This window comes from Lampetra planeri, chromosome 14 (genome assembly GCF_965212315.1).
Source record: "Lampetra planeri chromosome 14, kcLamPlan1.2.h2, whole genome shotgun sequence".
NCBI classification, from domain to species: domain Eukaryota; kingdom Metazoa; phylum Chordata; class Hyperoartia; order Petromyzontiformes; family Petromyzontidae; genus Lampetra; species Lampetra planeri.
The window spans coordinates 8,127,809-8,271,987 of NC_136120.1; the positions used below are offsets into that span (position 1 = coordinate 8,127,809).

At 45.3% G+C, this 144,179-nt stretch overlaps 5 protein-coding genes across 8 annotated transcripts in view; 1 reads left to right on the top strand and 4 right to left on the bottom strand.

The window, feature by feature from the left end:
• Positions 1–19,466: 19,466 nt before the first annotated feature.
• Positions 19,467–24,800, bottom strand: LOC144722338 (delayed-rectifier potassium channel regulatory subunit KCNS2-like). Its single transcript, XM_078600519.1, has one exon. It carries the CDS (start codon positions 24,498–24,500, stop codon positions 22,902–22,904), a length of 1,599 nt encoding a protein of 532 aa, XP_078456645.1. The 5' UTR covers positions 24,501–24,800; the 3' UTR covers positions 19,467–22,901.
• A 10,160-nt stretch (positions 24,801–34,960) lies between these two features.
• On the top strand, positions 34,961–65,785 carry LOC144722339 (uncharacterized). 3 transcript variants are annotated; one of them, XM_078600520.1, is made up of 23 exons: positions 34,961–35,122; positions 38,713–38,771; positions 40,082–40,174; positions 40,871–40,998; positions 42,513–42,659; positions 43,373–43,444; positions 45,443–45,610; positions 45,815–45,911; positions 47,141–47,364; positions 48,796–48,940; positions 51,230–51,498; positions 52,113–52,230; positions 52,999–53,204; positions 54,182–54,299; positions 54,660–54,829; positions 55,579–55,676; positions 56,863–56,990; positions 57,769–57,813; positions 58,877–59,066; positions 59,924–60,068; positions 60,907–60,997; positions 63,291–63,395; positions 65,556–65,785. In XM_078600520.1, exons 1-23 carry the CDS (start codon positions 35,097–35,099, stop codon positions 65,705–65,707), a joined length of 2,994 nt encoding a protein of 997 aa, XP_078456646.1. In that variant the 5' UTR covers positions 34,961–35,096; the 3' UTR covers positions 65,708–65,785. The 3 variants fall into 3 exon arrangements, with proteins under 3 accessions (XP_078456646.1, XP_078456647.1, XP_078456648.1); XM_078600521.1 differs by lacking the exon at positions 57,769–57,813; XM_078600522.1 differs by lacking the exons at positions 60,907–60,997; positions 63,291–63,395; positions 65,556–65,785 and having other exon boundaries at positions 59,890–60,001.
• Positions 65,786–69,596: 3,811 nt separating this feature from the next.
• On the bottom strand, positions 69,597–89,131 carry POP1 (POP1 ribonuclease P/MRP subunit). The gene is made up of 16 exons (XM_078600523.1): positions 88,974–89,131; positions 87,341–87,536; positions 86,112–86,258; positions 85,417–85,592; positions 84,553–84,801; positions 84,215–84,302; positions 83,667–83,863; positions 82,654–83,048; positions 80,919–81,012; positions 78,853–78,955; positions 77,346–77,483; positions 75,151–75,266; positions 73,118–73,309; positions 72,291–72,445; positions 71,390–71,875; positions 69,597–71,282 (listed from the first exon to the last, which is right to left on the bottom strand). The coding sequence occupies exons 2-16, from the start codon at positions 87,492–87,494 to the stop codon at positions 70,526–70,528; spliced, it is 3,447 nt and encodes a 1,148-aa protein (XP_078456649.1). The 5' UTR covers positions 87,495–87,536; positions 88,974–89,131; the 3' UTR covers positions 69,597–70,525.
• A 5,625-nt stretch (positions 89,132–94,756) lies between these two features.
• LOC144722341 (matrilin-4-like) lies at positions 94,757–115,627 on the bottom strand. Its single transcript, XM_078600524.1, has 12 exons — positions 115,208–115,627; positions 112,648–112,794; positions 108,055–108,263; positions 107,513–107,689; positions 106,300–106,483; positions 103,396–103,527; positions 102,417–102,539; positions 101,507–101,629; positions 100,902–101,027; positions 100,221–100,634; positions 96,971–97,123; positions 94,757–95,995 (listed from the first exon to the last, which is right to left on the bottom strand). The coding sequence occupies exons 2-12, from the start codon at positions 112,787–112,789 to the stop codon at positions 95,850–95,852; spliced, it is 1,929 nt and encodes a 642-aa protein (XP_078456650.1). The 5' UTR covers positions 112,790–112,794; positions 115,208–115,627; the 3' UTR covers positions 94,757–95,849.
• A 28,134-nt stretch (positions 115,628–143,761) lies between these two features.
• LOC144722342 (lysosomal-associated transmembrane protein 4A-like) overlaps positions 143,762–144,179 on the bottom strand; it is an 18,058-nt gene continuing 17,640 nt past the window's right edge. For both annotated transcript variants that reach the window (XM_078600528.1, XM_078600525.1), the window contains exon 7: positions 143,762–144,179. This exon is cut by the window's right edge and continues 957 nt beyond it. The gene's annotated coding sequence lies outside the window, so the exon portion shown is untranslated.

Below are 144,179 nucleotides of genomic sequence, written 5' to 3' on the forward strand. Positions count from 1 at the left end.
GGTGATGGGAATCAACCTTGATTTGGATTTAAACTTGCAAACCTGCAATTGCGACTGAGGCACTCTTCTGCAATGTTTCCAAGCCAGATTATAGGGAGAGAGAGAAAAAAACAAGGTCGAGTTCTTTGTCAATCTGCCCTTGGCATGTTGTTTATGGGGGTTGTTTGACCATACTTCACCACGCTGGTCAGTGCAGGTTGGTGTAGAGGAGTCCAGGAGCTGTTCACATATAACTCACCAATAATGATAGCTGTGACTAGGAATACACTTCAGATGACCTGGTTCATAGTGCAGTATGCTCACCGCTGTGATAATAATATTAACAATAACATCGCTACACCCCAGATTATTGCAGTAAATTGATGAATGTCGTGAATTATAACTTGTAACTGCGATCAACATTGGATGTCCTGGAGAGATCACACTTCATTCATATGGAATTTCTACCAATGCTTCTTACAAAAAAGAGATCCTCTTAGCTCAAAGATTTTGTGACAGCCTCATGCATTACATGATGTGCCAAAATGAATAAAAGTGTAACTTTTAGCGCACAAGTTTCAAATAAGCATGTAAATTACGTGGTAAAATCGCTGAAGCATAATTAAAAGTTGAGTAACCGTGCCTGTAATCTCCCGGCTTGTCACATGGATGCTAAAGGACAATTTACACCAAGCAAACTCATTTTGAGTTACAGCACCACGCACGTCGGCAAGCAGGCGCGGAAAGGTAAATCGACATTCTTGGACATCCTCCCTGGGTTGTTAATGCGTGATGGATATGCACCTTGCTGCTATAAACAAAAGCTGCAGCCAGACTGCAGCTTTCAGTCAATCCTAAGTGGCATTGCCAGTATTTACAGAGTATATGCACCTCTGATTGGTGCGGTTGGTTACGTGCGGTGTGGAGGAAGTTCAACGTGCATACACATACGTATAGAACATCTAGGAATGTATATGTAACTTCCTGCAGCTACAAGCATTATTTCGACTCATGGAGTTGTGTGGAGCACGCCCTTGGAGGTACAGGGCCACCGGTGACAATTCTACATGCCTGTGGTGGAGACTGTTGCATCGCAGCGTTGGGCTTGCTTGGAAGGGGCTGAGCCCCTCCTCCCCTGCTGAAGGCTCAGCGCCTCCCCCCGTCCTACCCTCCTAAATCGTTGCAGTCAGGTAGAAATACATGTGGATACCAACACTAGTGGTAGTTTGTTTAAGTTTGGTGTTTTAAATTTGTTTAAGATTGATTGTGTTGTGCTTCCTCCAACGATACCCCCGCCCCCCCCCCCCTCTCTGTGTTTTTGTATGCCCCCCCTTTACTAAAACTAAACTATGTTTTTTGATTTTAGCAGGCAACGCCTACTGAGCAAGATAGTTCATTTTCAGAAGCGACCTGGCCACAAATGATAGCTCAACGAAGTGGCTCATCATGTGGACATTTATAGCAGTCAAATACTAAATGCGTAGGGAAAAAACAAACGACCCAGAGAAAGATCCACGCAACCACGGACAGAGAGACATGCAAACTCCAAATATACAGCAGGCGTCAGTCGGAATCGAACCCGAGACCTCCTGTATTCCATGCGAGATAGTTAACATCTTCCCACCGTGGCATCCCTTTAAACAAGCTCATGCCAGAGTTGGGAGGCCATAAGTCAACCACTACCGCCACTACCAACTTCTATCGATCGTAGACTGATGACAGATTTAGTCGACATATCCAGTACTGTACATCATTTGTGAGTTTGTAGTTACACAATCTCACACATTGTGGTGTTATATTAGCACAGCATGCTCAAATCTAACCATCCTAGGTTTGATTCCTGGCCATGAACTCAACCGGTGTATTGAATATGGACCTCATTGACTCTCCGATAGGTGACACTGCCTAATAATGTTCATAAGCCAGCAGTATGTTTAACATTTGCACGGTCTGACCACACCACACCCTTGTGTGCTGTGCTGACAGTGCTCATCCAAACAGTCTATTTAGGTATATTATGACCACAAACATAAACAAACATAAGTATGTTTGCATTCTTTTGGAAAACTTAATTTAATTAAAAGCAACATACTCGTGTGTCTAAACACACATATCCTCATAAATACATAAATTACAATGCATTTTATATCTACGGAGCACATACTGCTTGCATGTGCATTTTAGAAGTTTGTATATTTATTTAGAGACGTTAAATCCATGATTACACAGCACCGCATTATGACCATAGTTCATGAGCATTTTTTTTATTTTCTCCTTGGTAAATTAAGGGAAGTTTAAACGTAAATTTACCAATGGAGTTGGCGACGTGGGCAGTATTTCAGGACCAGGTAAAATTTGACACCTTCCAAATGCCAACACGTGGACAAAATACAAAGGTTTATGAGGCAAATCTCTGTTATGCATGCGCCCTTTAGTGCAACAAATAAATAAAAGCATCTCTTCCCTGCATGCATGGTGCGAATTTTTTTAAGCCTCTTTATGCTATAGCATGCAATTTCACTTTGTTGTAAATTTAATGTATTCGAATTTTTTCGGCACATGGTACATTTACAACAATAAAAATGTTGCTTGAAATGTATACAAGGTACATGTAATTGATTATAGTCTATAAACATAGTTTTACAGGGTTTGGTCTTATTTTTCCTTTCATAAACACGTGGGGGGGTGGGGTGAAGGGGGTCGTGGGAAGTGGCTCATACGTTGGTTGAGAGGAATCCCATGTGGTTGATAAGGGGGGCATTCCGGGGGTATTGGGTATAGAATGAATTTTCTACAGTGTTGACCTGGAAGGGATGTTGCTTTGCCCTCTTCCTTCAAGGGTGCTATTGTAGCGGGATGTTAACTCCCTCACTTGGTATGTAGGAGGTTGTGGGTTCGATCCCGACCCCGACGCCTGTATATGTGTAGTTTGCATGTTCTCCCCATGGTCGCATTAAATTTTCTCTGTGTCCTCTAGTTTTTCCCCTCCACGTTTAGAAACGTGCGTTTTAGAGTGTTTGGCTGCTGTACATTTCCACGTGATATACCACTTCGTTGAGCTATCATTTGCAGACAGGTTGCTTCTGAGAAAAAAGCTATGTAGCTCAGTGGGCCCTATCTGGTAAAATAGTTTAGTTTATTGTGGAATTCCCTTCCTCGGCCCATTAGGGATTCTGAGTCTGTTGATGTTTTTAAATATCTTCTTAAAACTCGCGTGTTTGTACTCAGGCTCTCTCCGGAACAAAAGCTTCATGCAAAGCGCTTTGAGGCCTTTTTCAAATTATTCGTATGATTGACGTGGTACAAACCACTTGTGATAGTGCTGAGGGAGGCAGCCTTTAGTCTCTGTGATCCTCGCCTTTGTAACAGCCTGCCTGGGGATCTGATGAGGGCATCAGAATCGGTCAATGTTTTTTTTAATAAATCTTAAATCATACCTTTTTAGAATTACTTTTAATTAGGATGCCATTATTGTGTGTTTATTATGCTTTTATTCTACTTTTAGTTTATTATAATGGTATGTATTTTTTATGTGTCGTTCTTATTGTTGTTTACATTGTGTCAGTCGCTTTGTGTTGTCCTGTAAAGCGCTTTGTAGTGCATTATTTGCAAGAATTGTGTTATATAAGTAAAGTTTAATTTGATTTCAGCATGACTCTCCCGTGTAGTGAGAATACTATTGCAGTGGCTGCAGAAGTTGTTTTTCTGTGGGGTAATTTTCCATGGCCATTCCACGACATTAATACTATTATTTTTTATTCCCTGCTGAATGTGACTAATACCAACATTGGCATACATACTCATTATAGACAAAATCCATGTCATATATTTATATATTAACACGACACAATGAAGCTAATCATCCTAAACACTTCTCCTTACACGATTAAACATGCCGGCAGAGGGCAAATTGAGAAAGTTTGCATTTTCAAAGTCAACTTCGATTTTATTTTGTTTACATCATCAGTCCATCCTGTGTGATGGGAACCCCATGAGAATGCATGCAGTGTGACATTGAATTCCACCTCGGGGATGTGATGGTAAATGGCTCGGAAAAACAACTTGGCTTTCTTTGTTCATCCATGTGAATGTGAATGCTGCTAAACCCAGGGGGTATGTCACCATGTTGCCCCGCTCATATAAGCAATGGGTTGGCTCTCGTCTCTAATGTTGGTCTATTTTAGACTGAAACAATAGGATTCTGGCTGTCGCCTGATGAAGCTGGTTGTAATTACCAGCGAAATGTCGTACTCTAATTGTTAATGTTGTGAGTTTACTCTACAACACACAAGTGTGCTGAACGAGTAACTAATTGGCATGTTTTGTTTAAGTGGCAAACCTTACTAGTTGGCTGTGTCAGGTGGTGGCGGGTTTGAACGACACATTTATATATTTATGCGATCTAACCCAAAAAACCTCTGTTATGGATGATATTGGTCATGAAAGCCTACGAGTTAAACTGAAGGGGCGTTGATTGCTATATGAATTCCAATTGAGTATTTTACAATGACGCTGGCACACTATTGTAAGTCTGAACGATTTGGGGAAAATATCTAATTGCGATTTTTCTGGCAGATATTGCGATTACATTTTTTTGTCAAGCTTCAGTTCAATATCCACTGTGTAATAGATTTAAAACATGTGATGGAGCATTACCACATGATACCATCAAAATATTAACTGCTCTATATATTCTAATGCAAAGATTTGAATTTAAAAGATATGAATTGCTTCCAACATGTATTTATTAAAACTTTTAAATAAAATTGAACAATCAAACATAGAACAATGGCTAGTTAAATAAATAAATCTTGACTTGAAGCTTTTGTGACTGCAGGAATTCATACTCTTCCAACCTCAGCAGTCACCTGAAGACGATTGCTTGTGTTGCGATCGAAACGTCGTGATTATTTTATTATTTTTCTATCTACGTAACTTTACCGAAAGACCCAATGAGTATAAATAAATAAAGTTATAATAATAAAAAATAAAACAATTCCAATAAAGTAATCGCAGCCTTTGCGATTTGCTCATCGTATTGTTTCAAATTGCGATTCCGATTTTAAATCGATTAATCGTTCAGCCCTACGCAATGGCCTACTCATGCGAATGACGTCACTTGGTTTTTAAAATCCACTCCGCGTATATTTATGGTTCATACAACCGCAGTATTAATCAGGGCGACTGCTAATTCGATCCGTGAACCTTTTCCACAAGCTTTCGAACGCGCTACACGAGGTACGATAGGAAGACATGAACCCTGACTGGAATTTGAATTAGTAACACTCCACTTCTAATTCGAACACATGCCTGCAATGCACCACCTACACTGATAATTCTAAAGAGCAAAACTTAAAAGGGGAACTAAAGGAAAGAATGTAAAAAAGGATGTTTTTTTCATCTAGGTAGTTAAAATATTTGTTTTCATTGCGATTCAAGGAAAGTGAAAAACCTGTTTAATTAATTCAAGAATAGCTCATAGACAGTGAAACTACATGTTTGTGTATCAATCAGTCTGTCGCACAGACTTTTACAGTCCGTTCGGGAACTTTATCAGCAAGATAGTAATTCGAGTAAGAGCAACTATAATTTTAACTATTTCTGTGCACGCATACCACGTACTATGCTGCAATAAGGAACGCAGAGGGTGTAGGCCGTGAGCTGCTCTGTTTGCACAGTGCAATCTCGCCTTGTGACATCAAGTTTCAAGTTTCACTCATTAGGTGTAGCCCTGTGAGCCATGCGGCTCTTGACTCGGGTGCAACCGCAACAAACAAAATATGAACATCGTCTCATTACAGCCATGGGCGCCTGTTTCACCGCCCTCAATGGGTATCAAACGGCGTGGCTACAATGCGACGCAAATCGCAACGAATGAAGGGAAATCTCTCACTCGGACGCCTTCACAGCACGTCCAGAGACCTCCCCCGAGGCACAAATGAGACAGTTGCTGCAGCGGTTTCGAATATGAACAACTCAAAATGTTATCCTCATTATGCAATTCACGTTGAGATAATCTTTATGTATATAAAAACACAACAAAACTATTTGTAGAAAGTATGTTAATGAAAACAAAAATGACCATCTCCAGAAGCTTGGTGGAGCGGCGCCCCAACGCCCCTAGTGGACGATCCGCGCCTGCATGCACATGGTGGTCCAGATGTCTTGTGACCGCAATTTAATTAACTAAATCTGGATATATTTTTTTTAAGTAACGTGTATATAAAACTGAAATGAATATACAAAGGGAAACAATGCTAGGGGTCAAATAATTGGGGGTCACAAGACATCTGCACCACCATGCGCATGCCCTCTCTCCCTACCCTCTGGCTGCCTAACGATCTCCACCAGGCATCTAAGGGAGGGAGAGTGTGATGGTAAATTGGTAAATTAGACCTCGTTTGATTTCCATAAAATGTAATGTAGCTGAGTTAGGCAAGTCTACTGCCTTGTATTAAACACGTTCCTTCGGAGTGGGCAGGTAGGAACTTGGTTGAACAGCGCATTTGTGCATGACAGACAGACAAATAATCCCTGGTGGGCAGTGTGGAACCTGTTGTTCGTACCTGTATGTAACAGGACCCTGCGGGGTGGGCTGGTAGGAATAATACTTAGTACCGGTACAGGGATATCGACCGGGCTGGGTGGGGAGGGGCTGGGTGGGGAGGGGCTGGTCACCCCGTGGTGTCCTTATAAAACTCAACGTTTAACCTACTCACGCCGGCTTGTGCCCGCCCTCACAGTCGGGCATATTTGCGGAATACACCACGTCGCCGTTGACCCTGGCCATTGACCGAGCAACCCAACGTTCCTACCAGCTCCCTCCGCAGGAATGTGTTCTATGTGCCACTCAGTCCGTATTTAGCCGCCTATTCTGTTGTTCCACTCGGTCGACTGAACGGGTTTAAGGCAGTGACTGGAGAAAATGTGTTGCCCGTAGTGTGCAAAAAACTCATCTTGCTGTGATTTGCTTACTAATGTAAAAGCGGGGGTGCTGCATCATTGTTTTTAATTATAATATCACTCAATTATTGGTGGGGGGAGAGGGCGGGGGGGCTGGGTGGCGTGTCTTACTTCTCGGTGGTTTTGTTTGTGTGCAGATAATAAATCGCAACAAAATTGAAGCAGAGAAGTGCACCACCTCCTACACCAGTTGACAGCCCCCCCCCCAACACCCCCCAACCCCACCATCAACACCACCCCTCCCACCAGCCCTCACCACCCCCCCCCACCACCCCCCACCACCACCCAACCCCACCACCACCACACCACCACCCCCCACCACCACCTTCTGCACTAGGCCTCGCGAAGCCTCCCGCACTAGGCCTCGCGAAGCCTGCCGCACTAGGCCTCGCGAAGCCTGCTGCACTAGGCCTCGCGAAGCCTTCTCTGCAGTAGACTTAGCGAAGCCTTCTGCACTAGGCCTCGCGAAGCCTCTGCAGTAGGCCTCGCGAAGCCTTCCCTGCAGTAGGCCTCGCGAAGCCTTCTCTGCAGTAGGCCTCGCGATGCCTTCTCTGCAGTAGGCCTCGCGATGCCTTCTCTGCAGTAGGCCTCGCGAAGCCTGCCGCACTAGGCCTCGCGAAGCCTTCTCTGCAGTAGACTTAGCGAAGCCTTCTGCACTCGGCCTCGCGAAGCCTTCTCTGCAGTAGGCCTCGCGAAGCCTTCTCTGCAGTAGGCCTCGCGATGCCTTCTCTGCAGTAGGCCTCGCGAAGCCTGCCGCACTAGGCCTCGCGAAGCCTGCTGTACTAGGCTTCGCGAAGCCTTCTCTGCAGTAGACCTAGCGAAGCCTTCTGCACTAGGCCTCGCAAAGCCTTCTCTGCAGTAGACCTCGCGAAGCCTTCCCTGCAGTAGGCCTCGTGAAGCCTTCTCTGCAGTAGGCCTCGCGATGCCTTTTCCGCAGTAGGCCTCGCAAAGCCTGCCGCACTAGGCCTCGCGAAGCCTGCAGCACTAGGCCTCGCGCCGTGCTTTTCGTGCACAAATAAGGCGATTAAATGTATCTCGTCTCTGTGTTAATAAATGTATCTTGTCTCTGTGTTAAAAAAAACGTGCTGCGTTTCAGTAAAGTACATTTGAAGCGAAGTTTAAAGTTTCGCCGTGAGGCGCCGGAAGCGACGCCATCTTGTTTAGTTGACAGATCGCAGGGGGAGCGGGCGGCCATCTTGTCGGACAGGGTCATGCCAAGTGTTTGCAGTAGGGGGCGATGTTGATACACGGACGGACGGACGGACACATTAATCTATTGGTGGTCTGGTCCACTTCGTTCCTACCAGTATAAAAGATAACTTGACTTTAGGTAGCCAGGCAGACAGCCCCCTTAACTATCCCCCCCCCCCTCCCTTAGGCCCCTCCCCCCTTAGGCCCCTCCCCTGACCCCCTTTCCCATAGGCCCCTCCCCTGACCACCCCCCCATATCCTCAGGCCCCTCCCCTGACCCCCCTTCCCTTAGGCCCCTCCCCTGACCCCCCTTCTGTTAGGCCCCTCCCCTGAGCACCCCCCCCCCATATCCTTAGGCCCCTCCCCTGACCCCCCCTCCCTCAGGCCCCTCCGCTGATCCCCCCCTCAGGTCCCTCCCCTGAACCCCCCCCCCCCTCAGGTCCCTCTCCTGACTCCCCCCTTCCTTAGGCCCCTCCCCTGACCCTCCTCCCTTAGGCACCTCCCCTCTCCGTACCCGGCAGTAGGTCTCCACCAATCAAAGAGCTGTTTCTAAGGTCTCCACCAATCAAAGAGCTGTGTGTATTATATATTTATTTATGCACGACAGACAGACAGTCAGACAGACAGACAGCTAAATAATCCCTGGTGGGCAGTGTGGAACATTGTTCCTCCCTGTACTAGAAACTATACCTACTATAATCACCCAGGAATGTCTGTCCTTAACGCTAGTGATGTCACTCCACATCGACCAGCCCCCCTCGTTAATAATTATTATAAGGTGACGTCCTCCAAATGGCGGGCCGAGGCGCCTCCTCCCCCCTCCTCGGCGTCAACTTACAACCCTCACTACAAAGGCGTCACGTGATCTCCGTAACGCTATTGAGACATCAAAGTAAAAAGGACGTCATGATACGTTGTGGCCGAAACGTCGTGAGAATTGTATTTTATTATGTTTTATTTTTATTATTTTATTATTTCCCTTCTACGTGACTTTACCGAAAGAACCAAGAAGATGAATCCCTGCAGTCACGAAAGCTTTAAATCGAAATTTATTGAGAACTTTTACCTCTCCACACTGAAATGTGAGATTCTTGGACAATTCATGTACTTTTTTTCCAACTCGTCCAATGATCAAAACGCTATCCAGAATTCAATTTTATGTTACTCATGAGAAGCGAAATAAATCACCCAGGAATGGCACTGCATAGAGATGCTATTTCCCAACAATGCGTGGGGTCCTTGATTTCACTTGTCTGTACCAGTTGTCAATGTATTACAGCCAGCGAAACATTCCATATGTATATGTGTGTGTATATATACTATGAAAAAAAGGCTATTTGTTTTATGAAGTGAGTTAAAAAAAACTTTGTAGACTATCACCTCTAACCTCTTATCCGAAGATTAACTGTCACCAGATTTGCTTTTGAATGCATCACTATAATTCATTGTGCTAAGTGATATATTTTAGAAGCTTTTAGCAAAAGATAAACTACACGTAAAATTGATTATTTTAAATATATATGCATTAATAATAGATGAAGATGTATATTGTTATAAATGTGTGTGTTACAGCACAATATAAAGAGTGGTGTGTAAGAACCAATAAATCATTGACTGGATTTTTAATCTGGTGATATAATTTCAATCGCCAGCAGCAAATAAAAATATTAACTCTTTCTATCATCCCTTCACTGATGAGCGAGTAAATGCAAAGGCTGAAATTAAATGTTCGGCAGTCTGCTTTTCAATTTCATTACTTTAAAAATATGAAACATGTAGAAAAAAATTGGAAATAAAGCGTGATCGCTCGAAAATTATTGCATGCAAAATGCAATGTTTGTTATGTATGCGCCATGGACACGCGATATGTATCAACGTGTCGCTGTAACACATTCCTGCGGAGGGAGCTGGTAGGAACGTTGGGTTGCTCGGTCAATAGCCAGGGTCAACGGCGGCGTGGTGTATTCCGCAAATATGCCCGACTGTGAGGGCTGGCACAAGCCGGCGTGAGTAGGTTAAACGTTGAGTTTTATAAGGGCACCACGGGGTGACCAGCCCCTCCCCACCCAGCCCCTCCTCATCTTCCCCACCCAGCCCCTCCCCACCCAGCTCCACCCTCCCCCTCCCCACCCTCCCATCCCCACCCAGCCCCTCCCTCCCCAACCAGCCCCTCCCCACCCTCCCCTCTCCACCCAGCTCCACCCCTCCCATTTTTGGATGCACGACGGACGGACGGACACAATCATCCCCTGTGGGCTGGTGGAACCAGGATGTTCCTACCAGTAAGACATCTCATGCCACTTAAATTTTCAGAGTAGGCCCTTGTGATCTGCGATGAGCACATTATTAGAATTGTTCACAACGGATACATTTACATACATGCCCATCCTAAATGTTTTGTTTTCCAATGCCATAAAAGATAATCCATGCCAACATCTCACACGCGTATTTTAAAGGCATTATTCATATTATTAAGGCATATTTATATCTCCCTTATCAAGAAGCATGACCAGCAGTTTGATCACAATATCTGGACCTATATATGTATGTATTATATTGAACTTCTTTCGCACCGTATGTAGCCAACCGAGCTAATACATGCTTCGAAATTTATTCAATAAAAACAATACAATACAACATGAATAAATTGCCGACCTATTAGCATCTCATTAAATGTTGTTTACAAAATCATAGAGAACTGAATTATGGTCAATATAGAGGCCATCCAACTACGAGAGCAATGTGGTTTAAAAAAATCAATTTCCTACGTAAATAATATAATCAAGATTCTATACAAGACATTTCCAGTAGCATAATGCCTAGCTTTCCTAAACTACTGCGAGGCATTTGACTCAGTGGAGACCGATGAAGCAATCGAAGCTCTCACAAACCAAGGCTTAAATATAATGAATACATGGAAAGTAAGCAACCTACTTTTGAATAGGAAAGAGCTACAATGAGGTTGAATGAAGGGACACAATAGAGTCTGTTTTCCGATAACGCCGTACGTTTTTATGAAGTGAATTGGATATAATGCGAGGAATGCATTAAGGAACACTTTTTTTATAACGCGGATGCGAATTGGATGTAACACGATCGAGTGAACAGAACTACGTCGCGCGAGTCGGAACAAGCGGTTGTACGTCTGCCTCAGCGTAACATCACACAAAACGGGATGCTGCTGGATTCTTCTAGATGCTACCCACGCACCTCAGTCTTTGTTCAGCCTCCATACGCATCTCACATGTTATTCTGGACTGTACTTTACCCTATATTATACAGTACATTGTGTATTATAATGGGATGTTTCCATAACGTGCTGTTCTTCAGGAACACAACTACTGCATCGGAAGAAGAGGAGTGGGACAATGAGCTACGCTCACAACAAAGCTCTTCACAGTGGTACGAGACTATATTGGCAGAACTTTGGAGTGTATACATGAAGACGTAAATAATTCAAATTAGGGACATGTTGACTGTTAAGGAAAATAAGTGGGCTTGGGGCTGATGGATAAGACTGTCGATAAAGTGACAGCCAAACAAGGACACATGCCCACTGCAGATAGAAATAGCCAATGTCCAGGAGTGAGGTGGATCGGAGTATATAATACCACGGGTAATGATGACGATGTGGATAGGAATTCATCCAGAAGTGGATAGAACACTATTCCCGATGGCAAAGAGTATGTTACATTTGTTAGCTAAGAGGCCTTCTAGAAAAGCAGTCCACAGTTTCGGAGACACACAAACAATTCACATTGACTCATACTGATCAGCAAACCATGCCAGTCTTGAATGCTCAAAAAGACCACGGATAAATTTGTGAGGTCTTTAGAAGTTATACCGAAATGCGATGCTTGACTTGCAGGTAGTAATAATAATAATATTTATAAGGCACATTTAATCGACGATCTTGAAACAGTAAAACGTTGAAAGTTCGAATTCTGATCAGAGATTGACAACGTGAGTATAGATTGTGGGAAGTCAACAACAGTGGTCATCCTTTGGAGAAACTGGCCCCTGCCATGGGAACGTGGAATTTTATTGCCAAGGCTCAGGGTCACCGAGAGAGATGAGCACTGTCTCGTTGCTCTTACTCAACACACAGACACTCCGAGGCTTGAGTTTGAGTTTTTTTTAATAAATATACATTTTTTTTTTATGAATATAAAGATCAGTTTTGCTGAATGATAATTATCATATATTTATTTATAACGATTGGTGACAGCATTAGCAAACAGCCTACGGCTGTAGAGTCATCACAAAATTGCTCACGAGGGATTGGATAAAATACAATGCCCATTTATGCACAACAAAGGTTATTTCCGTACTAATCAATCGATTACTTTTCCAGAAGAGAAAAATCTATTTGAACAGTGATACAATATTAATGTCCAAAATTAATAGCCCACAATCTCGGTGGAGATATACAAAACATAAAAATATGAATTCAAACTGAGTGAAAAAAGTGCAAAAAAACAGTACAACAACAAATAGCACGCAAAGGAAGACAATTCAAATGGCAACAAATAATGTATGAGACACAAAAACACTTTTGTGTGAAACTTGCACAGCGAATCCTTTTAATAATTTAGTCTTGATGGTAACAAATTGTTGTCAATCAACTGAATCATATTGAGAGCAGAGTTTTTTTTTTCATGAGTTAAGATTGTTCGGCGATATTTTTACCGGCGACCACATAATAACATCCGGGTATAGTTGGCTGGTCCTGAGACGTCACATGTTATGACATCACATGGCATCATGATGTCAGTATGTCTGTACATGTGACCACGCATTTTTTTAATCTCTTTTCGCCATGTCTCTCTTTTCTCTCGTGTTTGTCGCACTTTAATCTCACTATTCTCTAACTCTTCGTGATGAACAGAATTGGCATTTACTTGACAAAACACCTTGACATAAATACTCTAATTCTCCATCCACGATTCTACGCTTGAAATTTAGTCCGTGCCATAGAGACGCAGCTCCTATACTCACGTAGGTAAAAAATAAAATAAAAATAAGAGTATGGACCCTTGCAGTCACCAAAACTTCAAGTCTAGAATCGGCTTCTATAGTTGGATATCAAGCCACGATGAACAATCCATATCCAAAACCAGTTGTTCCTGCCGCTGCTCATACATTTTAATCCCATAGCTTCCAAATTAAATTTTACTCGATGCTAAACAACCATTGTAACGAACCTGCATGGGAAGGTATATTTTTCAATTCAAATCTGAATAATTTATCTCAAAAACACAGATGTTTCATTATTCCATGTTCCAGAAGGCGCACACTTATCGCTAATATATTTTCAAGATTGCATCGGTGGTCGCATAAAACAGGGCGCAAATACTCGACGAATATCACCATAACTAAAAATTACGCAATTATATTGAAGGCCAACATTTCACACAGCTGTACTATGGGATGTACAATATGTTCAATAATTTATGTTCTCAATGCCAATATTGTGCTCGTTTATTGGTCCAACCTGCAAATCTGTTAGAAGGCGGTTCGCTATTGATGGTACTAACTTACCCCCCATTACCCATACACAAAAAGGTTGAAAAATCTCTGCGTCCCCCCCCCCACACTTTACAACGTGAATTATCGAAGTTACCACACACCTACAAATATCCTAAGGATTATATGGGAGCACTGGTCAGATAGGCGTAAGCGAAGACGACGTGAAGGCTGAGAGAGGTGGTGGCAGGCGCTCCATGCCAGCAACTCTCTGTGAAAGGGAGAGCAACTCGATTCAGGTTGTCCTGTACTGGCAAAGTGGTAGTACTGCATGACCACGTCATGGAAGAGCGACCCTAATATTCAATTAAAATAAATAGTAATATGGAGGTGGCTGGTGGTTCAGAGGTCAGAGCACATTGATAACGTCACTTGAGATGCGGGCAGCCAATTGTAATTAAACTGGTTTCTCAACTCACTGCATTAAAAAAAAAACATTTTAAAGTTACGTTTCCTCATAATTTTGATAAATTCCAGCTCTGATAATAATATTTTAAAAAACTATTTAACTATCCCTTGATGAACATTTCCCTCTGTTAAAGGGCAGGTGAAAAATGGCTGCTCCGAATGTGGATAAGAGGTCACTTTAAGGGGCCTTAGAGGCAGTTCTAAAGTATCTCCTTCCATGGACCATTCTATAACCAAAGTTTGAATAGATTATTTCCCTCATGACATTACACCGATAGCAGAATTGGGATAAAATTGAGGAAACCAAAACTAAATTACAAGAAAATGAGAACATATATATTCAGGCAAGAATATTTATTCTCACCAAGGTTGTTCATATCAATATTACATTTTAATTGGAGAAACAGAAACACGTAAATGGAGAAAGCATGAACCAAATCACATTTTCTCACCACATAGTCATCTTATAGCAATCACTTACATCACCCACCTGAAATTTTTGGAGAATTTAACCGAGGAAGCTTCTAAATTTGGGCTCAAGACAAATATTAAGCAAAGTAAACTCGCATCCAGCAAGTTTGTTAAGCAAAGGAGAATTAAATTTCGATTTAAAGCTTTCGTGACTGCAGGGATTCATCTTCTTGGTTCTTTCGGTAAAGTCACGTAAAAGGGAAATAATAAAATAATAAAAATATAACATCATAAAATAAAATTCTCACGACACAGCCGGCTGCTTGTGTTGTGGCCGAAACGTCGTGAGAATTTTATTTTGTTATGTTTAATTTTTATAATTTTATTATTTCCCTATTTTTATTATTTTATTATTTCCCTTCTACGTGACTTTACCGAAAAAAACAAAAAGACAAAGGAGAATTGTTGTCGGAGTGATGCGACTGTAAAACAAAATATAATCTGGACACTTGGGACATTTATTGATGGGGCACTGACATCAAAATAATCAAATGGAGAGGACAATAGGATGAGAATTGCTGTGTAAAAAATACCAATGTAGCCTAGCAAATACAATTTTCAATGAGTGTTGTGCGTATTACCTGCTGAGAAATGCAGTTCACAAACTTGGACAGCGACATAGAAAATCGAACGAATTATTAAAGTAGACCAAAAACAAGCGGAGGGATGCATGCTCGAACTACACCGAGAGACGCAAAATAGAAAGCGTGGCTCAGAGAACAAAGTCTAAACGAGAAGCAAAATATTTGCTCTGAATGAAAGTGCGCCTGTGCAGGACACATTGTTACATGGGATGATGACTTCAGATTGGTTATTGAATCCCAGCCAAAGGAGAGATCAATTGCAAAACCATAAGTAGACCTTCCCTGACTGGAAGAGGCACATGCAAGAAACAGCCACAGTGGAAAAACCTCATGTTGCTCAAAGGGAAACTTTTGAGAAAACGTGGAATCTAAGGGGCATATGGATTCATCGAACAATCAGTTAAAATGCATTTTCACGTGTACCAAACATGCATATGTAAGGGACGTTATTAATTATATATTTTGGTCATTACCCACCAGCTAATGGCTGTTCTGGGACGATCTTGATTGATCGGGTGGAACAGCCACGAAAGATCGATGGGTTGTTGGAGCAACGAACATTGGATAGGCGAGGGGATTTAGAGGGGGGTTTTGGCAGGAGTTTAGTTCAAGTTGCAACGGCTGAGAGAAGGTTCTAAAAGGAGGGGGCGTTAGAGAATATAAATCGCTTGAGAGGAGAGCTCGCAGTCTGTTGAAGAGCTCCCTATGGGTAGGTAGCCTGCTGATGGTGTAAGCTGTGAAGAAGTGTGAACAAAGCCGACCTCCAGAAAACCCCTTCTCACGTGTGCTGGACTCTACTACACAGAGAAGAATCGATGTGGCTTGTATTGCCTTCACCTGACCCGTGTTGCCACCAGTGGTGAATGCATTCGTCGCGAAATGTATAGCGCTCGCACAACGCCCATTCGCTATAACGCGGTGCGTCTATTCGGAGCCACCATTCACACATCGCGGACCACGCTCCGTTATAACGCGGAATGCGCACCATTATAATGTGGAACGGCACACCGTTATAATGCAAAATGGCGCACCGCTATGATGTGCACCGTTATAACACAGCGTGGTCGATGACCTATTTTCTTGGGCTGAATGATACAGTAACGCGTCGACGTGCCCTCAGTTATTTCTCCCGCCATCTTACTGTGTGTGGTGTGTACATCGTATCTCGCCAAAGTGTATCGTTCCTTATTGTTGAGGAAACTATTAACTTCTCGCGTTTTACGCTTCACGCGCCACTTTTTAGGTAGGCATCTACGACCGTGTTAAAACGAGGACGACCTTCTACCGACTTTTTTGTCATTTTATTGCACCCTCCAATGTTGACAACCAACTGAATCGCCAAGAACAACAACAACAACCCACATGGCGCAGGGAAACAGAACGAATCTAAGTCGGCGAACTACCCTCCATTGGCCGTATGGGGAGCATGCGGAGTGGAATGCAGCTGAACCGGCTGCACTCAACGGCCTTCCACTCCACGTGAACACGACTGTGAACACGACTGCAGGAGCCTCTCGCTGCCTCCACACAAGGCAGTCCAAACTCACCCCGAGCCCCATCCATCCAAGCACGAGTACATTACACTGTGTAACAAATTTTTATTTATTTTTTGTTCCTGGGTAGTAAGTGTTTTTTCCTAATTGCTGATGCCTCAAAGGTGCAGAAGATGGCTATTATTCCCCACAAACGTTGCGTTTGTGACCAGGACATTGATATTTAGAACTTTACCTATTTTCAATGAGAAAACGGGCGAATTTGTCTTTTCGTTCACGTAAAGTCAGAAAAAAAACATATGAATCTAAATTAACATGTATATATACTAAATTAATACAAAAATTACTACAAAAGATTTAGACACCAAGGCGCACTACCACAGGCGGGACTGGCCACAGCGGACCGAGTTCTATTTGGGGAGCAACAACGTCAAGTGGGAGCCACTGGTGGACCCCCGGAAGGTGCTGATGCCACCACTGCACATCAAATTGGGCCTCATGAAACAATTTGTCAGAGCTGTAGATAAGGAGTCGGCAGCCTTCAAGTACCTTCAAGACTTCTTCCCTAAGCTGTCTGAGGCAAAGGTCAAAGCCGGTGTCTTCATCGGACCACAGATAAAAAAGATCTTGAAGTGCAATGAATTCCCAAGAAGCTCACTAGTAAGGCGAAAGCGGCTTAAAACAGCTTTGTCGCAGTGGTTCGTGGCTTCCTGGGCAATCGCAAGGTCGAAAACTATGTGGCGATGGTTGAGACTCTGGTGAAGAACTACGGCACAATGGGCTGTAGGATGTCTTTCAAAGTCCATATTGTTGATGCTCATCTTGATACATTCAAGAAGAACATGGGAGCGTACTCGGAGGAGCAAGGCAAGCGCTTCCACCAGAATATACCGGGCTTTGAATGCCGTTCCCAAGGACAGTATAACGAGAACATGATGGGAGACTACATTTGGGGGCTGATTCGTGAAAGTGATTTACAGTATAATCGTAAATCTTGAAAAACTACTCATTAATCTTTTGTCGTAATTGTTGTATTACTTTAGTATAAACATGTGTTAATTTTGATTCATATGTTTTTTTTCTGACTTTATGTGAAGTAAAACACACACATTCGCCAGTTTTCTCATTGAAAATAGGTAAATTTCAAAATATCACTGTCCTGGTCACAAAAACAAAGTTTGTGGGGAATAGTAGCCATTTTCTATACTTTTTAGGCATAAGCAATTACGAAATAACACTTACTACCCAGGAACAAAATTTGTGTTACATAGTGTTATCAATAATTATTCTCCCCTCCCGACTCCCGCACTGGCAGTGGCCAATATAAGCACAAGAGGCTCTGCAATGCACTAATTACTTCTGTAACGTAATTACCGACTTAATGTAATCCATGTCCAATGCGAAAGCACGGCTTGCATTCGTACAATTTGTGCGTCTTTCGAGTTAATTGGATGTTCTTATTGACTTTGTAGTCCATAAAAAAACCTAAAAACTGCTCTCGCCAATGGGAATGTGCTCATCTCTGCTGCTGCTGAGTCAATGGTGGAAATTCCACTTTGCCAGGACCAGTCTCTCCATAGGACAGCCACTGTTGAGTTTCCCATAGAGTGGTCCTTATTTTAACAATCCTGGGTTGGCTATGATATACGTTGACCCCCACCAGGAATTTGAATTCGCACCCTTCCTAGTAAGAGTCCAACACTTTTCCTCCGTGCCACCCTGCCGATTAGTTTAACACTTCGAGCATTGCAAAATTTACGTTTGGTATTGTTTTTTAAGCCACTGACCAAATCACATGGAATGCCCGAAAAAATATCTGGCCAGGTCTCAGAAGCTAAGCAGGGTTTGATAATACAGGGTGCTTAGAAAAAATGTTAACACTTATATGGGACTATCGTTTATTATTGAAAAACGGATAATACATTGTAACATTATGACGCATGTATGTTAATAGCTTCAAAAAGTCAAAGAGTCTCCACTTGTTCGCCATCATTGTCACCACATACCTGTAATCTTCTCCAGGTGGTCTCCAGAGCCCAGGGGGCCATTTCTTGTGGTATTGTTGCAAATTCTCAGAAGTGTTAAAAAAATTTGAAGCATCCTGTATTTTGATGGTGATCGTACTTGGATGGGAGACCACCATACACGATTGGGTCATTATAGACCTCAGGACTATGTGGTGGCAGCATAGGACAGTTCAGAAAAAAACAATTTGTACTGAAAACTATTTTAATATTTTTATTTTACCAGGTAAGGCCCACTGAGCTATGTAGCTCTTTTTCAGAAATGACCTGGCCACAAATTATAGATCAGCCAAGTGGCTTATCGTGTGGAAATATATTGTAGCCAAATGCTATGAACACATGTTTCTAAATGTGGAACAGAAAACCAGAGGAGCCGGAGAAAAATCCACGCGACTCCAGGGAGAACATGCAAATTCCAAATATACAGGCATCAGGGTCGGGGTAGAAACCCACAAAATACTGCATACCAGGTGAGGTATTTGACATCTCGCCACAATGTACCCGTACTTTGCTTCTCCACTCACACATATATGTTCCCCACCTTTACAAACCCAGACTGACTGGCTTGATGAAGTATCATATAATATAATCCCACGACCCGTTTGATTGCGGATTTACAAATGGCAGTGTAGAGCATGTAAACATGATTTTTAGTGCATACATTCGCTGTTATCATCATAAATCGTGGTTATTATCAAAAATGGTGGTGCTATGAAGAATCTGATTCCGACGTAGGAATGTTGAATTTCCACCACTGGCTTTGGCTCATGCCTCACAGAGATGAGAACTGCCCATTCATTGAGTATGAAGATATGTTGACTCTGTGATTAGTATTTGGTAGAAGTTTGTTTTTATTCAGCATACACTTATATAGAAGGCAAGTACTGACCCGTTTCCAAATTCCAGTCCGTTTCAAGGCAGCGAAATGCAAAAATTTGGCCTATAACTTATACATCAAAAATGTTTTTGCCTTCCATGTCTCCATGAGTGGCAATCGTCCAAAACATTATTTTGTACATATTTCATTTCGAAGGTCGACCCATCATCGCGATGCAATAAGCGTGGAGGATATTAGTACCACTCTATTGCACGTCAAACGTGGTCGTGATGTGAAAAGAGTGGGCCCTTACCGTGGGAATGTGGAACTTCAACCGCTGGCTCGGAGCCGTAAAAAGTACAAGGGCGCATTTAGAATTCACTACATTGCAAGGCATTGTTTAGTCACTGACCATGGCGGTCGGGTATTTTCCGTGCGTAGTTTTGGCAGCGTTTTCCTGTCGAGTTTGCGCAACTCGAGATTAAATTGGATGTAGGGTGAGCAACGTCTGGCCAGGTCAGAATCTCGTGTGTCCTTAACAGAGGGCTCGTAGTAGCAGCAGCAGTAAATCACCAGCGTTGTTCCAGCGTATTGGCAGTGTTTTTACAACGTAATCGACTAGCTGCAAAGCACCTCGTCCTGTGAGAGGCAGTTATTTTATTTCTTACTTCTAATTTAACTCCATTTGATGACAAAATATATACGTTAAAGGGTCGACACTCCATTGCTTTTTAGTTTAAATCACTGTGTTTAATTTATCCAGACGAGAGGCCTTGTGACCAGGGTTTAGAGTATTTGGCTGCTATAAATTTCCACACAAGCCACTTCCTTGAGCTATCATTTGTGGCCAGGTCGCTTCTGAAAAAGAGCTATGCAGCTCAGTGGGCCTTACCTGGTAAAACATAGTTTAGTAGTTTGACTTGAAATAAATACATGATGCTGATGATGAGACCCAGAAGGTCAAAACATGTCTTCGTGAAACAAAATATATCTTATTTTTTTTCCCTATAATGTATATGTCTTGCTGTTTTGTGGACTTTGGCGATGCCGCGCCATTTGGATTCTTCAAAAAATAAAAATTGCATCCGCTGGCATTAATGAGTCGGTGGTGTTGTGGGTGGTGGCTCTCGTGAGACTGTGTAGCAGCTACTTAACCTCAGGTGTTGACGGACTCGGTGACACCACTGGGAGCTCAGTTGTGGATATTTTACTAATGTGGGATTCTGGGTTATGACACTAGCAAACAAAAGGCCACTTTACCGGCATATGTACTCACCTGAGTGTAATGTACAACATAGCACCAGGCATAGGTTCCCTGGTGGTCTACTCGTAATGCAGAAATAAAATGTCTTGTACCAGAGTTGATAATAAAAATAAAATCTAAAAGCTATGAATGTGTAAAGAGCACTTTAACAATCCATATAAAACACCATTACACGACACTAAATCTGTTTTGCAACGACACTCAAACAATAATTAATTTATAAGCAAAGGCACAAATATTAAATCATCAAAGCATGTGTTGAAATTGGCCATCGTGTTCTTTCACTCGCATGTACCACATGCGCGGCAAGAAGCGCAATGCGCGCAATCACCCATGGCGTATGCATCATCGCAGTGTGCGGTCATTCCGCCTGCAATTCAACACCGAATCACGAACCGTACTACATTACGCCACGGCCATAACGCAACAGCCAGAAAGCATTGTCTTGCCGAGTGGAAACATTAGACCCAATTCATGGCACTTGCACTTAAAACAATGTCTCCTTATTGATATTTTAAAATCAACCTTGACATGAAATTAATAAGAGACCCAGGAGAGCGAAATACCGTCCTGGAACATGACTCCACTGCACAGAAGATCGGGACATCTCCGCCCATTGGATCTGCGAGCTCTTGCAATTGTAACGGCGTTCGTCAACACAAAACAAGGACGCAGAATCCCCCTTTCTGGCATTTCGGAGCTTTGCACCACGCTGCAGAAGTCAGTATTGGCGCATCGTTGCGATCACGTTGCCAAGGGCAAGAGCCGGTAATCCAAGTGTTATTACTCTCTTTGAGTGTTACTAATCATGGGCCCGGTTGATTGTGTTTTACAATTACTTTTTTTTACATTTACAAATGTATTAAACATGTCCAGGGGGATAATTGCATCGGCAGCTTTGGTCTACACAAGGACAGCATCGACCAAATCATTTAAATCGTGCATGCAAAGTCGAAAACCATAATACTCTATAAGAATGGTAAAGCTAAGGCTTGAATCAATTTAATATGTTAATCTGAAGAAGGTATAATCAAATTTGCCAGATTGTGTTACGATCAAAATGCCAAATACTATATGCAATTGTCCCAGCGCTTCTAACCCCTCCTGTAATCAACGAACAAACGTATTCTTTTTTTAAACAGTAACTTTGACATCAATGTCTAAATTGCACCAAGTATTGGAAGAGAAAATAGTGAATGCGAGGTTTGCATTTTATTTTCAGAAAGCGTCTCTTATTAACATAGGCGCGCCCTTAAACCGGATATAAACAGCAAGTAAAGGGAAGTGTTTAAGACATGCTGATTAACTTAGTGGTACAGTACTGGAGTGCGGCATTATCAGAAGTGTATTGCCAAAGGCCGTCTCTATACATGACAAGGTTAGGCTGGAGGAATGGTCCTTGTCTGCTCTCCTAAAACTTGACGGTTCAATCTTGCTCTCAAATCCACACTTCTCTCCCTCTCCCACTTTTTATTTATTGCACAATGACCTCCCCCGCTTCCACCCCCTCAGTCATAACCTTCGTATCAAATATTCAAGAGGCTAATGCGGTCACTGCCGGACCCTCCTGTTACTTGAATGCATATCCATCCAGATGCACGCGTCGCGAATCGATGCTCATGCCCGTGCGTGCGGCGAGTCCGCGTCTAGCTGTGCGAGCTTCGCTTGCGTTGCCAAATGCAGTCGGCCGGACCACGCGCAGCCGATCATGCAGAAAGCACATTCCAGCCTCGCAAATACAAAGATACCCCATGTAGGCGACATAGGCCGTGGGAATAAGTGCTGCGAGCGAGCACCTATGAATGCCAGCACCATGCCCGGCCGCCTTTGTCTCACCATGCTGATGTTTACACACTGCCCCAGGTACTCATTTAAGGTTGAGTCGGCCTAGAACTGGTTCAGATATTGACCACTAATGTTGGTCGTGGCCAGGAATCGAACATAGGCCGCCGGGTTTGTTGCCCGGCGCGCTAGCCGCTAGGCCACCACCGCGCCCTCTTCATCGTCCAGATTCAGAATCGGGAACCAGAATCTTGATTTAGACTGGAGAAATCCGATGCGTCATGAAGCTCTTTTTCACAACCGGGGTGGGGCAGCGATCTTGGCCACGTGATGGAGGGTGGGGGGGGGCACGGGTTCAGCAGCAAGCAGCAGCAGCCTCCAATCTGAGAGCGAGCAGCATCACGGGGCCGTCGGCCGCTTGACGGCCCCGTGCTGCTGCCTCGACGGCAACGACGCCGACGTGGCGGCGGTGGCGGCTGCGCAGTCGTCCTTGGCGACGCTGCCGTTGCAGCCGCCCACGGGAGTGTTCGCGGGGAGCAGTCGCACGAGCGAGTGGACCTTCGCGGCGTAGAAGTCGCGCAGGTTGCGCGAGTGCAGCTCCTCGGCGTCCACGTCGCCGTCGTCCTCCGAGCCGTCGCAGGTGCTGACGCCCATCTCCATGGCTTTCTGGATGCGGTAGTACTTGGTGAACTTGTTGAAGATGATGGTGATGGGCAGCGCCACCACGATGATGCCGCACATGATGCACGCGGTGGCCATGAGCTTGCCTGGCACGGTGACGGGCACCGTGTCGCCGTAGCCCACCGTAGTCATGCTGATGGTGGCCCACCACCAGCACGTGGGGATGTCGCTCAGCTCCGAGCCTTCGTCGTCCTTCTCCACGGCGTACGTGAGCACCGAGAAGATGGAGATGCCCACGGAGAGGAAGAGTAGCAGGAGGCCCACCTCCTCGTAGCTGTGCTTGAGCGTGGTGCCCAGCGAACGCAAGCCGGTCGAGTGGCGCGCCAGCTTGAGGATCCTGAAGATGCGCGCCAGCCTCAGCACCTGCACCACCTGGCCGAGGTTGTGCAGCTCGCCGCCGCTCTCGAGCACCGAGTCCACCACCAGGGTGATGTAGAAGGGCAGGATGGACACGAAGTCGATAATGTTGAGTGGGTTCTGGGAGAAGCCCCTCATGTTGGGCGTGACGAGGAAGCGCACCAGGAACTCGGAGGTGAACCACGCGATGCAGAAACACTCAACGGCCATGAGAGTCGGGTCTTCGAGCTCCTTGCCGTTGGCGTCGAAGAGCTGGAACTCGGGTGTGCTGTTTATGCACATGGTGATGATGGAGATGACGACCGTGGCCAGTGAGGTGGCCGCGAAGACCTTCGAGGACAGTGAGAACCCGGGGTTCTCCAGCAGAAGCCACAGGCGCTTGCGATGCTGCCCGCACCGCTGGTGCTCGAATCGCTTGGCGTCTGCCTGTAGGAGGCACATGTCCTCGAAGCTGGAGGCCTCCGAGCTCTCCTCGCTCTTCTCTTCCGAGTCCCTGTCCGCGTAGTCCTCCATGCGCTCGTGGTACCTGTAGCTGCAGCAGGAGTCGATGAAGAACTCGTGGATGCCCCAGTAGGCGATCTCCTGGCTGAAGGAGTGCGCGCACACCTCGGCCATCACGTGCAGCTTGCCCGTGCGGTAGAAGTTGAGGACGTAGCGGAACAAGCCCGGGCTGCGGTCGAAGTAGAACTCGTCGCGGGCCGCGTCGTAGTCGTCGCACATCTCCAGGACGGCCTCCCGCGAGTGGCGGCGGCAGTTCGCGAGGAGGGCGAGCCGCGTCTGTGGGAAGCGGAGCAGCACCGCGTGCCGCAGCGTCCGCTTCAACCCCCCGACGTTGACGTGGATGACGAGACCCTCCTGGGAGTCGTCCTCCGTGCCGTGGAGCAGCTCTTCCTCCTGGTCGCCCAGCTCGCCCAGCTCCCCAAGTTCAGGGGGGCTCGCGGAACTTTGTCCCGGTGGCATCGCAGCGGCCCCAACGTTGCGCGTCTGTGGAAGGGGGCGCGGGAAAAGTCGTGCCGGTCAAGCACAGCCCCGAGCTGCCGAATCAAAGAAATATCGGTGTGCAAGAGTCGTTAGTCGAGGATAATGCGTCCGTGGCGTTCTATCTGCGCCGATTTGCATTGCCGTAGAGCAGCTGTCGAAGAGAATGGCACAAGGTACAGCATTAGCTGCGTGGACGCCGCCTGGCATTTCCGTGCACGCAATCGCCACCGTGAGTCCGAGTGTGCCTTGACGGTGCTGTCTCTCCTTCTCTCTCTCTCGGCAAAGTTAGGTTTCACACAACTGAGACGTCAATGTTTTATGAGAGTAACAGAGCGGCACAGAAATTGTAACCCTTACCCTACAGGACAAAACATCGTACGCATGCTCGGTCCCGATTGGATTTCATGTTCATGTTTAGTTAATGCAAACCAACAGGTAAAAGGATACCTCGGAATACGTGACGTGGCGCGGAGATAGTGTGAGCGTGGCACGAATCTCTTCAAATATTGGCGAACATGCAAACCGGCAATGCAATATTATAACTGATTTGAACAAATAATAACATACTCAGCGACAGCCAGCACACGGCACGCAAATATAATCTGGCTGGGAAGTCCAGACCAGGAGAAAATGATCGGAGAGTCATAGCAACATACCGTTCGGCGTATCCTGGGCCTCCACCTTCGTGGGTGCACTGAACACGCACAGCAGGTATATCCATGTGAATATGCAGGATGAATGAGAACCCTCACATAGGGTAAAATAGCCGAAGCAAGTGTGAGCTTTTGTGGCGTTGAAAACACTTTCAACAAGCGCTTCTTAAAACTTTACGACACTTTATAATCGACGAAGTCAGTGAACACCTCTTCACGGCTGGCTTACAAAAGTCGTTTTTCTCCCCAACGCCAATGCTGAACACAACGCCGCTGGTATTATTCGCTTTCCTACTGCAGAGTCTGCCAAGCGGATGATCATACAAGGTCCATTCCTAGTTGACAATGGTCTCAAAAGCTCAAACGAGCAATGGTGCGGTGCGCATCCCCGTTGGAAGGACGGCCCCAGACGAACGGTGGGAATTCCACATTACTATGACGGGACGGACAGGGAGTCCAAGCCCCCCCCACCCCCTTTCACTTTATTATGTCCAAGTCAACTAATGTCGGCGGTACGTTCCTCTTTCATGTCAGAATCAGAATATTTATGTATTTACACTGGATGAATTTGATGAGCCGTGAAGCAATTTTTCACAGATGTCCAGTCGGGACGGGTGAGCGAGTTTAATCAACAGACAATACAAGAAAGGGCACGTATGTTGAACTTAGTTCGCACCGTAACGTAGCCAACCGTGCCCATCGAATGTGCCGGGGAAGCACAACAAACTACCCACGCAAATAAGCCGTTCTAAAGAAATTAGCTTTCAATCTGGATTTAAAAGTGCATAGCTCCAGTGGCTTCCTGACATTGGAACGAAGAGCATTGCAGACGGTCGCAGAAGCGCATCTGAAAGCGTGCGATGCGGTGACCGCCTTTGTTCGATGGTTAGCCAAAAGCTGCCTGCGAATATGACCAAAGTTCTCGTGATGATTTATGATCTTTGACGAGATCAGCAATGTCGTGTTGTTCATTTGTGACAAGCACTCTGTGTGTAATGAGCGAGACCTCATAATGCATTCGGAGTAAGGTAGAGAAGAGTTAAGAAAGTTAATCAAAACATATATATACAGATATACAGTACAATGGAAGTTCAAATTGGACTCGTACATACATTTTCGCAGCGAAACAACAATACAAGACAATTACCAAGACAAAATAAAGTCGTTCGCATTACATTGCACTCGATAATTTAGTAATCGATACTATGGGCAAGGTTCGTCGTTCCAAATCGCCTCTTCTGGCTTAGTGGGCAGAGCACCACAGCAACGATGCACGGCAGAGCAAAGTCGATGCCATCGCTACTCAATCTGCGAAGTGTTTAACATGTGTGTTCAACACGAAGGGGTGGGTGGCCAACACCACGCCCGGCCGCCTTTGTCTCCCCAGTGGTGATGTTCACACACTGCACAGTACAGTCGTCCGAGGCTGAGTCGACCTAGGGGAGGCCCAGAACCGGTTCAGATAATCATCGCTGGTGTTGGCCGTTAACTCGGGTGGCCGGGTTCGTAGCGCGGCGCGCTAACCGCTACACTACCGCTCCCCGCGTGTCACCCACACACACCCTTTCAAACAAGGTCACACTACGACAAAGTCATTCAACGAGCTCCACGCGATTGTAGCGACTCGCAAAGGGACGGCGAGAGAAGGGTTGCACGACAGCGCGGCGACATACTCACCTCGCCGGCAACACTCCTTGCAAACTCGCCCAAGTGTCCCGAATGGAATGCCCGCCTGGAGCTGACCGAGCCGACTAAACGACGCGTGCTTGCCCGCGGCTCGCTATTTTCGCACGCTTTTGCCGTGGGATGATTCGTGCACATGCGGTCGATTGGGTGAGGATGGCTGTCATGCACGTGGAAGGATGCTGCAGCTTTGTCGTATATCCCTCGTTGCTTGCCGGAGTCATCGAAGCCAGGGCACGGTGCGGAACTTACTTCATTCTTGCAATATTCACCATCATCATCATCGTCGTAACTACCCTCAGGCTCATCTCATCTGTATAGCAGCCTCCTCCTGCCCCGTGACGTCTCGAGCCCCGCTTCTTGGACTCTCCTCCTGCTCACGATGCGCTGCCCGTGACATCGGCTGGGGGCGTGCGTGCGTGTGTGTGCGCGTGTGTGTAACTACGTGTGTGTGTGTAACTACGTGCGTGTGTGCGCGTGTGTGTAACTACGTGCGTGTGTGTGTGCGCGTGTGTGTAACTACGTGCGTGTGTGTGTGCGCGTATGTGACTGTGTACGTGCGTTTCTTGTGTGTCTATGTAGGTATGGTGTGTATCCTATGCATATGTATTTGTAGATCTATGCCTGTGCAAGTGTAAATACGCACGTGGGTGTATCTGTTTCGCGTGCCGTGCCGGTCTTCATAGGTACTTGCTAACAGCACTTCCCCCCCCCCCCCAATAATATGTTAAGGTTATACGGGGGATCTTTGTCTTTGTATCTGTTCATGTCCAAGTCTTTTGTGTCTGCATGCTTGTGTGTCTATACCTGTGTGTGCATAGGTATCTGTGTCATTGTCTGTCGATGCCCGTGTGTGTGTGTCTGTGCCTATGCGTGTCTATGCATGTGTCCGTATATGCATGCATTTGTCTTTGCCTCAGTGTGTCCGTGCGAACGCGTGTCCACACGTTGAGCGTCTGCGTCTGTGCGGCGAGCAAGGTCTGCACCACAGACTGGCTCTGCCCGCCAGTGCAGTGTGTAACGTGCGCCCTGCCGACGCCAGATATTTATGAATGAAGTCCACTTCACTCAGAGGGAACGCATCTCTCGCTCTGAGAAAAGCGCGTGGCCGCGTTTAACAATGAAGCACCGAGGCGGGTTTACGACGCCGGCCGGCGTCTGGCGAAGCGCTTGCGATGGAAGCGGCGGCAGTAAAGTCCCCGTGACCGCTCTGCAATATACTTTTTTGTGTGGCGTTGTAATTCAGCTGCGTGCTTATTGCCGCTTCTACGACGAGCATAACCGACATTGGAATATTCGCCGCCGTGCGTAAACAACAATTAGACCGGATGCAGACTGTTTTACCACTCAACATTATAAACTGACGAATATAGCAAATCGACTGCTCCCGCTTTCTCTCTCTCTGTACAAGTCATCCAGAATGCACCATTGTAATTTGTTCCCAAGGAGCAGGCTATACCGGCAGTTGTATAAACAAAAGTGCAAATACACGCATAATTTGCGCAATAAAATAATCAAGGCTTCTAAATAATAAACAAGCACGCAGTGCATATGTACAGCAGACCATTGCATTTGTTCCCAACCGTGGGGAGGTGGAATCGTTATTCTCTCTCTCTCCCGCCGTGGGAACGTGGAATTTCCACCGCTGACTCAGCGCCACCAAGGAGGATGGGCGCTGCTCGTTACGAGCCGAGAGGTCGCGCTCCAAGTGAGCGCGTGGCGTCTCCCAGGACCCTTCGCTTGGCAGTCGGATTGTCCGCATGCGATCAACCCCCGTTCGTGGGAGAACGGCATTTGAAGGGGGCCACCTTGTGGCGATCAGTGTCGAGTCTGGGTAGTGCATGCTGATGGGTTCTATTCGTTATTGAATATGGCAATACGTCCAGGAGCTGCGTGCCGACCAATTGTCGAGATCTGCTAGCCGCGGCGTGAGTGGGCTTCAGGACGACTACAGTGGCTTGGGTTGCATGGCCAACAATCGCACTGCTGTGGCTCGTCTTTAAAGTTCCATTCATGGTGCGGTTGATTTTTACACCCGGCGTGTTCTCTGAATGTTAGATCCAGGAGGTGCGATATTTGGGTCTCTAACGTGTTTTTTGTTTTTATTGGATGTATGGACAACCATACACGTCATGCAGGTTATCATAGCTATGACGGCTGCGTAGCTGCGTTGTGTGCAGTAGACGGCAGTGCAGCAAAACCCATTGTTGCACTGCACCTCTATGCACCCGCGTCTATGCCTCCCCTCTTCACCAGACTCTGTTAAGCAGCAGCATTTGTTTAATCACGCAAACTCTGTTCCGGTGTTGACCTTTCAGGCTCATCAGCATTCAGTGGCAATGATGGCCGTGGTAAAGTGGTTCCAGAATGAATGCGTTTGAAGAGACGATGCAGATTGGGAACATTCGTCTGAAATGGCAATATGCCAATAAACTAAATATATGATCGGTATTGCGCGACAATACGGAGCGGAAATACTATTATCAATTTAACACTCAATCTCTTAAAAGTAACGTGAAAGTAACGTACCACGATCCTTGTATATGGCAAAGTAATCTCTTTGCGAATGTATTCACTTTGTTAAACTGCCTTTTCTATAATTAATAAATTAACACGTACACATTTTCTTTGGGTCTTTCGGTAAAGTCACGGAGATAGGTTCAAAGAAGATGTTTTAAAAATACAAAAACACGACGTTTCGAAAGCAACACAAGCGATCGTCACCAGTTCGTCATCAGTTCGTCATGAGTATTAAAATATTTTCGTTAAACCTATGTCAGTGACTTTACCGAAAGGCCCCAAAAATATGAATTCCTGTAGTCACGAAAGCTTTAAGCCACCTACACATTTGATAACACTTAATGATTGACATGCAAATTAACATAGCATGGTATTTTGTATTGGAAGACGTCGACGTTTGCAGCTTCTTCACGAAGGCCAGTCAGCCGACAAGTCAAGATATACTTCATCTTAGCAAAGTACAAATCATAACTAAACCATAACTTTAAAACTTACCACTCGTCATGTGGACGTCAAGTTGGAGATGACAGCGCTATACTGACTATAGGATTTAAACTAAGAGATTACAGCGCTACACTGAAATATTTCACCTAGAGGTGACAGCACTATAGAGACTGTAGGATTCATCATCCTGCGAGATTACACGAGTATACCGACTGTAGGTTTTAACCTCGGAGTTTGCAGCGCCATGCTGACTGAAGGCTCCGTATGGTCATCGGTTCACATTGGCTGCTGCTGTCTCGACCCCACCGTTAACCCATGCTGCATTCTGACGTCACCCCCCCCCCCCCCCGTTTATCTCTCTTCAATAATCTATACATGCTCAATAACTAAATCGCAAGTAGCAATCAACCGGCACTTTGTGACGCCAATCTGATAACGGCACTGATAACGCGGTAAGGGGGCATCCGTTGAGTAGGTACGCAAAAATATGTCAAAACTTGACCCCTCCACCCCTCCCTGTACGCACGGTTACTTTGTACACCCCCCCCCCCCCCACCTGCGTACGTTCGCCTGACGCACCCCCCCCCCCCGAATCCTATAGAACGGACGATATTTAATCTACGCAGAAACGATCAAGGGTTAATAACATTAACGTCTTTAAGCAAACAGATAGTCCACCGCCGGCTGCATTAAAGAATTAAGTTGCGTACATTGGCCACTTATTTTGCTGAGCTGCGTGATAGCTGCAGTCAAGGGCACGGTGGCACACGAAGTGACACCTCTCCCACAGTCCCACTTCTCCCGGTAGTACTTGTTGTCTCACAGCTGAAGACACTGAACTGTGGCTCATTTGAAGGCCAATGTAGACAAATTATTATCGAGGCTTCAACCCCCCCCCCCCCCCGTTTCCTATGCGTATGTACATTGTCAGTAGACCCCCCCCATACACAAGCGTACGCATTTGAGTTAACTTTCCTCCCCCCTCCATGCGTACGTACTAAATGGACGGCCCCTAATACATGAGCTCATCCTCTAGACACCGTTAGTAGCATCATTGCAGTCACGTGTTTGAGTGCTTGTAACGCCTGACTCTCCGGCGACGAGATATAATTCCCCTGGTAACCCTTCAATATATTTCGCTCGGTCAATATCCTTGGAAGTTACATAACCATGTGAAATCCGGATAAAGCGATGACTGCAATCACGTGCACTCTCCATCATATTTAATAACAGCGCCACGCCAAAGTGTGATACCGGAGTCACGTCATAAGTGTTCATTCACAACTCAATTAGCTATCGGAAAGAAGCCAACCACCTACCGTTGCCAGGGAATGGCCCAGGAAGATGACACTCCAGATAATATTTTGGAGCCAAGTCAAGAGACGTCTTATGCAACGAATACCATTCGATAGTGTATTGAATATGAATCAACTCATTCCTCCGCGGAGTCAGAGGTGGGCTCAGCCAAAATAGAAACGCTGAAGGTTTGCAGTTTTGAGCAATCGTGGGACACTGGCCAGGAGTCGATGCCGTGACCTCAGCAACGCAGCTCCACAGTGCTCTCACGCTCATTATGCACCGCCCTGGGCAAATAATAAAGCGCACTTTAAGCCACATCTATATTTCAAAAGATGCTTTCATAATCATCAGCAGCGTGATCATTCCACTGCTGAATAAAGGCCTCGTCGCAGCCGTCGCCACCCTACACGGTCCTGCGATGTGAGTTTTCGCCCGGGATCTGCACGCGATTTGATTCCATCACTTCGTCTCCGCGGTGGACGCGTTCCCTCACTTGGCTGCCAACGTCTCCGTCATTATTCTCGATCACCGGCCGTTATCGCTTGTGTAGCGACATCTCCTGCACAAGGCCGAATTGAACTGAAACTAAACAATGTTTTATTTTTATTCTACCAGATAAGGCCCACTGAAGCGACCTGGTCATAAATGATAGCTCAACGAAGTGGCTTATCATGTGGACATTTATAGTAGCCAAACACTCTAAACACATGTTTCTAAAACGTGGAGAGGAAAACCGGAGGACCCGGAAAAAAATCCACGCGACAACAGGCATGCATTCTCCAAATATACAGCCATCAGAGTCGGGATCGGGATCGGGATCGAACTCACGACCTCCTGTATACCAGGCGAGGTAGTTAACATCTCGCCACCGTGGTGCCCACCACGTCTGTAAGTCAGAACAATGTCTGTAATCTGCGAAATTCTGGAATCGATTGTGTTCCTCTCTCTGCCTTTCAATGCAATTCCAGGCAGCCACTCGTTATACTATGTTGAGCACCCTTTAAGTTGTTGTTGTTCAACGTCCCTAGTTTACTGCTTTGTGAGAATGTAAATGCCCGGGACGCAGTGCCGGATTATCCTAGCAGCAAAGGTAGCCACAGATGCTACGGGCCCCGCACTTTCAAGGGCCCCGCGCAAAGTGCTTTCAAGCTATCAATTCCGATTCAGTGATTCTACACTTGCTCTATTACTATAGTACTATACCGCTTTCGACTTTCATGAACGACTGGGTGTTTAAGGTGAGCGATTTGTCGTATTATCTGTCTGTATAGAAATTGAAAAAATATATACAATTACTTTACTATGCAAGTAAAAAATGTATGCGTTTTAATATTTACGTGTTTTTATTTATTTCGGGCCTCTTTATAACATATGTGTACACTGTACAGGCCCTCACTCGCTTAATCCGGCACTGTCGGGACGAATGACGCGACGCGCATTTAAATGAGCGAAATATGAAACCATATCATAAAAGTTTTGCTGGCTGGCTGGTTGGCTGGCTGGCTGGCTGGCTGAAGGGAGGGAGGGAGGGCGGGCGAGAGGGAGAGGGGGTCACGTGCAAATGACGCGCGGGTTGCGAGTGTTAAACAACATAAAGAATAGCACGGCGTATACAATCACAATGCTGCCCGTCATGTACTTGGTCGTAAAAATGCATTGTCACTCCACTGCTCGCATTGCTTCGTGAACCCGCGTCGATAACAATGGGCGAAGCTCGTCGCATCTTCGCAAATGCCCGGGGCTGGCGACTTTCCCTGGAGCGCTTGCGAATGAAGCGAGCTCCCTTCATTGTGCCCACACTACTCACGGAGACATTCATTAGACAAATATACTAATAATAATAATTCAATTAAACAATGACATATCCCCCGTGCAAGCCTTTAACAGACTGTTTGGTCAAGTGCAGTTAACGAGCAACTTTGAAGTCCGGCACGGCGCACGAGGCGCGTGGGTAGCCAGCACCACGCCCGACTGCCTGTGTCTCCCCAGTGCTGATGTTTACACACCGCGCCAGGTACTCGTGTAAGGCTGAAGTCGACCGAGACGAGGCCCAGAATCGTCAATTGGGTGTTGGCCGTGAGCGAGAATCTAACTCGGGTGGGTCGGGATCGCAGCGCGGTGCTCTACACGGCGCGTTCACAGCTGCGCCACCGCTCCCCAAAATCAAGCACGCAAATCGGACGCACGCACACCTGCGGAAGATCCACCAGCAGCTTGACGCGCTGTAACAACAACAACAACAAAAACCACGGGCGCGCAATGAGAAGGAGCCGCCACCTGGCGGGTGGCAATAACTCACCTGCACAAAAGCGCGCGGTGAATTATGCAAGCGGGACACGTGTTGGCTAATTTGCCACTGAGCGCCACGCTCACTTCGGGGGTGTCGTTTCACCAGGCAGTAAATTGCGAGCGTGGTTAAGCCAAAGTTTCTCCCGCCATGGCAATTCGATCGGCGCTGGAATCAGTTCATAAACTATTAACAGCATGGAACGCTTGAAATATATATATATGACGGTGGTGTTTTACCACGGCAATCGTGAGGTCAAGCGTGGAGCAATTATCGTTATAGTTAAGCATTATAATTTTATGAGGGTCGGTAAAAAGTCATGTGTCGTGGATAGATTGGCCCATCACACGAATGTGGAATTGCCATTCGTGGCTCAGAGCCACAATAGTTTGCAACACTCGTCTTGAGTAAGGGAACACGCGCTGGCCAGTTGAATTCATCTTCTGGATGAGAGTTCGGATTAGGGGGTGATGATGCCGTTGACTTTCGGGTTCTATTGCATTGGGGCGGACACGAACCAGCCCCGACGATTCGATTAATTGTTGCGAGTCCGAGCAACATTGCTGCTCGATGCAGTCTCTAACTTTTCGGGCAAATTTTAATCGCCTATTTTGTATCGTTTCTCGTTTTCGCCGTCTCGTTTTCACGCGCACACTTGTGTACACTTCGTCAGCATACGTGCACAAAAATATACCTCGGTATTTTTTGGAGCAATTGCACACGTTGTAAATAATTCATTAATCGATTGAACAAAACTTTCTCACAATCATAGCGTGAACATGTAAAGTCATGTTGTCAATCCACTGCTGGAAGAGAGCCTCCCCACGCTTTGCGTGATCGTGGGATTAGTTTGACTATACTTCACCATACTCTTTGGTTCTTTCGGTAAAGTCACGTAGTTAGAAATGAAATAAAACAAATCACGACGTTTCGATCGCAACACAATCGGTCGTCACCAGGCAAAGGAGTCAGCCTCTAAAGGCAAACTGTTTATAAGGGTTTGGGAATGGGCTTAGCCTAAGTGCACCAACAACAACAGCAGAAGCATGGGCGGTGCAGAGTGCCAATGCAGCAACAATGCCAATGCAGCAGCAATGCCAAAAGCTGGGGATGCGGGGGGGAACTTAACTCGGAAAAATATACTCGTACTCGGCAGATATGATGGAACAACTATAAACACTTATTTTATTTCTAACTACGTGACTTTACCGAAAGAACCAAAGAGTATGGAATCCTGCAGTCACGAAAGCTTCAAATCAAGATTATACTTCACCACTCTGGTCAGGTCGAGTTGCTGAAGACAGTGATGTGTATATGTGTATATATCGCCGTCTTCAAATCAACTGATAAGCCACTAAATGAGCCTAATGCTGCCAACCTGCGTGGTATGATCATAGTTAATGCATCAGCGGGCTTGATGATTCTGCCGAGTATTGGTATTGATGAATGACTGGGGCGTGAGCATTTAATCATCGTCCCATCAGCGGCACAATCAGTTTATCAGCAGTGCGAACAGCCGTTCCCCATTCCGCGTAAATAAAGTCACATGGCCAAGGCAACCTTTTATCTTGGTTGGGTGGAGGCGGTTACCTCACAGTGTTTTAGCCGAGCCCCTTAGGTGTTGTTCCTTTGCTAAGGGATGCGCAGATTTGTGAACAACTAAGGGGGGGATTTGTCGTGCGAAATACGATGTCTAATGCCAATGCGTTCTTCTGGTAAGTCGGTCCGAAACAATCGTGCGCATCCTAATGCTGAAAAACGCGTTATTAACTGAAACGTGACATTTGGGATATATGTCTGTTGAATGCCGTGGTAACTAATACATGCGTACCGATGCAAGTCGTCTCCACGTTAATCTGTGCGTTCTAGTTGGTCCATAAGTCGTATGTACCTTACCAAGCAACGTTTGAAAATAACTTTTTTTTTCTCAAAAGCCGGCAACTTTTTTCGTAATAGTTTCGGCTTTGAGTCTCAAGCAGTATTGGTGGGAGTGACGACCGTGGTGCAATGTCATTTAGATGCTGCTTGTCTACCACTGCCAACATAATCCCTTGTGCAATGCTGTGTGTTATTACGCAACATATTGAGCTGACGTTTAAAGCGATGGCTTGTGGTGTGCGTTTTTTTTATGGTTCCATACGGCATGTGTTGAACTCCGAAATCTACTATCGCGTAAAATCATCGCTCCATCAATTACCAGAATATTTTCCGGGTTCACTGGTCGACTGGTGTGGACATGACTAGGATTAGCCACGGGCATCTGGTGAGAGGTAATACTCCATCTGGTGGCGTGCCGGGTGCCGACCTGTTTTCCTGGTCTTTGATCCGACTAGAAGCGGAAAAAAAAATCCCTTTGCCCAATCCACTGCTGAAGGAGAGCCTCCCGACGGACACGTCGTGGGGCACTTTGACCTCCGATTAGCACAGTTTCACTACGTACGGTGTGAAGAAAGTGGCAAATGCATATAACGTGAGCGTTATTTGTCCATACTTGACCACGCTGGTCACAGTTGTGGGTGTCTGTGAAGGTGGGGAGGGGCACGAGATGGTCTTAGCTCCAGCGCCACGTGTGTGTAAGACGACAAATTTATATTGTCTCTCGCTATTGTCCTGGTAGAATCGCTAGAATCGCTTATCGATTGCTTGAAAATGAGCTGCAAAAGCCAGGAAACATCTCTAGGTGAGGCATTGTTTGACCGAACACTTTTACGTAGTTGCACTGTGGCCTATCACCTGTAATAGCGCGATTGCAATTTGTATTCCAATCTCCCAAGTTTGTTTACAGCCAATAGCTTAACAATATATCGATGTGTGATGTGATCTTGCATAAGAGAATTGATGACACATGTCATATAACAACTATAATTGCAGGCATCGAATCCTACGTAGGTGATACCAATATGAACATGCGTTATCTATTACACTTTTATTGAACGCAAGGCAACTCTTTAGCCAAATGCTCTACATGTGTGCTACGTAACTTTCTGGGATTTTGCGACCGGCTGTGATTAATCACAGCCTGACCATGGCTCGTACTTAAGACGTCTATCTTGCTTGCTACTCTCAATTGGCACCATTTTAGGGTGACCCTTAAAGTTCCAGATTGAGCTGTATTTTGCTCTGGTGCTGTGATTTCGAGGAAAGATTCACAATCTGGTTGTAAGTTGAAATTCTGGTCGGTGTTAAACTCGGCCCATTTTCTCAGTTTTGAAGCCAGACGCAATCGTCCTGTATACTCTTCCATAAAATGTGAATTTTCCGTGAGGCATAAACATCGATCAACAGAACTGCCCAACGCTTTTATTGTGGACTTTTTGTAGCATAAAGTGCTAAATGAACAGTGGTGTTGCTTAGACTTTAGTGTCAGAAAATAACACGTAAATGTTACTAGTTTACTTTATTTCGGTAAAATCTAAATGTTCGAAGACTGATCATGCACATAGATTGCACTTTAAATAGAAACGTTAATGTGTCTTGCTTAATACGTTTTAAAATAACCCATGTAGCGAGTCCATCTGTGTGGCCAAATATAGTTGAGGTTTAAGTGTAGACGTATGACTGCGTTTGTATGACAAACTGCGCAACGCTTGACAATCAACCGACTCTTCCTAGTGTACAATAAATACTGTAGCCTGGGTCTACATGCAAGTATTGCTTTTTCTGAATATACGGATTTTTATCAATTCATTCTAAATGAATTTTAAAATTAGCCATGCGTAACGGAAAAAATAGACTGCACATTAACCTAATCTTTAATGTCTTCGTGCTCGATGCAATTTTAACTTTTATACTTTATTAAATGGAAACAACAGTGATTGTCGCTATCATCCTCGCCTGGTATGCAGGAGGTCGGGGTTCAATCCCGAACCTGATGCCTGTATATTTGGAGTTTGCATGATCTTTCTCCCTGTGGTCGCATGGATTTTTTTCCCTCCGGGTCCTCCGGTTGTAGCCTCCATTTAGAAACGTGCGTCTTATATTATTTAGATTATTTTGCTCTAAGTTTCCACAAGCCATTTCGTTGAGCTATCATTTGTGGCCACGTCGCTTCTGCAAAATAAGCTAATAGCTCGGTGAGCTTTACCTAGTAAAATAAACAAGTTTAGGTGTTTGTGTCTATTTTAAAGTTACTTGCGGACCTTCCCTATACTATGCACTTCTATTGTGATTTTGCATGGTTTTGTAAAATTCTGATATCTTGCTGGACATCTGTGGGGGGGGGGGGGGATCGCTTAATAGCTCATCGGATTCCTCCAGTATAAATAAATATTCAGATTCTTGACTGTAAAAGGGTGCCCCCAGCGTTCGTCAAACAATTGACGAAGGCTGGGGGCACAGCCGGGGGGGGGGGGGGGTGAGAGCGTGGGATTGGCCGTGGGATCGGAGAGGGTGCGGGCTGGAAAGGAAAACAAGTGGGGACGATTAGATGCAGCGCAAGGAACCTTAAATTAAACTTTATTTTTTATTTTATTTTACCAGGTTAAGGCCCACCGAGCTATGTAGCTATTTTATTTCAGAAGCGAGCAGAGCTGGCTGTCGCAAATGATGGCATCAACGGGAGTGGCTTATGTCAACATTTATTGCAGCCCAAATACGGAGGAGCTGGAGAACTCCACGTGATTTACGGGGAGAGACGGGCAAACTCCAAATATACAGCAGGCGTCAATGTCGGGATCGAACACAGGACCTCATGTATACCAGGCGAGGTAGTCTCGCCACCGTGGCACCCCATGATTGGTGGAGAGAGGATTGACAAACCTTCCAGAAGGTTCAGGGAAAAGGTATATCCAGTGAATCCTCAACTTATGAACGAGTTAGGTTCTAAAGGTTTGTTCGCAAGTTCTACTTTACTCGTCCATTCCAAACGTTGTATGGTGTGGATACTAAACACGGTGATTGAACTCGGTCCGAACAGGCAACTGGACATCCGGACAGGTTTGTTCGGATCTCTGAAAGTTCGTTAGTCGGATGTTTGTATGCAGAGGATTTCCTGTAAAGGCAGTGAGTGGATGTGCGAGCGTGGGTGCTCTGGGTAGGCGGCTTTCTACAAGTGGAGAGAGGGTTGGACAGGCCCCTGACCTGAAGTCTGCCTCCGTGTAGACTCCGTCACCTTGTCTCAACGGTCCGTGTTGTAATACAACCGCTTGAAATTAACTCTAAAATGTGCTCTAGGTGTGCAGTACGCATTTCACGTGGTGTATTTGAGTATTTCAAGCGTGGTTTAAGTTAATGTGTACGATGCGTCCATATGTTAACCGCATGTCCTGCTGTATTGGACACTACCCGAAGCTTCTCTCCGTTTCAGGCTGATGCCGCTGCTGCTGCTGGCAACTCGGTCCGCATTTGCTGAAGGGAATTCTTCTGGTAAAGTAACAGCTTGTTTATCAGAGAAAATGATGCATATTGTCGCCTGGCTTGCAGTTCAATTCATCTAGCCTAATTCTCTCCCGTCACTCCAGCAAATGGTGGCCGTGATTCAACTCTCGCCGTGAGCCTTGGTTTTATTGGAGGTTGCTCTGCTTTCCTTGACCTCTACAACTCACCACGAGTCCCTCTGAACGGGTGTCCTGCCTCTGCCGATTTAAGTCCACCCTTGATGAAGACTTTTCTTAACACAACTCGACTCGTGGTTTAAATTCGTGCTGTTTGCGTTGCTTTGTTATCTTTTCCAGCTGCACACTCAAGCAGTTCGTCTGGTTTTAAATATCAGCGTGGGAAGTCAAACAGCGTCACACTCATGGGGGGATAAATATTATTCCAATCATCGGGGATGTTCCACTTCAGGCCTTGGGTTCGGGAGATGAACGTCTCTTAATGCTCATTTGAAGATGCTGACATTTGCATGGCGCGGTTTCCACCGCATGTAGTAGGCCACTTTCCTCGTAACCGCACAGTTATGACAAATACTTCGTGACATGGAGTAACTCGCCGATGTTGATTATTATTATCCAATTCAAACCGGGAAATTCAAGAGCATTCTGCACGTGAAATGTGACCCTCGCCATGATTAAGCACGTGCCAATGTTATGAGCGCATGGGGGACAGGGACAATTTATCAAAAGCGGTTAATCATGACACCTGCCGACTATATAATGTTAGTTTCTACCAAATTCAGAGATTGCGTACTCACCCATGATGTAAACCCTGAAACGGTGTCCCGTGCCAGGTTGGACATCTGAAATAGCTTTAGAGCACATTGGATGCTCTTGGAATAAATACATATTTTGATTTCTGAAGCCCTCCCATCCTATATTTGATTGTTTTGACTAACTGAAATACCGTTTGGAGTGCAATTGTTTCCAATCGGTTTCTACCTCTGAGTTTTGCTGCCCCTGTTTATATATATATTTTCGCGCATGCTGTGGCGCTATGCCTGTACAGTGACATGCACTGCATGCTTTGGCAATTTGTGGGGGTTTTTTATGCTGACGTGGGACTGAATTTATTTCGACCTCCTTTAGCTCTTTACGTTTGTCTGGAAGGCACTCGCCTGTCGTACATCGTTGACCAAGATCGGCCCTTGAAAAACAATGCTTGTCCTTCTCAATGACTTCTTACCCTGGTGAAGTCTCGGTGGGAATGAACGCGCATCTGGTGTCACTTGAGGCCCCGCTGCGCAACACTCGCGAAGATGCTTTGTTGGTGATTGTGTGAGCGGTGCCGTGTGCCCGCAGGAATCGTTGATTCGGCCTGTGATGGAAGCTTCATAGAAACATTCGTCAATGCCTCCTTCGTCAACGGCCGTTCCTGGAATGTCTCTGTGGAAGGTAATATTCGGGTTGGGGTGCAGTTTAACAACGGCGATGGTGTTTCGGAGGGGAAGAGGCACCAGGAAACAAAACAAAGCGCTCTCCCCTTGCATTGTTCTTGAGCTGTGTGCCAGGTTGTGTGTTGGCGTTGAGGTGTCGCAGTGGCGCTGTTGACACCCCCGACTGGTATGCAGGAGGGCTTGGGTTCGATCCCGACCCTGATTCTGCCTGTACTTGGCGTTCTGCCTGTACTTGGCGTTCTCCCTGTGGCCGGGTGACTTCTCCGGTCCCTCGGTTTTTCCCTCCATTTAAGAATCGACATGCGTTTTAGATTATTTGGCAGCTGTACATTTCCACGTAATAAGCCACTTTGTTGAGCTATCGCTGGTGACCAGGTCAAGCTACGTAACTCGGTGGTCCTCACATGGTAAAAATGTTGTTTTAATAATAATTCTTAACCACGAGCAGTTTATAATCCTACTTGCTTTCGCTACCTTGTTAAGCTGTCTCAGCCCAGCAGGTTCGGTTCTCAAGCACATAACATCTGCTTGGTCCTCCAACCCCACTTAGAATGCTGGGTTGCAGGCGTGCTTTGACCTCATGCGATCATTGGTTCATTGATGTAACCAAGCTGCTACTGCTGTCAGCATTGGTCCCATACGGTTATGATGATGCTACCGATTGTTGTTCCCCCCCCTTCCCACCCCCTGCCAGATCGGTCACAAGGCCTGCACCTCCTGACGCCGCGTTTTGCCACGCAGTGCGGCTACACGTTCCACACGAGCTACACTGGCACGCTGATATTGCGGGCCACCTTGACGAGCTGCCACGTGTACCAGCAGGTGCTCTGTTCGCCCCCCCCCCCGCACTCTCCATTCGTTGTCTGGAAATGCATACACGTGGTGCCAGGGTCCAGAGGGTGGTGATGGTGAATGGATGCCCCAAGCTGATCACCGGGGGAGGGGGGAGGGGGTTAAAGAAAATCTGGTACCAGATGGTGAGCTACGGAGAGCAGATGTGGGAGATCTAAAAGGCAGTGACGCCAATGCCCATGATGACATATTGACCTTGAAGCAATATTACAAACTTTACCCATCAACCATGTATCGTGATGTCTTTGTAAGGTTACATGCTCTGTTTATGGTGTGCTTTCTTCTCATTGTACCAATCAGTCATGTAGGGAATCTAATAAGCATTCCTAGGTAGTGTTGTCATTGAGATTTCCATATTTCTATTCAGAATTTTGGATACTATCGATACATTTATCTGGTGGTTATGTGTTGTACTAAAAGCCCAGCTACCTGGGGTTCAACTTCTAAACAAGCATGACATCACTTTGTTTTTACTTGTCCTGTAACTTCCTGGGTTGAATTTGCCCAGAAATTTGTTGTAAAATAAGACTAGCATAAGGAAGTTGGAGATATGGTTCTGGTCACATTCTATTGGGTGTTTTCGAAAAGCACTTGCCCCAAGTGTGTAGTGGATGTATACATATAGCCGGACATTTATATCGATTTAAAACGTTTTCCACATTGGAGCGTTGCCATGTAAGCTAATCGTGTGTTGGTATTCGCTTAAATCTACACTGTTGACATTTAGCAATGGTGTACCTGTGACTATCATTCTGAGCAATGGTGCAGTGTTCCTCTATATTGGCAGTCTGGAAATAAAATACTGAAGTTGAATGGTGATTGATGTGAACGGACTTGGCAGTACACCGTTGCAGCATAACACACCGGTCCTCATAAAAGTCTAAAATCTAAATTTGAACCGACATTCATCTTCTGACTGCTTCAAGATCACGAGAACTGATTTTGATGCACGACCCACTATATATTTTCTGACCGGGGTTGTGAATCGGAAGAAAAAAAATAATTATTGAGGGGAAAAATAAGTGTTTTATTCCGTGCACCACCAGTATAAAGCCAATGTGTTCATTTAACTATTTGGCGAAACTGACGCTGTGAAATATCCTGGATATTGTCTATCGTCTTAGCAACCCTATTGTGGAGAGTCTTTAATCCAGCAGTGGGATGATAAAGGGTCTGTACATTACAAATATGACTTTAAAAAAAGTTGACCGTTAATATTGAATAAAAAAACACGTCTACTATTTATTATCTAACAAGCGACTCATTACAATGAACAAAAAAACGACGGTTTCCTGGCCAAATGTGTGCTCCTTATCTATCGCGTGCATTGTCTATGGACAAATCGGCCGGTGAACCTGCGGCTTGAGTAGCCGACCATCGAATAATCCAAAATGTTTTTGATCGGTGCACGTGATTTGGCAGATGCCCCCTCCTGCGGAGCAGCGTTTCAGTGTGTGCCCCCCCCCCTTCTCGATGTCATGCAGGGCTCTGACCAAGTGCTGAAAATGGTGTGGATTTTTTATCCCAAGAATCAGCTTGAAAACGTCTCTATTATTCCGTACACGACCAGATGCAGGACCAACTACGTCTGGGCTCAGCGTGAAATCCTGTGCGCAGAAAACTTCAGGGAGGTGTGGCCCCACCTTATTGTTTGCTGTATAGAATCGCTGTACATGCAGTACCCAACCACGCATATCCACTCTGACCAACTCTCCCACACCCATTGGACTTGATTTTAAGGTGTAGATTTTCATAAGTCTAACTTGTTAAAAAAACGTTGAATTTTTAATCTCACGTTCATTTACATGGCACCATTGGACCAACGTTGACCCAACGTGTCCCATGTTTACTGGGTGTCTGCCTTGACCAGTTAATCGCCCCCACCCATTAATGTGACAATGTCGCGTGCCAGGTCTGCCCTGGCTACAGAAAGCAAGTGACTGTCAGAGGCAGGCTTGGCGCTACAATCACTCGTCCAATCAACCCTTAATGTGGCTGCACAAGAGATCCGTAGCGCAATCTTTTACATGCTCCTGTCAGTTGACAAGCCACTAATTGCAAATTACTGTCGACTTGTAATTAACTGTTGGACGTTTTATGCTTATTTTTTTCAAATGAAACTTCTGGTGCAAACCAGTAATGTACACGACTTTATTCTTGACTTCTAAGTTTTTTCCCATTATTTTAAAGCAGTTTTGGACTTTTTGTGCTGGGTGTACCAAAGCTGCCTTGGCCTCTGTTCCCGGCAAGTTGGATGTGACCTTTGTGCTGGTACTGTCTAGTACAAGAATGCTGTGACTCTTGATCTTGCTTTCATTCGTAAATGTAATGTTGCTCTTTTTAGGTGTCGATCAGTAGGAGCTCTCCAAACATCCCAGACGTTGAAGTACAGCAAGATGATTTTGATATTAATATGGTGAGTTAATTTTAAGGACTGGTAGTAGCGGATGGGTCTACTGCGCAGCGGACATCGGATGTTGGTCCAAGGTTGTGTGTACTGGGTACTTTCCGTATGGCGTGACGGATAGCAACTTGTAATGTCTGTCCAAATTATTTTGAATTGTGTATTGTATAATTTCGTATCAAACTATACAATATAGAACTCTTATCAAAGTATCCTTGCCTGTAAGATGGGCAGTTTACTAGCATTTCAAGCAAACGTTACTGCTGGTGAGATGCTGTATGTCGAAACTGGTCCAGAATGTGCATCTCTTCACTAAATGCTCTGAAATTAAGCACTCTAAGAGGGCTTGTACAGCTAATTGGTGTGTATGAAATACGTTTTATGTGTAGAAGCAATATATGCAATAGGTGTCTACTTTATTCTGTACATAGTACTTGGCCAGGAAATTCCTTCAGTTGATTTAGTGGTAGAAAACTGAAATGCATTCGTTGACTTTTCGGCGCTTGGTGTTTTTTACCGTGGATGCACAATGCCGCTAGTTCCAGATTCACATGGCCGAGCTCTTTTGAATGTCCCCTCGTAAAGGTAGTGATCGAATATGTAATGCCACGAGATTCAATGTGGGCCATTGTTTTCAGATTAATACCAGCTTGTAACCCGTAGCACAAGATAATTGTTGATGCCATGGTGGAGAATATAATTACCCAAAAAATAAGCAGACCATATATCTCTCGCTGTTCCTCCATTAAAATAATACTCTTACAACATGTCTTAAAGAAAGGGGTCCTTCTTCTTGGTTCTTTCGGTAAAGTCACGTAGAAGGGAAGTAATAAAATAATAAAAATAAAACGTTATAAAATAATTCTCACGACGTTTCGCCCACAACTCAAGCAGCCCGTCCTCAGGTGAAGACCAGGTCTGTCGCGGAGACAGCGTCTGAAATTCAGACCAGGTCTGTCGGGGAGACCTGGTCTTCACCGGAGGATGGCTGCTTGCGTTGTGGCCGAAACGTCGTGAGAATTATTTTGTTATTTTTATTATTTTATTACTTCCCTTCTACGTGACTTTACCGAAAGAACCAAGAAGATGAATCCCTACAGTCACGAAAGCTTTAAATCGAAATTTAAAGGGGTCCTTGCCTTTAATCTCGGCAGTTTCACCAAAATTAGTCCAAGAAAGGCTGACGGCTGATGTGAGACTTTGTGAAACGGGTCCAGAGTTTGCGTGCGTTGAACCCATGCTGCTCTCCCAGAAGGCTTTGTCGTTGATGGAATGGGTAAAGTGTACGTTTATTTTTTTAGACCGATGTACGAAGGAGAGCCTTGCCTTATTAACCTCTGAGCATTAACACGACATTGGAGAATTTTCGTAGTGCCTTTTTACAGTTGTGATGTAACTTAAGTGTACTTGGTCAGTATAATACTTGCCAACTGGTTCCTAACGTGCGACATTTGCAACTCAAGGTGGTGATGCTAAGTAATGGAATGTGAATACATCATTTGGTGTTCCGTAATATAATGTATATGCAGACAATTGCAGGTTTGTAAAATTCTAGATTTGAAGCTTTCGTGACTGCAAGGAATCATCTTCTTAGGTTTTTTCGGTAAAGTCACGTAGGTAAAAACTTCAAAATGAATGAAAATAAAATAAAATAAAATAAAAAATCACTGATTTTTGATTTTATTTTATTTTATAAAAAATCACTGATTTTTTATTTTATTTTCATTCATTTTGATGTTTTTACCTACGTGACTTTACCGAAAAAACCTAAGAAGAGGTTTGTAAAAATGTGAGTTTTTCAGAGTCTTGGCAAATAAGATTGAATTGCCAACTGGGAGGAAGTTGCATTTGTGCCCTAAGATTGTTCCTGATCATGTAGAGTTATACTGCTGGTCCTGGGGACTGCCCATCACTCGTTCGAGCGTGAATGTACTTTGTATAATTTTACATTTTAAAATAAAATGTATTAACGTGTGTCCCCGTTGACCCTGCTTTCAATGTTTTTTGCAGATTATGAATACTGCTCAGGTTTGGAAGATTTTCTTCAGGTTAAACAATGGAAGCCGATTTGAAGTCGATATCCAGCAAGCTTTTCAAATGGGATACGCGGTCAACAGCTCTGACTCCAGAGTGGTTTTTCGATCGCCATACTTTACGAATGAAAGCTCTTCCATGATGGTAATGCAAACCGACAGCCGAAAAATGTCCTTGATTCTACTGCTTTGTCATCAAAGTAACCTTTTGCATCCGTAAATGAGCAGTGCACCTGATATGTTAATTGAATATAGCAGCTTGTTAACGTCTAATTGAAAAACTAAAGTGAATACGGAAGTGAAGTTGTACTTCAGTAAAGAAGATTCATCTTGACTGTTTTGTTGACAGATTGAAGGCACGCTGGTTGATGTTATAAGACCATTTGTGTACTACGCGGATAGGTGGTCAGCCTTCCTCCTTGATATGACGACTGCCTGCCCTGTACGTAAGTGACCCGTGTTTTTTTTGTCCCTTTTTTAGGTGTGGTTGAATTACTTTATTTTATTGTAACACCAACTAGTATTTGTGAATTATTTGACCTGTTATTTTACACCCGTGCAACCTTTTTCTGCAAAATTGCGTACATCGCTTATGCTAGTTTTGTGCGCTGGGTTTGGTTGTCGCTCATTGACCCCAGAACCCGTTTAAAACCCAACTGAAGTCTCCAATGGTGACTTAACTAGTTAAATATATCCATTGCACCACCTGCCTACTGTGCGAGTTAATGGGTGCAGAGGAACCAGCGTTGCCCATCCACGGTGTGCTCGGTGCTGGACGGTCCCCAGTACCGTAGTGACAAGAGTGAAAGTCCATCCCTGAAATGTCAGTGATTGTGTCACTGCTGGCAAAAGGACCTCCGCTAGGAGGGAGTCCTTTTCAGAAATTATTTTGACCTACTCTTCCACCCTGGTCTGATCCCTCCTGAAAAGGTGGAAAATGCCCACACCAAACCCCGCTGTATCCATTTGTTTATCAATATTTTTTTACTGGAGGAATCCGATAACATATGAAGCTCTTCAGATGCCCAGTAGGGGCAGAACGTTCCAACAAGCGATATAAACACAAGGTAGGAGTGCAAAGTCTAGGAAATGTAAGCAAATCACTAAACTTGCACAAAACGAAACGTTTTACTTGACCACAAAGCCCAAATGAGCTATTGGCCGCTCCAGAAGCGACCTGGCCACGAGTGGTAGCTTGCTGAAGTGGCTTATCGGGTGGAAATGTATAACAGCCAAATAATTTAAATGTAAGGGACACTTTATTATAAAAAAGATGGGGGGTTTAACTTCCTTTAATAATGCCACATTATCAAGTTACTAATCTTAATAGTTTGTTTGGGTGATACGAATTGCAGAACCGCTTGTCTGAACGTTAGGCCCTGTGTAGCATGGTCTGTATGCAATGAGCGGGTAGCTGCCATCGCCACAACCAGCTGAGACGATTGCCCTGCCTTCCCCTGTCCTCTGCTGAAATTCAAATTTCAACAAATTGCCATAATTTACCGAATTGCTGATTAATCTCCTGAAATAATCTGAATCCGCTTTTTAGAATGGAACCATGTGTCGGTTTACCATTATCTCCTTGATAAATCTGATTGCATTTGGGCAACTTGCAAATGTGGTGCTCCCCCCAAACACCACACATCCCCAGTTGAGTGAACAATTATCTCTGCAGGAGAGCCGGAGTGCACGGAACAAGCCATCGTGTGGACTCTGCCCAGGATCCTGCAACCGCTGGTGCTGCACTTGGCCGAAGTGGAGTACAAGGAGACGAGCGTGTGGGTCGACTTCAAGAAGGTCGACTCGACCACAATGGGCCAGAGGGGCTACGCCCTGATGCAGACGAACGCCACCACCTCATTGTCGGTGCCGTGGGGGGCGGAAGGCGGCTTCAACAAGGTTCGTGGCAACAAACGTCCGTCGTGTGCACTTGCTTTCACAAGCTATGCTGGGGGTTCGGTTCTCGTGATATTGTTTTCTCCGATACCAAAGTACTCTGCAAACCTCCTGGATACTACCAAAGATTTGTCCATGAAGCCATCCAGATCTACAAACATGCACAACTTCAACCGAGAGGATGGTTTTAAATTGAGCAATCCTTTGAAAGATGTAATTAACCAAGTTAAACTTTAGCTACCATGCAGTTTACTGCTAGACGGCCAGTTTAGATGTATTTTCTTAAACATATCTATATTCCCAGTCTTACTCCCCCAGCTCCACACACTACCATCACCATTACCACACGTTTTTAGCTTTTAACATCTCGGTTTGAACTCTACACGCTGTTAGCCTGCGTTTGGAATTTACCCACCCGGCAGCATAACAAAAAGCGGCTTAATCGTAGCTTGCTTATCTACTTCCGCCATCTACATCAGAGCCTCGGTTTTGGCTCCAGTTGTTTACCTCCCAGCGCACCCCCAATGTTCACAACTTTGCCTCCCAGCCCACACCCCGCCCCCACACTCACCATGCCCCCCCTTCCTCCATGCACCGCAACTATATAATCCCTCGTCACAGCCATCTGAGACACACTTAAGCGTTTGTGCTTTTGCTACGTTGTCCCCACCTGAAGGACGCTTGTTACGCCCGAAACGTCGTGATTTAATTTATTTGTTTCCATTGTTTTTCCGGTAAGTCACGTAGGTAGAATAAAAAATGAAAGTGTGTAATGCATGATTGACTTGTTCCCCACCATTGATCTAAGGCCAATACAATGAACACCAACCACTGGCAAGTCTGCATCACTGGCGGTTGTGTGAAGTGACAGATCCTATGCAAATTAAGTTTTACCACTGGCTCGGGGCTTCCAGTGGAGAGGAGCACCAGCATCCTGCTGCTCCTTTTAGCTTGGTGTGACTCGAACCCGATGCATGTGACTCAACGTTAGATGGCTACAGGGGATTGCTGGCAATCAAACGCTACTCGGTTTGTGTAGACTGTAAATCGGAGTGCGTTTGTATGCAAGATTGTGATTGCAAAGAAGTTAATATTCAAATTACACAACTTTTTATACATTTGTACAGAGGGCAATTTTTGCAGATGGTGGCAAAAAGTTACCTCTGTGCTTCATGCTCAGGTGTACTTTAGGGGATTTGGAACACTCTTCCTTAAGGCACAATATTTAACTATTTTATCTGAAATATGTAAGCTTTAAATCGAAATGTTTGAGTTGTCGTCGGCCCCTTCAACTCAGCAATAGCTTTAATAATGAGACTCCTGAAAGATCCTTATTATAGTCTTGCATGGATTAAAACATTTTCATTTAATGGAATGAAAATAGACAAGGGTAACTTTGTTAATGTTTTTTTGAGCAATGCCTTGTCTTTGCAGAGCTGTTGGGTCAATTGGCACTTCGGAATGGAATACATCATCGACCTGCAGATCCAGCATCTGTGGACCGATGACGTCTGGGACCTCACGAGGATTATGATTTCAACCAAGGGAAGCTGCCCTTGCCGAGAAATTCGGCTGCAAGGTGCAGTATGCATCACTCTTCCAGCCGTTCACTTTCACGGCAGTACTCTTATCCATTGCACCAAGTAACGTGCGAGATGCCAGCCGGTGATGAATTTTCAAATATTGTGACGTTAGCATCTTGTGGCAGAAAAAACACGAACTTCTTACCGTCGCCAGGATGTAATACGAACATGGAACTGGTAGGTGTGACCGGTGTATCGAATTAAAATCCCCTCGTGTGCAATACATGCAGAGTCATGGAATTATTTAAGATGTACTGCTAATTATGCGATTTTGGCTAATTGTAAAAAAGCATGTACAAATGAGAGATTCAGTGAAATATTAGATGCAAAATCAAGACTTGATTCTCAAGTTTAATCATGACCCTAAATTTCCACACTTCCCTCAATCCTTCTCTTCACCTCCACCCTGCCCTACCATCTCAGTTCCCCCCCCCCTTCTCCCTCACTACTACGATCTCCTCTCCTTGCCACCTCGGTCATCGACGCCTCCCTCTCCAACCGCATCTTTGCCGTTTTACTCGCACTCGCTGCTGCCACCTATCCAATAAGTGCAAAATCTGCCCCTCGTCTCACGCTGCTGCTGAAGTCCGGGTTCGCTCGCTCATTTACTCTCCCCTTGGTAATTTCAACGATACTTCCTGGCCTTCCTGCTTATGCCTTCACTCCTCTGCAACAGATACAAAATGCCTCTGCCTTGATAATTTGTAATTTACCCCACAATATCCACGTATGCGCTACTTTCCCCAACTCCACTGGCTCTGTACTATTGCTGTCTGTTTTTAAATGTCCTGTAGTCTAAATCCTTCCATGGTCTTGCCCCCCACCTTCTTGATTCTCATTTTGTTCCATTCTCTACACTCCTAATCTCTCCTGTGCCCAGTCATGCTTTCCTCTTCACTGCAACTCCTGCAGCACTAAACAATCATGTTCACCTACAGCAACTAGCTTCCATTCCTCCCTTAAAACAACACCCATCTTTTCCCCTAGCCCATCCTGCTGCTACTCCCAGCCACGACCAGGCCTAGCCAAACCATTTCACAACCCCTCAATCACTCCCACCTGTTCTCCTAATTGTCACCATAACTCGCACCACTTTTGATATAGCCCCACTATTTCAAACACTTTGTACAATTTAAAGTTTTTGTAAAGTGCCTTGGAATAAGGCGCTAGATAAATCTAATAAATAATTGATGCCTACATTTCTGCACGATTCCAGTGCATGTGTGACGTTCAACATCCCCCCCCCCCCACCAGCAAGGGCCACCAGATATCTATGGGACCTTGTAGCCAGTATACAAATAGTGGAAATAAGAATACTACTTTACCCTCTATGGCAATAAAGCAGGTGTTAAGATGTTCAAACACCAAATGGACACCTATTGCAAGGCATCAAGTATACATTAACCACACTTGTTGCTAAACGTGCTCTAATATATGCATTGTCTTTTAAACGGATTGGCCTACACCAGAGACGGCCATTATTATACCAGAACGCCAAAAGGTGAACGGTACAAAGGCAATGCAAGTTTCAAAGTATGACTAGCTTTGGTTGAGCAGTTCTGTCGGACCTTTATAGCTCAGCTGTGTACCCCACTTCACTAAAATAAACAGATCCCCAGGTCATCGGCTTCCTTGGAGATGTTAATTGTTCCCTGGGTGTGGTGAAGTGCATCCAACATGCACAGATGCAAAGCTTAATACGTGACTAATGCATTTGGAAAAAATTAATGTAAAGTTTAAATATTCGATGCTTGTTTGAAAGTTTCAGCACTTTAACGAGTAGATATTCCACTTTTGGGGCACCGAATAACGTCTATTAACGCTATTGTATTCCGTCTTGGCAATGGTAACGACGTTACAACTCGAGGGGAACGGGTGTGAGCGCAAGTCCCAGTTGATGGGTTGACACTGCTCGTTCATCCCTCCTCCAGGCTCAATAACAGAACCTGTTGTAGGAATTTTACAATACTTGTGCTGTGGGCCTGACTTGCCTCCATCACACATGTTGGAAATTACACCCCACCTGGTTTGGCTATAAACAGGTGACGAGCACCACTGCACTAATTTCAGCTCAAAGTTCCTTCGACTTTTGACCATACATGCATGCAAGCAGTATCATTTTTACCTTAAGTGAGTATTTGCAGAATTCTCTTTAGCTAGTAAATTGATTAGTGCGTAAACCATTTTAAACCTTGACTGCATTTTGTGTGCCTAATCGGTGGCACCGTGCACGACGGCTATGCTTCTGTGCTACATAACTAAAAGTGTCCGTTTTTTGTCCACAGATGATGTGTGCACAGATTCTGGTTTTGCGATCACGATGGGGCTGTTTTTGAATGGAGTCTCCATCGTTAACTTGACAATCGGTGCAGAGACCTTCACGGTGTGCGACCAGGACGCAGGGGGGTTATTGCTGCTCCAATCGGTGCAGGCTCCGTGTCGCAGTGCCGAGGCCTTGGACTATCAGCTTCACCAACAGCTTGTCCCGTGGAGTCCGGATGCATTCTATTTGGTGCTTGAGATCCCGTATAGTGCCAAGGTGGTGGAAAAACAGGTTGGTCCTGTTGAACGGTCTACGCATTTGCAGGACAAGTCTAATGTCACCACTGCAGTTCTCGGCTCCGTTGGTGGCACCTGAGCTGCCAGTATAATGCTTCTCATGGGAAGGAGCCAGACATTGCCAAGTCGTGCTTAGGATATTTGGCCAATTCCAAATTGTAAAGTTTGTAGGAAACTGAACTATGCATAAATCCCACCGTGCATGAAGAGAAGCACAACATTGCACATTAGCAACACATTTCTATCGACCTTCATCTGAGTGCATCCAATGCCCAAGTGCCCAGTCCTCCATGACTTGCCAATAACAAACATTGTGCCAATTTTCTGTCTTGCCAGTTCTCTTGTTCCAATGTTGAAACCATTTTTTTGCATGTCACTATTTTCAAGGCCAGAGGCTTTTGTAGTTGCTTTGCAAAGTCCACTCTAACCCTTAACCAGTAAGTAATTATTCTACCTGGCATATTTGGTTTTACTTGGTCCAAAACATCCCTCCCTTACACCATTTTTAGCATCTGGTTGTGTTTGGACACGTTTGAAATTTCACCTTTTGCAATGCAAATCCCAACCGGTATTAAAATTAACAGTTGAAACATGCCCTGTCTTCCCCAGTACCTGGTGGACACCACCACGCATGTGTACACGCTTGCCGTGAAGCTTGTGTTGTTGGATACCGAGGCGCAGTATTACATCACAACAGTCCAGCAATCGTGCACCATAAATGATGTCGGTAAGTTTAAATTTCGTTTGGTACACGTTTTAAATTGACACTTGTAGATTAATAGCACTTTTATATATGTATGGGTTGGACCCACGTGGTGATCTGGTCAACTTTTTGTCAAGATCCCCCTCCAGCTGATGTGCCAAACAAATGATTAAATCGTTAAATTGTCACGTGTGTGCAAATGTTTAAGAAGCACATTTTTGCGCGTGTATTTTCACAACCAAACTTGGCAACTAAGTTTGACGCTTCGTTCGTGGCTACGTCAAGCATCCCGATAAGATGCAGGAAATTGGAATATTAATCCAGGAAGTCTGACTTGTATGATGCCACTGCAAAGGGGACAGTTCTGGAATTTGTGTACAATAATCACACGTTCACTCGTAACACAATTTTATGATCTACTATAGACCAATGATTTTGTAAATGGCCCCTCCATAGCAAATATTAAGTTTAACAAATGGTTAACGGTTGTAGTCTGAAAAAAGCGTCCACTGCCAAAATATCCCACTGGTTTCTGTTAAGGCAGTGTTAATGACTTTGAAGTCGGTGGTGCTTGGCATAAGCAAGCAAAGCCATTCTTATATTTGGGCCCTGAGTGGCTTAAGGTGGGAGAAGGGGGGGCTTCCAATTAAATGATCGTTTTATTGCAACGTATTGGCTCATTCGGATTGGTTCACCTGTACCTGGTCAAAAACAATGGTTGATAGTTAAACTTTTTAATTGTGGCCTCTTACAAACACCAATATATCTGCCCCCCCCCGGTCCCCTTGGCAGTGCTTCCGGTTGCATATGGGATGTGCACCACGAGCAGCCTCATCCTGGTGGTGCAGCCGGGGAGCCTGGACTCTTCCACGCTACTCTTTGTGGGAGACACATGGCTCTCGAGCGATGCCATGGAACAAATGGGATACACGTTCTCCCGCAACGCTACACACTACTCCATCAGCATGCCACCTGATGCAAAGGGCCTGACAATTGAGGCACGCCCAACCCCTATTGCACACTAACTACCGTACTCCTTCACATGTTTTACTGTTGGCTTGTGTGTGTTTTTGTTTTGAAGGTGTCAGTGCTCCGTACACTGTGCTGCAGTTCTAATAACACAGGTTTGATTCCTAGCCATAGCTAACATGTGGCAATTGGCGTCTGAACCAGTTCCGAAACTTCGTGACTCGAAAATGTATGGTTTATCTCAAATGAGCATGTGGTGTATAAACATTGACACTAGAGAGACCACAATTGCCTGGCACTGGCCCACACCACCCCTTGTGGCCATGCAGGCCTTAATAAGCCCTTGTTACGAGCACATGCTCCAACGTGCTAGATAAATGTGGGATATCTTTTTATAATAGCATCCTACTCTTGCTGCCTTCAAGTTTAACAGCATGCAAACAGTGGTTGCATTTTAGGCGATGCCAACCAAGTAATGCTACATCGTAGCACTTGACTCACAATTAAAGTCGTAAGCTTGTATCCTGGTCAGGGGGGTGACTTGGTCCACCCCCCCTCCCTCCCCCAGGTTTATATAAAATGAGTAACCACTTAAGAGCCGACAGCGCTTTTCCCAAGAGCCTGAACTCTTGAGCTCACTCGCCATTGCAGGTGGTGGCGGTGAGTGCTCTTGCCATGCTGGGGAGTTGTCTCCAGATGGCACAGTTAGTGGAGCATGCCATCAATGTGATAGATTTCAAGTTCAAATCTCGGCCAGGTACCAAGGGCTCACGAAGTTTCCCCACTCTGAAAAGTCAAATGTCTGCAATGTAAATTGGCCCCTTTCCATGGGGTGGTCACCTATGTCATCTGTCTCGGCAAAGAAAACTCAATTATATGATTTGTTCTAATATCTTTTAACTTGGGCCTTTTAATACGGTTGTGCAATATACTAATACCATTCTGAAGATGCAATTGAGATTCGCACTTGTCTGAACCTTTTCACTCTTGCCCATTGTGTCATTAGGAGGTGACGGTGTCCTTTGTCAAATACAAGTTTCAATTGAGGCTCGTGGATCCGACTACACATGAAACAAATTTCCAGCTCTCCGTTTCTTGCCAATTTCCAACCACTGATGTAATAGGTAAGCTAATGTGGCCTTTCAACAGTTACATGTGAGGGTCGGTCTTGTATTTAAGAGCTGCGGAGTGGTCTATACAATTTTATCCCTGGCTTTAAACTCTCAAGGCCCAACAGGGCTATGGGTCCTAACGTGGTGGGTTACAACCTTGGAGTAACCATTATCCTTGCGAGAGACTGGCAACTATATTGATTTGGGGGAAGACCCAATGTGGTACTGGGACAACGTTTCCTCATTTGCGCCTCAACCGGCCTTGAGAGTTCAACAGCACAATTTGGTGCATGGCCAATGGTATTTTTTTTGTGAGGTACATGTGCTCAAAAAGCAATTTCTCCAATGGGCAACGTTTCCGGTGCTCCACAGCCTGCTTTCCGAATGGCACGGTGGCCGTGGCTGCCCCCAAAGGCCACACGAAGCCAGAGGTGGACCTGTGGCGACTCGCCCTGAGGGAACGCTCGTGTGGCCCGGTGTACGTCAACACCACCAAGGCCTACTTCGTGTTCACAGTCTCGAGCTGTGGCACATCAAGAACGGTAATCCCCCCCCTCCCCCCCCAGCTCTATACACCTGGTGGGAATGTGGACCACGGTTACACACTCTAGCTGAAATGTACAATAACGTTTAGAATTTAAAGAATGTGGCAGCTCTGCAATTGTGCTTGCCCCACACCACTACTGGAGGAAGGGCCTCTACTAGAGGGTGTTTTGAGGCTATTTGACCTATCACACACCATACTGACCAAGTGCCTTGGAGAAGGTCGGAATGGCGACGCCGCTACCCGCACCGTATGCAACCAGCTGATGGACCAACTGGTGCCGTGCTGAATGGAGGTATGGGAGTGCTTGAGAAACTAGACCCATTGTTTTGGCTGCTGTAGATACAAACTGGCGACCTCTGCATTAAAAATCCAGTATGTAAGATTATTGCAGCATCTTGCATATACACACTCTGTATAATGGAGTTAATTAAATACTTTTTGAACTTGATTTGAAGCTTTCGTGACTGCAGGAAATACTCTTTGGTTCTTTAGCTAAAGTCACGTAGAAATAAATTAAATAAAATGCGTAGATATATATTAAATAAAAAGCGTAAATATTTATGAATCCAAAATGCATTGTAACGTTCAGTGTTGCAAATTATGCTACACGACTCGATAAACTCAAAAGTGTGCACACACCTGCAACTGTTTGCTTTATATTTATCGGTAGAATTGAACACATCGTTGGCAATTGGTTGCGTCTTGTTCACGCGTTTAGACACAACTCTTTCCTCCTCGTTTCAGATTGAGGGGGCGTTCTTGGTTTACGAGAACGAGATCAGTCTGCAGAAAGAGCTGCTGCCCGAGGAGAGCCCTGTGATCACGAGGGACCCAGAGTACAGGTGGAGAATGCTGCTGCTGCACACGCCTGGCCTGTACTACATTGGTTGTGCGGTATTAGCAGTATTAGCTCTGGTTATAGTACACTCATCCCTCCGTTTAACGTGGTAGTATGAACTTCTTTTGCACCGTGTTAATCAAGGTTGATTCCCAAAAAGTACTGCGTTAAGTGAAAAATCACTTTGCAGATTCGCATTTACACTAAAATCGGCCTGCATTTATCACATGGCGGGACAACTAAATTTAGGGCACGTAGCCACTTACTGTACGATACTTCTCAGCTGCGCAATTCAAGAAATTAGTCGTCGACGGCTCAAACGGGCGCGCTCCGCGTTATAACATACGTATTGTGCGAAACTAACTGTTAATAGCAAAAATGCACTTGGCCACAAAACGACAACGTGGCGGTTCTAACCGAGGTGAAGCCGTGTCCCCCCCCCCCCTCCCTTTTTATAAAAGTGTTTTGCATATAAATTGTAATCTTCAAATGCCCAACCGTGGGACCATGCTTGATTTCATGTTTATAAGCCAGTCGATGGCATGTGTAGGGGGAAGTCCTCAGCTGAGCCGACTTGAAGGCACACAAGTTTCCATTACATTAGCGGACTAATCGCAATATGGGTTCCAGAGTATTGAACGTGGAGCTGGGAAGATAGCTGCGGCTTTTTCGGTGCATGGTGATAAAGCGATATCCGTATATACGGTAAACAACTTTGAAGTGGCGTAAATCAATTAATCGACCTATTCCATGAACTGGTCAGCATTTTTTCAGGGCACTGCAGAAGTTTAAATGTACAGTATAGTCTTTATCCACTTTCTGAACACTGCTTCCCTAATGCAGTTGTGGTAACCGTTACCCAGATAAATGTGGGATGTTAATTGGTGCCATGGTGGCAAGATGTTAACTCCCTCTCCTTGCATGCAGGAGATTGTGGGTCCATCCCGATCCTGCTGTACATATGGAGTTTACATGTTCTTTCAGGTCTCCCCTGGTTTTTCCCTCTTTTTAGACTCGACATGCATTGAGTATTTGCCTACTCGTAATTTCCAGGTGACGAGCCACTTTGAGTTGTGTGACCCAGGTCGCTTTTGAAGCTCGGTAGGCCTAACCTGATAGAAAAAATATAAATAGTCCATCCAATGGTTTGCGCTGAACGTGTCCAACTTTTGCACTATCCCCCTGCAAAGGCTGAAGGTTATTTGCCGCTATCGCATCAACGACACGGTGATGATCTCCAGCGTTGTGCAAGCCCGTAGGGGACCCACTGCTGACGAGCAAGTGGTCCCCGTGCCCATCGTGATGAAAATAAGCAGAGGTAAAATGAGCACATTGTTGACACCTTGCAGTCGGAGCTGACACCTGTACCCCATCCAAACCACCTTGTGCCTACATTGCAGTCTTGTATTGCTATGGGGGGTCACCTTTTATAATTATTAGTGCATTGACACCTATAGATGCACTTGAATTGCTTTACTCGAGTTTCCTGTTTTCAAATCAAAATTGTCAATTGGAAAGGTTGTGCCTACATTGCAGTCTTGTATGTTAGATCAAATGCCCCCAAAGACTTAACGCACGGAATACATTGCCAATTTACAATTCACATTCTCTATCAGAATTTTAATACGAGTAATCTTAGATGTGACTCGGAACGGAGTGTTCACGGTGACCCTATGGTTTTGCAGTGCTCTGGGATTTAATTGTGTAACCTCCAAAATGATTTAGTCTGAGGTTACGTGGTAAAAGGCTTTCAGGTACTCAAACTGGACCCAAAGGCTTCCTGGTGCTCAAAGTGGACCCATGTGGATTAAAAAGAACGTAGAACAAATTGAGCCTTTATGGCAATCCACTGCTAGATGAGGCCTTGCCACGCAGTCTAAATGTAAATATGGCTGTTTGCAGTGGACATCGTCTGAGTAACATAAACACAGATTTTAAAAACTTACCTTTGGGTCCATTCTGACTACCTTGAACTGCCACCATTATGTAATGCATTATTTTTGGTGTGCCTACGAATTTAATTCTACTCTGATACGAAATCCATGTCTGGTTTGAGGTACCTATTTGCCTTTTTAACCTGTTGCTGTCTTTACTAGCTGGTGGGCCCTTAATGCTGCAACTTGACATCAGGTTATTCAAAGGTACGGTTAAAGTAACCCTAACATTATCCATGTCTGTCACCAACATTAACAGCTTAATTGCCATTGTACCATTCAGCTTTTATATTGCTGTTACTGCAAATCTGCAATTCTATCACTTGCACAGTGTACATAATGCTTGTGGGGGAATCCTGCCATGGTGGCTTAAAATGTTGGTATGAGTCAAGTTGTTGGCCGATGAGCAATCGAGAAATGCCGCTCAATACCGCTCCCTCATCTATGCTCCTAAATTTCACCAACCTGCACTGACCACTAGTGAAGTGTGGTCCCAATAACCCTCATGGCATAGCATGGAAAGGTCCTCATCCAGCAGTAGATCGATGGGGCTGCATCTGTACACACGCAGAAACATTGAGATTTCTGGCCATTGTTATCTGAGCCTAGTACCATAAGTTGACTCTATCTAAAATACGTTGGTGTATGCAGTGTATTTAAGATGGGCACAGGGAAGGCGTGGCCCAGACGTTCTTAGTTTTAGCAACTCTCCACCTCGTTTACTGTACAGGCCTTAAGACCCTGCTAATGCCACCTGCCTCAGGGATTGTAAGAGAAGGGTTAATCATATGGATGTGACAATCCTGGCGAACCTTTAGCCCTATTGTTTCTTGGCTGTGCATGACAAAAGTGGAAAAGCCATCTGTACCCATACAATGTCAACATCGGGATTGGGAGGCCAAAGGTTGACAGGTTTGGTGCTGACCATACCCATAACATTGACATATTGGCAATAACAGAACTGCTCTAATGTCACTAGGCAGTTGCTAAGATGAGAACCAGTGGGAAGTGATCTTCTGCAGAGAATGGGGGGCCCTCTCCATAGGAATATGGAATTTCCACCACTAGCTTGGGACCACCAGTGGAGAGGAGTCCTGCCCCCATCACGTTATTTAGCAAGGCGATGATGTAGTGACTGAACATCACTTGCATTAACAGAGTAGGTAAAAGGACATTCATATGTGTGAGGTCACTGCTATAAACATACTTTGTGGCGCTATGGAGAAACTAATTGGGCATAAATAATTTAAATTAATCCCGTGGCTTTCAGATGCCGACTACACGTCCTACTACCTGGATGAGGAGTACCCGGTGGTGTCGTATCTGCAAGAGCCTCTTTATTTTGAGGTGCGCCTCCTCGGCCTAGAGGACCAAAGCATCGAGATGTTTCTGGAGAACTGCTGGGCCACCAACCTACCTGCTGCAGACAGCCAACCTCGGTGGGACCTCGTCATCAACAGGTACTGGGCCACCAGAGAACTGCGGGAAACTGAGCCCTTGTAGATACTGCAGTGTTGTAATGTGACACGAATACCCCAGTGTGACATTCTGCCGTTATTTAGAAGCTGGGCATTTTATTGCAATTGACTTGCAATTGTGTATTTCCACCATTACTGGGAATTTATTTCCACCATTACTGTAAAATGTTCTGTTTCAATTGCCAACAGTTGGGCCAGTCGCCAACCAGGGTTCTAGTCGTTCAGTCCAGATGTGAACTTTGATTGTGTACGTGCATGGACATATGTGGGTCAGGTCATTGGTGTTAGCCGGCTTGAGTGTTTTGGCAGGTGCATCTCCTTGATGTAAATTCTTATCTATGGCAGGAAGGGGACTAATCCGAAAAACCCAGCGACTGTTGACTTTGTGGCGAATTTGTTATGCACTTTATAAACTGCATGGGGATGAAGGATTGCGCACTTGACTAAATGCCGCCCTTGCCAGTGTTACTGTGTGGAATTTCCCAAATATGCACAAGTGGTACCATAATTATACGCATCGCTAAACGCTCCTGCCCATTACAGAATTGAGTTGGTGTTAACTGGCATTCAAAGGGCACTCATGAAGTTAATGGAATTCAGCCTGGTGCTCATTGGTTTTGTGGGGTGATAAAACCATTGATTAGTGGAGAGGCAAATGTTATTTCCCCCAGATGAAATGAGCCCTTGCTATCAAATGTGTTATACCCACAACTGGAAAAGGGACCCATTGAAAATAATGAACACCACCCAACGCTTAAGATAAAATGTGTGAATTTTGTATGTCAACTTGGCCATTCTGATTTAGATTTTTTCATGTCCACCCATGGTCCCGCCACAAGCTGCGAGAACGCGAATGACAACTACGTGACCATTTTCCATCCTGTGCCCATCAACTCGAGTGTGCCTTTCCCCCAAAACGTGAAACGGTTTGAGGTGAAGACGTTCGTTTTTGAAATGGATATTGAGGCGGACTTCCAGGGCCAGGTATGAATCATGCTGATGTGAATTTCATTCTGGAGGTAACACGTTCCTTCGGAGTGGGCAGATAGGAACTTGGTTGGACACCGCATTCGTGCATGACAGACAGACAAATAATCCCTGGTGGGCAGTGTGGAAGCTGTCCCTACCTGTATAAGTGTAGTGTGTAGGTTAAACGTTGAGTTGTATAAGGGCACCACGAGGTGACCAGCCCCTCCCCACCCCCAACTAATTCACCTTAAGGCTGGGAATGTTGAAAGAAACATGAGGCAAAAAGATCCGCTTTTTTCTTTTTAAGGCTTCCATTTTATGAATGGAGCCACCCTCCCCCAGTTCCATTTTGTGAATGAAACATCGCCCGTCTCCTCATTGGCCCGAGTCGCGGCGGTGCCCCCCCACCGCCACTAACCCCCCCTCTACCAACCCCAAACCACCGCTCCCATTGGTCGGTGCCCGCGAGCCAGTGGGAGAGCTCTGGTTGGGCGGGGCCATGCACGACAGACAGACGGACAAATAATCCCTGGTGGGCAGTGTGGAACTGTTGTTCCTACCTGTAATATCCCTCCCTCCCAGCCTTTATACATATGATATTAATAGGCTTCGGATGTTTGTTCCTGAGCAACTTGGGAGTAACTATGGATAATGTAGTTTTGTTGGCAGTATTGTAGCCTGGGATATTACATAGTTTGGCAGTTTCAGTACCGAGGCCAGAAAATGGGGGACTTGCACAATAAAGAGCTTGATTCACAACTAACAGAGCTTTATGATGTATAAACACACGTTATTGTCTAACACGTTGCTACTGTTATTCGCAACCGACTGAAACCAATACCCTGTCCCTCAGCTCTTTTTCCACTGCAGTGTGGTGGTTTGTGACGCTGTGAACTTTGACGACGTCTGTCAGATGGATTGTATACCCAACAGGAGACGAGTGGGTAAGTCTACATTAGTTCTGCACCTGAAACGCAGCCTCATAAGTGTAATTAGTTGGGTTGATCACCGAGCTGCTCCAACACTATAATAGTGTAAAAATTAAGTAGGTTTTACCCTTTTTGTCAATAAAACGGGTGGTAAGACGTTCAAACACCAAACTTAAACCTTTTTGAAATGAAACAAGTCTGCATTAACCACATGTACTTAAGACTAGGCCATAAAGAAGTCTCTCTGAAAACCAATCGGGTTAAAAAAACAATGCATATATTATCGGAAGATGTTTGCATGTTCACCACAAAGTATGTGGTTAATATCGACTCGATTTCATGCAAAAGGTTTATGTATTTAAACATCTTAACACCTGTTATATTACCAGAGTAAACCCTATTTTTCATACATACTGACAAGGTCCCATGATATTATCATCAGTTATGAAATCTATTATAAGCACGGTAGCCACCCTCTGAATGTAACATTTCCATTGCTGTCTGTGTCGCCAATGAATGGAGTTTCAATGTTCATTTAACGTTCGACTGCCTGCAGAACCAACAGGCTTGTTATTAATAACAGAATGGCTTTAAGTTAGAAAGCTCCCTAGTAATAAAATTTGCTTTCAAATACTGGCCCAAAGCTGAATGGACTCGTTTATTCCCCTCCAAACTCCAACGTCACCGTTTGGGATATCAACACGGTCAAAACCTGGCACTGTTCCCCACCGTAGTAATGTAGAATTCCCAACGCTACCTGGAGATCCTCCAGTGGAGTTGGAGGGTGAATGCTCGTAGGCACGAGTTGACGTTTGTGACCACATTGCATGTTAGTTAACTTTGGCAGTGGGATAAACTCGAAAAAAATGGCACTCAAACCGAAAATCTAATCTCGTGAAATAGTTTTATTTGAGCTCTATCAGGAAGTCAACATTTTCAAGTGGCTTGGGTCAAATGCATTTTGAATTAAATGTAAGTTGACTTTGCAATGTAAATGGGTAATAACAGCACCATAGGGTAACGATGGATGTTATTACTCATTACATTAGAACAGCTTTTTTTCCTGCCATGCCAGCTTCATACTACACTGCACTTTGGAAAAAGTATATGGATTATACTTGACGAATTGTTAGCAGAAGACTTAACATGTGCAATAACATTTTATACCTATTTTTGCCAAACCTTGGTTTGGAATTTAATAAGAGTTGTATTTACGTTTTCCAAGAATATTCTGGCTCGTCCTTGCCTGGTTTAGTCTTTGAGCTGTGACTTTGGTACATTGCTTGTAAGAAGCATATCCCATTATTGGATGTTGATAATATAAATAAAGAACAGACATTATTCTGGATTCTCAATCAAATGAGACATTCGTGGTCATGTGCCACGGTGGCGATGTAAACTACCTTGCCTAGTATGCAAAAAGTCCGTGGGTTCGATCCCGACCCTGACTCCTATATATTTAGAGTTTACGTCTTTTCTACCCGTGGTCACGTGGATTTTTCTCTGGGTCGTCAGTTTTCCTCCATTTTAGAATCCACTCGTTTAGAATATTTAGCTGATGTACATTGCCACTTCATAAGCCACTACGTTGAGCTATCATTTATGGCCAGGTCCCTTATGAAAAAGCGCTATACCATAGTTCAGGGGTCAGCCTTACCTGGTAAAATAAATGGTTTGTAGTGAAACCTGTGCGCGTACGTTTTTACAAAGGTAGACTAATTTTCAAAGGCCGCTACTCAGATTTACGGGGTGGTGCTTCTCTCCATTGGTAGTCCTGAAGCCAGAGGTGGAAACTGTCTGCTCAAGGACAATCGCTGTTCATTTGCAATTGCAGTTCAGTAGAATATATTCGGGGGTCGACTTGGTCAATCCCCTTTTTTATAAGGGGTCCATTGAATGACTACCACCAATGCTACTGAAATTAGATTCTCAGAAGGCTGTGGAGCAAATGGGATTTGTGTAAAATTGGATAAATAGAAAATTGTCTGCTTATATATGTTAATATTCTCCTGTCAAGTCCTTAGTGAGAAGTATGAATTGTCCTGAGCCAACTGGTCCCTGCATTAGTAATGTGTAATTTCCATCACTGTCTTTTGGCGACTGCTATGGAGATGACCACTGCCACGCATGGACATACAAATTTACTGACTTGCACTCCTGGGCCTATTGGTGGTGATGAGCAATACATATTTTTTATTGAAATGTTGCTTGGTTGCATTCATTAGTTGGAAGGTATAGCGTGGTACTTGATTGTTAACTGCGGCCCTGGACCAGAAATCTTCGTTGTCGTCCACGTGTCCCTTTGCAGCCCGCAGTGGCCCGTCCCGGGGTGTGGCCTACGGCAGGGTGTCTTCGGGTGCTGTGAGCATTTTCCCTCCGCTGGGAGAGCCGGACATGCGCAGCGACGAACGCCGTGAGTTTTTTGTACCCTTTACTAAAAATTAACTGACCCGACCGCCTCCTTCAAGAGTATAGACAGCCCTTGTCGCCCGATTTATGATATTTCTTCGGGTTAGTGGGGGGGGTTCTGCGGTGGCGATGTTAACTCCCTCGCCTAGTATGCAAGTGATCCTTAATGCTCTCAACACTTCCTGCTTCATGGGTGCCACGGTAATAATTTTAACTCTATCGCCTGATGTACGGGAGGTTTTTATTTTGACCCTGACACCTGGTATATTTGGAGTTTCTATGTTTTTCTCGGTGGTCGTGTGGATTTTTTTCTGGGTCCTTCGGTTTCATTTCTTTTACATTAAACGCATGTTGATCTTAAAGGGTATTTGGCTGCTATACATTTCCACAAGCCACCACTTCCTGAGCTATCGTTTGTGGCAAGGGGTAGGTCACTTCTGAAAGAAAGCTATAGCTCAGTGGGCCTTACTCCTCGTTCATGTTTTTGTTTGTTGCGGTTGCACCCTGATTCAAGAGCCGCATGGCTCACAGCTATACTGAATACATGAAACTGAAACCCCTCGCCCACATTACACAATTCGCCTTGTTACTCTGTGCACGCACGACACCACACGGTTAGACACGGAAACTCCCTGCCATGATGAAAGTCTTCTCGCCTTCAACTGCAAGGAAAATGATTTCTGTAACACTGCTACATCACCGCAATTCACTGTAGATTTATCTAGTGAAGCCTACGCCCAGCTCGCCTCCAATCTCGTCTAATTTAATAAGTAGGGTTGAGCCTGGACAGCGCTTGGATGGGGGGGGGGGGTCACTATCAACATGGGGTTTTGTTGTAGGCTGTTGTGGGGTCCCAAATGGTTGGAAGCAGGAGAGCAGCAAATTTCACGGTCGTACTTGTGGCCCCACATCTCTCTTATACCCTGCCTTCACCTCTATCGGTGCTGACCAGTGTGAAGTGTGGTCGTATAATGCCATGGGGGAGGTTCTCACTCCGCAGTGGATTGATACAACGGCCATCTACAATTTGGTATTAAAAGGAAGGATTTTCATCTTAAAATTCCTGGCTGCAATCCTAGTGTACCATCCATACAAGGAAATCGGCTGCTTGGCCAAATTCCCAGTGCTTTAATGCAAGCTTGGCTTTCCTCTTCCATGCTGGGTTCATGCATTTTATATAAATCGCCTGTCAAGTCGATGAATGCACTTGGTGCATCTGCTTAATTGCCTGTTTGTGGATATTTTAGTTTGCCTGTTTTAAATTAAAAAGCAAAGGTTCGGTATTGGAAAACTAAATGCATATTTATACGAGATTCGTAATTGACTTTGGGTTGCTTTTAAATCTCAACCCCGTCATACAGCTATTGTGCAAAGTCTCATTTTCATAATGGGTTTGAACAAAGTAGTAATGGCAATGCAATTAACTTATTCTTTAGATTAAATTTAATCTGAACATTTCGTTTCAATACCCGAGATTTATTGTATTGGCATGCAAGATTTTGTGCCTTGATTGCTTCGAGTAGAATTGGTATTCTTTGTTCCTAAATAGCACTACATGTGTAGATGCTGCAGAAGCGTGGGGGACTCCGTGGTGTGGTAGGGAGACCGTACAATGCTGCTGTAATCATTAAATTGAGTGGGACTCAAGTTTGGCAGCACAAATGAGTAAAGTTTGACATCCAGAGGAATTTGAAAGAGCACTTTTTCCCATCTGAGTGGTAGTTGAAAAAACATTTGACAGGCATTTTGAAGCCAAGGGCATGTTGATGGAAGCACAACAGAGATGAAGGATCTTGGCTGCATCGTATAATTGATCCGAGATTACTATGGTTGGCTAGCGTGTTTCGAGTAAATGAATCTGAGGATTGGAGTGGTAATGGACATTGTTAGTATCGTACTTACTGGGGGGCGGGGGGCGGGGTTTGCCGGTGTTTAAAAGCATTGGATGCTTCATAAGTGGGGCGGGCATGATATTAGTCCTTTGAAACGGTTGAAATAATCCTTGCATGGTTATATTGGAAGCCATGCTCTCCAATGCATTTCATAATTCTACATAGCATGTGCGTGTCTCCCGGAGGGAAGCTCGCAGCAACGCATTTCAATAAACTGACCGTGCCCCTCCCCACCTAACAGTCGCCTCATGTTCCTGTGGGTGGCCTTGCAGGGCAGGCGAAGGCCATGGAGGCCCGCACGGCCACGGGGCGGTGCATGCTTCTCCTGTGCAGCTTCCTGGCCATCGCCGCGCTCGCGTCCGCTGCCGTCTGTGTGGCGCGACTGGCTCGCGTTCGGCACCGCTCGGTCTCGTTCTCTTGGTAAAAATGTCGCTTCGACGGCGGTCGATGCGATCCTGTCTGTACTTTAGCGAAACGGTGAAATAAATTGTTATCACCCTAATTGCGTTGTCTTTGCATCTCTAAACAATGATTTTGTAATAAAATTGTCTAATGCCAATTTATTTACCATGCAATAATGGTAATGCGTGCTTTCTGAATATTCGAATCCGCAGTCAAAAGGAATGCCAAGTTTACTGCCTTGTCTCCAGCAAATATGAATAAAACTACTTTCTTTGCATGTAAAAAATGCTATTTAATAAGCTTTTCCGTCTATCCAGGACCTGGATGGATCAATTCTCCCCAATTAGGGGTCACTGCTTAATCATTCTGCTCTCCAGCTGTCTGCATGCATTGATTCTATCTTATCTGCTGACTAAGCAATTAGTTACTGTAATTAACATGCTGTCGTAGGTCAAGTTTAGGCATTAAAACTATCATGGCAATTTGTGTTGGGCACCCCCAGACATCGCTGTTTGGCAGAGGCATACGCAGAGAATACTCGGAATAACGTGGCAGTCTATTGAATCATTATATAATTTTGAAAGCAGATTTTTATTTTCTATTCTCATTTTGGCAAGGTGTGTGCTTGTCGACCTATAAACGGCCTGAGATCAACAGCACGGCTCCAATTGGAGACCCATTTCGTGAGGCCGTGGTTTGGCCCCTTAACCAGTCCTAGACTCCTCCATACTTGTGGCCAGGTCGATAAAGCCTGTTTGGGTTAAGCTTTCCTAAAGCTGTTAATATCGGATATGTTTTCATGTACTCTTACAATAGTCGTAAGATTCAGGTGACGTCATATTAATGGTGTTTCCACAAGGTACCTGATGTAACAAATGAAAGCGTGAGAATTTCTGTGGCGCTGGTGAGGTGGGTAGACAAACGGGCCCAGGCCCAAAGGTGCAGTTTCCATGAAATCCGGATGCGACCGCAATGACTGGAAATAGTGAAGGTAATAGAAGAGGCGAAGGGGCTCATGTACACTGGCAGAGGAGTTGCCAATGGCAGCAGAGGCACTGTCCAAGGTGAAGACAACGCCAGAGATGGTGGGTGATGTCCAGGAAGTGGACCGTTCTCAATTATTTCTTTATGGCATGAAGTTGACAGGGTGGTGAATTGTTCAAATAGCACTTTGCACACGAGTCACCTTTTTTAATGGGCACACCCATTGGGTATTGTGCACAATTATTTGTAACATCAAAGGTCCAATCCGCCATGGTTGCACGAACTGGCCAAGTTTTCAAAATAATCCATAGAAAAATTGCTGCCGCCTTTGAGGACACATGGCTAGAGAATCTCCCGAGTTGAGTAGGCACTTGCAGGGGTAATCTCAGCTTAATCAGATGAAGTAAATGTTATTGGAAGGTTTTTTTTTTTTAAAGCTGTAGTTAAAATTGTGGCAGTAAAAATAAAGGCTGCTCTGAATTGCTGCATCGGCATTTGTATTGATCAAATGCATATAACTCCATAAAGATTTAATACCATAGGTTTTAATAAGTGAGCTTTTGAGTGGCTCGTAAATGTCATGTTTTTAAAAGTATTCGGATAAATTGCCAAATGCATTCCCTATTCTGTCCAATTAAATATTTGTCCAACTGCCGATTGGCCTTTCAGACTGGTAAACCCGCACCGTGTGTTTTAAATGTGGAAAGTTCACTTCTAGGGCTCGACACTTAACAAATGCTGGATTTACTGGTAGTAACCTGGTTACACCAGCCCACGGGGGATTATTCTGTCCGTCGTGCATTCCAAATATTGGAGAGGTGGGTGGGGCTGGGTGGAGAGGGGAGGGTGGGGGGGCTGGGTAGAGGGGTGGGGCTGGGTGAGGGGCTGGTCACCCCGTGGTGCCCTTACAAAACTGAGTTTTACAGGTAAGAACAACAGGTTCCACACTGCCCACCAGGGATTATTTGTCTGTCGTATCGGAATGCAGCCCACCCATGCATCCCCCCCCCCACCGACCGTCGAGCAGGGCCGCGATTGGTTGATGTCGGGGAGGGTGGGGGGGAAGGGTAAACACGCCCACTCATCCAACTGCCCCCCCCCCCCCCCTGAACGCCACGCTGTCCAACAAAGTTCCTACCTGCCCACTCCGAAGGAACGTTTAACCTACTCACGCCGGCTTGTATTTATAGGTAAACGGTGATTTATTACCCAGAAATCCCCAGCAGTATAAGCTGGCTACGGATCGACTGCAAGCTGGCTACTGTACAATTACATACATGTGCACATCGCAGTTTCATGTCGACCTGTAAAACTATTGAAACATTGCTTTCTGCTGTAGTGAGAACGAGAAATGTATCGCCAACAAACACGAAGTTCCTTTTTGGTGTATAGGAATGGTTTATGGTGTAATACATAAAGGCCTGTACATCTGTATTTGCTACGATTTGGCCAGACTGATTTGCACCTGAAATTGGCACGAATGGTCTGGGAATGTCATCACCCAGCCATTTCTCTGAAACATGGGAGTGTGGGATGACACTAGGAGACTGAGCTGTCGGAGTTGCCTTGTTGAATGGGTTCTGATTGTCCCAGTTGGCACTTGCTTTCCACTGGTGATTAATCACATGGCACAGCAATCAAAATGTGGCTGGCTTCAGGGTTAATCTGAGCATGCTTACCGAGGCTGTTAAAACAAGTACCAACCTTGTGGACAGTAGTTAACAGTTGTATAGCATCACATACCTCCTACGATGTGTAATTTCCACCAAGAGATGAACACCATGGCCCAAATCTCTTAAGTATGAAATCTTTAAACGTATAAAATGCATGCAATGTTTGGTTTGTTGAAATATTTGTGTTTCACAGAAATAAAACTGCCACTCATGCTGAGTGGGAATGAAGCCGTGTGGTGGGAATTTCACATTCTTTCAGGCTCATAATACAATACATGCAATGGGTGATTTCGACAAAACAAAGGATTGTCACCACAGGATCAGCCCTGTCATTCATTGGATGACTAGTGACCACCACACTGCAGGTCTCTAACAAATCTTTGTTTTATATTACCGGCTCTAAAGAGTAAATGTCTTGACAACCACTGCTGGCTCTTCACAAGCTGTGCTCATTTTATCGGTACCAATGTTATGGACTGAGCTATAAACCCACCACTGAATTTTAAAGTTGTAATTTTAGGATTGTGTTCTTGGTTTATAATATTTCCCTGCTACGTGACTTTACCAAAATAACCAAGAATATGAATCCCTGCAGTCACGAAAGCTTTCAATCGAAATTTAGGATTGTGGTCAGTTTCATTCCACTGGGTGCCTTTCTGGAATGCGAGTCCTAAACGAACTTACTAGCATGAACTACGACCACAATCCATGCAGCGCGAGCCGAATGAGCTTAGATGAATACAGGAGGCATTTCCAGAAGTCATTGGTTTAAGTATCAGACCCATTGCTTGAGAAATTCACCCTGCAAACACCTCAGCAGTGACCCAAATTATTTACACATACAGGTGGTGTGACAAGCAGGTCCACAGAGATGCATTGCTCAAGCATTCAGTAATACATTAAGCATGGCTTGTATGCTAGTTGGCTCCTGCATCAGCTTGCCCATGGAAAACCCCCACCTAAGCCTTTTCCATTCACATGTACTACATCTACAAAATGCTTTTGAGAGAACGCCAGGTACAGGACCCCGACTGCCAAGCAAAAGTTCTTATTGATCGTGGGCAAATAATTCTGGCCAGGGACATGTTTCAAAGCAAACAAATACCCGCAGAGGCTTTCATGCATATCCACAGAATGAAATTGTTTAAAACTAATGAATTATTGAATGCCCATATACATGCGCTCGTTGCTTTGAGAAGCGAATTGACATTTTATATATTGCGCTCCAAGTAATGACAAAGGCATTTAATCAAATAAGACTTGACCACTAAACTTTTTACTTTGTTCCAGCACTCGCACACATTGTACATGTTCAGTCATGCGAAAAACTGAAATATTACAGACGCATGCTATTATAGCAATGGCCTCTCAAGCCAGAGGGTTGGCAGTTGTGTGAAATGTGAGGTCATTGCAGGAAGAGCACAAGCAAATGTCAAAGAAAGTATGGGGGGTGCTGTTGCAGCCCTTTTAAATTCCAGCCAAATAAACATCGATTCCAAGAGATATTCATATTAAAGTAGCTTAACATGCATGTGAAATTTGCATTTAATACTCCACTGTTGTAAACGCCTTGATTAAAAATTGTGTGATTTTTTTTGCACAATTAAAATAACTGCTGCCCTTATTGGGAACACTCGCCCATTGCAAGGGAATTGACCAATCTCCTGTGATTAAGTGCAGCTGGTTTACAGTTCACCCTCAGATTGATTAACAAATGTTTACAAATAAAACAGGCAGTTCCATTTCATTGCTGTATATCAGAGGCAAAATACTTGACTAGAATAGATGAGGCTCAACCCATATGCAATAAACGTTTTTAGGAACCAGGATCATTGATGTATTTCCCTCATGAAAGTCTCAAGACCTTCATGAGGGTCCTGACAAGTTTTTGCAGTAGGGGGCGATGTTCAATGAACCTCAATAGTAAAGATGCTGTAGTGAGCAGACTACCTGCAAAATAGTGTTGGTGGCCCTAATCAGGTGCAAACTCATTCATATGCAGTGGACCAATCAATCCACAGGATAACCTCAGTTCTACTATTCAACTCATTGGTGGTAATGAGTCGTTGACCCAAATTGCGATTTGAACTCGCAGCCATAAGAGTTTTAAGAGGGTGCTCAAATCTCTGCACCTCTGGGCTGCATCTGTAACACCATTTGGCCGAGCCTGGCGGAGATAAACTCTAGACGTCTACGCTCACCCGGACAAAACGATACTGCAGGGAGTTCACGTTGCGTGTGAGCAGCAGAACTCCCCGAGGTTGCGAAGTGTGTGGTGGAGATGGTAGTGGTGCAGCCTTGTCCTGCTGCTGTAGCTGCTGCTGAAGCTGCCGCTGTAGCTGCTGCTGCAGCAGTGTTCGCAGGAGCCCAGTGAGGCTCACAAACCCGAACCCTCGGCCGTGGCCAACAGCCATGGAGAAGTCGCCCTGCGTCAGGAAGCCGAGCGTGGGGCGCGAGCACGCCGACGCCACGCAACCCACGGGCTCCGGGTGCAGCCCTAGGATCCAGTCGGCCTTCTTGCTAACATCGGCAACATCGCCACCAACACCGCCATCACCGCCACGATCCTCCCCTCCGCCCTCTGTGCCCCCACCAGAGAGGCGCCGCTTCCGCCGGCTCAACCCCACCGCCCTGCGCTCCTCCCTCGTAAGCCGGAAAGCGTCGCGCCGCCTGGGCTCCAGGGGCCCCGTGTAGGCTGGGTCGCGGCGCAGGAGGTCCAGGTCGGCGGGGTCGGGCACAGCGACGGTGGCGTGAGGCTCGGGGGAGCCGCGCTGGAGCGGGTCGACACGCACCCACAGCAGCGCACGCGGATGGCAGCGCGACATCTCCAGCGCCAGAGCTGTCGTCAGGGGCTGCAGCGCCAGGGCCGCCCCGTCCACCCCCGTGGCAGGAGGAAGGGAGCGGCACCAGTGGGCGAGCTGCGTTAGCACGCTCGTGCTCCTGCATGACAAAAGTAAAGCAAAGTGCAACAGTGATGCAAAAGTCAAGGAAAGACCGGGGCATTCACGAAGATTGACAACCATCACTCCCGGCTAATTAAAACATACCTGATCACATAGAATGGTTCGCTTGTGACTTCTGAAGGCAACTCCATCTTTTGCTCTTGTTCCACGCAATCTCTGCCGTCGCCCGTCTCACATCCGGGCTCCACGCGCTCCGAGCTTGGCTCCCCATCCACCGACACGAGTTCTCCGGCCGTGATCTCCTCCTCTCCTGCAGTGCCGCCCCACCTCACCTCTGCCCGCTGCTCTTTCTCAGAGACTTCGGAGGTTTCCCGAGTCTCTTCCGCTTCTCCTTCAGAAGCCTCCTCTGTGAGCTCAGACTTTGTCTGGCCCAGAAACGAGGCTCCATAATTTGGGTCGATAGAGGGAGACTCCATCTCCATGATAGATTCCGTCTCGGGTTTTTCCTCGTCCTCCACACTCCACTCCGTGCCCATGAGCTCCCACTCGTGCACCAGCAGTTCCCACGGGAAGTGGAAGGGCGTAGGCATTGCCAGCTTTACGTAGTTTGGCCTCTTGGCTGGTGGGTACCTGTGTGTGATGTAACAAAGTCAAATTCCATTTTGCCGAGGAACACAACCTTTGCGAAGCAAGAGTCTCAATTGCTGCTGTAAACGAGGTGATGGATATGCTCTTGGGCTTTCAATCATAAACTTGAGAAATTAATGCAGGCTGCTGATATAGCTCACGTATGTATATTGAATTTCTTTCACACCGTACGTAACCAACCGTGCGAATCGGGAGATGCGGGGGAAGGACAACAAAGACAAGACTTCGTGCCACATATACAAAATACAAAGACGCATGTATGAAAGCCATAACAACAAGCAATTACAAGCCTTACAGTTGTGTGGCGGAGCGTCAAAATCAACGAGGCGAACAGAAGAAACGTAAAGCCGCGAGTCAACGAGGCTCGTGCAGCCGCGAACCGCCGGCATGTTCCCACCGTTTGAACTTGGCGATCGCCGCCTCCTTGCTCTCCGCGTCGTGGCGCGAGCCGGCGGGGCAGTCCGGGAAATCACAGGGGAAGTAAGGCGCCCCCTGGTATTGCGAGTGCCGCTCCGCCTCACGGAGGCCCCCGACCACAACGCCGCGGTACACCTGCCCAATCCCCCCGCCGCAGGCAGGGCCACACCGGAGAAACAATGCTGGCGTTAAAGTAGTCACAACAACATCAACAACCGCCATTCGCCACCAGGTGGCGGTGACGTCACCACGGCGCTTGTGCCAGGCTACGCGCACTTGAAGGCCACGTGAAGTGTCGAACGCCCGCTGGCAGGTCACGGGACAGACCCAGGTGCCATAGGTTGACTGACAGATGACTGGCAGATGCACCACCTGTGCCCCCTACTGTGCCAAAGCAGACACATTCATTAAAACAGGGGTGAAGAGCCTCTTGCTTACCGAGGGCCGATAAGGACATTGAAATACCTTTGGTGGGCCACAACTTAACCCACATACCTCAGTGTTATCTATTAACAAATTGAAAAATAACTTGTGTGTTGACAAAGCATAACGAGGGCCTTCCAATAGAAGTGACTTGCCAGGTATATTACCTTCTTGGAGTTTAGTATGGCTGAAATGCTCAGTGAAAAGTATCATTTTTGTAGACCGTTTCAAAATGTGACTCGGATTATTGGTGTTCACACGTGGTCACGGGCTGTGTGGAATAGCCATGGGTCAAACATCGACCATGTGCCACGCTTCCCCACCGCCGCTTTAAAAAGCGCACAAGTGCAGCAAAGCACCACGGCCACCCGCTGGCGCACTCACCAGCGGGATCCAGAAGGCCATGCCCCACGCCTTGGGCAGGACCAGGTCCCACGCAGCCCCCCATCCCGCCAGCCCGGCCCCCGCCTGCCGGCCTGGATGCTGCAGCAGCAGCGCGGGAATGCTCGACTCCCTGGCGCCCAGGTTGAGACGGGTGCCCGGCACCAGGGCCTTGTGGCGCATGCGATTCAGCTCCTGAGCGGCGGTGGCACACGGGGGCACGGTGACTTTACAACAGCACTTTGGAGTTATTCATTATTAACGTACATTTTTGGTCCTCGAAATTATAACTAAGGATCTCGGTCACACTGGCTTAGTGCTTCAACACGGGCATAAGACACTTGAGCTAACCACCCACATCTCCCCCCCCCCCCCCCCACATTGTTAGAGCATTGAATAACCAGGTGGTGGTTCGTAGTGAATTATCTAAAGCAGCGCTTCTCAACCTGTGGTACCCTGTACCCCAGGGGACATTCAAGACAATTCACGCAAAGGTGGCACTCGCATGATGTATGGTCACGTGTCAGAAACATATCTGCAGTCTTCCCCCTTCACTTCATTGTGACAGTCAGCGACTTTAAGTCTGAAAAGTGTAAATATTACATGATAAATAATATACTATTACGAAGTGCTAACCACACGTCTTAGATGTTGCTTTGTGTGTCATTGAAATGTCATTTTTCAAATGTTTACTTCAATATAAAGCTACTAGCTTTACTACCCGGCTTCGCCCGGGACTTGGATTCTCGACGCCCGGCCGTCTTTGTCTCCCCAGTGGCGATGTTCACACCAGTTACTCGTTTGAGGCTGAGTCGACCTAGGGGAGGCCCAGGAGCGGTTCAAATGATCGTCACAGGTGGTGATAGTAAGTGGGAATCGAACTCGGGTCGCCAAGTTCATAGCGCAGCGCACTAACCACTACACTACCGCTCGCCCCACACACGCGCCCCCCGTCCATAGGTACACATACACGCGCTCACCACTCACCCTCAACACTCACCCTCACCACTCACCCTCACCACTCACCCTCACCACTCACCCCTCACCCCTCTCCCTCACCACTCATCCTCACCAATCACACCCTCACCACTCACCCTCACCATTGACCCTCACCACTCTCCCTCACCATTCACCCTCACCACTCTCCCTCACCACTAATCCTCACCAATCACACCCTCACCAATCACCACTCACCACTCAACCTCCCCTCACCACTCACTATCGCCACTCACAACCGCCCTCACCATTATATTTTTGGCCCAGTCAACGCCGGATATTTCCCATTCGTAGCAGTTTATATCAACTCTATAAGCAACTTATATTAAACAGGAAGCGCCATCCTAAAGTAATTTACAACCTTCGATTAGTCCTTTGTGCGATTGAAAGAATCGATTCCTGGCATGTTGGGGGTTTACATTTTGAATGATAGAGTTTCATTTTCATTGTTTTTTATTTTTTTCAGGAGTTTTTAATTACATTTTTGCCCCGGTCAACGCTGGATATTTCCCGTTCGTAGCAGTTTATATCGACTTTAAGCAACTTATAGTAAACGGGAATCGTCCGAATGTAAAGGAATCTACAACCTTCGATTCCTTTGCGCGATTCAGAGAATCGATTCTTGGCGCGTCTGGTTTAAAAGTAATTACACAGTTGTTTTTTCATTGGTATGTAATGTTTGAAAGTTTTCATAAGATTTTAAATGTATTTTCCCCCCAGGCAACGCTGGGTATATCGAGTTTATACGACAAATGCGTGCGCATATTTTTAACGGGAATTAAAAATGGCGTCCACCCGGCAGCGAATGCGTCGCTACCCGTTGCCAGGGGCAACCGCCGTCCAATGAAACTGCGTATGGTCCGGCGACACACAGACACACACACAGACAGACAGACAGATTTGCGATTTTATATATATAGATGCGTAGGTAGAACACGTGGGCAGGTGACAGGTCCCGTCGTGGGAGATGTTGGGAGCCACCGCTCTGGCATGCGCTCAGTTGCGGCATCCGCCTGCTCGAGCCGAGTGTGTGGCCATACCTGCTCTGAGATCTTAGTCTCCGTGACCTCATCGCGGACGGAGCGGTCCCAGATCCAGCTCTGCGCGTGTCCCTCCTGCAGGCTTCTCGCCAGTGCGTTCGCTTCGTTGTTGCAAGCTGGCGAGGGGCGGGACATAAAACACCGTCGCGCACACACGCGCGCACACACACACGCGCACAAACACCCCACTCCAGAGTCCTCGTCCCCTGTCTTCAAAGCATGTGTTGGTTGTTTTATAGATGAGGACAGCCAACCAATCACAAGCCAGCACCACATGCTAATTATTAATACTTTTGCATACGTATATATTTGTTTTATCACCAATTACATTCAGGTTGTGCCCTAAGCCTCATGTAGTGACATGATATATTATCTACTCAGAACTCTCAGCGAGTAACGCATCGCATTACAGAGAATCACAACTCAAACATGAACACAGAAGTACTTCTGAAATCACTTTCGTAGACATTTTTTTCACACTAGATGCCTTGCCCTAAAATGTGGGCTGTCACGTGACTAGAAATTTTGTATTCCTAAATCTATAATAGACTTAATCAAGCAAAAAAAAATACCTATTTTTGTCCATAGCCATTAGTGATCGGGCAGATACAACTCACCGCTTGGGAATGATTATGCTGCACTGAGACTGCTCTTCCACAAACGTGAAGACATTTAAAATGGGTTTTAAATGGTTCTGTGCATTATTTATTGGAAGTTTAACTCTCCATGGCCTCTGCACGGCACTGTGCCCTCATATTTAAGCTCAGCACACCAGAGCCAGATTACAGCCAATAGTACAGTTCCCACAATACCCATCTGTCAGTGCAGAGGATAGCCAGCCCTCTACATTATCTGCAGTGTTATCATCGGTTCATTAGACTTTGCGAACCCTACACGATAATGAGCACCACTGCATTGCGAGATGGGCTACAAATGGTTTCCTTATAATCAACGTTTTTGGGTTAGATCGCGTTATTTATAAATGTGGCGTAACCCTCCACCACCCGACACGGCCAATCAGCAAAAAAGCGTCACGTTGACAAAAGACAAATAGTTCACTACTTTAGCCCACCGGTGTGTTGAAGCGTGAAACCACAACATTTACAATTTTGTTGTAATGTTGTGGTTTCACGCATGTTGTGGTTTCACGCTTCGACACATTTATAAATAACACGATCTAACCCAAAAACGTTGATTATGAATATTGGTCGCGAAAGCCTACGTGTTGAATGGTTTCCTCTCCATACTATTCAATCTGGTGCTGTGGTGTATATGTAAGACCTTCTGCCACCAATCACCTTGGCCAATATTTATCCACTTATCTCATTAAAAGACTAAGCTAAAAATGAACATTACAAACACAGAAGAATGAACAGCATCAGAATAGCACACGTTAAGGGCTGCAGCGAAGGAACAAGCGCACGTGTGTGACAAGGGTGTGCGGGTATCGCGAGTGCAGGAGTTATTGGAGTGTGGCGAGCATTAAGAAGAATTGTCGCCTTTGCCGTGGACAAAGAGAGCGGCGCGTGCTTTGAGTGAGTAGTGTTGGTGTAGGGGTCTCGCCAGGACTTGAACCTGGAACATCCAGCATGGATCAGCTGAGGCTCCCACCGAGCACGAGACCACAGAGGGTGCTTTGTGCAATGTTTGTGAAGTTGTGCATCGGAGCTCCCCCCCTCCACCAGCCATGCTGACAGCAGACAGAGATACAGACAGAGTGCAACCGAAGAGGATGGGAAAATAGAGCATCGAACAAACAACGCTTCAAAACACAAAACATTGGCACAGCGAGTCTCGGGGATTCGTCCGTCGGGCAAAATGTTGGCCGACGGCAATCAACACTAAACAAAATGTATCTCCTGAAATTAATCTCGTAAGTAAGCTTTCCTGACCAATATTAAAATTCGTTACTTGTTAATTTTGGGGTAGAGCGTGTAGGTATGTCAATTAAGAGCTATAGCCCTCCAGCACCTGACACCATCAAACAAATCAAATTGTCGAATTTACAATCCCTAATCACGAGAAGAAATCGAATTGCTAAATGCCTAGAGCCAGGCATGCACATCGCGCGTTCAGCAAACACCTCAGGATATCCCTACGCTCGGTTAAATTTTCTACAGATGATGATGGCATTGATATTGATGACGACGATGATCGGATGAGCCCACACTCAACCACCAGCCACAATGCACCACCTGCGGCACCACCACTCGCAGGAGGGATGCTGGGGGGGTCCGCAGGTATCGTTCGCTTGTTGGGGAGATCGAGGCGTGGGTCGCCCACCGTCAGGCCCAGCACGCACCCTGGAGGCACGTCCGAGGCACTGCCCAACCCTGGGCGGGAGAGCGGCAAAAGTCACTCGCAGCAGTCGTGCACAAAACTAATATCCCAGGTACAGGTTTCCCTCGTTTTATATGCAGGCTCGGTTTGTGCGATTTCACGTAAATGCGGCTAAGCTATTTCTACCCAAAATGCACTCTGCGGGTTGAATTCACTCTCATGCGACTGTGCAGTCAGAGGTGGGCCAACATTGTGTGTGTGCTGTATGCACTACTCGGCAGGCTGCCGGTCATTCGGTTTCACTTTGTGCGCCCCTTTTTTAGAACGCATCTCACTGCAAAAAGCGAGGGAAACCTGAATAGCCTTAAACAGGCTGCTGAAGCAAGTCCTGTTAGAGAGCACCTATTAAGCCCAGTATGGTATGCAAGGGAGTGGTAAGGCTTGCACTATAACCAGCTGCCTTGGGTCTCCCCAGTGCTGATGTTTACAAATCACACCAGGTACTCATATGAGGCAGAGTCAACCTAGTGGAGGCCCGAGACTGGTTAAAATATTTGCCACTGTTATTAGTCATGAGCGGAAATCAAAGTCGGGTCACTGGGTTCGTGGCGCAGTGCATTGACCACGACACAGCAGCAGCAGGGCACTATCCAGCGCGGCCAGGCAGAAATCCTGCAGTGGTGAAACCCGACTTCACACGGTGATGACTTGGCACTCACGCCGTCACGAATGTGTTATGCAATGACGGCAGATTTTTTCCCCCAAGACTCGGCCTCAGCGGTGAAACAGAGTCTGCCTTTCCCATGTTCACCATTCGAATGCAAGCTGAGCTGTGACACATTACATGCATCTGTTGGTTTAAGTACAAATGTGTGTGGAATAAATCCTTACCTTGGGAATTACGAGTGTAAAAGTTATCGGGGTCTTGAGAGGTGTTGCAGTGTAAAGTACAGCATAAATATGAAGACCCTATGACCAAATCACACAGAATTCTTCCACAAATCTCGGAGGATTTTGAAAGCTAAGCAGGCCTAAGCCTGTATGGTGCTTGGATGGGTGACCACTCAGCACAGCAGGTGTTATAGGCTGCGGGGCTACATCGTGGGCAACAAAAAGCATTGCGGCAAAATCCATTGTTGGACTGCACATCTACGCTCCCATATCTATGCTGCCGGCCTTCACCAACCAGCAGTGCTCAGCGTGGTGAAGTATAATCAAATAACCGCCACGACATCCACAGCATAGGAAGGTCCCTCGTCCAGTATTATATTAGCACGTGACTATACGTGTAATAAGTAGTAAAGAGTTTACAACAGTCAAAAACCTCACATCATGCCACCCCATTAGTAGTGTTTCATCAGGAATGAATGCAGGGTTATTTTAAACCGCCGTGTAACGGTGTGTCATGCTGCTGCATTGTACCGGCTAGAAGCTGGAAGATTTGTCCCTGATTCTCATGCTGCAGGACGTGCGATGGCTCGCTGCACACTTTCAGCCACCATGAAGTCTTGCCCTGGCCTTCAGACTATACATCAACACAAACAACGTGTCATGCCATAGCAACAAAGTGTGACATCCGTTTAGAATTGCATCCTTGTGAGTCCCTCTTATGCGGTAAGCACAATTAGTGCTTTCAACCTTGAACTGGCCTTCATCTTCAATCCACACGTTCAACTATATCCAACTTGGGAAAGTTAGATATCTTCAATCAAATGCAATTACCATTTAATCCACTGGCCTACAAGCCTTTGAGGTATCTGTAAAAAAAAAAGGCTCCATTGCTCATCGGATTCTCTTCCAGTCTAAATAAAGTCTAGTTCACAAAAATAACACAGTTAACTGGTTACGACTCCACCAAGTCTCATTAGCTAAGGGTTGGCCTACACATCCAATGACACCGAGTACGGTGATGTGAAAGGTATTAACCGTTTATGAACAATGTTGGGTCAACACCACTATGGGCAAATTATATCAAACATTTTAGCTTCATTGGAAAATTCTTCTCGCCCTTAATATTTGGGCGATGCAATCCTAAAGTAGCATTGGTCAAACAGGTCACACCACTAGGCCCAATAATGTTCAAGACAAGGTTCTGCCCGTATCAGTGTATGCAGTAATAATGTTCTATGGGCCATACCTTGCTGACGAGATTTAGGTAACCTTGTTTAAAATACAAATGTGGTAAATATTAATCTGAAAGGCCCATACGTCTGGCAGTGTACATTTTATATCTGTCATTTATTTGTACAGGAAACCTCAAAAATGGTCAACAATTTTTCAGGAGGGTCTGCGTTGGGATGTTTTAATGATTCCGTGACGGCGTGTTTTGCATGTGGAAGGAAACTAGAGCAGCTGCAGAATAACCGACAATGCACGAGAGGACATCTCCCGGCCACCTCGTCTTTCAACGCGTTTGTGAGTTTCACTAACCTGCAGGAAGCATCAATCTTTTCCTCCAATAGCACCGGAAACGGGCGTGCGCCACTACGGCCGGCAATTAATTTGACTGAGCGGTGCCACAGCGAAGGCATGAAACTCACAATTGAAGAGGTTGAAAAATCTAATCCTGGACTGGGTCAACTCTGCCTCCGTCATCCTTGCATGTTCAATAAACCGGTCGACAAGCTTGCGATAGCCGTGGATACGCGAATTTTCACTACCGGATCATCAGGACCACTATCGGGTATGAGAACCACTCCGCTGCTCGTGAGAGCGAACACTTGACTTATTGAGGCCACATTCACATCTTGACAAAGTGGCTGTCACACATTGCCTTGGCAGTTTGCCTATCGTTGGCAATGTAACCGTCAGCACTCTTTCACCAAAAGTGAGACAAAGAGGAACATTTGCACGTGAATCATGCCTTTTATCTCATCTCGATGGCACTATAAGTCTGTTTAATGTCTCCACACCCTTGACATTTTATTTAAACGTGTATTCTTCCTTTCCCGACTCTCATTAGGCATTCCTTCATCACAATGACCATGCAGTGTCAAGTCATACACGAGTAGTGTGATCCTGGGCAACACCAAACTGCACTGGGCTGCGATGTCGAAAGCAGTCATTTAAGAGCGGATCTTGAAGTGGCCAAGGTGGCTCAGAGGTCAGAGCGCTGATCTGGGACCACTAAGATCTTGGGAATTAATCCTGGGAGCAGCCTTTAATGATGTTATGGTGTCAGCCTGCTCACCAATGAATGCACAAAAAACAATCACATTAAATTTGGTTCTGCAGTTAATTTGGTCAAATGCCAGCTCTTAGAATAAAAAAATATATTGGTTTTACTGTCCTGCGTTGACCATTACTCCCAGTGGCAGGGTGTATTGGAAAGTTCTTCCCCCTACCGTGTTGAACAGAAGTCACCTGAATGGACCTCAAAAGGGAGCTCTGGTATCCGCTTCTGTGGACCATTCTCTCGCACGAAAAGTTAAACTGCTGATAGAGATCCGAATGGATGCTTCATCTCATGCAGATCATGTGGATCTTACGTGGTGAATGTCTGCAGGCCGGAGAGCGTGTGTCAGTATAAATCCGGAGCGAGGACCGATCAGCTGAAACCTCACCATCTCCATTGTCAGGTCACTGCAAAGCCACACAGGTGAATGCACGTATTAATGAAAATGTAACACAAGTGTTTGATTTCAAAACCCTGAATAAGTCACCCTTTCGAGGAAACAAGACAACAAACTGATCTTAACTGGCAGACATGTACCCTACACCCTGGCTGTCCGACAAGTATGCAGCTTCATTAAGGAGAAACAAACTTCACAGTAACAATGTGATGTAACATTACAGAACACTTATGATATTAAAATGAAACAACTTCCGTCGGGTTTACGACAGGGTCAATACAGCATTACGACTCTAACTCCGTACCTGCATCAGAATCGTAGCAATTGCGGCCTCCTAAGAGCACCTCATTGCCAAGAATGTGGGGGCAACTCGTACATGGGGTCTCCTTATCCCCTAGTCATCTGCCAAACCTGCTTCCAAGTCACTATGACATGTGCATCGCCACCTGCACCTGGATAAACGCACAACGGCTTATATACTACACCTTCAGCAGACTTTCCTCCCAAGGCTCTTACAAAACAGGTGGCTGTAACCTGTATAACATCACGCCACGTGGGATGTTACCTGCGCCTTTTACTCGTCAGCCAATTAAAACACACCACACGCTTGCCGCGGTGTGTACACCACGTGTAATGGACCCCCCCCCCCCCCCCCGCTGGTGGTAGCTTGGAGCTCCAGCTTGCGATCTAAGGAACTCCAAATTCAGGATTTACAGTTTCAATGTGGTCACGCTGGAACCGGAATGTTGAAATGTTATGGGATTATTATGAGTACAACTTTAAGGAATTAAAAATGCATGCAGCTGACCCACTACAAGAGATTACAACAAAGTGCTTTGAAACTCCTAACAGCAGGATTTACTACTTGGTTTTCATCATAGCAGACCTTCACCTCCCAGTGATGGGCTGCAATATGACAGTGGCTTCATCACGATTTATCCCCCATTTAAGCACATCAACCTTGTTCAGCTTCATGAAACCATTGGCCTGGCAAAAAGCTAGGGGACGGACAACTACACATTACCTTTGAGAATAGGAATGTTTTATCCACCTGCATATTTTACCTGAGAGTTAGAAATCCAAAGTAGCCCACAACTGAGAGGGTTATCTGTTATAACACTAAGCGGATGGCTAGAATCAAGGCAGCGTCTTGTGATTAAATCAGAATCCCATGTGTAGTGAATGAACTGTACCAACCCAATAACAATGCCTGCACAATAAAAATAGGTTTTCACTTAATGCGGAATTTGCATTCTATACCTCTGAGGATCAAACAAGGTAATTTAGCGATCTACGGCATTCTACGCGACACAGGGCAGAGGTGTGTCATCTAACATTCTATGCGAGGCCTAATGAAGTGACTCGAGAAAAAGTTCTGTAACGTCATCTTCTGGGGGCCATTCTGTCGTGACGTGACATTGAGTTCAGAAAGACATATCTTGATCTCATCACATGACTGAAAATACACGTGATAACAATTGTTGATAAAAAAATGAAATGGAATGTTTTTTATATCATGAGCGACTACTGCATGCAAGAGCCCTTGTTTGCCCCTCCGTATGTATGTACAACTTTCTGTACAACGTACATAGCCAACCGTGCTAATCGAAGTTCGTAGGGGCGCGAAGGAGAAGGGAGGGGGGTGTCTTACGTGAGAGCAGTCCCTGTGGAAACCGACATCCAGCTCCTGGGCTCATGTGGACCGCGGGTTCCGTCCCCGTAAATGCGCTTCTCCGGAGGAGCTCCGGGCTGCTCGCCGTCCTCCGCCCGCCGCTTTCTCGTCCCGCTTGCTTTGCCCCTTCTGGCACCGCGCGCCGCCTCCGGCAGCGCCGCTTTCATTTCGCTTTTACGGGCGGCGGAGGTCTCGCCAAGCTGCGCTCGCTGCGGTGCGGATGCCGCTTGTATGCCGGAGGCTTCAGCGGATGACTGAGTGCCCTCCGCTGGGCCGGTGACACCTGGAGTCTGTGTTGGAGTGACTTTGAGGTCTGGTGGCTCTAACACTGGCTCTAAGCATTTGAAATTCTCCTTCAGCTCAGACAAAACCTCCTGCAAAGAAAAATAAATAGCTGTAAAGGTCAATATGGAAATGTCTCCATGCACAAAGGAGTGTTGGTGGCCTTCACAATGTGGTGGAAATTACACATTCATACCTCGTGGGGGGCCAGTCTCGTCATAGCAGCAAATCACTAAAGACGCACCTCAAGGTAGTACTAAATTTATTGACCCCCACAAGAATGATGAGTCAAGGTTGCTGCCACAGCCCCCACTCAGCTTTAGTACAAGGGCAATTTCACGATTTCAAACATACATACTTTACATACATTTTTTAGTATGTCAAACAATCAAAACTCTAAATTACATGGGGGGAAAAAATGCCATCGTTCTTGACAAGGGACAAGTGGTGAGACAATATCGTGGTGTCGGATGTCCCGAAACAAAGTTTTTCATCCATGCTGAGACAGTGGTGCATTCAGTTTGTGAGTATGTGCCCAACCAACGACTTTATTAATGAATAAGTCAAACTTTTTCAATGAAACTTACTTTCAAAGAGACATCCCATACATATTGACAATTTTGTATTTTTGACTCCGACAGTGCCTCATTTGTGGTAAATGCCGAAAGTGCGTATAATATAGTAAACACATTTTTACAAAAAGTGCTTACATTTTTCATGGCAGGATGGACCCAGATCCATAGCTGCCGGTGCTCCGTATTCGTCTCTCGTTCATCAAGCATTTGCAATGGCCGCCATAAAAAGGAGACAGGACCCAGCGGTTGGGTGGGAAAGCCATTTGCTCTGTACATCACCAAGGACCCCTGCCTTTGTCCACCGAGGTAATCCGCCCCATCAAAAGAAGTGCCTGGTAAAAAATTTGAATAAACGAAATAAACCAACATCAGTGGGGGCCAGATGATTGGTAGAACACAAAGCCACTCACAGACACTTCTAATTCATGTGGGGAAGATTTCACGACGTAATGAAAGACAACATATAACAAGCGATAACTGAAACTATATCAGCTGTTCTACGAACACCAACCTTTACAATTTACTAGCAAATTACACATGCATCTAGTAAGTTAATGGAATTGACAATGGTCGAGGGATAGCTTCTGCTCTCAGTACCTTGGCAGCCACCAACCACTCATATGATAACTATTCAAATTGTTCAGCAACTGGGAAATGTTCACCATTCCAAAAGTTTGGGTTACCTGTCTCTGGGCTGCACAGTGTGGATAAAACTCCCAAGATCACCTCCTCCTTGCCCTTGAGCTCCAGACAGCAGTAGTAAGACACATCCTGTATGGGAGACATCACAATTACTACAGTGGCTTCACAATGCTCTGCAGATTGAGATTAAAATACAGAGACTTCGGACTTCCCATGAAGCGGTTCCCATTGTATCAACCTGCAGAGATGTAACACACTGGAATGGCTCTGGATGAATTGAGCACTCTGGCCTCTGCGTCACCCACCCGGATAAAAACGTAACGGCGAAGGGAACGTGCACGTGAGAGACGGAGACGGAGCGGCCGGGCGCGAGACGAACCTGCAGGAGGCAGCGCTGGGCCATGGCGCGGTAGGCGCTGCGGTATGTCTTTGTGGTGGGCTGCAAGCCAAGCCGGTAGCCCCAGCGCTCGGCCACGCGGAAGCGCTTGGCGTGCCAGATGTGCGTCTCAAGCCAGATGTGGCGCCGCTGCCGCCGGTTGTAGTCGAGCAGCAGGCTGCCGTGCCGACGCCGCGCCTTACGCGAGCGGCACTTGGGCACCACCTTCGCCTTGGCACTGGATTCATCCATCTGCGGCGTGGGGGAGGCAACGTAGCACGAGTGAGGACGGTGCTCCCCGTCGATTTCCGCAATCCGCGGGCGCCATGTGTGAAATGCCGATTACCAACGTTTGAGAAGAGTACATTTGATAATGAACAGCAAAAGTGTCCAAGGGTTCAAGCATTAGATCGTTGCATATTACCTGCCATGACAAACGAATTAGAAACGCGGACTGTGACAAAAAAAAGCTAAACCATATTGAATTTAATTGACTACAGTATTTAAGGGACTTCCCAATGCTGTATAAATGGTTATATGGTATGCACAGCCAGTGGTGTAAGCGCCACTGTGTTGGTGTATAGACGTATGTTTTGCGTGCATATTAAATGGTTATTGTGGTGTACGTGCTTGTGTGTTCGGCATACGTGTACATATTGTGTGTGCGTGGTGTAGTCGATTGAGCGAGCGCTCATTTGTTATACGTGTATGCATGGATACGTGTATATGGTACACAGAGCTGGTAGTGCGCGAGTGCTTGTGCGTTCCGCACACAAGCAGAGCGTTGAGTACGTGTAGCTGTGCGTACGGCGTACAGGCGGTGTGCGAGTGAACATGGCAAGGGGGTCTCGCTGCGCATCGTCGCACCTCCCTCTTGGCGGCGTCGCGAAGGCGGCGTGGCAGCCGCTTGACGTTGTGGCTCATGGCGCGGCGCCGCATGTGTGTGGGCAGCGTCTGGAAGACTCGTCGCACCGAGCTCTTCCTCTTCACCGCCTGCAGCATGGCCAGCATCTCCGCGGCGCGTGCATGGGCCATCGACTCCGCTGCGTGGGTGAACGCAAAGACAAAACTCTCACCGCTCCGTTGCGCCATTGGCCAATTGTGTGGGGAGGGCTAACGAATGCTGCGATGATGTAAGAATTAGCACGCCGGACTTGCGATCCAGAGGTCGCCGGGAGATCTAATATAACTTTTTCGGCAGTTTAAACAATGGGAAAAGGTCTTAAATTCACCGTGTCCACCCACCAGTATAAATGCATAAGTGCACAGGCAAGATGTCTGGCCAGGTGGAAGAGTAGGCCAAATACCCTCTTTTGGGGCTCTTTTGAGCTCCCTGCTGCCAGCAGTGGCATGAGCAGGGCTGCAATTTTAATCTTACCACTGATGGGGCAATTGAAGCCTTCGTATTTTGATATAGAATACAAGTGATGTTGGTGACGCCGTGTTACTTTTCAACATTGTCTGTGCAGTGTAATACACTTGGTCCAATGTTATGAGGTTGTCTCAAACTACTCGTTTACCACAAGTGCATTAGTTCATTCGGATATATTAAAGGAGAGTACCTGTGAGAACATCGGGCAGCTGCTGAAGCCCCAGAGCCCAGCTTTTGTCAGTGTCCTGCCTCTGCGCTCCCTCAGGACCAGTATCAACGCTGTGCTCCTGACACCACGGTGTGAAAGGAGCCACTGCTGCTGGGAAGGAAATGCCACCTGCACAGCCAATGAAGACAATTCACTTGACACACTGCACAAATGCAGATGCTTTTTAATCACTCTTTAGCATTCGTAGCTAGTAATGCATGAAACCACAGTTACTATGTTTGGGATGCATTTGTTTAATTGTTACCTGCACTGCCCCTCCACCTGTGCGCTGGTTGGCACATGTACTCCTGCCAGTGAGAACGCGCACTGGGTGGTGATTGGCCAGCCAGCAAAACTTGTTTTTCTTGTTTAGTATGATATGATGTAAATATACGTGTGTATAAAAGCTCCTCTTATCTGTGGCCCCATTACCCACGATGACAATCATCCGTGGCAACTGTAGAGTCTGTAAAAACTACTGCCCTATTTTTTCATATCTGCAATAATATCCTCTGTAATTTTCCCAATAGTACATAGCGAATCCGCTTCCTAATACTCGCATTTTGTTGAACTAAGAGGATTTGTGCAACAAATTGCTCCTACCCGTGAGTTATCCACGATTATTTTAGTTAAAACGTGTGCTGTGATTAAAGCAAGTGCATGAGTGGCAAACGCAGATATTTGGAGTTTGATGGTCTGCTTAAAAAGCAACAGTGAAAAGTTTAATTACAGGGACATGAGCAAATGTAACCATTGTACCATTTGATACCACATGAAGACGAATTAAGCAGTGCATTTTAAATCAATACTGGGGTCAAACTACAGAATACACATATATACAAGTTTCCACTAAAAACAATTGTCCTATCATGACAAAAAATTACTTAAATAATATTCATAATATAGGTTTTTGGGCTAGATCACAGAAATACAAATGTGCCGTTAAACCTGCCACCACCCGACAGCACCAATTAGTAAGGTTCGTCACGTAAACAAAACATGCCAATTTGCTACTAGTTCAGCACACCGGTGTGTTAGAGTGTAAACCCACAACATTTACAATTCGAGTAAGACGTTTCACCGGTAATTACAACCAGCATCATCAGACGAAAAGCCAGAGTTATACGTCTTACATTTTTAAATTATGTTATACGTAAATCATGTCATATACACGCACATTAATGCCAGTTGTTGGCATGAATACGACTCACCATTGTCATCTTTACGGTCATCAGCAGCACCCCCCTCCACAGCTGGAAAGACCACGTTCTTCGGCTGATGGCGCATGATGCGTTCCCTCTTCTTTGCTTGTCGCCGTCCACCTCCTCTCCCTTGAGCGCCTGCTCCGCGGGACCTCCCCTCCATGAATTTAAGAGTGCTCCAAAAACCGCAAGGGACAACTCCTTCCTGTGAATCACACCGGAGGATATTTAATCACACGGGCGAAATAACGGAGGGTTTTTTTTATCTTCCCTGCTCGCTCGCCAAACCTAAGGCACTTAGTTGAGCTATCATTTGTGCCCAGTTCGCTTCTGAAAAGGGTCTATATAGCTCAGTGGGCCTGACCTGGTAATTTTTTTAAAAACATAGTTTCGTTTTTCCGTGCTCGCGAAACTTGTCTTTTGAATATGACGTGGGCGGCTACATTCGCTATTTAAAGACATTTTACCGGATATACGTGTCAAAATTGTGTTCCTTTTAATATTTTGGTACGGTTGGGTGGCTTAATGTTTTAGATGTTTATACCTGTAAATTGCATTTGTTGTATGTTAAGCATTCTTGTCAATTCCCACTTGCAAAAGCAACTCGTTTCTCAATTGGCTCCAACGGGTTTTGTTTTAAGTTAAAGTATTTTGTCACAATTTGAAAAATATGCGACTGTATTGCTCGTGGTGCTAAAGGATAAATAAACACATCACATTCGTAATTGTCTTACAAAAAGCAAAGCAACCGATACAGACGACCCCGGCATATGCTGTGACATGGCAACTTCTGCTCCACTGCCAAATATACAACTACAGTAAACGCTTACTTCTATGGCAACTAATACACTTGACAATTGGTGTACCACTACATCGGTACTCTATATACTGCTGGACTAGCAACGACTGCTACTTAACCACTACACGATCGCCACGTGACCATTGACTTCAATCACCAAACAAGCAACCACTTCTAAACAAACTACAGCACTGAAATATTACAATGGCAACTGCAGTATTTCTACACCGGTAAAACAATGGCCAATCCTAAAGTATAACTAGGATAGAATGACATCATAAGCAACACGTGCTTATAGAGTACTAGCGGTAAGTACCCGGCGTTGCGCGGGCGAAAAAGACACACACACATCGACTTACACACACTTTCTATGTACTGTACATGAGTTTAGTGGAAGAAGGTTGTAACATAATAAAAAGCCACACGTGATTATAGAGCATCATGTGGGGGAGGCTACGATATATGAAGCACGTCTGTGTTTATATTCAGCGCCTGAATATATGATGTATCACCACACAAGCAACTTACAGCACAGTGCACTAGTAATTGCTCCTAGACACCTACAGTACTACTATATTGTGACCTACAGTTATACTGCAGCGTCTACGACTAGAATGACACTCAGCTACGATTACCAACCATGCTCGCGTTAATAACACGCAAAGAACTCGACCTGACGGAGCGAGGCCTGGTCAGAAGCCCCATTCAAAACGCATGCACTCGACTAGTAGAGTCGCGAGTCAGCCACTCTCGCGAGCGGTTTCAAACAAAAACACAGCACGAACACGTGTTGAACCGCGTAGCTTGTTTAACGTTTCAGAGAGCCGCAATTTGTGGCCGCACCTTAGACGAGGGGCGAGGCGATGGTGGAGCGCGGTGTCAGGAAGCAGGGACCTCTCTCTCGCTTCCCACGTGCCGCAGTGCGCGCACGTGTTACAGAGGCCGACGCAGTCAAACCGCAGCGGCAGGCACCAGCAGCGCGTTTCGTAAATGACTCGGATTTAAAACTCGAAGGGCGGGGTTGTGTTCCCCCCCACCCCCCACCTCTTAACGCGTCTCTCCGTCCTCGCTTCTCACCCCATTGGCTGCACCCCCAGCCTCTGTTGACGCCTTTCAACACTCATCGGATACCTGACACGAACTCACCTGCCCCCGTGACAGATACTCACCACACACCTGACGCCACTCATCAGTCGTCATCCTAACCCTCCCCAGACACACCTGAACACCTCAGGGGCTGTCCATAAATGACGTCACGCACCTAGGGGCGGGGGGGTCAGACATTCACACCTCTCATTCCTACCTCATTCAATCACTCATTCCTGTTATTCATTCTTATTCTTGCGTCATTCAATCACTCATTCCCTCCAGTACTTTTCCACTAGGTTCCCTGAATGTTCTCCTATGACTTCCTGGACCCCACCCGTTGCTACGGACACCGTCGCTAGGGCCGCATGTTCCTATGGATACCGTTGCTAGAGACACCTGTTGACAAGGACACATGTTGCTAGGGACACCGTTGCTAGGGACACCTGTTGCTAAGGATGCATATTGCTAGGGATACAGTTGCTAGGAACATCGTTGCTAGGGACGTCTGTTGTTGCAGGACGCCGTTTGGCAGGGATACCGTTGCTAGGAACACGTGTTGCTAAGGACACATGTTGCTAGATACACCGTTGCTATGGACACCTGTTGCTAGGGATGCATTTTGCTTGGGATACGGTTTCTAGGGACACCGTTGCTAGGGACACCTGTTGCTAGGCTCACGGTTGGTCCACGTGGCCAGAAAACAAACGTTTGATTTCGTAGTGCACATTAATTCTTTAGTGTAGCGGGGGTTTTGTATTTTGTAGTCCACGTTAGTGCGATTTTTGTATTCGCTCATAACTCAGCAAAGCAAAGTCGAAACTAAACACCCTGAGACAACGGGCTTTCGAACGATACTAAATGCGTGCCCGAAACTATGAAAATGCCTATTTCTGGAACGTTTTTAAACAGTTTGTACACACAGGAAAACCAACAAGAACAAACAGGGGGTGGGAATTTTTATCCAGATGTACCACCAACACACTATGCCTTGGCAATGGTGCTGCGTTGGCAGTGGTGCACAAGCACAAAAAACAAAACAACTCACTCGACAGATTCGTAAAAAAAATAACTTTAAAGAAAAATGTAAAATAGACAACGTTTCAGAAAACTGCTCTTATTCATAACACGTGGAGACCAGCAGAGGTGAAAATCCACAGAGACCGCATTCATGCCGGTATTGACGAATGTGTTGAGTGTTATTATTGTTGTGATGTGTTCGCGAACATTTAAAGTACGGAGCAGTGGCATCGTGTTCCCGTGTATTTATTACCATTCCAATAACACCAGTTGCATTTTTTTGTTTTCCCCACACCGAAAGCAATTGGTTTGTGAGCCTAGCACGGGCTTGTACTGAGGTGGTGCCTGTGTCGATTTGCGTCAATGCCATGAGTTCTGGACAGTTGGATGAGTGTTCTGGCCACACCAGGACCTGGTGTGGTATCACTCTATTGGTGGGACTAATAATTAAAGATGACTGCTAACCAGGGACGTGCGGTCAGGGGAGGCAGGGGAGGCACAGCCTCACCTGCCATACTTCAATGAAAATAGCTGTTACTAAAGGTAAAAAATAAGAATAATCAAATAAAATGAATATGAAGATGTTTCCACTGGTCTGTTATAAATGTCATTTCTGTACGATTCCTATCATTTTTATAGTCAAAATCGCCAAATTTGCGGAGCTCCGTTGCAAATACAGGAAGAGACGAGGGGTGAGGCAGCGATGCGCTCAGCCTCCCCTCTGATTGCGCAACCCCTCAGAAACTGGATGGAGCGCGGGCAATAAGCGTGTGCCTGTTACTATCTCAGTATGTCACCAATGTAATATTTGTAGACCCCTTCATTTCATGTCCTCGCCTTCCATACTCCAGGTAACTTATTTCACGTATGTGTATAGCACGCCCCCCTCAGTGAGGCCACGCCCCCCTCAGTGTGTGAATCTGGCTCTGACACGAGCCAGTGCCTCCCCAGCCATTGACCTCACCACACGTCACTGCTGCTAACATCTGTAGTGTCCTTCCTCGAGGCGTGTGTGTGCGTGTGGTGTGCGGCGTACACACTCAGTCGGGGACAAGGTAGTTGCAGGAGGCACCGCCTCTTTTTATCATCTCTCGTTCACACCACCAACTCTGGCCTCCTCTCTCGCTGCCGTACAGCCCGGCCCAGACACGACCCTGTTCCCGTTGCACCTACGGCATCGACCGAGACAGCCAACAGCTGTTCAGCCGCACAATGGTCAGGTGAAGGCGGCAACGACAAAGGCGGCGACGACGAGACGAGTCCACTCCCAGAACAGGCAGCCTGAAGTTCCTCGCTCTCCACTGCTTTTATTCCCCTCGGCGCGGCTTGGCTCGGCCCTAGCCGTGCCTCCCTTCTCAATCCCACCAGAGGGTTCCCTATGAGGTCTACCTTGACCTTTGCCCCAGTTCCTCCGCCCTGCTGGCACACACACCGTGTATATGCTCAACAGCGTGTGCGCTGTGTCCACCTGCAGTTGCTGCTGCTGTACAGCAGTCGGCGCTGTGTCACTACACATGTGATGTACCCACATTAGTGACGATTATCTGAACCGCTCCTGGGCCTCCCCTTGGTGTGATATGTAAACATCGCCACCAGGGAGACAAAGGCGGCCGGGTTTGGTGCTGGCCACCCACCCCCTTCGTGTGCCGTTCCCACCTGCATAGGTCCTCGCTAACAGCACTTGCCCCAACAGTCTATTGAACATATTCTTGGGTCTTTCGATAAAGTCACGTAGATAGGTTCAAAGAAAATGAAAAAAACTACGACGTTTCGATCGCAACACAAGCGGTCGTCTTCAGGAAAAGGGGAGTTAGCTTCCAAGACAAACTGTTTATAAGGGTTTGAAATGGGAGTAACCCAAATGTCAGCAGCCAATGATAATGTAAGTGGTGGGGGGATCTTTGTCTCTTTGTATTTTGTACGCATTTTCAGACGTATGATGTAGGACAAGCGTCATAATGAAACAATGACACCCAGGTGATGATGCTCATGATGACACGACAATCTCACCGGAGCAATCGATGACTCACGGAGCTACGGTCCTTGATGTTGGCGCGCGCTCCCTGTGTGAGCTCTGAATATACCCACGAATTTGCTTGACGTTATTACGAACTTAATTTATTGTAAGCGATCATCATGACACCTACGGCAGATATCCCGCAGGTGTCCACTGCACAATGCTCAAGTCGTGCACATTTGCCTGGCACCAATCTCTTATGTCGTCAAGCCATTTTCTATTAGGTCTTCCTCTCATTTAAGCGATGGAGCAAGATAAACGAGAGGATTATTCAGTGGCCATCGAAAATAATTCTCCGGATTGCAGGGGAGAGACACCTGGCGTGTGGTTCGCGTGAACTCGCACCCACAATCTCCGTTCCCGTCACTCTCAACACTCGGCCGGGAAACGAGTGAGGTCGGCTGGCCCGTGGGGGTTGGGGGGTACCCTCTGGAGTCTTTCACCAAAAGATAAATAGCACTCCGTTTGTTTCGAACTGCTTTTACTCCGTGGGAAGTCAAAAGTGTGTTTTTGTTTATTATGGGCTGACTGTATTCTGCCAAGCATGGCACATTTATACAACCAGCTCAGGACTAGAAGTGGAGACAACGGTCGTTCAATTCGTTCTGGTTTTTAATGTAATTACATCACATAATTACACTTCACAATACAGTATTGCTACGCCAGAATACAAAACAAATTAAAAGTACTTCGTTGTGTAGTTGTCTCATCGGTTGTCTTTTAACCAAGAGTGTGTGTATGTGTGTTTTGCTTGGTAAAGGACGAAAACATGTCACTACAACAATATACATTGTATGGGCTGGCTCCAACTGCTGTACATGGATATGTCCATGCTCGTGGATCAGCAAACGTTGTATACATTCCCTGTTTGAAGTACAGAGGACTCTCACCGTCGTACATAGGCCTTACATCTGGTGGCCACACATGCTGATGGGAGACGGTAAGTGTGGTGCACGTCAATAGGAATATTAAGTGCAGTCGTGGTCTGGCTGAGCGTTTAGTAAATAACCTTGGGTGAATAAGTCTGCACTGGACTGTACCTGGAAAATTCCCACACGTCTCTTGTTGGATAATTGTGAAGCCTACAAGAGCAATGCATTAACAAAGCCCAGAGGTTATTTACAAGGCCCACTAAAATACCGAACGTTAAGGAGACTGTTAAGGTAATTTTGTGGGTACATGACGAATACAATGTTCATGATAAATGAATGTCGAGTGCTCGAATACAATTTTAATACACGAACATCAATTTACAAAGAAAGTCCTTACATTGCTTTGATCATTACAGTTTATGCATGTTTACTCATATTGCTATGCAGAGCAGTTGATTAAAAACAAATTACAGAGAAAATATAAAAAGAAACCCAATGAAGAGTAGTTCATATTTTGAAGATAGCCATGCATGGCTAGCATGTGGTTAATATGCTTCCATGCACCATCAAGGCTCTTTCACAACTGGAACATTTTCTATTCACTGGGGCAAGTAATGCAATGATCTGGAAACAACATGACAGTAGATGACCCGACCAACATTGCTTCCTTAACAAATGTCTAGCCAGTGTTAAACTCACATGTGTGCTCCAAAACGTAATGGGACATTGTCCATCTATTTGGCAAAGTTGGAATTTTTTTTCTAAATGGCTTGGATTTAAGGATCAAGCACATATCTCACATCAGGGCAATGACAATAATTGATCGATCCAATTCTCCATCCCATACTAGTTCACCTCATCCTGGCATACACATTGACAAGCCTAAGGTATTTACTCAGATCCCATTGGCTACAGGCGTGTTCCTTACTCGCAACCTTGTCTCAACAATTGCCCGGTGTGAAAAGGGCCTTACAAAACGGCACGGAAAAACGACACGTTTGTACTACTTTTGGGTGGCAGACGGTGTCTGTATGAAGAGCTGATGGGACAGCGGTGCAGGGGACTCCATGGGCAGTCCACTCGCCAGACTGTGCACACGTGCAGTGGTAAGAATCGACAGCTGTTCCTCGCTACTTCCCTTGGAGGTGCAGGCTGTTGTCCAGGCGAGCCACCTTGCTCGCCAGGTTGTCATGTAATGCTGTAACGTCAAGGAAAACACAGTCTTCGAAAAGCACACCTTTACGTGCACGAGCAGTTTTGCATGGCTGATTTAGAAACTGTTCTGCCGTGCAAAGCAATCGTGCAACATTTACAGGCGTCCCTCGCATAACGCGCTACGAGATGCGTTCCTGAAAAACGGCGCGTAAGTCTAACCGTGCTGCATGAAGCCTATTTTTCCACAGACATACATTGGTATAAGGCGGTGGGGGGGGCGTTAAAGAAGACAAATTAAGCATAATTTCATTTAGCCCTGGATTTACAAAATACATATAAATGTAATAAATCATAGAAATATAATTCACATTATAAAATCACCTAATAAAGTATTTAATAACAAAACATTATTAACATGAAAAATCTTACTATTGACAAAGATTACTGAACCAGGAGTGACATCAGGGCTTCTTGAAGATTCCACGGGCTGCTTGCAGCAGCACGCATAATGCAAACAAAGGCAGCAGTTCGAAAGTGGCTTTGCCCAGCCCGTGACACTGGGCACTGCCATGACGTGGAGATGCCATCAGATTGATATTTTAGTTGGTTAACCTGCGTAATATTTGTATTTTACTTAGAATTTGTATCATTGAAAAAAAAAACTTTTATTTAGAAAACTATAATCATACAATTTTTGGGGATTTTTTTGTTGTCTTGAGCGTAAGTGTGAAGTATGTTCCTTAAAGGTTAATCGCCGAACCGCAAATTTGCGCTATGGGTGAACGTGTTATGCGAGGAAGCCTGTGTAACTGACCACTGTATTTATTATTATTCTATTTTTTGTCTCATGAAACCCTCAATGAGTTCCGATACGTATTTTCAGGAGGGACTTAGACGAGGATGTTTGGTAAATACCAATCACAAGAGTGTGGCTTGTGAAAAGAAACTGGGGTGCCCAGGAATACCACTTCCACACACATAAATTCAATCCAGACTCAGTATATTCATTATATATCTGGCCTGAAGCCATTCCTAGACTGCCATCTCCCGACCACCTTACAGTCCCCAGCGTCGCACCTGTAACACCTGGTATGCAGCAAGTGGCCACTTGTCAAAGCACTAACCAGGCTCAACCCTGCATAGCTTCAGAGGTCCAAAGAGATTGGGTGCACTCAGGGTGATTTGGTAAGCTCAAAGTCAGTATTCACGAGTCAGCAGTGAAGGACTCACTGGATAGGATTCCACGTAAATCAATCAGGGTGATTGACGACCCAGCACTAATTAATTAACTCCGGTCACTCACCGGCAGTGAGTCGCCTCCCGATCGCTCTTCTACCGCTACTACAATGGTCAATGTTCCCGTGAACTTCACTCGTGGATTCCTCCACCCATACCAGACTCTTTCGTCTCACCCACACTGTGTTCAACCAACACACTGCCGGTCAAAACACTTAACTTTCTGCTTTCAACTCCACATTGCTAAATGGAGAAATGTTCAGGTCATATTCTCAGCATTGGGATGTTTTGGCCAATACCAGTTCCACTGTACGTGTGTACGGCTGTAGAATTTCACGTTAGCGATGCTTGCAATGAAAGCGTTCGAAGGATATAGTTTTGCTGCAGGTTCTCGATGAGGGAGAGCACGTGCTTCCTGAACTCAAGCGCCGCCTCGCAATGGCACGGGTCGCTCACAGACAGACTCTTCTTCACTTCCTCTGCACACGCACAGCAGAGCACAGGGCAGGCAGATCCGCGTGTGATTCACACGCTGTTGTGCGTGGCGCTACACACAGTCTAACACAGCAATGTCGAAAACGCAATGCAGGGTCATTTCGTTTTTGCACTTTGCTTTTCGGTGTGCTTTTTAATGCCTCGCAATTTACTTTTAAAGCCTTAATGCATTAGCTCTTTTCCGTTGGTTCATCTGTCTGTTATGGGGACGGTCGCAATAGCACTTGAGCAGATGATACAATATAAATGTCATTTTAGTATAGAGTTGCGTTGCTGTTCATGAATTACCCTATTGAAAACTATACACATTGATCGAAGGGGTTGCCCAAACCTGTTGGCAAAGCTTTTGGACAACCCTTTTAATCTATATATAAATAAAATGTTATTTATATTGAATCATGTGGTTAAACGTTATTTCACCCCACATTACAGACAATGGGCCACCTGCAAATGATAAGAAGCCAAACAACAGACTTCACAAAACTGTAAAATCAATAAGAACATCAATGAAGTTAGAAATCAAAGGGCACAACACAAACATTCATGAAGATGTCAATAAACAATCGGAGCATGAAATTGAAAAAAATGCGGTTGTTTGAGAACTTTAGAGAGCCATAAAATTAAGAGATTCTGCACTGATCTCTACAGCAAGCATTGCTCATTAAAGTGTGAAAACGAGGGATGGCTCCCAGACAAGACGAAATAACCAATGACACCATTAAACAAGCAGAGCCGGATGTTTCAACAAAATTAGCGAACCTATTTCATAAACGTTTTCAAAGAATATAAAATCCCCCAAAAACGTGGACTGCTGATGCTGCAAAACCCCCCTTGTGTTCATAAACGGATAACTAAACTGCTTCGAAGAATTAACAACCCATTAACAATAATGATCTACCACAACTGTCTAATCACCCATCATCATCATCATCGGCTGAGGAGGCCGACGCGGCTCCCACCAGCGCAGATGCGCAGCTTGAGCTTCTCCGCAATGCGGCTGATGGTGGAGAAGTCGCTGGAGTAGTAGAAGTGGTCCTTGTCCGGATCGCTGGCGATCTCTCGCAGCTCCGACTCTACCGCCTTGCCGATCCCCACGGCGTACACGGTCACATCTGCAAACGCGCGCGCAGTAACGGACGCCTGTCGCTGAAAGTGTCGGCTTCCCGCACAGCCCGGGGTTGCAAGTGTACGCTGTTCAATGAGGCGAAGGCTCAAGGGAGACCAGGAGAGAAGTCTCATTTGCGAGAGTGATCTGTGTCACTGAAACTACTAAACCCAAAACACACACTGAGCAGCAATGACGCGAATAGAAATCTGAGCAAAAACATCCGTCGCGAAAAATTGAATATATTTTGCATGAACATATATCCATGTTGAATAATACATTCCCTGTAGATTAAGGCAGCACTGGCAGATGATATTTAGATCGAGCATAGTACAATTAAGTGACAGAAAGATTAAAGAGGGATAGTGTGACTATTGTACAGACAAAGAAATATGAGTCAAATGCAATTGCGAAAGCCCGGGTTGATTCTGCATCTCACTGGAAAAATTTCAGCGACACGGTATTTGGTCGAAAAATAATTCATCTCATTGCCACTAATTCATCTGCGCATTTTGCTTATTCCCACCAAAAACAAATAAACGAGGCCGTAGCTTGTTTTCTTTTAAACCGCAAGGAAGACAGTAGAATACAATTCAGATAAATATAAAATATTCTGGAGAACAAAAATGTCCGTGTTCCAAAAAAATGTAATCAAAGAATATACAATAAATTTGACACTGTCGACAGTAATGAAAACTTAATTTGGCTCCACTGAATAAAATCTGAATCTTTATTTAGGGGCCGTCCATAAATGACGTCACGCACCTAGGGGGGGGTCAGACATTTGTGACGATGTGTGACGAAGGGGGGGGGGTTGAGAAATGTGACGTCACGTCAAAATGTGCAACTTTAAATAAATATAGACAACAAGTTCTACTTAATTAAATATACTTTTTTATATATTTTTTCTCCTACAACATCAGAGTGCAGCGCCACATTAAATACACACTACAGTGACAATAGTTGAAAGCGATTTAAAGCATGTTTATTTTATTTGGGGGGGGGGGGCAGAGCTTTGTGACGTCATATTTGAGGGGGGGGGGTCTAAATTTTTGTGACGCCGTGTGACAAGGGGGGGGGGTCAAAAATCGTCCAAAATTGCGTGACGTCATTTATGGACAGCCCCTTAGACTGCAGGAGGAATCCAATGAGCTATGAAGCTCTTTATCACAGATGTCCAGTATGGGCAGGGCACAGATGTTTACTTGTGGAAGTCAAGTTTTTGCAGTTGCTGCTGCTGTGTGATACCACACTGAGTGAATGTGTGGTATAACGCGACAGCATTGCCACATGGTTTGGCCAACATCGGTTAACATTGCACACGTTACCCCCTGGGGTGTAAATTACATCTGTAATTAGCAAGCGATGCGGTCAAGCAGCACTCCTTGCGCGTGCTGTGAACGTCAGCGACAGGCACGTGCACACCCGCCAGATTACACCCCCATGCTGCCACTTTCCAGGCACGTGCCAAGTCCGTGCCTGCTCTGAGCTGGCGCGAAGTTGCACCGGGCGATCACGTCGCGCGATTACCTGGCGCAACCGCATGCTGTGGGCAACACAAAAAGACAAAGATCCCCCCCTGTATAGCCTGTATAGACTTTTGGGGAAAGTGCTGTAAGCGAGCACTCATGAAGGCCGATACGACACACGATGGGAGTGGGTGGCCAGCACAACACCCGACCGCCTTTGTCTCCCCAGTGGGGATGTTTACACACTGTGTTGCCTTAGTGGGCAACACATGCACCACAGTGACAGGCACCCCCTCCAAGCCACCCTCCCAACTCCTGCTCGCCTCTGATTCCCGGCCTCCTGCACCCCCACGGTTTGATGTTGCCATCGTTCGCTGTGGCTTTTCAGGCAGCTCTGCTGCACTGTCAACAGTGCTATCAGATGGAGTTGCCAGGGGCCAACTGCAACGCGTTTTGTGTTATTTAAACGAAGGCTTGGCTCTGACATCAATAAGTCACCAGCATTTGCTTTTGGTCTACCTGCTGGGTGCGACTCATCCCCTTCCACACGTAAACACTCATGGGATTGGCCGTCAACACCTTCATGTGTGGAGGACTGCAGAGCTTGGGCAATCACTGGCGCCGCATCACCTCCGCCGCGAGGCTGCCCTCCTGCTTGTGAGCGGTTCCTTCTCGTGCCTCTTAAGTCGTTCTCTCCCATCGAGATTGAGTGAGTACTCTGCTCGTCACAATTCGAAATTATTATGACTATTATGAAAGACTCGCTTTTTTGCCCGTCCAAAGACGGGTGAATATTGCAGTAAATCTGAAATATCATGGGACCTCCTTTGCCAGTGTCAAAATATAAGAATAGGTTTTCCCCTTTTTTCTGGCAACAAAACAGGTGTTAAGATGTTAAAACACCAAACTGAAACCTTTTGCAAGGAATAATGTCTGCATTAACCACAGATACTTGTGGTTAAAATACTAAGAAAAAACATGCTCTGACAATATATACATTGTATTTGAAACTGATTGCTCCACACCAGAGACAGCTTTATTTAGAGCCGAGTCTCAAACATTCAGGTCTAACACCGTTTGAGACTCGGCTCTAAATAAAGATTTCTCTGGTGTGGACCAATCAGTTTCTAAGACAATGCATATAGTAACAAAATAGTGTTTTTCTTCAGGGTGTTAAACATTTGATGGAGAGAAAAGATGGGTAACATAAATAAAATATGGATAGCAGCAGGTACACAACAATGGCATGAATAAGAAGAGAAAGGAAAATTAGATTTTCTTTTTTGGACAGGTAATGAGAAAACCAAAGACTGAAAATAAATGTTTTGACTGGGGAAATTATAGGAAGAACAAGATATTGGAGAAGACAGTGCATTCATTACATAAACAACGTGAACAATTGGATGCAACGGGGAGGAGTATCCAATGCAAAGTTAATGAGTGAATATCATGTACAGAGCAAAAAATGGAAAGACTACAATCGCTGACGTCGTTGAGACAGGCCGTCACGGCACAGAGAGCGAGAGATGGGGATTGAGGCACAAGCCAACGTGGAAATACTTTGCAATATGCAGTAAAAGCAAGCTCAACCGTCGAGGGGCAGCAGTGTGGTTACTACGGTCCCGGAGCTCGTACCCATCTCTTTGAGCTTCGAGGCCCACTCGGTGATGTTGTCCTGGGCACGACCATCGGTGAACACCACGGCGACGCGCGTGACGTTCTGCGAGGGCGGGCGGGCGCCCTCGCCCTCCGAGAAGCTCTTGAGGACCAGGTGGCGCAGCGCCTGTCCCGTGGAAGTGCCCTTGCCTACGTAGCGGAGGGCAGCGACGGCGCCGAGCACCCCGGCGGCGTTCGAGTGGCGCCCCAGCGGAAACTCCGGGTGCACGCGGTGCGAGAACTGCACGAGTCCCACCCTGGAGCGCTCGGGCGCCACGTCCAGCGAGCCCACGATCTGCCCGACGAAGCCCTTGACCAGCTCGAAGTTCTCGGGCGTGACGCTCTTGGAGCTGTCGATGACGAAGACGAGGTCCGCGTGGCCCACGCGACACTCTGCGAGCGACGCGGCGTGGGGGATGTTGTTGAAATTCGGTGACGTTAATCGACGCAATGACACGTTAAGGTCATTGCAAACTCTATTTTCGTTCTTTTGTATCGACCTTATTTTCTGAGCTGTACTCTCAAAAGACAGGATTATCCTCCATTGATTTTATCAATGGTGCCCGTGCACCATTGCCAACGCAGCAGCATCACCACCAAATCAATTGCTGAATGCAGACGCATTATTATTGTTGTTTTGTGCGTGCGCAACTGTGGTACCGATAGCGCGGCACGTCCTCCTGTCGTCGTTGAGCACAAAGCCCACGTTGCACTCGCACTCAAAGGCCCCGCCACCCTTGGGGACGCAGTGGTGCTCGCAGCGATGGTCGCCCCGCAAACACGGATCTGTGGGAGGATGACGCACAGGGGTCACTCACGACCCCGGGGAATGCACTACGAGCCTTTTCCTTACCGAGGTCCGAGTATGAACTTTAAAATACCTTTGGTGGGGCCACATTGCCACACAGCTCAGGCACTTCTCAGTGCAGAGCCCCTTGCTGTGACAGAAGGGACTCTACTCACAAAAACTAGAAACACAGTGTTGCCAAGTGGAAATCATTTGCCCCTCTTGCACCCGGTTAGTCACAGAAAACATGCTTGCAATGATGCATAATTGTAATTTGTAGGCCTATTCGAAGTGGGAGTCCCTCACGAGGCCATGGGCTGCGTCAAATGCAGTCGCAGGCCAGGGCCGTCAGTTCCGTGTCACTGGTGCAAAATAACCGTTGCACCTTACCCTATGAACCCCAGAGTTACGTTCCACCATAGGCACATTTGTGCATGCACGCCGTGGCCCTGCGGCTCGGCCGTCGGCCCCTCGTTACCGGCGATCGAGCACGTCCTCTCGTCGTCGTTCAACACGAAGCCCTCGTCGCATTTGCAGAAGTACGAGTCTGGGGTGCTCACGCAGCGGTGCTCGCAGCCGTGCTCCCCGAGCGTGCATGGATCTGCCGGGCGGGGGAGGGGAGGGGGGGGACGCACAACAAAATGCCTCTCACCGGGCCCGTGGCAGCGACAAGAGAGACGGGATGCGTACGAGAGTACGTCCGCCAAGGAGACGGAGCAATGAGATCGGCTCGTGTGCAGGTGTGCTTTGTGGGTTGTTGCGTCACTGAACCATGAGAGAGGGTGACAACTTGGGAGGTCCTTCTTACTGGCTGATGATGATGATGATCAGAATCAGAATCTTTGTTTAGACTGGAGGAACCCGATGAGCTATAAAGCTTTTTATTCGCATATGGCCAGTCGGGGCACGGGGTCAGCAAGTTTCAACAAACAATACAATAACAACAACAACGATAGGAGTGAAAAATAGAGAAATGGTAAGCAAGTCACAAAAAAATAACAAATAGGTCATGAAACAAGTATATGAAGCATGTGTTTGTCTTTGTCTGGGAACAACTTACAATTTATGGAATTCTACGAAAATTATATACAAATATTACATTCCGGGAAATGGAGAAAATGAGACTGAAAATTACGCTAAAAACTGTAAGCCAATACAGAATAAACAGTGGGAACCACGCTATGTTTTTCTTTATGGCATCATGACCCCAAATAATGAAATTAATTAAATTACTGAGGATTCATATAGATATGAATCAATATATAACCTGCTGAATATATATTTTAAGATGTAAATCAATGAGGCCAATTGCGTGACAAAATAGCTTTTTGGAAGTAAGCAAAATGAAGCTTCATCAGTGCAGAGCGAAGAAAAATAAATGTGAGCACCCGCAATCCGGCAGCTCTTCTTGTCCACATCAAGAACAAACCCATCCATGCACCGACATCGGACCACTCCGCCCTCGCCGAAACACTCGTGCTCACAGCCATGCCCCTCCAATGCACATGGGTCTGCACGCACAGGGACAGAAATGCACAGGGACAGGAACGCACAGGGACAGGATCGCACAGAGACAGAAACGCACAGAGACAGAAACGCACGGGGACAGGAACGCACGGGGACAGGAACGCACAGAGACAGTCAAAGCACAGACCGCTGATGTCTCAACGTACAATGACTAACCATTTTGTGTACAACAGGCATGTTTAATTCTCAGTGTAGCTGTTAATTGTAAAAAAAACCTGAAAAAACTATTTTAGCCAAGTGGAAGACTGCCTCATATCAATAACTCAAAAATTCATTTCATTTTTTGAAAGTTGTGTTGCTCATTAGAACTTTCCCGATAGCAAGCCAGCCAAATGAATCAAAGAGTTGCCCAGATTTTGGGCAACAAAAAAACAGCGCTCAAATTATTGACCTGACTGTGATGTCATGCCACGTGCGGTGTGGTGTCATCTCCCCTGGCTTGAAATGTATAATTACGATCTGTAAGGTCACCAATAAAATACTTCCAAAGGCAAATGCACGTTGGAAACCATTATGGAATCGAATGCGTAATATTCGTTATTGTTTAGCATTCATCTTCAAACATACGTGACTAAAAATAATAATTTCGACAGCTTTGTCAATCAATAGAAGCCTGCCCACTCCGTGTCAGAAATGAGAAGTTATTTGACCATTCTTTATCACGCCAGCCAGTACGGGTTGGTGAAGAGGAAGCCCAGGACCGTTTCAGATATCACTCGTTAGCCGTGGCCCTGAATCGAAAAACTCACCGGCTTAATTGCACCACCGTGGCAAAGGCTCCTACTCACGATACGTTTTTTTGTTAGGGATGCACAATGCCGCGCGCTGTGGTTTTTGTACCAACGAGGCGGCAGCTCTTGCCGTCCTCTTTGAGCTCGTAGCCGTTGTCACAGCGGCAGGTGTAGGTGCCGCCACCCCCGGACACGCAGCGGTGCTCGCAGCCGTGCGCCACCAGAGCACAGATGTCGGGCCCTGCACGTGGAAGGGAGACACAGGAGATTCACACACACACACGTCGTTCTACAAGCTATCGTCGCATGCCCTTCACGGCGACGAGCGTCGCTGATACGGCGGGTAACCGGAGTGCACTGTCAGCGAAGATTCGTTTGACGGAGAGATCAGCGGCCATCTTGAATGCATTCTATGACGTTAAACAGGAATGCCTGTGCATTCACAGGCATGTAAGAGGATTATGAAAGCCAATAAACAAATACAGTACTGTAGCTATTATTGCACAGTTAAATACGTGGGCTATCTGATGTGAGTTTGAAGTGTTGTTAATAAGAAAAAAAACGTTAAATCACTTTTAGAGCATGCTTTGATGAGGTCACTGAAGTGACGTTTTTTTAAAAGTGTGGAAAGCACACCAGTGTGATGTCAATAGAGCACTACTTTGCAGTGACTTTAAAATGACTGTGTCATTATTACCAACAGAGGTTAAATCTCACGTGGGACAGTCCGGGAAAGATTAGGTGTGCAAAATAACTGCTGGTTATTTTTAGGAATACCTCATCCTCTAAGTATATTTTTTACATTTATTAAATAAAGACATGCAGACAAAAACTACTGAAGGTGTATAATCATAATAAACTGTCCTTGAATTATTTATATATTTAGTAACTCCCACATTGCAATGATAACATTTTAATATCAGAATAATGTGACATAATAATACGGTATAATATAACAAATCATTTAATTATAATATGGTAATCTTATCATATTAGTATCTTTATTGAATGCAACAATCGAAAAAAGTGAGTTATTTATTTGAAACATGTTAAAAGCCCATTGGAAAAGTTGCATCATTTACAAAGTAATTGAAGAAATTATATTTGTGACAGTGGGATGATTACAAACGAAGCAAGATATTTTTTCGAAAACAACAAAGACATTTTACTCATTGGAAAATCATCGTCTGAGCACTGAGACATAGTGCGATACAATCATCGGGAGACGACAATCAATAAACACACATGCAGGGTAAATATGATACAAAGATAGAGAACCAGCGATCCGGAATGTGAACGGATGTCAATTTTCAAGAGATTTTTAGAGTTGTCATCTAACACATTGCACTCCGTATGACACATCCTTTCATGTATTACCATGATATATATTTGTCACTGCAGTCTGTGTGATGCTTGTCTGGGCAGTCTTATGAAGACCTGCTGTGTGAAATTTCACTCAAATCCTTCATACATTCCTAAAAGTCTAGTCAATGAGTCAATGCGTCTGCAAGTGGCCAGTGAGCGGTGTTCACCCATTCGAACAGCGCAATGCATGCGTTTTAAACATTTATGCGACCGAGCTCCCTGATGTTGATACCACGCTCGCCACTGGGCCAGTTTGCACCAAGGTGACAGCTGAAATTCCTCCTGCAGTGTGGAAAGTTGAAGAATGCCATCTGCACGCTTAACGTACAGACCCCACCATGGGTGGATGTCACAGTTGAAAGTTTAAATCACCTGTAACTCAACAGGGATTGTGTACCCTGGAATTGTTTGGCTGCCTTATTTTTCTGACCATGGTTCCCCTCCATCATTGTTACCCTCCGTAATCCCGGAAATCGTTGATAGGAGCTGCTAGACTTTAATGTATATAAACAATTAACGCACACCCCTTTTTCAATACCCTGCTGTCGGTCATTGGAGTTGATTCACCTTACTTCACTAGATTGGTCAATATGGATTGGTGAAGGGGTGAGTGGCCAGGAAGAGTTCAGATATTACTTTCCACTGATGTCAGCCATGGTCGGGAATTGAACCGATGTTCAATAACCGCCGTGCCACCGATCCAACCATATTCCCTGTAAAGTAAGTCCTCGTTTAACACGGTAGATGCGTCCCTGAAAAGTGCTGTGTTCAGTGAAAAATGCATTAAGCGAAAATCATTTTCCCATAAAAATGTTAACGATGAAGGTTGGTTAGATATGATGTACTACTAACGCACACCACACAGTAAGATGGTGGGACAAAGAACCGTGGGTACGCCGCTGCGGTACTGTATAATTCCACGCACTGTATCATACCGCTGAGGAAAGTTGTTCGTTATCGACCGCTCAGAAACCGTTTCATATCGGTGCGCGATCTGCATTGAGCGAAAAGCACTCCCGAATGGAAGAACCGCGTTATAGCGAAAACGTGTTGTGTGAGCGTGCGTTAAAAACGAGGACTTACTGTAGAGACACTGGAAAATGTGTGAGTAGAAACATAGAGATAGAAATGAATATGCCAAATAGTACAGGATGCTCTTAAGCTCAAATTCCACGCATGTGACATTTTAATTGATAAGCTAGTTCAAATTAAATTCACATTCCCTTGTACTCGTGTTTCTCTGATTCTGGTCATGTGAACAGATCACATCAACTGGCACGATGACCATAACTATGGTGGAGAATGTGTCTCTTAACTCACATTGCATAAGTCACTTGTTGTGTTGGCCTATGTGTATTATTTAAACAGCATTTTTAAAAGGTGCCGATAAGGTAAAACTGAATATGTGATAACGTTGACCCAACATTATTTCCTATGTAAATGCGCAACGAATCAGCACGTTCAGACGAGGGTGTCATCGACACTCACGGCAGCACCCAGGACTGGAGTTTGAACACGTGCACTCCGACCAGTCGAGCAAAGCAAGCAAAGTCTGCTGTGGCTATCTGTCGCTCGTGAAGCTCTGAATAGCAAAGCATTTTTCGTCGTATGTCGGGGGAGGGGGGAAAGAGCTCGGAGAACCACGCACCGCAGAACTTGTCCTGGAACTTCGTGCTGAGTTTCTCGATGACGTCGAAGCTCTCCACGTAGTAGGTGTGCTGGTCGGCCGGCTCGGAGGCGATGAGGCGCAGCGACAGCGGGTCGGCCCGGTCCACCCCGATCGCGTAGATCTCGATGCCGGCACGGCGTGCGCGCTCCGCCACGTCCCGCACCTGCTCAGGCCACCCAGGAAGTGAAGAACGTTGGGCTAATGTCCCGCACCTGCTCAGGCCACCCAGGAAGTGTAGATCGTTGGGCCAATGTGCCGCACCTGCTCAGTCCACCCAGGAAGCGTGGAAAGTTGGGCCAATGTTGGGCCAAAGTTGGGCAAAGTTGGGACAACGTCCTGCACCTGCTCAGGCCACCCAGGAAGCATGGCACTTTTGGCCAACGTCCGGCCAACGTCAGGCCAATGGTTCCAACCACCTGCCAACGTTGAACCCAAACGTTGGCTCAACGTTTGCGTGTTTACTGGGGACAGATCACCAAGGTGACTTGTGCTCACACAAGGTGCAAAACCCAACCATGGCTACAAGGTAAAGGTGCAGCCCTACAATTACTTACATCACTGCTGCCAGAAGGGCCTGTACTAAAGGGAGCTCGAGAAAGTTTTAGAGAGCACCACTAGCGGGCCATTTGGGCTACTCTTCTGCACTGGCCAGACATCTTGGAATAGGTGCAGTACCCCCACACTCTACCCACCACACGTGACCAATTACTTGCTACTGAGTGGAAGAGGTGCGTTTAGATGAATGTGCTATTCGGCACACAGAGGTTATATCCCATCTGACACACGCCCAGGAAACATGGAACATTGGCGACGAAGTTGGGCCAACGTTGGGTCAATGTTGGTGTGCCAAGGTGGCGAGATGTTAACTACCTCGCCTGGTATACAGTAGGTCATGGGTTCGATGCCGACCCCGACACCTGCTGTATATTTGCAGTTTGCATGTCTCTCTCTCCCCGTGATCACGTGGACTTTCTCCAGCTCCTCCGGTTTTTCCCTCCACATTGAGAATCAACATGTGTTGAGAGAATTTTGCTGATATACATTTCCACATGATAAACCACTTCGTTGAGCTATCATTTGTGGCCAGGTAGCTTCTAAAAAAAGACCTATGCAGCTCAATGGGCCTTAGTTACTGGGTGCTCCAGTAGATCACCCTTCTATCTTGTGTCTCTCTGTGTAAGGCACCACGGACCTGATCCTGGGGTCGCCCGTCGGTCACCACGATGGCGATGCGAGGGACCCGGGACCGGGCCGGCCGGGCGCCCTCCGCCTCCGTGAAGGCCACCGTCATCGCGTACTCTATGGCCAGGCCCGTCATGGTGCCCGTCGCCAGAGGCTCCATGGCCTCCACGGCAGTAACCATCTCCGCCTGTGCAGACGGCCCATGGCACAGACGTGGAGGCATTACTGTCTCCATCCATCGCCTCCCCCCCCGTATCAGTTTCTCCCGTAGGCTGAAACTGTTTATTTTATCTAAATAACCAGGTAAAAGGCTTGTTTCGTTATTGATGTGACTGTTAGGCTGATCATCAACCACTCAGCCATCCAGACTAATGATTTCCATAAGGACACTTGGCCTGAATCGGTTTATACGTCCAGGAGTGTCATCAGCTGGGTGTGGCTTATTAAACAAATGAGAGCCTCCTCTTGTTAGGGCTAAGCCATGCGTGGACGCAATAGAGACCCACAAAAGATTAAAGGCGAAATGAAGAAGAAGACCACGGTGGCCCCTACCTTGTGGCGGTGCGTGGCGAGCGAGAACTCGTGGTGCACCGTGCTGCCATACTTGATGAGCCCCACCCGCGTCGCGTCCGGCCCGATGTCCAGGTTGCCGATGATGGCCGTGATGAAGAGCTTCATTTTCTCAAACTCACGTGGCCGAACGCTCCGCGAGCTGTCGATGATGAATATGAGGTCCACGGACTTGCTGGCACAGACCGAGCCTAGGGTGTCCGCGTTTGGATTTGCCGTAGACACCGTGCGTTAAAATGTTAAATAAACGGAGGGCCTTGCACTATATGGCAACAACTGCACACACGCTACATCTGACTCGACTTACCAACTGTCAATAACATCCAAAGAGAACTACTAACCCGACTGTGATTACTTTCGATGAGATGTTTGAAAGTTACCTACATTGCTCTATTTACTTGTTGGCAACACTCATGACCATATGGACAAAGTTACAGAAAAACAACTTATAATAATTATATTGTGGTCAATGCCATGTACTACAATGCTATGAAGATTGATTTAATTGACATTAAATCACGAAATGGACCTCAACAAAAGTAACACATTTAGACAAATGTTATCAATAAGGTACATCAATGATGTGCTCCCCAATTTCAGATTATTCCAAAAAAATCTGATCCTCAACATTTTTTACTTCTAAATGATATGAAAAACCAGCTATGATGGCACTTGCATCATGTCACTTCATTACTATTCCTGCCAAAAGTGGAACTATGCAATTTTGGGTGGCATACCTATTGCTAGCATGAAGACATGCTACATTTGGATGTAATGTAAATTATTTTTTAATCTGAAAAATACTTAGAATTATCATAGAAAATCCAGGAATACGATGTTTTTTTACACCTGGAACTGATCCCTACAGCACACACACGCGTGATATACGATTAATAGTTACCATATCATCACTGATAGTGATAATAAGGGGCTGTGGTGGTGGCAAAGCTGACGTTGTTTTGAGGTAGGGACATTTCATTGGTTGAGACTCGTCGTGGTGACGACACAAAGGAGTGAATTCCTTTGGAGGAGGAAGAGCCTTGCTTTCGGGGGGAAGGATGAGAGCTGAGATGTAATATTTCACAGGCCGGTCTAGCGTTGTATACAGCAGAGTGTGCACTGAAAACCCAACAAGAATGCTTCCGGTGCCCATTAAAAAGGGCCGCACAGAATTACACGCGAGCAATATCTCGTGTCAAAAACAAAAACCTCGCAGAAACCAAAAAGTGACTGGCAGTTGGTGTGGCTTCGGTCTCATTTCCACTTCCCATCGGGTTCATCTGCAGTAGAAGGTCATTCATCAAACATAAACACTCACGTGCTATACACGTTTCACGTTTTAAATCATCCAATTCAAATGAACAACATTTTATGCATTGACCTATGGATGTACACCAGGTTATTTTTGATTCAACAAAAGAACGCTGAACCGAGTTCAACTTCACGAAATCCCACCTGCAAGGTGTGGCGTGTTAAACCTGGCCTATACTGTACTGTGCACTCGAATGTCATTGGCGACATGTAGCCACAGTGTGGGGCTAACACATTTTGAGCTGCTGCAACGTTTGGCAAATGATCACAACGTCTTACTCCGACTGGCATCGATTCGTACTGCCAAAATCTTCTGCATGATCATCACAAAAGTCCAGATTGAAACTAAATTCTACTTCCCGCAACTCATTGCATTGCACTCAGTGCCAGATTAAGCTCGTGCGGGGCCTGCCGCATATGTTATAAAGGGGCCCTTAAAAACACACAAATATTAAAATATACATTTTAAACACCCAGTCGTTTATAAAAGTTCAAAGCAGTCTAGTACTATAGTAATGGAGAAAGTGCAGAATCACTGAACCGGAATTGATAGCATGAAAGTATTTAACGCGGGGCCCTTAAAAGTGCTGGGCCCGTAGCATATGCTACTTTTGCTACTGGGATAATCCGACACTGACATTTGAACTCTCCAGCTTAGGGTGGAATTCTCCGCGGCAGGAGCAGTCTGACTCACAACATCCTCCTTCCTACCTGCACCAAGGGCCAGGACCGTGATCACTGCCGCGCATTGTCTCTCTGTGGCTGCTGCACATAGGCATCAGCGTTCAAACCCACACCGAATTATAAGAGACACTTAGAGGCCCCGCAAGATTTTTTGTTGCCCGGCTTTCGAGAAGAGCTTGGCTCGCCCCCCCCGCCCCCCCCCATATTCAAATATGCTCAAAATGTCCCCCCCCCCCAATGTATCGCTATAAAATAGATTTCTGTTTATATGATTGTGGTTATGGTTGTACTTTATTAATCCATAATCTCTGCCATTACATTCAATGAAACAAGAAAAGGTAAAAAAGAAACAGAACAATGTAATACACTAGTAGACATTATTGTAAAAAAAAAATCCAGCCTATGTGTTCGTGAATTTTGTAATATTTTAGGCAGGAAAATCGTTTTCAAATGTAATTTTTTTTCTGGGGGGGGGACCCCCAGACCCTCTGGAAGATTTGCCCCCCCCCCCCCAATGTTGACTCCATGGCTACGGCCTTGCTGTGAATTATTGCGCGAGTTACTAATTGCACTCTTGTGATTATTCTGACAAGCCCCGTGGGGAATGTATACCGAAACTCCTATCTGAAATCTGTTTTCAGATCGCCTGTAAAAAAAAATAACAACCTGATAAACCTGCGACAGGCACCGGTGTTGACCGACAAAATCGAAAGTATTGGTGCGATTTTATCGAACCATCAAAGAACACTGAACGAGTGAGATTCGTGTGGCTGATGCCATTGAGGTGAATGTTAACTGTATTCACAAAAAAAACGAAAGAAAAACTCGAACACGAAAGTCCGAGACACAGCCAAGGTGTGCGCCTACAATCGGTGTTTGCTGTTCAGTTGGCCTCTTCATTTCATTAACCTTGACGGCCGCGCTTACGACTTAGGGGCCGTCCATAAATGGCGTCATGCGATTTTGGACGATTTTTGACCCCTCCCCCTTCATCACATGACGTCACGAAAAGTCAGACCCCCCTCAAATATGACGTCCCAAAGCTCTGCCCCCCCTCCAAAAAAAAATGCTCCAAATCGTCATTGTAGTGCGTATTTAATGTGGCGCTGCACTCTGATGTTGTAGGAGACAACATTTATTAAAAAGTCTATTTAATTAAGTAGAACGTGTTGTCTATATTTATTTAAAGTTGTGAATTTTTATGTGACGTCACATTTCTCAACCCCCCCCCCCCCACCTTCGTCACACATCGTCACAAATGTCTGACCACCCCCCCCCCCCCTAGGTGCGTGACGTCATTTATGGATGGCCCCTTACGACTTATTGTACACGACGGAAATATACATTCACTTTTGACTTGGGTCGCACTATACAAAGCATAGGCGTTGTAGCAGTGTGTCATTGTAAGAGTGTTAAGGTTAACGTCGTTCACTCGTTTTAGAATCAAGGTGCATTAAGAGTATTTGGCTGCTTTACATTTCCACGTGATAAGCCCCTTCGTTGAACTATCATTTGTGGCCAGGTCGCTTCTGAAAACGAGCTACAACAGCTCAGTGGGCCTTACCTGGTCAAATAAAATAGCTGTATAATTTTATGTTTTTTTATTTTGCTTGATTGATACACTTGTTAAACTCCAAAAATGCTCCCCAAAGTGTTCTCTGAACCAATGTAACCTTGGGCCCGTTTTGACTTCACTAAACTTCATCAGCATGGCGTGGTTTGTAAAACAATAATAATTGTCACTCGTAACGCGCAGCGCTCCCCAACCGGGCGAGGCAGCAGCCACGCAGTGGGCAAGAAAATACTTTTGGGAAAGCATCGCAGTACCTTTAGCGATTAAAGATGAAAACTCTGGTTTGTTTTGAAATATAAATACATTCCTTGAAATGGTTGTTGTTTCAATTATGAAATTAATGCATTCATCATCATTTTTGGACTCGCCACAAACATCGTAGCGGGAGTTTGTTTAACAGGCGAACTATATATTTCACAATCGACCACATCATATTAATCACTCGTTACAATGACGCACTACTCCCAAGCCCATGCGATATGTGTATCGCACAACCCAAATAAAAAACCCAACACAACCTTTGCGTCGCACACAATAAACGAGCGGTAAACGAGCCAACCAAGGCCACTTGAATGAGAACGAATCTCGTTCCGAGACACCTCACCGAGGGTGTGAGCGAATAGGATCCTGTGCGGCGGATCGCTGTCACGAGCTGAGATGATGGTGATGACGATGATGCTGTTTTGATGATGATGATGATGATCGCGAGTGATGAGTGGACGCACGCACGCCCCGCGTGGCCGCACGCCACGTCCACAGACACGGTGACCGCATCGCGCGCGTTCAGATGCGCTTCCGTGGCCGTCTGGAACGCTCTTCCTTCCGAGATTAGGAATCCACTGGAGCTATGCACTTTTAAATCATCTAGATTGAAAAACTCATTTCTTTATAACTGCTTTCATGTGTTTAGTCTGTTGTCCTTACCCCTGCACCCCCGATTAGCGCAGTTATCGACGTACGGTGCGAAAGAAGTTCAACGTACACACACATACACACTGTGAACGCACCTGAGCCGGTCCCCTCTGGCAGCAGCGGCGGGCCCCCAGCAGCATCGTCAACCGTGAGCGAGTCCTGGCCCCTGGCGACGCCTCGGAGGAGGAGGAGCAGCAGGGCCAGGCACGCCGTCAGACACGTCGCCAGGGCACGCATTGTACCTGGGGGGTGATGATGAGGATGATGATGATGAAGATTACAACAACGACAAAATGGAGCAAAAATACAAAACAAGGTTTTACGGACCATGTCTATGCATGCCTACGCCATTGGCCGATTTAGTCAATCGTCCTTAACCCCTGATAAGTTAACTAATGACGTAGTGATGCTGCTGCTGGCAGTGGTGCACAAACAATAATAGTCATGATAATTGAAATAACAAAAAACTCAACAGGTTCGCCCCGGTAAGGCTGAAATGAATACAAATATATACAAAGTAAAAGGCGACGTTTCGGGCAATAACCCTTTTCCAGAGCACATATAAGCTCTCCGATGTGTTTTCGAGTTGTCACACGTGTTGGCCCAGCACGTTGTACATGACCCGAACACACATGGCAGAACCATACAGTACGAATAGAAAACGCGACGCGATTTGATCCGTTTAACTTGTGCGGTCTTCAATGGCAAACTACAGGAAATTCCACTTGAGCTGGTTTGTGCAATTGGCTACAGCCGTTTTGTTTCAAATGGCAGCTGTAATCTCCAACACGCAAGTCGCCGCATTCCCTCTGTAAATGACCGTGTTCCCGAAACGTTAGCTTACTTGAGTAATAACCCACGGGATGAGTGGTGGCGAAGTGATGAGCACACCTTTAGAAACATGCGTTTATATTAATTACATTATGTTGCTGCTATCATTTCCCACGTGATAAGCCACTTCGTTGAGCTATCATTGGTGATGGCCAGGTTGCTTCTAAAAAATAAGCTAATAGCTCAGTGGGCTTTACCTGGTAAAATATGTGTATATATATAAGTGATTTATTTTCAATTTCTTATACTTTGCACTCCGATTGTGTTTTTGTATTGTTTGTTGTTGTAACGTTCTGACCTGCCCCTAATATAAGTATGTGAAAAAGAGCTTCATATCTCATCGGATTCCTCCAGGATAAGTAAATTTTCTGAGTCTGATTCTGACACTGCGCTTCAAACCCGGTGATCTCGAGTTCGATCCCAGGGCATGGATAAACGTGGCCAGTGATATCTAAACCGTTTTTTGACCCCCCTTTGCCTTCTTCACCAACTCCCATCGACTAGGGTGGTGAAGTATGGTTGAACAACCCCTACGACAGACGCGGCGTCGGGAGGTCTTCAACCCAGCAGTTGGTTGACAAAGGACTGTAATTTGTAATTACATTTTTAACATATATAAGTGTTGTAACATGTTTAATCACAGCTTAAGCAAAGCTTCATACCCAGGGCAAAGGAAAACAGACAACAACTCCCTGCCTGCCGTGTTGTATCGATAACACGTGCTGCGTTCTCCACGTCGCACTCGCCTTGAGCACACAACCGTGTATATGAAATCCTCTATTTACGAACATTCGACTTACGAACTTTGAGAGATACAAAAAAACCTGTCCATATGTCAAGTTGCCTGTTCGGACCGAGAGTCGTAAGTTCAACCGCCTCGCAATAGATGGCGGTGGTAGCATCTACATCTACAGAACATGAAAAACCAGTGGCATCTACGGGAGATTATACAACTTTTGAAACCATTCCCCGTGTTTAGTGTGCATGCCGTACAACACGTTTGGTATCGACAGGAGTAAAGTTGGACTTACGAACAAATCGACTTACGAACCCACCCCTGGAACCTAACTCGTTCGTAAGTAGAGGAGTCCTTGAACACGTACAGTATTCCATCTATATAGTGCCTATAATTGCATTACATTTTCATCCAACGAGCTCAGGCTACTTTTCCAATCTCAGAGGCATGTATCCAGCATGCCTCTGGTAAGTAGTCGCCTTAATGCAGTTCAACTAATCAGCTCAGAGAGCTATATGAGACAAAAAACTACATTTCTGGGGAGACCTGGCTTACAAAACTGGCGCAAAATGTATCAGGACTAAGAATAAATACCACGTTAAAGATCAATAGAAGGCAGACAAAATGTAACATCTGTTCACTGGGTAAGACAACCATTGAGATAAATCTCGTTTTCAAGGGTGACCTGGGTCAGCAAGTGACACCGGTGGAGTGTAAATTATAGAGGACTGACGGAGACGAATCAGATCAAACGCGCTGGTTTTGAACACCATCACCAAAGCAAACAAAACATGTTGGTATGTTGAACTTCTTTCGCGCCGTACGTCGCCAACCGTGCTCATGCGACACAGCACAACAGTTGAAAGAATACACGTACATTTGTGAGAGATAATAAAACCACAAACATTGCGCACGTAAAACTTCAAGGTTCATCCATTTGAAACAAATAAATATCACAAATGCCAGCATTGCAAACATCGTGATACTGCGATGCAGCGTGAATAACGAGACAAGAGATGGATGAGCGCGCGACGTTCACCTGCTGTGAGTGGCGATGCGTGAAGGAGACAGGACACGGCTATCCTTACCAGTCGAGGCGAGGATGATGATGATGGTATAGCCAGGCGCACCGCTGGTACGGAGGACTCCTGAACTTTAGCGATATACCAACATCAAACGCGGGATTTTATTTTATTTAAAAAAAAACACACACAGAGAAGCGTGACCCGAAGCTCAGAAGCTTAATCAAATATCCTGAAAGAATAAAAAAAAATGGGCCGGGTGGAGAGACGGACGGGTAAGGAGAAGCGGTAGCTTGTCCAGAAGATGCCCCAAAGACCCCCCTATCGTGTCCGTCGTGTGCCGCACACGCGAGTTGATGCTGATCAAGCCGGTTGGTGGTGCTGGTGATGGTGGTGCAAGATGTGAAGAGCGTGCCCGCATGCACCTCCCTCTAATAAGGCCGGATAATCATCTCACGGCAGCTGTTCCTCCTCCTTCTCCGCTGCTCCTATAAGACAGCCAGCCACTCTGCGGTCTGTACCTGGTGGCTGTGTGGCTCACTCGCCCCGCCTGTCTCTCCCCCCTTCCTCCCTCCCTCTCTCTTTCTCCAGTGCCGCGTCTCCCCCCTCCACCTCTCTCTTGCGATGACCCCGTCGGACCTCTTCTTCAATGGGCTCCTTGTTGAGATCTGTCTCTCGGAAAAGAAATAGTTGCCACCGAACAGAAGCCCTGTTTGTTTGCTCTGGGCCGAGCGGGCTGCAAATAAAGTGCATACGTGACACCACGTGCCCCCGCGGGCTGACTATAAAACGGCATGTTTTAGGAAAGGAAGATCTCTCTTTGAGAGAACATACATTGCTTTGTTTTGATAGTGTTATGTATATAGACGCAGGTGGGTCTCATCTCTTATAAAGGGACATTGTGGTAAAGCCATTGTGTGAATGACATTGTTACGGATGACATGCAAGTGTCACGTCTAATGGAATGTGGTCATATAACTTACATTATCTTCACGTGTATGCCAGTTTACCTTAAGGCAATTAAATCCAACAGTATAATCGTCAACGAGTGTTACAATCTCAATTATGTAAATAATTCTGTATTATACACATTACGCATATGATCAAATATCCTACGGCTTTGCTACCACTTTACACCATATCGTATTGACGAGCATGGTGAAGTATGGGCAACTCCCCCCCCCCCCCCAGATCTGCATGGGGTGGAGTTACCCTTATCCAGCAGTGGATCGGTCAAAAATTGGTTGTACAAGTACGTATACACATTGCTACTAATGACATGTATTTTTTTTTCCAAGAAAGCTTCACTGAGATTAAGTACATTATTATTTTCAGCAGGTTCCTCAAATTGGATTTTTAACCAATTGTATGGCTTACGTTTTCTGAAAAGAAACCTTATAAAAGAATCCACTGAAGATAATTGTGTTATTAGGGTGAAATTGATTTTGGAATTAGGCTGTTCATAAAATGTGAAACAATATAAAAAGTCAAACAGATTCCACGCTGAAAATAGTTTGGGCATTTCTCATATTTGTTGATGGCCCTGAATCAGTAGTGGAAATTTTACATTCATATGGCAGGTGCCACCAGTCTCCCCGTAAGACAAGCACAATTTACTCTCCACAAATTGGTGACGATTTTTTGTACAAAACCAAAGCAGAATTATTAGCTGACTTGATCCATAGCCGGAATTTGAGCTCACGGCTTTTAGATTGTGAGATGGGCACTCTTCCACAGCACCAGCAGAGTGGACTCTAGCCGTACAGCGTTAACCAGAGGGGTTGGACTCACTCCTGCAATTCTACGAATCGTCACACGACTCAGGGCCGCAATTGCGTTCGAGAAATGAATATTTTTTTTAATGTCTTTTCTTAAACATTCTGGTTGCATTGTTTCGTATTTGTTATATTTTCTATGTAAATTGCTGCCAAATTCATTAGCCTAAGAGTGACGCTGTCGTATCGTTAACTTATACAGTAATGAATATAAGCCAAAAATATACATCGAGTCTTCCATAAACATTTTGATGCATGAGCCCACATAATACATACACATTGATTAATCAATGTATCATTACACCCTAATATAAATCCGAATTGTAAACTCACTCTTATCCTATTAAATAAATAAACAATATTCAACAGGTAGGCAATATCTTTCATAATGAGGGGTGTTTGGGTTAGATTGCATAAAATGTGTCCTTAACCCACCACCACTCGACACAGCCAATTAGTAAGGTTTGCCACGTGAACAAGATTTACAATGGATTACAATTACATCGATGTGCTGAAGTAATAGTGAATTGGCACGTTTTGTTCATGTGACAAATCTTACCAATTGGCGGTGTCGGGTGGTGGTGGTCGTGGGTTAACGACACATTTATATTTCATGCAATCTAACCCAAAAACTTTTATTATAAAAAATAAACAATATTTTAAAGCCATATTATATGTATGTTGAATTTCTTTCGTACTGTACGTAGCCAACCGTGCTAATCTTTGTCAATCCACTGCTACGTGAAGGCCTGCCCCTGCCGTGACAGTAATACTTCATCACTTTGATCAGTACGTGTTGGTGAAAGGGGGTGGCCCAGGACAGTTCAAAGGCATTCACGTGGCCCCTGACGTTATCTGTAGGCCAAATTCCGACTCTCGTCTCGGGGTTCATAGCTTCGTGAATTAATAACTACTCACCACCAGAATATACGAAACAGAATATAAATATAGATAATCAGACAACATACCTCCTTGCCATAGCTGTCCCTCCACGTAATGAATAAAAGTGTTTAGTATTACTCTTTAACATTTATATATTTATATACTCTTTGGTTCTTTCGGTAAAGTCACGTAAGTATAAAATATAATAAAATAAATCACGGCGTTTCGGGCGCAACACAAACGTCCATCATCAAGTGTTGCGCCCGAAATGTCGTGATTTATTTTATTATATTTTATACCTACGTGACTTTACCGAATGAACCAAAGAGTATGGATTCCTGCAGTCACGAAAGCTTCAAATCAATACTTTTTGCATGTTTTTTTTTTTATATGGAGGCATATATTGTGGAAGGATTCCTATTGTTAAGACTCTGAATTGCATACTGATCGATTATTTGAATATTGACGTCTTCTTGGCATGCCTACGCTCTACAAACAAAGGCTATGGACTCTCCAAATGAAAGAAAAATATTGACCTCTGCATTCTGCCCACAACACGGGGAAATGGAGGAGGCACTGAGGAATGCTGAGGACAATGCTCCGGTTCTCTTTGGGTTTCAGACACTTCGGGTAAAGGAATGTGTTCTGGAAAGTCAGTCTGTCACGCTAGCGCCCAGGAGCTTAGCTCAGTTAGGAGTGGCACGCATACTGCACCCGCTGTGGCCAACACGTAAACACTGCACGACTATCGCTTGTGTTGTGATCGAAACGTCGTAGTCTTTTGTTAGTTTTGTTATTTTTTTGTTATTCTCCTTGAACCTATCTAGGTGACTTTACTGAAAGACCCAAAGAATACTGCACATACATCAGCCTTCATCTGGACTACTGCGGTAGCTGCAACCGTGGAGTTTGTGTAGTTTATCCCCCCTGCACGTGAGAGCCAGCAAATATCAGGGTTTTTGTTTATATAAACACACCGATGCAAAAGAGAGATTGCTCTCTGTTGGTCCGTTATGACTGTGATTAGAAATACCCCCCAGAAAATGATGTTCTGAAGACAAGAGAGAACCTCTGATTTATATCTATATGAAATAGCTACATATTGCTACGCGTTACACAAAATACAAATGCATGCAATGAGTTGACAAGCGTAGCAGTTGGGTGAGTTGTTGCTCTGTAGACTGGGAGATCGTTAATCGATGTTCAATTGTTGAGTTGGTCGTGTTGAGTTGGTCGTGAGTTCTCACTGAACAGAGTGAGCCCGCATGGGGGCTGCCATCTTCCACGCCAATCGACGCCAACTACGACCCGCAGCTCCCTGTGATCCTGCTGCCTGTACCCGCACGTAAAAAAAAATTGTGCGATACGGCCAACGGAGTTTCACCGAGATCTCTGGTCGGAAGACCCGGACCCAGTTACCAGCAAAAGTTTTGTGATCCATCCTTGAGTTTGAGCCGGTTTTTCAAGTAACTTAAAACAGTGCTTTTATTCCAAAGAGCTTACGATGTAAAATTTCGATTTAAAGCTTTCCTTCTACGTGACTTTACCGAAAGAACCAAGAAGGAGCTTACGATGTGTGATTGGCACGGCACATTTTATTGTGCCGTGCCAACCACACACTAGACTCGTAAGAGTGCGCGATAACAAACGTTCAGATTTGGCAAGTGCCATAAAAAAGTGTCATTGGTATCACAAGTAGAATATGTATGCGCGGAGAGTCTCGCGGTACCGATGGGAGGTCTCAGCAGAGTGGGTTGACCAAGCTCATTGGGATCTCGTGATAATTAGTTTTCCAAACTTTGACAGGAATTGTCATCACTATACTGTATGAGCATTGTAATATTCCGCTGATTACGCAGGAACTGCGGCGATGCAGCAGGTTTGGCTTAGGAGTGAACACAGGCAAGCTATTCAAGTTTAAATAACACAAATACTCAACAAATTCATCAATAATACTCCGGCCTTAAAATGAAAAATATATAATTGGAGGCTTTTTGGTATTGTCCTTTCTTCATAGCACATCATGAAGAGCCATTGCCCAAATTGTCACTTATCACGAGTTGTTTTGTTATATGTGCTTGTGCACCAACGCAGCTTCACCAAAATAAATCATTAGTGATGCTTAGACTACTGCCGTTTAGTACATGTGAAGGTGAATTATTAGAATATATTTTGTCTGTACGAGTGTGCCACACGAATTCTGGGCATTTAATAAATGTACGAGAGGCAAAAAGTTTTAAGAACATGATATTAAAAGCACACATGAACTTATGTATTACTTTTTCCAGTATAGTAAAAAAATTCATTAGCATATCAATGGACTTCCACCTGCTTAAATAAGATATTGATCTTTCCTGGCATGGCACCTGGTGCAGGTGTGTGCAGGTGTGCGAGGCCCATCACTGATGACACGAAAGGCAGCGATGCTGTGGTGCTGGCCCATTATCTCATGCGTTCGACAAGCCTTTATAGGTGCTTGCTAGCAGGCGTTTATCACGACTGTCCAAGCGAGCTAAACATGACGACCGTTCGGGTAGGTGAATAAAAAAGATAAAACGTCACTATAATAATACCTACTGTAATCACCCAGGAATGTCTGTTCATTAATATTCATGAACAGGTTACGTCCTCCACATGGACCCGCCACTCATTAATAATCATGAGCGGGTGACGTCACTCCGCATGGAGAACCCCCCCCCCCCCCTCTTAATAATCATGAGCAGGTGACGTCACTCCACATGGGGGGGCGAGGCGCCTCCTCCCCCCTCCTCGGCGTCAACTTCCAACCCTCACTACAAAGGCAGAACCCTCACGTCACGTGATCTCCGTAACGCTATTGAGACATAGAAGTAAAAAGGACGTCATGATGAACAAGGGATTATTACCTTTAAATGAAATACCTCTGTGTCACCGAGCCCTTACAAATGGCACACGCATTAATGCAATGACTATATCACGTCGCGGTCTGCTTTTCGCTTGCAAGTTTAAGATTTACTGCAATACACCCATCCTTGGACGGGCAAAAGGGTAGTTGTAAAATAATAAGTGGATGTTGATTATGAAGCATATGTAATTCGTGCAGTACACAACTTTGCCTAAGATAGTTGTCTCAGTGGCGAGCCTCTGTTTGAAGAGTTGAGGCACAGAGGCGTTCGTTACTTCAAAGTATTTTTCGCATATAAAGCGCACATGCTGTTTTCGGTCAGGTTAATTGCAGTGAGTGTGTTTGTGTGCTCGCTAACAGCACTTGCTCCGACAGTCCGCTGAAGCTATGCAGGATATTTTTTCGTCTTTTGTGCGGGTTATACGTGAAAGGCACATCTTTAGAGCTGGAATGTGGAGTGCTACTAGCAAAGGTTTATTTTATTTAACGTGTTTATTTCCTAACGTAGTTTTGACCTGGAAAATGCAACAGTTGGAGTGCTCTTCCCCTTTCGGATTTGGGAAATCTAAGTGAGGATAATGTCTTTAAGCAACAAACTAAGGGTGCAAATTAGTTTGATGTTTTGAGGACTTTAACAAAACGTTAGTTGATTCACTGTTTCCACCTGAATGTGCCACCCTTTATACGTGCACTTTCATCGATGCTGCCATGGTAAAACGGTCATCACACTGGACTGTCAAACCAGAGGTCGCCTGTTCAATTTTATTTTCCGGCACCACTGCAGTTTGGAAAATGCGGTGCCTCAAATGTAAATGGAGACTGCGGTGAGACGATCCGCAGGCTGCACGTGATGGAGTCAAACGTGGGCAATCTCACAATTCCCAAGACGTCTGGCAGGCGTGGAAGAGTAGGCCAAATACCCTCTGTGGAGGCGCCTCGCTCGCCTCATTCTAATGGTGGTCCTTTCTGCCAGCAGTACTTTGAGCAAATTGCAGAGCTGCATTTTCGACATTTTCGACATTTACGTTGTATACACTTCTGTAAATAAAGACAATACACTGTTCATTAAATTTCATAACGTGTAATATATTCCCTATATATTTGTATTAGATTTTGACAGGCAGTTCAGTACAGCTCACTCACAAGAGCATACATTTACCAGTCTTAACAGGATACGTACCCTCCTGGTATAAAGACGTATTATGTATTACCACATAAATTCAGTGTGAATCAAGTGTTTTAGAAGTCCAAACCTTTTTCCCGTGTTGTTGGAAATTAGCACATGCTGGCTTGCACCAGGTTACAATAACAGGCACTGGAGCTGTTCCTGTACGAGAACAAAGTGGTGCTTTCAAATATTTTTTATATTAACAGTTCACAGTAAAGGCATTCAATTCCGCTTCATTTTATGTGTGTTAATAAAGGGTCCTTTTAAATGAAGAAGCGATACATTCTACACGATGCACTAGAAAAAAATGAGTTTGAGGATATTTCGTTCAAATCCGTAAGTCACGAGAAATTCCATCACAATAGAAGAATTAGTAGAGGTCGTAAAACAAATACCGTCTATTGAACAACACACAATTGCATTGCACGTGCGAAATCCACCAATTCAGCAGAACTGCATTGTGGTAATTTTCGTCTTGGGCCACCAAACTGAATACATTGAACGAAAATGTGCACGATCTTCAGCCAGCCGTGAAAAATATGCACAACCGTTAGACTCGTTTCATTATGCTTATTATTATTAGGAATCATCAGTACAGTACCGTAAAGTACAGTCATTAATGTTCACTGCTGCCCTACTGGAGCCTCAGATATGGAGAGGGCGTGCCTTCACACTATCGGACCCAATAGCACGAGATAAATCATCACAATATAAAAATACGTGTGTCGTTGTTTCATTGTGAACAATGTATTGTTCGTATAACCTTACACACCTCTCGCAGTTTAAAGGACAATATCTCTTGGTCCAGAAGACGTCCATTAGCATAGCATCTTGTGTTGCAATCGAAACGTCGTATTCTATTATTTAGTTTATTTTCTTTCTACGTGACTTTACCGAGAGAACCAAAGTGCATCCTCCATCTATGACTGTTTTTTTTGCTACACAGTGTGTTCACTGTCATCCACAAAACCTATCTTCCTCACTCCACACGTAAATACTCATCGCCAAACACCACGGAAAAAAATGTGTCCCGCACTTGTGTTCACGACAGAGATGCAGTTGCATCCAGATGATTTGTACATCTAAATTGCCATGGTTTTCTCGTGTCTTTAAATGCAACCACATCTTGAAGCGCTGATAAGTAGCTCTGGGCTACAGGGGGTAGTTCTGGGTGAAGCTACATTCCGTGCCACAGGTGGCCCGCACTTGGTGAGTGTTGTGCATTGATGTGAAGCTGACTGAGGAGCTGCCAATGCATGAGCCACGTGTTATTTCACCGTTTATGTCACTGCAACGTCACTGCAGTGACTTCAACAGAGCGCGATTGCAACATGCCTGGCAGTCACGTCACTTGAGAGTGTTCTTTCTCATTCATGAAGCTTCAAACTGATATTGGTCAGCCGGGAAGATGCAGGTAACAAACACTTTGATAATTGTTTTTTTACCCTTTTATCTGGCAACAAAACTAACACCTTTTTTTACGATGAGTCATGTTTGCATTGACCACAATACCGTCGGTCGGAATGCAAACAAAAACACAACTTTGATAATGTATGCACTGTCCTTGAAATTGATTGGTCCACACCCGAGACAGCTTTTCTTAGAGCCTAGTCTCACATGGTGTTGGACCAGATGACGCCAAAAGGCGCACCGAACACTTTATTTGCACCAATGTATTTTTACGACTAATACCAGTGCGTTATTTAATAACTCACTCATTTAGAGTAGTTCTCACATAACTCGCTGTTATTGACCACGTTAAGAAACTAGAACCGCTAAAGTGATGCCACGTCAGTTGGTACCGGCAAGTGAGATATCTGGCTCGTGGACTATAATTAGGTAAATATCCATTGGATAAAGCACGTTTTTTTTGGTTTGCATCATCCTTTAGTCGGATGTTCATGAAGATATAGAGGTTTAGTCGGACCCGTGAAGCAATGCTGTGCCGCTAAGTGACACACAATTTTGTTTTAACCTGGCGAATCCTGATGGACAAAAACGACTGTGATGGTAGACTTATTATCACACAGCAATCAGATTTCTTGACATCTCACAAACCCGGTGTGATATAGCTCTGAGAAAGGAGTCCTTAGCAGAAAATTGAGATTCACCGTTCATGTCAATTATCCATAACACCATACTCACAGCACAACACTAGTGCCATAGTAACCAGTCTTAGCACCATATTTGTGTAGTGGGTTCGAATTAGGCGCACACACAACTTGGAGGCAACACTATTTATTATAACAGTAACCAATGTAAACACTATACATAAGGTGGTGACCACCTTCCTAATCTCACTAACACTCTGGGAACACTACACAGCGTGACCAAAGCAGGCAACGGGCTGCCTGGTCACGAACGGCGATCGGGGACCGATGATGACGTCCACACCCCGCTTATAACCGCTGTGTCGTGGCCGGCTCCGCCCAGGCCACGCCTCTCTTCTCGTTCCTTCGGGAAGGTCCGGGTCCTCAACCACGTGACCCTCCGAGCTCCCCCTTGGGGCCCGTAGCCCCCCTTTGTCCGGTCACGTGTCTTGTCGGGTTCACGTACAGTGTCCATGACCTGACACAACCTCCATGACACCCACCTCCAGTCCCCATACGGGCCAACACAGTAGTGATGTCCTATGTCACTACATTTGTATGATAGCGCCAGTATTGTACACATGTAAGGTTCTGACTTCGAATCAAGGTTGAGAGTCGATTGAGTCCTTCGTGCCTCTGGAGTACGAAATTAACATGGCCACCGCTTTATGGAAAGTCAACGCTCTAGTGTTGAGAGGCTCATGGCCGGATTAAGGTTCTTGTAAGCCCTCGGCACTTCTGTTTCGTAGGCCTTCAGTGATAACTTTCTCCAGTTGGTACTGCTGCTGCGCCATGTCACTATCACCGCTGCCACTCGCTTGATTGTGAGGAAAACAACACCATTTGAATATGTTATTGCTAATTATTAAAGAAGATATCTTGGTTAGATTGTTTTTATCATACAAACAAAAAAACACATGGTAATATTTTTTGTTTCTCGTAGGCCCTTTAGTTTTCGAAGGGTCTAGGAACAGTGCCTACTATGGCACATTGAATAATACGGCCCTGGAGAGGCTAACATCCACCATAGTCTTGTGGAATTTGGCTCTGGACCACTAATTGTGTTTGAGCATCAACCAATTCTCACTTGTGTAAGAATACGTATGTGAATTGTACGTACTGCATATTCTCAGCGTATAAAAAAATAGGGACAACGGATCTATTAGTTTGTGCATTGTGGAATAACGCCAGGTAAATGTCGCTCATTGAAACGGTTGGCAGGGCTGCTTTCCCTTCATCTTGATGAGAATCCTCACTTGGACCTTTCCAGCGCAAATATCTCGTTAAAATTATAAGTAACGGGCGAGAGGAACCTGTCCTGCATAAGCCAACTTAAGCTTATTTTGAAAATAAACTTGTAAATGTTCCCCACTATGAAAAGCGTTGACATTGTAATGACTTTGAATAACTCGTTGTTCTTATGTGTACAGCCCTTAAGCAGTGATGGAAATACTAAATCCTATGCATGGGGCGAAGCACTCTGTAAGACACCATTGTTAACTTATTATGAAGTGATACCCATTTTCCTAACCCTGGGATTTGGACTCGCCGCCTATTTATTGTAAGTCATGTGCTCTAACCACTGCACTACCCAATAATTTTCTCTTGATTGATAGGTCTCGTATACACAGCAATGTGCATTGCACTCATGACTGCACCGGAATATTCAAATATAAAGCCAAAATCAAGAACTGAATGCCAATTTAGTATGTGTTGCCTTATCAGCATTGACTGATTCCTTACTCTTTTGTTCTTTCGGTAAAGTCACGTAGGTAGACAAAATAAAATAATATATCACGACGTTTTGATCGCAACACAAGCGGTCGTCCTCAGGCAGAAAAAATAATCCAGCAGTGGAAATGCTGAACCAGGAAGAACACAGCAAGAGAGCTGTTACAGCAAGAGGTTATATATGTTGGCGATGAGCAAGCAGGCGAGGTCTGAGCTGGAAAGGAATTCCATCCCTGCACGCAAGCACGTCAGTTGTGTTAATGGGGGAGATTATGGAGAGAAAGATTATGGAGAGAAATTAGCATGAAATGAGCTTCCGTCGCTGCATAAGAGTATCGTCCCCGCATATGCACACAACAAAAGTGTTAATGGGAGATTATCACTATGTTGATGGGAGAGATTAGGCAGAGAGATTAGGAAGATTAGCAAGTTAATGTCATGTCTATGTGTAACACAAGCTGTGAGAGGCAAGCGCGTTCACACAAGAGAACCACCGCTAACGGTGTTCGCGCCAGTGAGACACACAGCCTATCACACAGCCAGAACCATCGATACATCGAGGCTAAGGGAACACAGGTGGCCATGTTAGTGAGACCCAGCTCGTTAATGCAGAGGCACTCAACAGGGCAATGCAACACAGAGAGTCGGAAATAACAGCCAAATGACAGGAAGGATTTCTTGTTAATATCATTTTACAGAACGTGCACACTCATGAAGTAGAGGAAATATTATCATCATGCATTTAAATTCAACACTATTTTCTGTTAAATATATATTGCCTGTGTGTTAAATGTAAACACAATGTAGTTTTGATGTGGAAGTATTTGTACAATGGAAATATTTTTGATAAAAAAAACTTTCACGGCACTTAACATTTTCAACCATTATCCCAACATCTCTTAACAAAAAATAAAAGTAATTTTTACACAACTCATTGGCCCTACAGCGTTCTGGGAGTGCATGGTTTTAGCAGCAAACTCTGGACCAGTTTCCATTGAATCAACAGAGCTGAAAGAACGTACTCCCAAAAGGCCATTAGACCAATTGGCTGTATAATACTTTTTTTTGTGTGGAGAGACAGATCTGTGATGCTAATGTTGATTTTATAGTCGTAATAAATTATAACATTGTTGCGCAAAAGCTATTCAGTTTTTCGGAGGCACCTTCTTTATTAACAACTTCCACGGTCTTGTCCATGCAATCTTCAGAGTAGCTTAGCCTAGCCTGTACACAACACTAGCCGTCTAACACTGACGGCGCTGACTGAGATAGCCAACTGCTATCCTTCATAGCGACAGGATGACAGCAACGACGAGACGAGTCCACTCCCAGAACCAGCAGCCTCGAGCTCCCGTGCCTCCCTTCTAGAACTCGCTAGCAGGTTCCAGAGGCCTCCAGATCGGGTCCTCCGTGACCCTTGCCCTAGTTCCTCCTCTCTGCCACAAACTGTGCAAATCCTCAGTGGAGTGTGCACTGTCTGTTCACCACATTTGCCACTGCTGTCCACCAGCCGGCGCTATTACACTACATCACCTCCCCCCCCCCCCCCCTTGTTTAAAAAAAACAGCCGTCCCGGCTGATACACAGCAACGCAACTGGGTGGACAAACAGAACAACTCCCACAACCAAGGAACATCAAAACCACCAAAAAAATACAAAACATAATAACCATCCATAACCATAGTCATGATACTCCCCGCGAATCAACAACCCAACAACTGCTCCACCTGAGCAAGTTGGCATTCTCGCAGGCACACAGCACGACCGCGGTGCCCCCCCATGAACCGACAACACAACTGCCGTGACACTCGGTGCACGGCACAGGCAAAAGAAAACCCGTCAGGGACAGCACTACCACGATGCCTCCCCCGCGAACTGACAACACAACCGCCATGACACTCGGCGCGCGGCGCAACCAAAAAAAAAACATCAACAACAACCACCAACACAAACCAGGCAGCACCACACAACCCCTTCTCAGCGTCCATTACCCTTTAACACAACATTTTCCCCCAATCAGACAGAACAAAGGAGAGTCCATTTTACCGGTCATTGCTCACGTTAACCGAGTCCTTGACGCCGGTCCCTCACCTTGGGTAGGATCTTGTGCTTCTTGGGGGCTCCGAGGAACTAAAAAAAGAACGGCCTAAAGGGTGCGGCCCTTCCCTGGATTCATTTGCAGCACTTGACCGAGCTCCAGCCTTCGATCCCTTGCACAATGCGACCTCGGAATATATTCCAGCATCAAAGGCTCGGATCCTGTGGGGCTTGGGGAGCAAAAGCCGGCAGGGTGGAGGCCGTCGGTGGCGCTATCAACGTCGTATTAACACCCCGGCACTCTCTTGCGACGTGGCCCGGCCGACCACACCATAATGCAGGTTGCCGTGGCTCTCCAGGGTGGAAGGGGCTGCCCTTCTTGCCAACTCTATCTCGTCAGCCTTCTGAAGTAGCCCTTCCCACGCGGCCCATGGCCGTTCACCGCAGCCACCATCTCCACCTCCCTGGCATTTGGGACCCTGTGTCTCGGCATCCCCCGTCCAAGCTGCCACCTTGGGCCTTTGCTGCATGTTTTTGTGGGCCTGAATCCACCGGGCCACCTTCAAGGATGTCAATTCGTCGTCCTCTGTGATTGTCAGGACGACCCTCAACTCCTGCGCCAACGACAGCAGCATCTCCACTGCTAAGGAGTCGAGCGCTGTCCGGTCCATGTGGGGATATGCCTCCTGCCCCAATGCCAGTAGAGCACTATGAAAAGCGAGAGGCGTCTCGGCCTCCCCCCGCTTCCACTGCAAAAATCTCCTGTGGGTGTTGTATGGCGGGTCGAAGACTGCCGTCATTTCGGCCTATGCCCACTGGAAAGTTGATCGATCACCTTCTGGGATGGCCCGGAACGCCGCCAATGCATTGTCGTCGAGGGCCTTCCACCCGACAGACAACCAAGCTGCTATGAAGCGATGAGAGAACGCCATCCAATCGCCTCCCGCTGCCATAAATATAATGTATAAGGTAATATATAGTATCGTAATTGTATAGTGAATATACAGCAGTGTGGTACACAGTAGGGTGGGTAGAAAAAATACATAGTGTAATATTGCAATGTGTAATAAAGGACTCTTAGGCGATGTTGATCTCCGTCTGTCCTTTATTGGGTTCTTGTCTCGCACCCCGCGATGTCCCCGGTCGGACCCGAACCTCTTCCGTCGCGTGCCCTCCGCGCGCCGTTCGAGTCCTCCGCTCTCTCTGCAGCCACACCGCTGCCCGTGTGCCCCGCACACTCTGCAGCCACTCTGCAGCTCCGTGTGCTCCCGCACACTCTGCAGCCACTCCGCTGCTCCACGTACACCGCTGGCCGACGGTGCCGTGACTCCGACCACGTGGCAATTCGTGCCACCCCTCCGCCAGCACCCCGCGTGGCTTCTTCTATCTTTACTCTCTCTCCACTCCCGATCCCCTTCCGGTTCTCACGCTATATCCTCCTCCTCACGTGACCCTAACTCCTCCTCCTCCTCACGTGACCCTAACTCCACCCCCACTCACCCCGACGACCAGGCTCCACCTCCCCTAATACTCCGGCCCGCGTGAGTGGTGCGGAGGCAGCGCCCACCCTGTCCTTGCTCGCATTACAAATGTATAGTCTAAGGTAGAGGGTGGTGTATAGTAATGCAGTATATAATTTAATGTTGAGTTTGTCTATGGCAGTATATAGTACGGGGTAGACCCGTGTGATGTAAGATAAAAAAAAGTTTAGCTGGAGGCTTATTATATTCTTTGCGACATATAATTGTAATGTATGACTTACTGTTAGTAGCTCAGCTTATTGGAGAGTATATTTAGTATATTGATGATACTGATGCAGTTTATATTTTAGTTTTTTTACGTGGTGGTTTAGCTGCTGCAGCTCCTTACTATTAAAATTCCTTCCCTTTATTACTGCTAACCCTACTCCCTCCCTTTGATGCTGCTAATCCTGCATAATGCAGGGGGCATAATATGACTTTGAAACCCCCCCCCCCACCTCCTATGCATTCCACAAGTAGTGACTAATCCCATATCTGCATTTCCCATAAATATGCTAAATTCATCTTGATATGCAAATGCCTTTGTCAAGGCGCCCTTCCCCCTCCAACCCAGCTTAAATATACGCTGCCAAGCTTGGGGTGCTCATTCAGACGCTGTCTTTCCGACAGACCTGTTCTTCACCTGAGGACGGCTGCTTGCGTTGTGGCCAAAACTTCGTGAGAATTGTATTTTATTATGTTTTATTTTTATCATTTTAGTATTTCCCTTCTACGTGACTTTACCGAAAGAACCAAGAAGATGAATCCCGAACGGGAGGCAACCGTCATGGTCAGCATGCAGCTCTTTGCATCGCCACCTTAGCGTCATCCCGCGTCCCTTCCCAAATAGCACCCGCCGACCACGCCATGCCCTCCGTGGGCAAAATGGCACCCGGCAACCGTGTGGTCTTTGCCACGGGAATCACCGCTGAAAATGGCAGCTCTGATGTGCCTCGCATCCCACGCCAAATGGCACCCGTCGGCCCCACTGTGCCCTTCGCAAGCGAAATGGCGGCCGGCAACTGCATGGTCTCCACCACTTCGACATTGCAACCTTAACCCTAATGCCTATCAAATTTTTCCAACCACTTCTGACACCAGTTGTAGTGTCAACGATTCAGAGACAGAGTTTAGAGGAGACACCTTCTTAATTAACAACTTTCACGGTCTCGTCCACACACTCTCCACAGTAGCTTAGCCTAGCCTGTACACAACACTAGCCATCTAACACTGACGGCACTGACTGAGATAGCCAACTATTCTCCTTCTTAGCGCAATATCTAGCAGAGACGATTAGCGACGATGGCGACGAAATGACAGCAACGACGAGACGAGTCCACTCCCAGAACCGGCAGCCTCGAGTTCCCGCTCTCGGCTCCTTTCGTGCTACCAGCACAGCCTGGCTCCGCTCTGACCACGCCTCCATTCTCTAATCCGCTAGCAGGTTCCAGGGACCTCCAGATGGGGTCCTTTGTGACGCTTGCCCTAGTTCCTCCACTCTGCCACATGCCGTGCACACCCTCACCGGCGTGTGCACTCTGTCCACCACAGTTGCTGCTGCTGTCCACCAGACGGCGCTATTACACTACACATGTATTCAAATGTTGCCACTCTAAAGTTCTGCCTGAGTAAGTTTATAATTTTGATCATTTGACTGAAAAGACAATTTTTCATTGCGCTTCCCTTCGGAGTCTCAGTGTGGGGAGCAGTGGTGCAGTCGCTCATACACTGCATTGCGAATCCAGAAACCTGGATTAAATTTTTTGCCTGGTATCTGAATTTGTCCTGGGTCTTCTGTGGATCAATGCAGCATTAGATGAGTATATGGTGTAGTGTGTCAAAACATCAGCACTGAAGGAACAGAGATGACCAGTTCCTGGCCACATTACCCCTTCGTGTGCCATGTCTGCATGAATAGAAATGTCATAAAACGCACGTCCCCCGACCGTCTATGGCAGGGGTCCTCAAACTTTTTAAACAGAGGGCCAGTTCACTGTCCCTCAGACCGTTGGAGGGCCGGACTATAGTTAAAAAAAAACTATGAACAAATTCCTATGCACACTGCATATATCTTATTTTGAAGTGAAGAAACAAAACGGGAACAAATACAATATTTAAAATGAAGAACAAGTAAAGTTAAATCAACAAACTTGCCAGTATTTCAATGGGAACTATGGGCCTGCTTTTGGCTAATGAGATGGTCAATGTCCGGTTCCATATTTGTCACTGCTAGTCGTAACAAGTGATGCAAGTGTGCATCCGTTAGTCTAGATCTGGTTGGAGATTTCAAATGTTTCATTCTGGAAAAAGTTTGTTCACAGACATAAGCGCTGCCAAAGATGGTTGCCATTTTGAGTGCATGGTTCCTGAGATAAGGATATGTCTCAGAGGGGAGAAATGCATAGAAATTATGAAGGCTGCTTGACTTGAATGCGTCTTTCAGAGAGTCACAATTCTGCAGTTCAGTCAGTTCCATTTGGTAAATTGTATCCACATTTTCAATGTCAATAGAAAATGGGTTACGGAAAAGCTGTATGTCCTGTTCATGGAGATGAAGCTCTTTAAATCTAAATTGGAACTCCTTTTGCAATTTTTCCAGTGAATCCACACATGTTTTGTTTGGGAATGCAACCAATGGTTTTTCCGCTAACAGATTTTGAGTTGTGGGGAGATTGCAGAAGTTTTCCTCCTTCACTTGTTTGATGAGGAGGCCTAATTTTACTTCAAATGCTTTGACATGTGATTGCACATCACAGATGAGCTTCTCCTTTCCTTGAAGTTGCACATTGAAACTGTTGAGTAGCTCTGTTACATTTGTCAGAAAGGCAAGGTGCCATTTCCATTCTGCATCATTGAGCTCTGGTACTTCTTTGTTTTTTGAAAACAGAAAAGCTGTAATCTGTGGAAGTAAGTCATAGAAACGTTTCAAAACTCTCCCTCGACTCAGCCAACGGACTTCTGTGTGGTACAGAACATCTTCATAGTCAACATTTAGCTCAGACAGAAATTCCTGAAATTGTCTGTGGGTTAGTGCATGAGCTCTAATGAAGTTAACAGAGTCCCACTTCAGTGATTTACTACACAGCGCTTGTTGGTGGATGAGGCAGTGTATGGCTATTGGATGAGAATGGTTATGTTTGTCCATCTCTTGGTTAATGCAAGCAATTACTCCTTTCTTAGACCCCACCATGCTAGGAGCACCATCAGTTGTCACACTGGCTAGTTTAGCCCAGTTCAGCTCCAAACCATTCACAGTTTGGCAAACCTTTTCATAGATATCCTCTCCTGTAGTTGTTCCTTTGATGCTTTGCAGTGCAGCAAGCTCTTCTGTGACTTTGAAATAGTCATTCGTCCCACGAATAAAAATTAGAAGTTGTGCAGAATCACGAACATCATTGCTTTCGTCGAGTGCCAAGGAAAAATAGGAAAGTTTTTTTTGTGGGGTTTTGCAAATGCTGATGGAAATTGTCTCCCATTTCTTCAATCCTCCGTGTAATTGTAGGTCCTGAAAGACTCACTGTACTAAATAAATCGGCCTTCTCTGGACACATCTCTTTGGCAACAGAAAGAAGGCATTCTTTAACAAATTCTCCCTCAACGAATGATCTGCCAGTGCACACTATTAGCTTGGCAACTTGAAAACTTGCTCGCAGTGATGAAATATTTAGCTTCTTCTGCTTCACAAAAGTATTTTGCTGAGTTGTTATTGTATTTTTCAGTTTTTATATTTTATATTTTCTCACTTCTCCGACCAAACAATCATATTTATCTTTATGTTGACTTTCATAGTGTCGACGTAAATTGTATTATTTGAACACAGACACTATATTCTGGCATATCAGACACACAGCTCTTTCCTTGTACTGCATGAAAAAGTAATCATAAGTCCACTGTTTTTTGAATATCCTACACTCCGAGTAATTTTTTCTCTTTCTTGACATCATTGTTTCCTAGGGAGTCAAAATTGCTATTAGTAAAATACCAATATATATACAGCGCTACGAAAACAATATACCAGCAATAACTTTGCCCACACAGAGACATACAGACTGCACTGCCCATCAATGCAGTCTGATTGGGGGAACTCCGCTTTTACCCCAGGCTCACACTGGTGCGGGTGCCATTGAAAAGTTAATTACACCTGCAGTTTTGTTCACAGATCGCAGCCCAATGAGTGCTCACCAGCGCAGCCCAATTAGTGCTCACCAGCGCAGCCCAATTAGTGCTCACAAGCGCAGCCCAATTAGTGACCATGGGCCGGATAAATGCCCTCGGTGGGCCGCATGTGGCCCGCGGGCCGTAGTTTGAGGACCCCTGGTCTATGGTTTAGGCACACACAACTAACTCAGCGTTTATGGCTGACAAAATAAACTACTCAAATGTATACCCTACACAACGCAACATTTTTCCATGCAGATGAGCCAATTCTATTCATAGGTTTACTAGAAATCGACTTGTGTGCATTTTTTGTAATACGTGGCTGGGTTATTTGGATAGAATGACAATATTTTAAGCTTGGCATTTAGCATTAGTTCCTTTTTCTTGCAAAAATAGATTGTGACTGAGTGTCTGATTGCCTGATGCTAAATATGACCACAATCCCGTGAACCACAGTCACAAAAACGCCGACGTTGTCGGAGTCAAGCAAATCCAACTCTTTATATTTGATCTCTTGTCTGGGTCAAATACAAAGCGACCCAAAATGGCGGCCAAAGGTACAGAATTCCCTTACTCATTATGTATTCCTTTACTCATTCCACACACAATCGTACATGCTGTTATCCTTTTCTCATTCGTAGCATTGGGCTACAGGCATCAGTTATACCTACAAAACCGCCGTTTTTTGTGAAAAGGGAGAGGAGAAAGGATCATTCATTGAGTATTTATTCGGGGGTAGTGAGCAGGCGAGTTATTGTACAGGCTTGCTCGGCTTGTGTAACAGAACGCAGGAGTCATTTTAACTTCCCCTGCACAAAGCGTGGCACACTTTATTTAATGCCATTCCCACGGTGTGCAGTATGTGAGAAATGTGTTTTGTAATGCAGGTAAGTCAGTGGAAGGATTAAACTTTTGTGAAATCTTGTATGTTATATAAAAAAGCCGATAATGGGAAACATGGATTGAAGGGCACTTTGAAGTCGGAGGCATGCGAACGGTACTGACTCGGGGCGGATTAGCTTTAAAACAAACTAACCTGTAGAATGTATTTGGACAACACAAAGTCAAAATAAAGAGGCTACCCTGCAGCAGTGGTACATGCTGTCAGCCACCGGTCTCGTGGCACAACCGTTGAAAAACAAGCGGACATGCCCACATAATACGACAAATTACATTCCCCTGGGCTGCGTGACGGTGATGGCATTCCCTGCATCTTCGTCTATTAAGAATTGTTCTCTGACTGCACCAACATCTGCTTAGCATCCCCCCTGCAGCGCCCCCCCCCACCCCCTCTTTAACAGGCCAGGCAGTTGTCACAACGAGGATTGTGTTTTAACCTGTTTCGTGCTGAATTTACTTAAGGCAAGTCAGATATTGCTGTGAATAGACATTCAAATAGAGTCTAGCATGTTCTTTAATTAAAAAATAAGATAAGTCAAAGTGTCCACATGATAAAACTAAAATTGGAGTATCATTCAGATGATGTTATTGGCAATGAGCCGGTGATGAAAATTAGATATTCCTACGATGAAGGGCAGTCTCTTTAAAGGACATTTTTCTTGATTGAATCCCTCCAAAGTGGTGCCTATGTTAGTGATATGGGAGACATGTATGTTTGTTGAACTTCTTTCACACCGTATGTAGCAAGTCTCAGTCTCATTCGACCCTCAACCAGGATTTTAACTTGGAACCCTATGATTGTGAGTCAAGCGCTCGTGCCATCTGCTAAATGCTTCTCATTACTAAGGGTTGTCAGATATAGTCACCTGTCTTCATGTATTATATCATTTATCGGTTTTAAACTAAAGGTAAAGGTTTTGGCCTGAAATTGCTTGTTCATGCCACTGTTGCCATGGCTTCAATGAGTGGGTGCACGAGAGTGTATTTGGTCTACTCTACCATCTCAGGAAGACATATTGGATGAGGGTGGGAGTGCCTACACAACATATCACTGCACGAATACTGTGGACCATATATAGTACTGGCTTGTTTGCCCGTCCTAAGACGGAAGCTGTCATATTTACAAAAAAAATTTGCAGATTATAATTGTATCTTGTGTAAATTCAATGGAAGTGAATCTTGCACGAATGTATGTCATCAAACACTTCACTGCATTTCACTGTAGCACTGTATTAATGGCAGTGATTCTTGAAAAAAACTACATCATAAAACACCTAATTTCATGTCACAGTAGCACTGTATATAACTGACCTTCAATTTGTGCAAATTCACTGCTCCGATACTTTATTATCTTCTGCTTTCGGTCGCTGAGGTTGAAATAAATTGGAATTCGATACAATCACCGATAAATGACTATTTTGCCATAATGTAGAAGCATAAATTAGACTTACCTTTTGTCTCAAGTGTTGAAGAAATAAATAAAGACACCAAATCCACTTTGTTGCGTATAATTATTTATGAGATTAACTTTCAATAAAGAAACGTCAAACTTAAAGCGAATTTATGGATTATTTTAAAATTTCCGCTCGACCTTCTCGTGAGTGTAAAAATCCACCCGCTCATGAATATTCATGACGGGGGTGGGGGGGTCATGTGACGTCACGTCACGCGCGTTACACACAGACATTCTTGGCTCATTGTAGTAGTAATACAGGACATCAGTTATAAAGAGCTTCATGGCTCATCGGATTGCGCCAGTCTAAAGAGAGATTCTGATTCTGAGTAAACCACTGGAGTCTGCGCTCCTTCAACAGAGGAGGAATAGCAAAAGTAGACAAAGCTTTCTCGTGGCCAGCAGACCTCGACATTGGCATTTAACTCCTGAACATATATACCATACGCAGGGATAAAATAACATACAATTTAAAGGTGGGCCTTCTAAAACGCTCAACCGTTCGGTAAATGTGAGCTCCTTGAGTCTCCATTATACTGTACATACCATCCCACTGATCAAGCACTACTTACAGAGCACAACGAATCATCGTGCAATGCTGGGCAAGTGAGTTCTATTGAAGTGAAACTAGAAGCATAGCTTTGATGTCATCTTCCAGTGACATTCTCAGACATGCTATAGGATCAGGATCTCTATAATCTGTAGTTTTCGAGGGGGATTTGCCACATGCCGTGAATCTGATAGCCAAACAGTTGGGATGTAACATATGTAAGAGGAGGAAGTATTTTCAGTGAGATTTTGACATCGACTACCGTATTCTCTTGATGATTATATCCTCTGGAAAGTAAGACTCACCCCAAACCTGTGCTCAGTGTCGATACATTTACACAAATCTGGTCACTCACCAGCTACTCGATTATAAAATGCACCCAGAACTTAAAAAAATAGAATATTCAGGGGGGAAAACATATTTCTTTAACTCCAGAGAATACGGTAAAAATAAGTTCATATTTATGAACTTCGCAAAGGAAAAAAAATGTCCATTTTTTCCCTGACTGAAAATGAAAGTTAACTGTCAGATATAATTGAATGTTTCTATCTCACTCAGTAATAATAAAAAAGGTAATGAACATCCCCGTAGTTTTCAAAATATGCGTGTATATCTGTAGATAGTGGGGCGGGTGGGTGATGGTGGGGTGTGAGGAGTTATTGCTGAAAGAGTTGGGGGCAGGGATGGTAAATACCTCCGTTTCTCTACGGGACAAAGCACTCAACGATTGGGTTAAAGAGGACAAATAAACACATGAAACAATTACACCACAGTGCTGCTTGCCTACAAACTGAGTGTGAATACAGACCATATTCACGTGAGCAGTAGCTAGCAATGGTGGTTGGAAAATACATACATTTTCACTTTTAAAAAAATGCCGTATATATACAACATTATGACTGAATTCCTGCAGTGACTTCCTTCCTCACAACTAAACGCAACAACACGATCGCCTCGTTTAAATTTGCATGAATGCTTAAGTATTGAAAAATATGATCATGAACGTGTACTTTGAATGTTACATATTCAAAAAGTATTGTCATAAATGCACAGTGTATGCACCAAAAGCTCCTCCATAACCACGTAGATTCTGGGGAAAGTGTGGCTGGCAAGCACCTATTAAGGCCACATAAGGGTGTGGTGTGGCCAGTATGAAGCCTGATCGATGTGTAGCCCCAACCTAGCGATGATGTTTGACAAACCGCAAAAGTAACTTCTTTATTTAACACCGAGTCAACCCGGAGCACCAAGAGCCCAGGCTCAACTCACCACCGGTGTTGTGCATAGCCAGGAATTAAACTGGGGTTGCCAAAAATATAGGGCAGTAGGGGATAACCACTAAGCCACTGGCTCTCCGCATCAAACAAAAGACAACGAACCCCTCGTATAGCCTTAATAGACTGTCGGGGCAAGTGCTGTTAGCGAGCACCTATGAAGGCCAGAACGGCACACGAGGGGGTGGGTGGCCATCACCACGCCCAGGCGCCTTTGTCTCCCCAGTGGCACAGGGCACCAGGTACTCATTTGAGGCTGAGTCGACCTAGGGGAGGCTCAGGACCGGTACAGATAATTATCTGTATCGTCACTGGTATTGGCCGTTAAGGGGAATCAAAGCGCTACACTATCGCTGTCTTTGTTTGTTCTTCATTACACGTAGACACACACACATAGACACACACACATAGACACACAGACACAAACACATAGACACACACACTCATATAAACACACACAGACACACACACAGACACACACACTAATAGACACATACATAGACACACACACAGACACACACATAGACACACACACATCGACACACACACATCGATACACACACACATAGACACGCAGACACACACACACACACAGACACACACACATAGACACACACAGACACACAACAACAACCGCTATTCGCCACTAAGTGGCGGTGACGTCACCACGACGCTTGTGCCAGGCCATGTGCACCTTCAGGCCACGTGAAGTGTCGAACGGCTGCTGGCAGGAGGTCACGGGGCAGACCCAGGTGCCACGGGTCGACTGACCGAGATGACCGAGATGACAGACACACACACATAGACACACACACATAGACACAGATACACACACATAGACACACACAGACACATAGACACACACACACTCATAGACACACAAACACACACACGTACGATCGCATATTATGATCTCGGCTGAACTTCCCCCGTTACTGTGCCGTCAACTTTCTTACAGCCAACTGATATTAAAGAAATCGACACCGTGTCTCTTACGCAGTCATGCAGGCTTTGGGGGCAATGCAGGGGGTCGGGTGAATGAAAAATCTGTTGAGGGGGTGGGGAAAGTAGGGACCATATGTGTGATCACGCGCCTCGCTTGATGTATAGATAGCGGCAGAGGCCAAGGCGAGGGAGCGCAAGAGGTCCTTGAAATTGTATCCCCACCCGCCAACATTTCCAGCTATGTTTGCCTGCCCTCTAAGACTCTATGCACCTCAACTCCTGGTTCAGAAATCTATTTTTAGACTTTTTAAAGGTTTTGTGAAGCTTGCTTCTTCCAATAGCAAGAGGTGCATACGTAAAACTGTGAAATGTGTTGAACGATCTGGCCCGGGTGGCATATGAGTTTAGAGTGTCAGGATTGCAATTGGAAGGTTGAAGTTCAAATCCCCGGCCAGGAGGAGATTCGTTCCTTCATCTCTTTGTAGTCATTACAATAAGTACCATTTTGTGCAAAGTCAACAGTGATTGCCATTCATATGAGTCCAGAAAGGTTTGTGAGAGCCCTCGAATGTTACGCATCAAGCAACTCCTGACGCTATCGCATGGATTACCAAACTCAACATACAGTTGTAACATTGTGCCAGTTGCTATTCAAAATGCCACACAAAAGAGAGAGAGATTGTCCTATGGATCGACTTGAGCCTCACCATAGGAATGTGGAAATGTTGCTGCTTATGGCTATATGGAGAGAAATAAGTACATTGGAAACTGCTTTCACTTTTGTTTTACTTTCACTGTGCGGAACATTAATTATTATTATTATTTATAATTATTATTATTATTGACGATGTAACTCAACTATAGAATGCAGCATGTATTATCAGAGAGATTGTCCCATTACACACAATACAAATAATAATAATGTGCATGGAGTTGTTGAGTTTATATTAAACATCTAAGTATATACCGTATGCATACTGCGTAATTCCTGTCATATAAAACCTATATGTGATGCATCTCACACAAGCTACCTCCATCGCTTTGAGCTAGACTCATTAATAATTGCTGTGTCATTAAATCGCCACGTTTTTGCGAAAATAAATCTGATTAAAAGGAACATGTGTCAACATGCCAAACCTTGCGATTGGAGTTTCACATTTAAGCAGGTTTACTGTTGTAAACGGGAGCGTGCAAAAAACACAGGCCACGATGTTTTGTGTGAACATGTGTGAAGACAGTGATTTACGTTTACTGACATTGCACTCATTTGTGTGTGTCCGACCTTTAACCTGCGGTGCCCACACGTTCACTATTAAGTCATTAGGTGCTTTAAATCCGTGGCAATGCTTGGGACTGCGATGCAATTTGAAGGCAATACGCTTTTACCTTTGGTGGCTTTTTTTTTCTTCTTCCAGAGACCTCTCCTGACTTTCACTTAAATGCCAACTGCGTCAACCATTTATCCCCCCACACATCGTAAGATGCTGTTTTCTCAACACACTTTTTACTCGGAGGCAGTTTAGCAATTCTAACCACATTGCTTCGTAAAGTTCTTAAAAGGATCGCTGTCCTTTATAAAAAATAATAATACACAGCTGTCCGATTAAGTGTAAAACTATACCCAAGTCTAGACCGCCAATGTATGAAATGCAAACATTGCTCTTCGACAGACATACGTCCAACCTCTGTGCAAGCATGTGACTAATGCTTACCCAGACATTTGAACACTCCTTTAATTTTTATGAATTTAAAATAAAATGTCCTACAATATTTGGATGCCAACCGTTATAATATGTCCCTAAGGTTTCGGAAAGTTGATGAATGCTCAGATTATACTTTTCGCACAATATACCATAACATTTTGGCTAGATCCTTGTGAGTTTCAGTCACCATAAATTGATGGGCCAATCTTAAAAGTAAACTGTTGCATATCGGCCACATGGAATGCAGAAGAGAATGGGTGGTGGTGGATCCATCGACATAGGGGAGGCCAGAATGCGGTCCTTATGGTCAGGATGACCTTGATATGGATCTGTGGATGGTTGCACAAAGCACCTCAAGTGGAACTTTCCTTTAGTTTGTCATCTGCAACGGCTGCAACGTTGGGGTAAATGAATTTGTTGTATATAACAAGCTACTGGGAATAAACCGTGTGCTTGAATGAGAACTTTGAATTTGTATCCATTGATTCATATTTGTAAGTCACTCGGTCATAATGGCCTGACAAAGCCATGGGGTATGTGGGTTCGAACTTTTCATGGCTACTAAATCACACATCAACAGTAAGTTCTTTTTTTTCAAGTTGTTTGGTGGCATAAAATCAGAAAACTTAAATATGCTGTGTATTATTATTGCAGCTGTACATTCGCATAATTTTTTTATATTCTCTTAAATCGCAAGGTAATAGGTTGGCAACGCCAGATATTTCACAGTTTAATACAGAGGCCTCCAATGTTAGGTGGACGCAACAAATCCAGTCGATGCGAGAACGTTCGCTGGACATTGCCAAATATCTACACTATAGGGCCCTGTAAAAACAAATACAAAAATACGCATGCAAACGTGGCACACTGAAAAAAAAAATCGGCAAGTTGTCGGAGTCATAACATTCACAGAGGCACACTAAATACTGCGAATTATGTCCGATCACTGGGTATTTAAACTGTCACGAATACAATATAGTGTATTGTGTAATGTACAAGAATGAAACAGTATATCTGTAACTGCCCGTTCAAATTCATGGGCTTATTTAGATTAAATGTCACGACACGGCCATTAAGTAAAAAATAGTCGTTAACGCGTGCATGTCATTGTTTTGATTCCTCTGACGCCTGTTCTCCATCTGCTAGCCAATCAGCGAATAAAGTCAATGTGACAAATTTACATCCCGACGTAATGGCCCGAAACACACTTCCTTGGCGATTTACCCTGGTATTGGTGATGGAGAAGTGAGTATGCTGGTTGTCAAATCGGGCAAACAGGCACAAATCACCTCCATATCAATCGGACCAATGTTGTTGCCATGCTCACGTGGGTATTTGGTGGCGAGCCATTTCAATTTCCTGCCCTAAGCCAGAGGTGGAAATTCCACATTCCTATCGTGGGAGGAAAACTCTCCACTGAACAGAAACTCTTCAGAATAGTTTACAATATACAATGTGTTTTTCCAAGTGTTTCTATGCGTTAGGGGTAGTCTAAGTGTCAGATACAGTATATACGTATAGGCTAATTAAGCTAAGATGTTTTCAAATGAGGTCTAGCTCGAGAACATATACACTAAAGTAGCGTATGTTAAGATGTAAACTATGTATTTATATCACAGCCAAGTCACCAACACAGTATTTATAAATAACTTACAAATGTGTACATTTCAAGAGCAGGCGATAAGCATAATTTGAATTAATCCATGTGCTGCTAAGTCAAACTAACCTGTTTGTATTATGTTGAATCCTTATGTCAAAATAAAAACAATTCCGAACAAAAATTATCACCGACTGGTGCTCAATTCTGCTGGTGGCCTTTTGTTGGTTTCGGAAGTTCCACATTCTGTGCAAGAGGTCAGACTCTACACAGCACAGGCACGACCGGCCTTCCACACAGTGGAAGTTTGAATTGACTTGAGAGGGATGCCTGGCCGTGTTAACTCCTACCTGGGGTTTAACCAACGACCGTTGAGTAGTGAGTTGAGCACTCTGCCACGGAACCACCTGGCCACCTTCTTCTTCAATGCCTTGTGGAGTGACTCATGCAGCCAGCTTGGGCTGCAGGGTTAGGTGGTACATGTTGTTTATGTCGTTTATTGTGAAAATGCGGTCACAGTTCCGATGATCACTGTTACATTGCTTTTATTTTGGTGATTTCGAAAAGTTTTTTGGTTTGGCCATGTTTGTTTGTTGTAGTACGAGTTAGACTGATGGCCTTAATCTAAGTTGTCTTGTGGTTGTTGTTGTTTGACTTGCATCCCACTGGGATTTTTGCATACAGCGTTGGTGTACGGTGCTTTTTCTGGAATATTTTGCTGTTTTTTCCTGGATTTTCTGTTTGTCACTTAAGAAGTTTTCTTGTTCATGTTTTTGTCTTTTTGTTTGTTGCAGTTGCACCCGATTCAAGAGCCTAATGGCTCACAGGGCTATACCAAATAAATGAAACTGAAACTGCCTTGGTGATGCCGATGGATCAGTGATTGCTGGCAGCCCACTCATGGCCAATTTCCAACGCTGCCTGTCCCCTAACACGCCTTCCCAGTCTATTTGCAATCCTCCTTGATGTTGAGCCATGCTTTTTGTCACGTTGATGCTCCCATACTAAAAGATGTTTAAGAATCTCTCCTTGCCAATTTGGACTACGTCCGCAAAATATGATGCGCCACCGAGCCACATTAGTTTAACGAATTAAAGTATACGCCAATAAATATTTTAGGAGTGATGATTGGAAAAAAACGTCTTTTGAGTGTGATTTTTAAGTTAATTTTAGAAACCTATTCATCTCAAAAACATAAGGTACGAATTGTATTGTTTTCAATTTGAAACAAGCTGCTACCAGTCTGGGTGAATCTTTATTTGAATCCATAATTAAACTTCATTTCACGTGACCTACTTGGTCATGTATCTCGCTGCACGAATTTAGCGTTTATTTAATCTAGATCGAAGGCGATATGCTCTACTGAGAGTATTATTCTCATCGGTCCCTGGTTCCTTCCAGTCAGAATGAGCCCTTACTTGAATTTGTATGATCCCATTTACTCAAGTGTTGTGACTGACAGACTTAAGCGGCACGTGGTGTTTCTCATTACGTACATTTTGATAAAAAATATACACGAGATGTGTGACGTGACCTTAACGTTGTTTAATGAGCCGCTAAGTAGACACAATGTGCAAACTCAGCGATTCGTCTTGAATAATAAACCTGTGCAGACAGTATTTACGTTTATATTCATCGATCTTGATTTGAAGCCCCGGCCACTTCTTTATAACCCCTGAGCTACACCCATTTCAAATCCTTTAAAAGTCTGCCTCGGCAGCAGACCATGCTTTCCCACCTAATGATGGACGCATGTGTTGCGCCCAAAACGTCGTGATTTATTTTATTTTATACCTACGTGACCTTAGCGAAAGAACCAAAGAGTATATATTCATCCTTCCAAAGGTATCTTCTTGTGGACCTCATTTATTGTCCAGTGGATTATTTGGTGGTGAAAAGGGAAGAACCATCTAGTTTTTACAGACTCATCTGAACTGATAAAAACAAAACAAAATGAATCACTTTTACTTTATTTGCTTAAGTTTTTCATCTGCATAGCCAAAATTCAATACACACAACTGATGTTTCCCACACACCTTAAACAGCGTTTTACATCCATCGCCTGTAGATGTATTACATAATAAGCACATTACAGTTCCTGACAGTTGATTCCTTTTAACCATAATCGGCGTTTTTAATAGTGGTGTTTAGTTCTTACTCCTTCAGGCAGAGTAACCTAGCACCATGTATCTAGTAGGGGAATGTTTTTGTTTAAAGAATACAATCTCCAGTGTTTATACGAACGTTTACGTAAAAACTGAGTGCAATATCCAGCCTATTACGTTCCATGGGAGGGAACACACGAGACCTAAGGCGTTCCATTGAGAACACGCACAACCATATAGACTGAATGGTCATCTGGTGAAGCAAT

Excerpts from the sequence above, each read along its gene's own strand:
- LOC144722338 (XM_078600519.1), bottom strand. The coding sequence starts at position 24,500 with ATGCCACCGGGACAAAGTTCCGCGAGCCCCCCTGAACTTGGGGAGCTG.
- LOC144722339 (XM_078600520.1), top strand. The coding sequence starts at position 35,097 with ATGTCTAATGCCAATGCGTTCTTCTG. Across the intron at positions 52,231-52,998 it reads GTGCACCATAAATGATGTCG|TGCTTCCGGTTGCATATGGG; the intron begins GTAAGTTTAAAT and ends TCCCCTTGGCAG. Across the intron at positions 63,396-65,555 it reads CATGCGCAGCGACGAACGCC|GGCAGGCGAAGGCCATGGAG; the intron begins GTGAGTTTTTTG and ends GTGGCCTTGCAG.
- POP1 (XM_078600523.1), bottom strand. The coding sequence starts at position 87,494 with ATGGAGGGGAGGTCCCGCGGAGCAGGCGCTCAAGGGAGAGGAGGTGGA. Across the intron at positions 83,864-84,214 it reads ACTGTGCAGCCCAGAGACAG|GCACTTCTTTTGATGGGGCG; the intron begins GTAACCCAAACT and ends ATTTTTTACCAG. Across the intron at positions 78,956-80,918 it reads GGCCTGCAGACATTCACCAC|TCTGAAGGCCAGGGCAAGAC; the intron begins GTAAGATCCACA and ends GTTGATGTATAG.
- LOC144722341 (XM_078600524.1), bottom strand. The coding sequence starts at position 112,789 with ATGCGTGCCCTGGCGACGTGTCTGACGGCGTGCCTGGCCCTGCTGCTC. Across the intron at positions 106,484-107,512 it reads ACGGGCGACCCCAGGATCAG|GTGCGGGACGTGGCGGAGCG; the intron begins GTCCGTGGTGCC and ends TGGCCTGAGCAG. Across the intron at positions 95,996-96,970 it reads CAAGCTGCGCATCTGCGCTG|AGGAAGTGAAGAAGAGTCTG; the intron begins GTGGGAGCCGCG and ends GTGCGTGTGCAG.